Source organism: Melanotaenia boesemani, chromosome 9 (assembly GCF_017639745.1).
Source record: "Melanotaenia boesemani isolate fMelBoe1 chromosome 9, fMelBoe1.pri, whole genome shotgun sequence".
Taxonomy (NCBI): Eukaryota; Metazoa; Chordata; class Actinopteri; order Atheriniformes; family Melanotaeniidae; genus Melanotaenia; species Melanotaenia boesemani.
Window position 1 is genome coordinate 19,328,260 of NC_055690.1, and position 144,179 is coordinate 19,472,438.

Here is a 144,179-nt window from a genome sequence, read left to right on the forward strand (position 1 = left end):
AATTAACTCACAGTGGTGATGTAAGAGGAACAAAAGTATAAGATCTTAAGTGATCAGAGCTAACTTAAGGCAAAAATAAAAATAAAAAAAAAAAGTCATCATGTTGAAGTGAGGTTAAATCTAATGGTGAAATCTCACCTAACAAATCTGGGCTGGGAGATAGCTAATATATTATTGCAGATCAGGTTTGTTCTGGTGCTTCTTGCAGACGCCCAATCAAACCTGGACACATGGAGTTAGGAAGAAAACCTAGGAGCTCATTTTTTTTTCTCCACAAGGACTTCCTGTAAAGTTTTTATAGAGGCAGGCTATTTATCCTGCTGAGAGGTTGTTGTTGCCATGTGTTCAGTCTGTAAGTCTGTCAATTTGTGAAAAAGTCTTAGCTTCTCTCTCAAGCTTAAGCAGAGGCACTTCTAAACGCTCTTATTAAGTTTAGAATCGACTACTGTAATGCTCTACTTTCTGGTCTAGAAACTTGCCTCCTTGGAGCTGCTCCAGAACGCAGCTGCATTCTGACTCAGACCAAAAAGAGAGTGCATATTACACCAGTTTTAAAGTCTACATTGGCTTCTTGTCGGTTTTAGAATAGGTCTTGTGGGTGTGGGTGTGTGTGTGTGAGAGAGAGAGCGAGAGAGAGAGCGAGAGAGAGAGAGAGAGAGAGAGAGAGAGAGAGAGAGAGAGAGAGAGAGAGAGAGAGAGAGAGAGAGAGAGAGAAAGAGACTGACAAAGACACTTTTGGCTTTTTTCTTTTTCTGTTATTACTGTAAAGCACTGTGAATTGCAAAACTGTATTAAAAGTGCTATGAAGTCTAATTGATTGATTGATTGATGTCCAAAGATTTGTCGTAAACATTATATGCCGGACGCAACATGTTACTGAAGTCCTGAAAACATAATGCCTCTGGCCCTGGCTGTTTCTGATGTTGAGACATACCAAAAGCAAATTCTACCTGACACAAATCAAACACAACCAGATTACATTTGTTTAAACAAAATTATAAATACTACAGATAATTTGCTAGATTACCAGTACTATTTACTTTTGATTTAAAAAGGGGCATTTTCAGAACTCCGTCATGGTTGATGGTGCAGCTACAAACCCCAGTCAACTGTATAACATAAAATTAAAAACTGCACTCTTTGTGGGGAGTGAACAGTAAAAATACGAACATCCCATTTTCATTACGTGCTGATGGAATAAAGAGAACAAGGGGAAGCTGAGGTACTTTCTTTTATTTCCAAAAGAACAGTAAATTGTGTGACCTCAAAATGGTCTTTGTATCCCATGCATTGTGTTGAAACAGTTCTAAAACTGCCAATGATCATAATTTCCTCAAAATCACTACTTATTGTAGACATTTAACATCCATCTCACTTAAAATTCTGGTTCCCTTCACAACTAAAAAGTAAAAACTGGATCACAACTAAAATCATTTAGTTTAAAAAAAAGACAGAAGGGAGAAATATGCTGCCTGATAGATATAAAAGGTGTCTCACGTTTAAAAGTTCATGGCATCTTAACTGGAAAATTAACAAAGGAAGGGCTCCACATTTTTAATCTAACCTCAGGTATTTGAGTTAATACAGTATACACAGGCCATGTTTGCGTATGTGCAGACAGACACATCTATTTAATTCTGCCAAGAAAGAATTTAGCTTGGATTTAGTTGAGGGTTGATGTCTTATTGCACTGCTACAGAGGCAGATGTGAACAGATGACACACACACCTTCAACAAATCACATAATACGTTTCAGGAAAACTGATTATAAAATGGATCTAAAATACAACTTCAGTGCAGCTTTTGCATAAACAGTTTAACTCTCAGTTTCACTTTTGTAGTGCTGAGTTGGCTCTGACTAAGTACAGCAAATGTTGTGGGAAACTGTTGAATCACTAAGAAAAACTATAGCACTACTAGCAGGTATTAGACATGTTGGTTGGCTAGAAGAGAAGAGCGATCAAATTTCTTTTAGTTAGGTGGAGACAGCCTGTGAGAGTTATGCAATGCTTTCAGGATATGTAACCAGTAGGGTGTAAACAACACCACTCTCAAGTGGGACAGGCCAAGTCGTTGCTTGGTAACCAGTATTTTGGGCCAGAGCAAGCAAACAGGCCCGCCTTCCAAGAGGAAACAGGGGTTGGCCTCATGAGCACAGTGCAAGCTAGTGGCTTCTCGTAAATATGCTAAGAGACAGGGGCAAGCAAAACAAAGCACATCAGGGGCATCCCATAACACTGCTTACAGATTTTTTTTTTCTTCTATTTTTTAGCCTGGTTTGACTGGGGTCTAGACCACAACGAAATGTAAACAAATAAACCCTCCATGAGCAATTCTTGAGGGAGAATTGCAGACTATACTCCACATTACATGTAGTCATGACATGACATATATTCCACTCACCATGCTTAACAGAAACTCACTGTTATCTGTATGAAGATGTTGTCTGCAAACAAAGGGATTTTAAAGGTTTTTAAATATAGATTAATTACCTATGGCATTTGAGTGTTATACTATTAAACATAGTTTATTTTTTATTGTAGTTCTTATATTCAAAGACATCTTTGAATATATGCAGTGGAAATTAACTTCAGTTAGACTATAACGATCACTACAAATAATTTACTGGTCTTAAGCCGACATTTAAAAAAAAAAGGAAAAGACTTTAAGTCTAAAAAGTAAAAATGCTACTTATATTAGATTAATTGTATGCAATGACGAGATTGTTCTCTTCCTGTAATTTGCTTATTCGTCAACCAAAACAGTACGACTACTACTCGTGAGTGTTGCTCGCTGCAAAGCACAGTATATTCGTAGTTTACTACAACAAAATACGAAATAAATTCAAACTTTCCCTGGTACCGCTCGATGTTACACAGCGCACAGAACTGTCGCTAATGGTTAAAACAGCGTCAAAACAATAACAATCGGTGCTAAATAAGCTCCAGTCTGCTACTGGTGTCTGTAGAGAAAGAATCCGGAAGCCATGTTGTGTGCTTCTGCCTAGAACTGGTTACCACAGCAACCGGTTGCTAAGCGGCATAACAAAAAAAGACCCAAATTTATACGTCCTTGCGTCAGAGGCAACGGCGTATCCATGGCAACGGAACGCTATATACACACACACATGCAGCAAAGTCGTGGATAGCACATGGTCCCTGCCATTTGTTTTAACACAAACCTTTCTCTTTTTAATTACTAAATATTGTTTTTTTTATTTTTAACGATATTAAGAGGGATAAGTACATTTTTGCCCTTATGAAGTCTATCGTGAGACATAATTAAATAGACATAATATAAGCACAATACTTAAACTAAAATAGCAATATTCCACTGTTATCGCTATGATTTCGTGCCATCGCCTCGTTAAATTCCGATATTGTCGTTTACTGTTGTTACTTTGCCATGAAAATGGGTTGTTGGTGTGCGTTATCAGCTATTCACCTTAATGATTCTCCATCATGGGCAACTTACATCGATGGAGTTAGTCATCCCGGGTAAACAGCACAGCACCGGTAACGGCAGCCCGGATGGGACACAACGTCCTCCGTAAGTCCTCGTCTCTGACGTTGTTGCGACTCTGACTAATAACTTGTTATACCCATCTCTTCCCTTTTTGCTCACGCCTGTTCACACATCAGTTGAAGCCGTACTCCTTTCACAGCAGCATGTCCGCCCCATGACATTGTTTGACATCACAACCAAAACGTAGGCCTTGTATTTAAAAATTTTCATTCATAAATTTCCGCCCCGTTTTCCCGCATTTAGACTGTGGAGCAACTCCCCAAGCAGAGCCAACCTCCCACCTGCCACTTTCCCACTGCTGTCCGCATGTAGGCTTTGATAATGAATCACTTTCTGCTCGTTCAGGGTATGTCTGCAACGACAGGCGCCGATTTCCGTCACTGCTGCCCACTGTCCAAACTGCTGTTTAAGTTTTGTGGGAAGAAAGGGATGCAAATGAGACTGTTGTTGATGTTCTGAATCTTGCCTACACTAAAATCCTTAAAATATTAGGCTGTTACACTGTGTTCTATAGCCTATATTAGAAGGTAGACTATTTCTCAACTTGAGGTTAATAGTGGAATAGTACCCGACTTCAAGTTCAGGGCATGTTCGTGCTCAGATGAAAAGGAGGCTTTCCTAGTCATTAGTCGCTAAGCTCACAGACTCAGAGGAGTCCCGAGGGCGTGTCCTGAGAAACTTTTCAGCAGGATTTCCCCTGCATGCCGGGATTCCACCCAGGAGTTCTGGCATACATAAACCATTGACTATCCTCTGTTTCCCACGGTATATATTGTGGTCTGTGTGATATTTAGATCAACCAGTATAATAACTATCAAATATTTTGTATCTACTCCCGAAAAGACTTCAATGAAATACATAAAGAGAATTGCTAATATCAGGTACACTGACGCAACAACCGTCTCCAAGATAGGACGGATATAAAAGGAATATCGTCTTATGTAGCCATGACCTCAAAATGTTCCAATGCCAGATGCATGTAAAGTCTAAAGTAGATACTTTCCATATTTATCGCTCTTAAGTTTCTTAAAATTTCCTTTCTGACATTGTCAGACGGCGAGAAATATCTCGTGCCTGTGATATTTAAAAAAAACAGTCTATTATTATCCACCGGCGAGGTAAGCTTCTGGTCCCTTTCAGTGGGAGAGGGAATCCCTCAACGTCACCAAGGATACCAAACACAACATTAAGCACAAATATGGGCATGTACGTCAGCGGAACTCCAGAGGCGGGACTTCAATGATAGAAATGCCCTGGTTGTACTCGATGAGATGGCTTCATTCATAAGACAAGACCTGCTACCGTGTACCGTTGCCTTTTACTAGCTTGCGTTCTCCGGCGTTCCGTTAACGGACTAAATGGATCTATAAACGCACATTTGAAAAGCGGATAAGGAAGATCAGTCTACTCAGGATTTACAGCAAAACGAGAGGACCTCTTCAGGAACTAAACTGGAACACTTCACCCCTAAACGCGGGGAACTGGATTAAGCTTCTTCATGCAACTTTTTTGGAAGGAAACCAAGACCATTTCACCGGGAAATAATAAAAAGATCGGAAACGGTAAGTCAATATTAACTTTAGGTTCAAATACAACAAGCTACATTATACAGCGTGTTGTGCTTGAAAGAAATGTTTCCTTCTCCAAAAGTCACCGCTGTAAAAGTAGGCAAAACATCTGTCTACTAGAAGATGGTTTACATGTTTCTCAATTGATGCTGGTTTCACGTAATAAATACTTTTAAAATAAACAATTTATTGTACTCTGTTTGCTGGAGTCTTCAGCGATCATTTAATCAGCGAAGACAGTTTGCATCGCTACGACGTTATGCATATTTTAACCTAAAATGGGGAGTCAGAGAGAAAATAAACATAAAAAACTGCCTATCAGTGCAACCCTTTGATTTTGGTTAATTTACCTGCCCATAACAATAGTCATTTCCCCCAGCTACATCTTTTTTAATAACCTGCTTTTGTGTGTGCCGCTGCTCTGCTGCTGCAGGTGACAGCACGCGCTCTCTGGTAACTGCAGGTGTCGCGTTCCCTCTCGGTCCCTGCGGGGAGATGTACCAAGGGTTTCCCGGTGAGCCTGACAGCGGATCCCTTGGAAGCTCGTCTCCATCCATAGAGTCCCAGTATCTATCCTCCGTGGACTCCTTTGGGAGCCCGCCCACCACCAGTGCTCCACAGGTAAGTTTAAATAAACAAACAAATAAATAAATAAATATGATTATTTTAAGATAGGAAACGATGCATCAAACCCACGTTAGTTCCAGTCTGACAAAAATTAACATGGATCAAAGACTATGGCTAATTAAAGTCATACTGTTTGCATAGGCTGCAACAGGTTTGGCAGGTTAAACTGTTCTTATAGCAGGCTACATCAGTTTACAGTTCGAACTTTTGCTAATTCGTTCATTTAACTGAATGTGCAACCTACTTAGATCTTAACGGGGAAAGTGATTTTATAAAAAAATCGGTTTCAAAGAATTGTTTTTGTTTTCCCAAAGTTCACCCCTTATTAAGCTATACGCTTTATTAAGCTATAGAAATAGGTTAGGCTATATTAAGCTATGGAAACAGTCTAATAATAATGCTAATAGAAGTTGTGGGATTCTAACTGAATGATATCAGAACTGCATAACAAACAGGCTAGATTACAAAACATTACAGCGTTCATTTTACAATAGGATTATTTTTATCAGACCCTAATGTCGATATACAAAACGAGTATTCCGGTGTATTCTTTCAACTAGACAATGATAGTTTCAGAGGACATTTAAATTTACCAGTGATCTGTTCCTTGTGGAACCGCCGGCGGTGGCTTTCACAACGTGCTACATGTACGGCACGCCGCAGCGCGGAAGACAGAGTCCTGGAACTCTACGACGTAAGCGCTGAAGCCCCGCCTCTCCCCACTAACCGTTTCTCTCCTTCCACACTCCGCGCTCCTCTCATAGGCCGCGCCGTGACGTAAATGCATGTTCTATTTTGGAATGCTACGTCGCGTTGCCAAGGGGAACACCGGGGGTGTGACGGGGGAGGAGGAAGAAGGAGGGGAATGCGCTCTGAGAGAAAAGCGATTGGTCGAATCAGCCGCTTTTAGACGCCTGTCCCAATGTCTTCACACTCTTTTAGATGAATATTTATCTCCGTCGGTACTCCTCCATGGGTCTAAAAGAAACCAAAAAGGGCAAGGGATGGAGCTGAACCTTCCATGGACATTTTTAGACGCATTTATGAACAAATAGAAAACGTGTGAGTGTGACACAGCAACAAATGCAGACTAAAAAGTATCAAACCTAAGATTAAAATCCACTTTACAATCCCCCACCCCAGCTCTACTCCAATTGTAATTTATCAGTAGCCTATCTTCTTTATGCAAGTAAAAAAAAAAAAAAAAAAAAAAAGACTTTTTTTCCCACACATTTTGCCTTTTTAAAGTTGTTCTTGTAATTTATGTATGTGACTTTTTGGCACATACTTGGTAAGTTTTTTTTATATAGTTACACAAAACATTTGTTTTTTTAAATATCTCTGTATAATTTCAGGCTTTCTGTTAACATTGCAGCTTCACTTAGGATATCAGTACTGGCTTTAGTAATAACAGACCCTAAAAGGCTGCACCTATCTACAGAAATAAGGTTTACCCTCTATGATTGGGATGATTAACTACATAGTTGTAAATATGAGAAATCACTTATACAAGCCTCTTTGTGTTGTAAGTTCTAATATAAATGTAAATAGCTTCATGTTCTGTGAAGTTTAACTGTTTATATCTCCTGGTCAGGAGTGTGTGTCAGCAGGCACTGGCTTGAGCATTGTTGGCAGTGGGCCTGGGACAAGTGTTGGTGGGGAAATGCCTGGTTCATTCGTTCCCACTGTCACTGCCATAACCACCAGTCAAGACCTGCAGTGGATGGTACAACCAACTTTAATCTCCTCCCAGGCCTCTGGACAGAGTGGCTCCACTGGCACAACAACCATGACCCAGCCAGTGTCACTGGTAGACCCATATGACATGCCAGGTCCCAGTTATTCTTCAGGGTCTGGATTCACTCCTCCAAGTTCTGATACTCCTGGGCCAGCACCAGGCCCCATCCGTCAGTCCAGACCCCGTAGCCGCCGTACACGAGACGAGTCTGTGAGTGACGATGGAGATGTTGGTGTGTTAGTAAGTTTGTGTGCTTGAGCGGTTTGCCTGTTGACCCCACAGTGCATCTTACATGTGCATTGTGGAAGCCAAAACAAGTCTTGTGCACTTTGAGGGTAAAATTACATTCAGCAGTATGGGTAATATAACTTTAAATAAAAATATAACTAATATGGGGTGATAGATTTTTCTTTTAGCCCCCCCCAAAAAAGGGACAGATTGTCCCTCAAGACGGAGAAAGTGCAAAGACCTTTACTGTCTATGTCATCATTTTTACATCCTCTGCATGGATAATATGGTTATATTTTGAAAAGTAAAACAAAACCTTTCTACTAAACAATGTTTTTATTCATTATAGTTGACACCAGAGGAGGAGGAAAAGAGGCGTGTTAGACGAGAGAGAAATAAGTTGGCTGCTGCCAAATGCAGAAACCGCAGACGGGAACTTACAGACAGACTGCAGTCGGTGAGTTTTGCCCTGTTTTCGCTGCCAGAATGAGCAATGATTATAAGTGTATACATTATATAACCTTCCATTGCATTATGGAGTATGTTAATAACTGTCTGCATTTGTGTATAGCAGTTATGGTTTTAAAAAGAGATTATTGTACCTATGGTATTTATAGTTTAATTAAGCAGCTCCTCTGTGAGGTAATAGGTAAGATGATACCTACAGAGAAAGAAAGCATTTTTACAGGGTGGATACATGCTCCAATAAAAACACCTAAGTATAATTTAGCTACCACTTCTAACCTCTAATCTCTCTTTTTCCCATCCTCTCCTACACTTCATCCCTCTCTCTTGTTCCTCTCTCTCCCTCCACATTTTTCTGTCATTCTCTGTAACCACTCGCAGGAGACTGACATACTGGAGGAGGAGAAGGCAGAGCTGGAGGCTGAGATCTCAGAGCTGCAGAAGGAGAAAGAACGCCTGGAATTTGTGCTGGTGGCCCACCAGCCCAACTGCAAGATTCCGTACCAGGACCAGCCTCAGCAGGGCTCAGGACAGCTCCCTCCAGTGCAGTCCCAGCTCCCTTCCCAGACCTTACAGCCTCCTGTCTCCATTGTGGGCTTAACTGTGAAGGAGGATTCTTTCTATCTGCCTCCTGCCTACACAGCCCATCTGGCCTCCACACAGCCTCAACCTCCGGTTCAGCAGCAGCAGCAAGTCCAGCAGCAGCCTCAGCCAGGAATAATGCAGGAGGTAGAGTTTTCTAGTTCTTTCTATGGCTCAAGTGAGCTGGCACCGGGGGGGCCATGCCTTATGGCCAGTGACAGTGGTGGTGGTGTTAACCATGACGATGCGGCTATTGGCAGCTACAACACCTCATACACATCTTCATTTGTGTTCACCTACCCAGAGGGAGCCTGCGGGGTCAGTGCCAACCAGCGGAACAGCAGTAGCGAGCAGTCATCTGATTCCCTGAACTCGCCATCGCTGCTGGCGCTCTGATTGACCGACAGAAACATACATGTACACATCCTAACATGCACACACATGATATTGCTGGAAGTAAAAGCTGCGACAAGTACATGCACAGTACCAATCAGTCTCACTTATTGAGGAAAAAAGAAAACAACCAATCATTTGAACCGGATTGGGTTAAAGAAAGCACCTTCTGAAATTCATTCCAAATAAGAGCCATAGAAAGAGTTGCACATTTGATTTAAGCCTTAACATTAAGCTGAAATGCTGAATAAATGATTGTTTTGCATTGAGCAGAAAACTTGCAACAGGTAATGCTAAGTGAATAAAAACTTAGTGAAACAAGTCAATATTGGCAACCATAAAATGCTCTGAATTAATAGATTAATTCACAATGAATTCTTTAATTCCAATACTCTAAAGGAGTAAAATACAACATGCTCATGTTACACCACATCAAGCACCAATGCCCCCACTTTGTTCCCTCTGTCGGTTGCCCCTCCGCTAGTGCTCTTGCTGTCATTCTTTTCCATCATGTTTTTCCCTCTTCCTCCTGTTGAATGTATTGTGCATATCTGGCATAGGGAAGGAGGACAATTTTTCAGGGTTTTTTCTTATGGGAGACAGACTGCTGATCTCTTCATCTCTTCATCTGCTCAGCTTCTCTCTGCTTCTTCATTCGCTGCTTGGACTTGGCAAGATGAGGATCTGAGTATTGCAACCTCCTCTGAATCTTGTGCTTTCTCCTCTCATTTTTGGAAAATTTCTGCCGTCTGCCTACCTGTCATGCAACCCATCTCTACCCATCTCTGTTTTCTCCTCTTCTGTCTCTATGTTTCTCCCTCCCTTTGAAGTCTTCAACCCCTGAGAGCCCGAAGACCCCTTCCAGCCCTTGGGACCTTGAGTGAAAGCCGGCGCAACTAACATGCCCTTTTGCACCCTGTTACTCAAGGATTTGGATCAAGCTTACCCAAAAGGAAGAACATTTTCTTGGAGCTCATTGCTCAGATCCTTAAAGTGAACAGCAGCAACAATTTTGACATATACACAAACGCATATCTGAAGAATACAAAATGCCAGATGCCACTGTATTCTGCTGAGCCATTTTTCCATATTCACACGATAAAATTTATACACACTTTTTGTGAGGCTGGAGATAAATTAAGAAGAAACTGAGGAAGGAAGTGCAGATAAAGACAAACTAACTGATTCTAGGCACAAGATGGAGCTCATCTTTGCCATCCATCTATCCATCCATCCATCGAAGCTAAAAGAATACAAGAGGCAAACACTAGGAAAAAAAAAAAAAAAGACAGTAAAAACATTTCTGGTTTTGCCAATAGCTTTGAAGGTGACCTCAGACGAACACCTTAATATCACAAAGCCTCATCACCCAGGGCCTGCAAGAATATATTCTTGCCATTGCGCTCAAGTCTCTGAATTGAAGTTACAGACATTTTGTTGCTGCACGCCAGCTCAGATTTTTGCTCAGAATCTACCAGATGTGAATTGATGCCTTTATTTAGAGGAGGGACTATATTTTTTTAGATATTGGGATCCAGACAACCTCTAAACATTGGGCTCAGTGGTCTCTGCGCCTCCCCTGTTCTCTGAGCAGAGTTGAGGCAGGGGTGGTGCATTTATTGTGAATGTGTCTACTCTGAGGCACCTGGCCCATTTATTTCTTGCTTTATTGAGGTTGATATGGGATGCGAGCACAAAGCAAGACCTGGAATTAAAGGGGGGAATGTGCGGGCTGATGTTGTGGAGTGAGCGTCTTTTCTTCGCCTGTGAATTTGTAAAACTTGTTTTTCTTGTATGTTTGAGTGAGAACTGTTATATATTTTAATGTTTGTTTGTGTGATTCATTGTTTTGCACCCCTGCTTCCCTTGTATTTTTGCCATTTCTTGTTTGTTTTGTTAATTTTGTTACTTTAATAGACATTTTTCATAACTGTTACTATTATTATGACATTGTAACTATTGTTTTATTATCTTATTGTATTTTCATTTGGCAACTTTGGAGGCATGCTGTGCACTACAAAAAAAAAAAAAAAAAAAGAATCAACTAAAGAGTTTAATTATACATCTTTATACATATACATCAAAACAGGTAACATGTATATGTATTGGTGTATTACCATGATTGTAAAGTATGAATGTCTGCAGATATAAATAGGATATTTTTGTCAATGAAGAACAAGGTCAAATGTTAAAATGAATATTTTTCTAAAGGAACAGAAAAAAAGACTATAATGAATTTCAAATACTGCCCAGTCCCTGAACATGAAGCACGATGTCACTGCCTCTGTCAATGTGTATTTATGTTTTATAAACAATATAAAGCACTATCCAAGTTACATTTAATGTATGTTTATAATAATGATGTTAGAAGGTTGTGGTAATGCCGTTGTTTTGTTTGTTTTTTCTCAGTGAGGTCTGTCCAAAGCTACTGACACCTTAATGCCACTTAGAGTATAGCATTGTGCAAAGAAATAATAATAATAACATTGTGATTGAATGTTATTAGACATATTATGTGACCTGCCAAGCCTCATTCTAAGAACAAGGTTTCATACCCAGTGTGCATTTCTGTCCAGTATAAACATATCACTTAACATATTTACAGATATGTGTGATAAAGGATAATCAACATCTTAGCTTTGATTTATTTACATTGCTGTGTTAAAGTTAATGCATTCTTGTACTCAAGAAAAGGAAAAAAAAAGTATTGTGAATGTATTTGCTGGATTTAAAAAAAAAAAACTTTATTTTCATCAAATAAAAAATGTTTATTCCAAGCAGTGGATAAATTAATGTATGAATGTTTTTAATGTGGCTCTTGGTGGTCAGAAAATGGGCAGACCTCATTATTTCAATGTTGAATAAGGACTGTGTTTGTATAGCTGTTGAAGATGCCTTTTGACTTCCTTCAAATGCAAATGTGATGAAAATATGTTCTGGCGTCAGAATAAGCATAAAACATATTCAATAGTTCTCATGTATATAGGTTTTGTGGTGCTACTTATATGGGACTATAATGATGAGGCAGTAACACATTGAATGGTGGAAGGTAACACATTGCTATTACTGAGGCTCCGGGTGAGTGAGAACACAGCTCATCTTAGCAGGATGTTTTATTCTGACTGGATGCCAATAACAGGGAATTCCCAGCAGCAGAAGCTTTGATAGCTCAGTACGCACTTTGTTCTTTCACCAAAGTTTAATATAACTGCCTGCTACTTCTTTAAGCGTGAAAAACTGATCTCAGAAGGCCCTTGTACTGTCCCTGCACTCCTCACTGATGCCCCTAAATACCACACAGTTTTTCATCTGATTCTTTCTTTAAATTGTTTAAATTTCCTTTAAAGAATTGTAAGGTCCACAGACAGCTTACAAATGGATGGTAAATGAAGAAAGAAAGAAAAATATAGAGCTAATGGTTATAAGCGAGGAAACCTGCCTGCATCTACCTGTACTGTACAATGGTGATGATAACATTAACTGAACAAGTGCTTTCCTATTTTTCTATGATGAGGTAAATGTTGCTGTGTTTCTATTTTTTCCACAATTCCCACATGCGCGCTGGTTTCATATTATCCCTGTAATTAACTGCAATACTTGTAATCCTCTTGGATGAACATAATGTAGCATATCCTGCAGTGATCAGACTGACTGCTACTATATGTCAAGTGTGATGATGTATTGCTTTACTTCTCAACTTTTGTTACAGTATTAAAATGTTATCCAGAATATTTAAAGTAAGATTTATTTTGAGACAATCGTCATGGAAAAAAAAATGAAAAAGCATGTTTTCTGCATTTATTGATGCATAGAGACTAGCATATTGATGCATAGCATTCCTCTTTGAAGAAGCTTTTATTAGGGTCCATTTGATTCCTTTTTCTTTTCTTCTTTTTTTAAAGATTGACCTTTTTTTCTGTGAGCATTAAGTCATTTCTGGATCTTATGAAAATATGATAGATGTGAAACTTATGGATTACATAAATGAAATGCCAAAAGAAATTAAAAATAAAGATATTATTTAGGTGGCTGGACAAATGCATAGCATGGTTATGAGGGTCCTTTGATATTTGTGCAGACATGTTTCTGCACATCACTGTAAAGTAATGGTGTCTTATTTTATAATCTTGTTTCTACTCTTGAAGAGGACCAAAATGTATAACATTTTTGCAACCCCTTCACTCTGATTCTCTGTGGCCATATTTTAGCCTCCCGTTTTTGTTATCCTAAAATGTTTACAATATGAAGTTTTTATTTTCAGTTTGTAGACTGTAAAAGCAGGGTGACCTGTCTCCTTAATGATGGTTTGACCAAATGCCATTTATTTTCAAATTGTGAAGAATTACATAATAAAGATCATATTATAAGATAAATGTGACTTGATAAATGTGTCAGTGAGCTCTTTGGACAATTCTAACGTCTGACTTTTTAAAGGTATCTAAACAAAAGTCATTCACCTACTTTGTTGCTTGACTTGAGGCTGCATAAAAGTAAGCAAAGACTTGTAAGTGATTGTGTTTTTACATTTAACTTCAATTTTGTGATCTTTTAGCATAACAATTACTTTAATTCTAGTGTTCAAAAAGTATTTAACCTCTCATATAGTATATTTTAGCAATGCAGAACAAGACAGAGAGAAACACAAGATGCAGTGTAAACTAAATTAAATGGAATTCCTTTAACTTCGGCAGTCTCCATCATTCCTTCTCTCACTCCTTTAGTAAAACTGGACTCAGTAATTGCTTCGAACTCTTCTTTTCTGCTGCAAAAGGCTGTAAAACATACATGTTGTCATGATTTATAAATTCTAGCTTTAGTTCTTGGTTTTCTCTTCGAGTCTGTTAGTCGTTTTATTTTGTTGAGTCCACCCCCTTGTATTACCTATTATCTTTATTTCCTGTTCAATACACACCTGGACTTAATTTGCTGATTATGCCACCTGCTCCTGGTCTTGTCATTAACTACTATACTCCTTGGTTTCTGTTGTTCCTTGCCACATCCTTAAAATAGTTTTCACATGGTATTTTCTTGTCCTTCCAATTTTTTTCATCAGCTTTCCTGAGTCTGTTTGGTTTATTTGATTAGTTTGGCTATTTTATGTACTGGTCTACCCTGCTGTGGCAGTGCCCTTTGTTTCAATAAATATAATTTCCTACGTCTGTTTGTCTTTTCCCGCTTCTCCTTGCATGATCGTTCTTTCTTCACGCACCCCGATACAGATCAAACAGGAAAATTTTGGGTTTACTGACATTACCATTGTCAAAATTACTCTTAATATCAAATCACACATACAAGCATGAATGCTTCAGTTTGCCATCAACCAGCCTGACAAAATTTTGGTTAGACATGTTGTCACTTCTCTTGACAAAACCTTTCTAATTTGTTTCCTGGCAAGGATTTTTTTTAAAAAAATTTAAATGTTGTATATTGCGGGCAGAGCCAAGTACTTGGCCGTGGAAAAGCCAGTCAAAAAAGCGTAATATCGCTATCATTTCCACAGCATGTTTTGTATTGGCTCACTGGCCTGTTAGAAAACCAAATTGTCATTGTTTCACCTTTCTGACCGATGCTTTATTATCCGCATGGATTCTGAGCTCGACTAATCCACCTTGTTATTCCATCAGATTTGTGGAGTTAATCAATTACATTACCCCGCAGCATGCAATAACCACCTTGATTAACAGGGATGGGAACAGTGCCCTTTGGGCTGAATGCATCACTCACATCTATTGATCCAAATATGTCTCAAGTCACTGTGCTCAAACGGCTCAAACTCTGTCTCATCCCATTAAACTTTCCCCTAGTCTCTCTCTCTCTCTCTCTCTCTCTCTCCCTGACTCTCTGAGCAGTAATGTATACAGTACGCTTGTGGTCGTAGTCATGAGCTTGTCACAAATGTTTGGTGTTGATTCGCAGTCTCTGCCGCCATCTAATGTCCACGTGTAAAATTCGAAAACGTTGTTTTATAGTTGCCTTTGCCGGATGTTGCGTAACAGAAGAAGCGCGAGTTTTCCGGATGCGTCTGACGTCACCATGCGTTTGTTGTAAACATGGCGTCTGTGACAACAGGTGAGAGCATAAAGGCCCGGCCGGCAACCATAACTTTAGCCCACAATTAAAAATATTGATAGTCATCTGTGAGAAATTATTGATATAGCAGTTATTAACATTATCTTAACTATTTAAGCGGATGTCGTTTATAGAAGGTAACCTAAAATGAATTAGCTCATTGTAATTAAGAGCTAAAGCTAACGCTAGGTCAATGCTAAAGTGAACGGTTTTTCATATTGGGCTTTTGTGCGTTCATTGAATATGTAATTTTATAATTAATTACAAAACAGAAGACAGAATTATGCGCTGAGTCGTTGGTCTGTTAATTTTGTGTCAAAATGGTGATCTCCTAGGCTTATGCTAACGTTAGCCACCCAGATTTTCACGCCTGATTGTCAGTATGGTTTAACTCCTTTTTTTCTTTATAGGACCTACTGGTCTGTCATTTCTGGTTGTAACATGTTCAGATGCTCGAGTGTCAAATGAGAGTTTAGCCTCCGTCTCAGTGTGGCTGACTTAATCAGTAACAGTCAGAGCTTGTTAGACAGGGCATTGTTGTGGCAGCTGTTGTGCTTCCTTCATTTTCTATGTGTAACTCCAGCCACAAGACGTTTCATAATTGGTGATATAAATAACCTCCAGCTGCCTCTGGTCAACACGTGTTAGTCTTCAGCATACTACTGTCCACTCAGGTTTACATCTCCCACTGGAGTTTGCAGTCAGGTTCCTCTCCCGCTGTAGACTACACAGTATATACTGACAGCCTCAGCCAATTGTAGATCTGAACTTTGAAGCTTGTTTACATTGAAGAGCTTTAATATAACCACAAGCACTATGAAAGAATTGTTGATCCAATCATTACTCCCTGAGTTTCATGATTCTTGCTTTTGATGCTTTTGTATCATCACAAACTGATCACTTTAGTTGTGTTGACTATCAGTCAAAAATTAAGCAAACAACATTAATGACTTATTTGAACTGTTTTTTGTTATAAAACTGATTATGTGTTATTGTCCTCAAAGTCGTTGTGTGGGGTAATATTTTAAAAAGACCCTTTTTATTCCCTTCAGCCACTTCTGAGTGGATTCAGTTTTTTAAAGATGCAGGGATCCCAGCTGGTCTTGCCGTCACTTATGCAGTTTCCTTTGTTGACCACAGGTAACCTAAAGCCTTTTCTTTATAAAGCTCATACATTTCATGCATTTGTAACTTAACCTCCTTAACATTTTTTTTCTTATACGTTACTCTACTAAAGAATTCAGAAGAACATGCTGATGGACCTCAGTAAAGACATAATGATGGACCTTGGCATTACAGTCATTGGTGACATCATTGCCATTCTTAAACATGCCAAGCAAGTCTACAGACAGGTGAGGCCAATTAAAAATTAAAAGTTAAAATGTTAAAAAATTATTTACTGAAATGGATTTTTAATAGGCGTAAACAAACTATAACTGTATTATAGGAACTAGGAAGAATTATCAGCACCTGTAAAGAAAGCGCTCACTTTTGTATAAACACTTTGACCTCAAAGAAAATTTAATTTCTTCCAGTGTTTAAGTATGTGTCCTCAGTTAATCAGCTGGTCTAAAACATTGGGAAATTGTTTCCATAGGTCAGAGCTGTATCAGACATAGCCATGTAAGAAGTACTCCCTTCCAGTCAGTGACTTCGTTGTAAGGGTACTAATTTCCATATATCTTCATTGTTTTGTGATTGACCATCTTCAGGACATGTGCAAAATGGCAACTGAGGCCATCTCCTCTGGACAGACCAGTGTTCAAGCAGAACTTAGAAGAACCGCCAATACTCGTAAGTTAAAAAAGAAAAAATGTTTTTATAGATAAGGCACCAGCTATGTTTGAAATAAAATTAGCTTCTGATAGGATTTTTAACTCTATTAACTTTAGTGCATAACACGGTTGTTACACAGTTAAAAACCAGCTATTTACAATGCCCCAAATATTTTTAGGCATTGTGAATAGCCCCAAAATAAATAAATTGGAGTAAATCATATGTATATCTTCTAAATGAAAACAAAAAAATACATACAATATCTCTGGTGATATTTTTGTGTGGCACTTATATTATTTTCTTTGCATCTTGCAAAAGTGTGATTTTGTTGTTTGGGATTTTTTATTCTTCTTGTAACAATAAAATTAAGGCTATCTAAGGTTGTTCACTTGCTGACAACCAGTTTTACATCTTCATAAAAAAGACAAAAATGCAGGCTGTTGTTTTATGTCAAGAAATGAGTCATTGACTTAAAACTGGATTCTCGCTGCTCTGGGTCTTGTGTTTGAACAGTACTTTTTCTTAACTTTTCATATGAAGCTACCCTAATCCCAGCTGTTGAACAATGTCTCTTACTTTTTCTCAGCTGCTACTCGTATGATTGCCAATGCCTTGAGCCACGATTCACCACCAGCCACACCAGCTCGCCGAACTGACAACCGCCTCTCCGTTACAGTGTCTAACACACAAGCAAACAAGAATAACAAAGCAGGTAATAAATAGCATGAAAGATTTTCTATCATTTTATTTGTTGCCCTCTTGTGCTTCTATTCATTCCTCATGTGTTCACTATTTTTTCAGTTGTAAGCCAGCCTGCTGATGAGGGGAACTGTTTGTCCGCAATGAAGCGGCGACGTGTGACGGCAGAAATGGAAGGCAAGTACATCATCAACATGCCCAAAGGCACCACTCCTCGTACACGTCGAATCCTAGCCCAGCAGGCCAAAAAAGGTAGGCCTGACCCAGTGGTCTCGCCAGCAAAGCTCTGAACTAACACCGCTACTCACCAGAACTGATCAATGCTAAAAGTTTTCATGAAAATGCCCTCTGGGCAAAATTGGAGCATCAGACATGATGTTGATAATCAAACCTTGTTTGACCCTTGCTGGACTTTTGTAATTTAATTTGCTGGCTTTACTAACTCCTCCTCTCATTCATTAAAGATCACTCCTGTTAAGATGTGCTTTTTATCTTTCATATTATTTTGTTTTCTGACTTGGCCTGTCTTTAAATCCTGATCTTCTGCGACTCAACATAAATTAGCAGTTTAGTTTCTATATTATTGAGGAGTAATAGAACTGCTATTCTCTAACGCATTTTCTCATAGTCTATAAAGGTAATTGTAACATCATACTTTGTAACTGGCTCTTTGTCCACTTGGTTTTTATGTATTTTTTTCTATGGAGATGAAAGAAAGAAAAAAATAATAAATATAAGAAAAGTCGTACTTTTCCTTATAACTCTGCAAGGTAAATAAGTTCTGAAGTTAAGCATGAATCCCAGATAATGATAGATAACATATATTTAATTGGAAACTTAACCAACTATAGACTCAGAAAATATTTTTAACCCTGAATATACACAACAGTATGGCCTCATAAAAGTTATATACTGTAAGTGAAGATCCTACATACAAATGTAGCCAAGGTAATGCTGCTGTGTGTCCGTATTTTTAGAATACTCTACCTTAGGTCAAACCTGGTTAATATACCAGTAGTTAGCTGTGGTGATGAGGAAATCCTTCTGTTTCTCCATCCTGGCTCTCATGTAGTCCTTTTTTGTGTGTTTACTCTGTGTTCCTGCACATTGATGTAACACTTGGTTGCACCTCTACGAACCACTCACAGATTTCTCACTGATGTAAGGCCACACATGTACAGTCTCTCACTACTTCCTGCCTTCTGCTGTTGCCTATTGATGGACATTACTTTGCATCATTATTACTGCCCTTTATACACTAGAAGATTTGGGGGAAAAATTGACAACTTGTGTTATCAGTGTCAAGTTTTCTTGCAGAGTTACTAGTCAAAAGACCACAATGATATTCCCCTTGAGGTTATGTACCATCATGCTTCTGATAGAAAGATTTCAGATTTTCTGTATTTGCATAACAGGCTAAAGACTTACACAAGTCTTATTGTGAGACAACAACGTTAGAAAAAGATGGACTTTGTAAAGCCCAAACCTAATTTTACAACCCTCTTACATTAAATACATGACAGGAACTTTGGATAACTCTTGCAAAAAATTTACACTATGTTAATTCCTTTATTTGTGAATTACCAGCCTGAAATGCTGATGGTGGTAGGTGTTAAAAATGCATTAGCATGCATTCTTTTTGTTACACGGTCCTATCTTGTATTAGATTGGGTGTGTGTAATTTTGCTCATGGAAAATCTAAATCAGAACCAAACCAATCAGTCTAGCTGACACCTTTGTGTTGAAAGTAAAATTTTGTTTCTTGTTTTTAATAAAAAGGTTTGAAGCGTACCTCTGTATTTGAAAGACTCGGAGCTGAATCGAGGGCAGACACAACAAATAACAGCAAGGTGAGGCCTGTCAGCACATCTTATAATTTACTGTCTTATAATAAAGCTGAGTTCTGAGGTTGTAATGTGCTCATGTGTTTTTTTGCAGCCCACTGGCGTGTTCAGTCGCCTCGATGGAGGGGATGAAAGTGAAGACACAACAAAGCCAGGAAATATAACTGCAAACATAAATAAAGATGATGAGGATGATAGTGATGGAGAAGGCTCTGTCCTCCAGTATGCCGGTGTCCTCAAGAAACTTCCTCCATCCCAGAAGAAAGAGCTGGCCACAAAAGCAGCACCAACCACCCTGCGACGTCTAGGCAGCAAATTTAAACTACCTCCCTCTGATTCTCCCACATCCTCCTCTACCTCTTCCCAGAATGGTGTCCCACCTGCTAAGATGAGTGTTCTTCAGAGACTGGGCAAGCTCCCCGCCACAAATGCTGCTGTGTCTTCAACACCCGCTGACACACAGGACAACAGGGTGACCAGCACTAGACCCAGAGTACAGGAAAGAGCCACTATAGCAAGCTCCAAGGTCAGCAGCAGCACTGGGGCTGGGGGAGCAGCAGCAGCAGGAGAGTCTGGGGGGGCTAAAATGGACGTCAAGGCTGTCAGTGTTTTTAAGCGACTGGGCAACAAGAAAACCTAACACACTTGGTAGAAATGATATTTTCTTTCTATACATTCTGTAAAGTGTTTTATCCACACCTTTCTTGCATTTACCTTGTTATATGCGAGACTGCAAATGATTATTTACTGGTTTGTTTGTTTAGTTTGGTCTTGGCCTGGGTGTATGGAAAGTTCAAATGCAGCTGCTATTAAAAAGTCATTTATTTAGTGTATATTTTTCTAATAATGAAGACTTGCTGTGTTTTGTTGTGCTACCAGTAGGCTATTTATCATGTCTCAGTCATATTTAGTCATATCTGCCATTTACTGTATGTTAGAAGTATGTAGTTTACTATATTTGTGAGCTTAAGGTATGAGCATGACATGAGCTGCCATGATGGTGGTTTTAATTTTCCCTGGTAACTCGTCATGTAGGGATTCTGCTGCCTAAACTTCCCTTTTCTGAGATTCTCTTGGCTAAATATAGTTGAGCAGTAGAAAGTGCTGGTCCTCCTATTCAAATTATGATATCTTTTTCTTTTTTAATTGCTGCTTGAATTCTGCCTGAATGTTAAATAGTTCTCAAAAATATTAAATGTAGACGTTAAATACATAGGACAGCACACAGACACCAGACGAAGAGGACATATATATATATATAGATATATATATACATATATATATATATATATACACACACACACACACACACAGAGGCAAACAGGAAACAGATGACAAAGATCAACCTCATCAAACACTTCCAACTTCTCCACCACAGTACAAAGTATTTTCTATCATCTACTTGAAAACCAGGTTGGTAGAATATTACTTATTTTAAGATGCACTGTATAGATTTGGTAGTCTTGATTTCTTTTCAGAACAGAATCTGTTCTGATGCTTATTTTTCTATGTGGACATTCTACTATTGTGTCCAAGTAAAGAACCTCAGAGGTGCCATCAGGCTTGGTGTCAGGGGCCACTGTACTTAAGCTCCAGTACTTGACTCAACCTATTTATGTGTCATTCACGCCAGAACTTTTCACACTGTAAATATTTAGAAATGTTTTTTATTGCTTTTAGACACAAAAAAGAGCAATGTTTAACATTGAGGAAAAGATGTTCTAAATTTTGAACAAAATGTGCTTGAAAAACGATTAAATCAGAGATGTTTCCAGATGTGTGAGCTGTTCTGTTTTTCCTGTCTTAAATGGAAATATTACAATCCATGTTATTGACACCAAATGTAACTCTTCTAATTATCAGCATATGACAGCAATAACAATACCCCTTTTATTAAGTTGCTCATTTACCCATCAACTTTTTAAACATCCCCATTACTGGTAGAGACCTTGTAGCGGCACAGCTGATTGGTGGGAGTATTATTGTAATTATGTTTTATGAGAAGATGTTATTAACTGCAACAGAAATTTCCTAATAACCATATAATAAAGTTACCACTGAGCCATTAAAACTTTACAGCCCCTAAAAAACAAACACAACATGGGATTATTTGTGGCTATCTCAGCATTCTTTGTAATTATACCAGTATTTACATCTCATTTAGTTTTAAATTAAAAGTCTTGAGGGAGTTAAATTCTCAGTGAGATGTCAAAAGAAGCGAGTGCCTCAAATTCAAACACTTAAAAAATTTAAGTTATAATTAATCTTATAAGCTAATGAGATTCAGACCTGTTATTTAAACATAATATTTTAAAATATGTAGCACACTTAAAAATAATTGCATCATTTTGTTCCCACGCTGTTATGTCCAGGATTATGGTATTTTGTGCTAAATCAATTGACCATATTAATCAGTATATAGATGAGTGAATGGGCCCACCACACATAGTCCCAGAGTACAGGGGAATCAAAGAACCCATGGTCTCAAAATGATCATTTCTGGACTAAAAGAAATCTAAGATTATATCTATAAAATGCGTTAGAAATAAAACATAACCAAAAAGATTTTAAACACCATAATTAAATTAAATTAGGTCAATAAAAATTTCATGTTGGCAACAAAACAGTATAATGGCATATTATTCATCAAACAAAATTTAAGTAAACATTCTGAAACTGTGTGAAATGCCCAATTTACAGGAATTAAAAGAATTAGAAGCAGCAGGTGCTGCTAATAACTTCATTATTTAATCATCAGCACCTATGAGCACCTTTATAAAAGCAGATCTGTGACAGTTTGCTAGTTTGGAGCATTCTGGTGATTTTAATTGAATGTGAAAGAGAAAGACATCAACAACTCTCTTAAAGAATAAAATGTTCTGCCTGGGAAGGGTTTTGGGCCAATTTTCAAACTACTGAGAAGATTTATTTACAAGACTTCTAAGACAGTTGTTGATAATGCCAGGAGTTGCTGTCCCATCAAGTTCATCCTAAGTCAGACTGTGTAATACTTAAAGAGACCTGCATCTCAGACTGTGCAGCCTCCATGACACAAATAATAAAACTTTACAAAACATATGCATACAGTTATACACACATAGAGATACACTGTACTGTATCTGCAGGGGTGTTTTGTGTCTCGTTAAGTTTTGGTCTTTAAATCAAGCGAGTCTATACCCATGATTCTGTTGTTAAAAATGTGCACTGATTAATCACACCTCTGAGGAAGATGATGATCAATAAGATGATGTGAAATTATGTTTTTCATTCTGTGTGATCTGTGCAGGGATGTAGCTGCTCCATAAGCTATACAAAACACAAAATAAGTGCAACTTACACTATGTCCCGTTGAGGTCGCTCTCCCCCTCTTTGTCATCCTGTTTCCTGCAGCCTCCTGCTGTCCATTTCCATCTCCTGAAACCTCATTATCTGAAGCCATCAGGTGCTTCTCTTATACTGGCGGCATGAGCTAAAATGTTTAACTTTCAACGCAAATCACCTGTTTTATTTAGATTTTTTTTCTTTGTTTGGTTTTTTTTATCTTGCAATTCATATTTGTATTTATTCTTTTTCTATTTCACTTGTTTATTTTTTGTAATTGCGAGGACTGTCCACTTCTAAACAATGGAAGGAATATGATCCACAGTCTTTTCAAAGGCTATTGATTAATAATTTTACATAGCAGCAGTAACCTGAATAGCTTATAGTTGTACTGGTCACGGTTCCCAGCTTTACTTTATAGACCAATAGCTATGGAAAAAGCTGTATCCTACCTAATATTTCACATACGTTTTAACAATAACCAATATGTTCTTAACAATTAATTGTCAAACAATTTCCTTTCATTTTTGCTGTAGCCTATTTGACACAGACAAAAACATCTCGTCTGCAGCAACGCCTCACGACTTCTCTTTTTTTCCCACAATGCAGCGCGGCAGGGGTTGTCGTGTGTGCGCTGTCTGTGGTGCTGAAGCTGCGTGTGTCTCTGAGATTGCAATCATCCACACGAGCATCGTTCCGTGAGAGGACCACAACGACGGGGAGCTGTGCTTCCGACGGCAGGAATATTTAAGGCTGATAAATTCAAGATGTTTCGATCAGCTCCTCTGATTTATCGTAATTCTTTGTAAAAAAAAAAAAAAAAAAAAAAAAAAAAAAAAACGGAAGTTTCTACATTTACTCTTGAAGCAGAAACTACAAACAGACACGCGCGTGGAGCCGTTTTCTTGGCTGTTTTTCGAGGCTTGTCATCCCTCCGGTGCCGCCGCCTGCCCAGCCGTATTTGTGTCCTGTCCCGCATCCTTTATGCACAGCACGCTGCTACGGTCCTCCCCGACAAAACACACATTCGTGTCCGAGCACCATGGACCGCTCCAACCGCCTTCACTGAGAGACATGGAAGCTAAACAACACCCTATAAAAAGCCTAAAAAGCTACCCCGAGACCGGTGGCCGGAGCCTTGCAGCGGCTGCCGGAGGAGACGGAGGAGGGTATCGCGCCGGTTCAGCTGAGATGGAGATGGATGTGAAGATTCAGAAAGCCATCGATTTCAAGGTGGAGGGTCATCGCTGCTACAAGGAGAAGAAATTTCGGGAGGCGATTGGCAAATACCATCGGGCGCTCCTGCAGCTCAAAGGTGTGCATGTTGTCGACGGGACGACGGGCTCCGAGGTCAACCTGCTCAATCAAGCCGCGACCAAGCTGACCGAGGAGCAGCGGAGAGCCGTGGAGAGCACCGAGATCGAGTGCTACGACAGCCTGACAGGTTAGCGGTGCCGGTACACCCACCAAACACTCCAATCTCGGTAGCCGTGCTAACACCATTGTTCGTTCCGGTTCACCGGGTTCACACAAGCTACTGGGCTGTAGTTATTTCTGCAGGTGCATGCTTTCAGTTCAGAAGCGGGTGAAATAATGCTGCTGCCGTGGGAGAACAGAAATGCATTTTGCTGTTTATATTTGAGAGGGGACAAATTGTGCTGGTTTAGTGGGGGGGATAGGATTTGACCACTAGTGAATCATTTAGCCAAACGAGCCAATTTTCCAGCCATTACTAAGCAATGCACTGTCCAAAAATGAGCAGGTCTTATTTTTGCCAAGCCTTTTCAGTGGTATGTGTGTCTGCTTACACATTCTTGTTTAATCATTTAGTTTGTGGTCCTCTTTACGTATACATGAGACAAGTTCACCACAATGTTGTGTTGTAACATCCACATTTCACATGAGCCTGAGGACAGGGGTGATATGAGGTTGTGTGTTTAATGGAACAACAGGTTTGCCTCGTTGTTGAAAACAGTCTCTAAATGCTGAAGCTCATGTGTGAATAGAAGTTTAATTTTTCAAAAGTGGGTACTACAAAAATAACCTCAATGAATTTATTCAATTAGAGTTCTTAATAATGAATGTTCATTATCAACTGTTAATGAACTATTTCATCAAAATGTCAGAAAATCTTAACAGGGTTCATCATAACTATTTTAAACCCAAGATAAGAATTCCATGTTTTGGCTTAGTTTGAAAGAAACTGAGAGATGCATAGAATAAACTTATAGGATATAAGGATACATAACATGCTAGAAATGTTGTGGATTATATGAGAATATATCTACAGATCTTGCTTAGATCTTTTGGTCATATCTCAGGGTTTTAATGGTCAAGATAAATGGTCAAAAGGAAACCTCAGTGCTTAAGATATCATGATACAGAATAACTAAAATAAGGCTGCTTTGTTCTTTTTTCTGATATGAATTTAGAAAATAAATATAAAAAAGAAATAGGCTGATGTGAAATCTATGACTACACCCTGCAGTGTAAACAGCAGGTCTTGATGAATGTTGGCATCCAGAGGGAACTGAGGATGGTTGTGATTAATGGTGCACACTAAAGCAGTTACATTACGTTATTTATGGGACATCATAACCTATATGAATGTTGAAATTTTGGGGCATGAGTGTAGTGATGTTGTGTCTCATTTCTGTGCCAGGCACAATCCAGTTAGGTTGCCATGATGCATTGGAGGTTGCCTCTTCTGTGCAGTATTCAGGGCCTGTCTGCAGCCTGTGGGGAGGCCACTGTGGCGTGAAGGAAAGATGGGGGAGGGAGTGGGGAAAGAGAGAAAATACAAGGAAGGAAAAATTTGTGTAAGGAAGTAAAGAGGCAGGAGGAAGCAGCTGATATGGTGGAAATGACAGACGGAGAGAGAGGACATCATTTTCAGTGGAAAAAAAAGAGGGGGTAAAAGAAGGAGGAGTGGCTTGCTAGTGTGTGACAGAGGTCCATATTTACCATGGCAACCATTACTGGGCTTTTCTCCTGGTAATATATTAATACTGCTTATGGTCTCCTGTCACTACTGATTCAGGAATGTGTGAGCACATGTACACGAAACCCCAATTAAACCCAGTTTTTTGTGACTGAATATGTTTAAATGAACTGTGATCAATCATTAATAATTCCTGGATTAGGAAGTAGACATCGTGTCACTTTGCTTTTCAAGTAATTGGGTTTGTTTGTGAGCCACACTGTTGGGAGTCCCCTGGCTTTAAGGTTGTCTTTTGTAGGCAGGTACTCTTCACGCTGACCTTCAGGATCATATTTTAACTCAGTCTTATTTGGTGTTAGGAAATTAAATGTAGGCCAAACTTTGTAGGGAATCAGCTTTTCAGCTCAACTCCAGATTAGTAGCAGCTTCTACACACACTCATTGTAGAACTCTGTGAGCTGTACTTGATCTGTAACTTTAAAACTCATGCAAAGTGCATTACTTCACACTTAACAGATAATCATTTAATGACCATTTATCTACCTCTTAATACAGTTATTTCACTAAATTATCTGATTTACACATGTAGAAAAGTTACTTTTTAGTAGCCACCTAAGTATGCCAACAGTTAATGGTGAAAAGAAATAGTGAACCTCTTATGTGTCTTGTCTAGGCTATGTTTTTCAGCTTGCTGGGCAGGCCTGTGGTGTCCCTTCTGGTCACAGGGTCATAAAGATTTACTTCTGCTGATAGATATCTTTTAATGGCTTTATGTTTTTGCAATGTTTAGAGTTTCTTGTACCAAAGAGCTCTTAAAAGCCATGAAACTGAAATTTATATTTTTTTTAAACCAGCTAATTTGGTGGTATATCAAGTTAACTGGTATTAACATTAATCCGTTAAGAGTAAAACAGTCCACAGTGAGATGATCATTAGTACATGGGAAGCAACAGTGATTTATTGTACATGAATTAATGATTTAAATAACCATGAATCATGCATTGAGTTGGGGTATTGTATGCAAGTATTGCCTATAAGCAAAATCTTTTGGGTTGCACTGACAACTTGGTGTTGAATGATGACGTCAGCTTACCATGTTGAATTCTTTACATGGTCTTTTGTGCCAGTCACAGCACACCCACAAAGTTGAACAACAGCACTCCTGGTAAGTGCACTGTATGCTTGCACATATAAATGGAAGTTTTACAGTTTACAAATAACCAACAGTGCAGGAAGATTATCATTATCAGAATTATATTTTACAAATTATTTTACTCTTTTTCTCCTGAAAGCGAAGGTTTTCCTCTGCAGTTGATATTTTATAGCATTCATAGAAAAATAATAAGATAATGTGCTTGCTATTCACTAAAAAGAGACATTGTGCATTGATATTCATCCCTGATATTTGTGCTCTAGGTTTGGATGTAAATGGATTTGAGATGGGGTCATTCCCAATCACTAACAAACGTTTTGTTGTTTTATTGGGTTTACAGTTTGTTTTGGAGCCTTCTCAAATGAAAGCATGAAACAGGGCTCACAAGTCCAAGAAGATGCTTTAGTATGTTGGCCAGTCAGAAGGTAGTTTACATTTAAAGAGGTGTGGGGCCTAAAGAACCTGGTACTAACATTCCTGTTTCAGGCAGAAACCTATCTGAGAAGCTGCATAATGAAGTAATAAAGACAAAAAGGTGGAAATGAGCATAATAAGTGCCTTTTAAATAGGTTAAGTAATTCTAAAAACAAAAAGAAAAACAAAACTGCTGAAAAATGTGATTTTTGCAACAGGAGCAAACCCTGCATTTATCAGGAGCTATTTTAAGCTGTGGTTAATACACATTTATACACTCTTTACACCAGTGGGAAGGAGTTGAGTATCTTTAGTGCCAGTATAGTAATAAGGGAACATGTTGTCCAAACACAGCTGCATGCACTCTCAGAAAGTACTAAGTTGTACCTTTAAGGGTACAAAAGCACTTGTCACTGGCTTGTACCATCCAAAGTACTTCTGTTGTACCCTCAGTAGAGGGTCCTTATTTGTACCTTCGCAGTTTGTACTTTGTAAAGACCAGTATTGTACCACTGGTAACAGTGTTGTACTCTAATTTAAAAATAGAAAATATCTCTCATCACAGTCCAAATGGAAGAAAATACTTTATCCCTATCACACACACATTCATATTCCAATGAACACATCAGAAGCAAAGTGGGGTTCACTGTCCAAAAACAGCTTTAACACTTCCTCCTAAGGTCCAGTCAGGGCAAAAATAAAAATGAGGATAATATGAAACAAGTTAAGAAATTAGTTAAATGTGTGTTAAATATTACTAAAATAAAAAAAATAAAAATGCACAAATCTAATTTTATATATAATTATTTTTTCTTTCATCAACACTCCACAACTATAACCTTGAATAAGCTTTTTTAAAACATTTCTTTCTTTCTTTTGTTTTTCCCAACACAGACTATTTTAACCCAACATGTAGAAGAAACTGTACAAATATATACAATTTATTACTTGAAAACTTAAATGTACCTTTCAGGCCCTCAGATAGATACAAATCCTTGAGGTCCAGTTGTGAGCCCTAGTGGGTACATAAGTCCAGTTTATATCCTGGGGGACAGCAAAATTTGCTCCTGTACCACTTTCTCTGACATTGTGGCCCAATAAAAGGAAGATTTTCACATGTTTAAAATGTTTAGGATCATTGGGATGGGGAAACCTGTCACGTTTTATCATGGCATTTTGAAACCTTCAGTACATTATTATAATCTCTGTCTCATAAATAATAAATGATATAAATATTAATAAAAACAAGAAAACAGAGATTAAGACTTTGCTGATTTCATTTACTGAAATTAATTTTTTAAAGTATTGCATTGAGCAAGCTTCTGTGAGGTTATTGTCATTCAATAAGTGATGTTTCAAAAAAATAAAGAAGGAACCTGATTCAACGAGAAAGGACAGGTAACTATAACTAATATTATAACTAATAGAGTCACTCGATTGTTTCCTCAGAATGTTTTAAAAATCATACAGTTCTACTGAATGCCAGATCCAAAGTTGTCTGTAGGCCTTTGATGCAAGGCTCCACCTGCTTACCCAGAGTTCTGCTGGTCAGACGGTGGTCACTGTGGTTATGAGTGAGGTGCTTCCATTTGATTGGCTAGTTGTCTTTGGCTCTGACGTATTACAGGAGGGCAACAACCAAGCCAGAACCAGTCACGCATCACGTGTGAGGCTGATCGCATGTCAGCAGTTGTGTGTGAGTGGATATGCTGGTGTTCATGCATGTAAGTGTGTTTGTGTCTGCATTCACAGGCCTGAGATACAGCAGCTGGGTCAGGGGATGCAGGGAACAAGTGTGTATGGGTGTCTGTGTGTGTTTCTGTGTGTTAAGAGGAGTGGAGAGTTGCTCTTAGCTCTATTTGTTCTGCCATTCATACCATACTCATTGCTGGCAATGCTGATGTTGTTTAAGCAGCATATTGGTGTGCATGTTCATATGTGAATTGATGTGTTTTCTTATCTTCTTGACTTTGTTGTGATGAGGATATGCTCTTCCTGCTGTGTCATTCCTCAGAGGATAATATACACCATGTCATTTATTTCAGATTGTTGAACTGATATTCCCTTATTTGGTGTTCAGTTACTAATATTTGACTCTAAATTATTCCATATGTGTTCATCAAAGCTGAGATTTGGTATCTGGGAAGATGAAAACATAGGAGTCATATTAGTTCCATTCATTGGAAAAAGCCAGCAACAAGTCGGCATGACACAAGTCCTAAAAAACAACGAAAAACATATTTTTTCTGTTTTTGCAAAATATGCCAGTTGAAATTATGAAGTTACCACTCCATCCTTCAAATAACATTATGAAGGGTTTTAGAACCATAAACTTTATATTTGAATTTGCAACAGGGGTTGTAGTAAAATGGTGGTCAGTGGTCCAGGCCTACTTGGGATTCTAGCAGTGAATTTTAAAAATAGCCCAAATACAGAACATAAAAGTGTGCTACTTACCTTTTGCCATAGCTTTCTCTAGTGTGTTGACTAGATGGCCGGTGTGAGGAAAATTTAAAAGTGAAAATCCCAAGTAGGCCTGTAACCACATGGATTATCACAGGCTGGTCCATTTGCATCACTTACTGGCAGAGACCACTGATTTATGCCTCCCAGTGACACAGACCACTCATTACACAGTGGTCTTTGTAGTAGTCCTTCATCTGGACCATCATTGTTTCAGCCAATCAGCAGCACATTCAAGTGGAAACACATGGCTACTTAAGCAGTTTTTCTGTTCAGGGTTTCCAGTTACCTTTACCTTAACCTTACCTTCTGAAATTTGTGTGTATAGTGTTGAATTATGGTGCGTTCCAGTTGTCTCAGAATTCCAAGCCGCTAAGAATTTGTGACGTCATTACCAGGTAGCCGACTTTACAGCTGCACCAACTCAGGAAAAAATGGACTCCTCCAAAACAGTCAGTTTGAGAGCATCTACAAATGATGTATAAAAACTAGAAAATCACAAACCTATTGTAAAAATGTGCACCATGAGAACACCAGCCAATTTAGGTGATAATGAGTAATAAGGTACACAGACTGACATCTGTATGTCAACATCTCTGTGAAAAGATTAGGCCATTCTGTTCAGACAAGGCAAAAGACATTACATGCCCAGCACCAAAAGTCATAGCCCAGAGCACACAGAATAGGATGATGGTGTGATATCACTAGTTTCCCTGCATATAGACTGATGGACAGAAGACAGTGTGGTTACAACCCCTGTAAGGTTGGAAGTTAAAAGAATGTAGGGCAATTTACGATATGTATACAACATGTGAGCATTCATTAATAAATGTCTTGCTTGTGGGTTGACAAAAGGCAAATTATTACATCTATATTTCTCCTTTATAAGTTCAAAAAGTGGTTAAGGTTATAACATTAACATTAGTTACAACCTTTTGTCTTTCTGTGGACCATCTGGAATCTCCTCAAAGAGGGTCCCCAGACTTCCTTTTGACAACCATTCAGGGTGTGTGTTTTATGCTGAGTAATGCAAATACGGACAGCTTTTGAAACCACCCCACACCTGGCTCCCCGGGTCAGTGTCAAATGGCCCAAGGGAGACTTGTACCTGGATTTCCCATGGCTGTACACTGTACAGGGCATTGCTATGCCAGGAAGGTGGCCACTCCCATCAGGGTATAGAAATGTGTTATCATAGGATAAAGGTGATTATTCAGAGCAGCTTTGTATTGATTTACAGTGATTCGTCCCTTTAAGGGGCAAGTGGAACAAACCAAGTCAGCAAAAAGTCTCTCACAGCAAAACAGATGAACCAGCTTTGAAGGTCAAGCTTTCAGACCTGTTCTGTTCTCTTGGTGTGCATCACATATGCACTCTTATCAGAATAAACTCTCCTGATCACTTGTTTACACATCATTGTAGTTGAATGCAGGTGGTTTTTACACTATTAAACTCTCAAATGTGCACTCATTTTGTAATGTTTGTGCACTGCAGCACAACTTTAAAATACCTCTTTTTGTCATTGTCAACCAGCTGTTCCATCCTGATATTCTCAATCCCCTGAGGAAGAGTTGCTCTTTTGTTTGTCCACAGTTATCAAGTGTAGGCTTTTGGCCACAATTTTCCAAAAGCCATATACTCATGTATTTACCATGTAAATGTAGCTGTCAGTTTAGGCATTGTTTCTACTGCAACCTGATCTCATCACAGATGTTTAACAGCCACCACAGAACTAAATAAGCAGTTTTTTGTTTTGTTTTTTTGTAAAAGCTCAAACATTGTACCATGACTCATTTCCCTATATGGAGTCTATATGTAGTTAAGTGATCATATAGACATTAAATATTCAGACACATGATAACATTTAGAGCACACATCCATCGTTCACTTATGATGTCCTGTAAAAAACAGTGGGGAAGAGGTGATGGGTGAAAAGATTGGATTAGGCTCCCAATTTTCATGCAAGAAACCAAAGGCATCAAGACTCATTTGGCATGTTTATTTCAGTGGTCCTTATTCCTTAAGTAACTCTCACTTGTGGATGGTTAGAATTGTAATTTATCTTTATGGTTAGGTTATGGATTCACTAAATAACTGCTTAAATTTAGAAATATACATATAATATTTTAGAAATATACACAAAACAGCCTGCATGTACATTCGCATGCTACAGTTTATAATTCTGAGTTGTGACGCTATGCAGACAGATGTACTTATCACATATGGTCTTGTGTAACTAGGCTGCCCATTGAAATATGAGCAAGTTCCTGCCATCCTTGTCTTAACAATGATCACTCATTCAAAGTAACTTTTTCTTTTCTTAATACTCTCCTAATACTCTGGGCCCACTCGCCCTCTGAATGCATGCCAGAGAATTTGATTGACTGTTGTATGCATAATCACAACCTGCAGCTCAACGTGTGCAGCAATCTGCATTAATTAGGTTTCCCTGCTCATTTCTTCAAATTTGTACTTTTTTGTCACCCATCTAGAAGTCCTTCTAAAAACAATTTTAGCACCTCATCACTGAGGATTTTGACTTTAAAAAATGATTTTTGATAACTGAATTGTTAATTGATTCAAAATGAGAACAAGAAGAAAAGATGTAAGAGGAGAAAATTAAACAAAACAGAGACGAGAGACTAAATATGTTTTTGTGAAAAAACAGTGAAAGTGTTCAGGAGTTAATGGAGACATAAATGGGGTTTCAGAGAAATATGCATCAGTGACAATAGTATCATCTCCTGATTCTGTCAGACAGAGTTGAAAGAAAAGATGAATGACCTATTTGCTGGCCTTCTTAAGGAGACCCGGAGTTTGTGATTCCCTGTAGGGAGGTATCTAATTGGGTTACACCACCACTGTCTCTGACTGCTGCAGTTCACAGTGGTGCAACATGTTAGCCAGAGGGAGACTGCCTGTCATCCATCCATCCATCCATCCATCCATCCATCCATCCATCCATCATCCATCCATCCATCATCCATCCATCCATCCATCCATCCATCCATCCATCCATCCATCCATCCATCACAAGCGCCCAGTCATGCACACACAGAACTAATAGATGTGACTCCAGCTAGTTTGCTCTTTTTCCTGGCATTGATCATGAAACAGTACTTTCAATAGCATGTGGTTTAGAAGCTGTAGTAAGTTGGAAATGGTTCAAATGTACATTAGAAAGTGAACATAGAATAAAACAGGGAGCAGGATGGTGTGATCCTTTTTGTGAGAGCAACCAGTCTGACTTTTCATTAATTTCTGCTTGTTCTAATCTCTGCCTGAAATCTGCCTTTGTACCTTCCGGCTGTTTCAATCTGTGAATGAGTCATAAGTCACAGCCTTGGAAGAGGCGCAGCAGGGGGTGACAAGTAAAATTGTTTTTTTCATAACACCAGACACCTTTTTGTTCCACTCACAGTGACTCTGCTGTACTTAATGATGATCCAACAATCTTCACATGCTTGTTATATATAAAGAAAAGTTAAAGAAATGAAATTAAAAATATAAACTGTGTTATGTGCAGAAGCTACTTTGGCACTGGATAGTTTATCTTAACAAGACATTTGCTGACAGGTTATGTCAACACAAACTTACTCCCACTAGTGTTTGCAAAGACCTGCTGGGATGTTGAAGTTGCATAATCTCTGTTTTTTTTTCCAATAAAATCTGCATTCGAATAACATCAGTGATGTGTAACACTCCAGATGGGGAGTTTTCATTGGTCCACTCTGACATACTGCAAGAAAATAGTCAATGCCTGGTTACAAAAGCAGAATAGAGGAGAAAACTCCTCCCTTTCATCTCCTGCCAGCTCAGTCACCAGGGGATGTGGTGGAGTGCATGAGATAAAGGTAGAAAAAGAGAATAAGGGAGGAAACGGAAAGAAATGTAAGATAGAGGGGTTAAGATGGGGAGAAATATGGATTGTATAACCAGCCGGGAGTAGGAGGACTCTGCTGCAGGAGGAGGGAGGAGATAGATGAGAGGTGCCATTTAAGGGTTAGAAGGGGGATGGGGGAGGTTTGGTTGGTGTTTTTCCTCCCTCTGTGCATGTACGTCTGTCATTGGAGGGGTAGCCAGAGCAGAGTGGTGAGAATGTAGAGTGCCAGAGCTGCAGATGGCACTCCTTTTACTGTACTGCTCACACTGTAATGTCCTCTCTATACCAACCCTATGAATTAACTCAGAGCTTAAAGACCGAGAGATTTGCAGAATGGAGAAAGGTGAGTCAGCAGAAAGGTTTGGATAGTCTCAAATGGGGGAATATGATGGGATTATGTGAAAGAAGTAAAAGGAGTAAAAATCAGAGTGAAACGTAGTCAGTATGAAGAGGAAAGTGTTTGCCTTAATGACCTTTTTGTCATGAAACAACAGTTTCCAGAGCTGCTTTTGTTTTGTTTTGATGATAATCATTGCTGTAAGACATCCATTTAAGATCAAACTGATTTATATCACAGCCCAGACAGGCCCAGGTGACTGCTGTCACAAGAGTAAATAAAATCCAGTTATTCGTCAGGAAGAAAAGGAAGGGAACGGGGAACAGGCAGGGAGACAGACAGAACTGAGAGGGACCTAAGACATTTTTGGCACAACAGCAGTTAGATAAAAACTCTACAGTTATTCAGTAATTCAGAAGAGAGAAAAGTCAGTACATTTATCACGTTATGAAAACCTGGCTAAAGAGACAGACTTTTAAAAGAAATGTAAACATGTTAGGCTGACTAATATCACACTAAATTACATTTTTTAGTGTACTAACAGTTCCATAGCTACACCCACAGTAAATAACAGAAGAAACTAAGACACAGAAAAAACAAAGAGAATGCAGGACAGAACGCATCTCAGTACAGCACCTAAATATAACATTGTCCAGTTAAGCATGTTACTAATCAATGTTTAATCTCATGCCTCTCGTCTATGGTTTTAGTTATAACAGTGACAGCAAACTATGGATGCATTCACTTGACGAAGTTTATGTTAACTATGAAAGTTCTTCTCTCTAATACAGTTTTCTCTCTCTCTCTCTCTCTCTCTCTCTCTCTCTCTCTCTCTCTCTCTCTCTCTCTCTCTCTGTGTGTGTGTGTGTGTGTGTGTCAGTTTACTGCTAATATCCTTCCACCCATTCATTTTCTTCCATTTATCTGGGATTTGTTTGCGGGAGCTGGAGCTAAAACAGGGGAGCCTAGACTTTCATATTCCCCACCCACTTCTTCCAATTTGTCCAGGGGGATCCCGAGGTATTCCCGTGCCAGCAAAGAAACTCTCCAGGACCCCTAAATACACTTTACCAAGAAGGCTGAGGAATGTCATGTAGTTGGAGCACACCCCCATGGTCCCCCTTCTTGAAGATGGGGATCACCACCCCAGTCTGTCAGTCCAGTTTATTTGGGCAATAACATTGCCTTGTTAGAGTTTGAAAAAGAAAATGGTTAAGTCCAAAATACATATTTTTATACCATACTAATCACCCTCATAGATGCCATTTTCCTGGTTGCCTGGGTTACATGTGCACAAGGCAAATTTTGACAAAACTTTGTCACCTATTTTTTTTTTATTTTGTCAAAAACTTCACGTAGTTAGTTTCAAAACTTCTTAAAAATAAAACAAAATTTATTCATTTTACAACTTGACTGTTGTGGGACTATTTTGTTTTTTAAAGATCACATACATTTGGTCTCATGATCACTAAAGGTTACATATTCTTTAGCTTTCAGTTTTTTGGCCTGTGTGAGAAGACACCCCCATTGAGGGCAGAGGACAGTCTTCAAGGACAGTAGTCTACTTTAACAACTATTTTTATTTATTACTACAAATTTCCTCAGGGATAAATAAAGTATAGTTTCATTTAATTGATGAGTCAGTTGAGCTGTAACTGCTTTGCCCACTGAAGTAAGTTTAACACATATTTGGTCATAAACCAAATCAGGTTCTCAGATATGCCATTAGTAAGGTGAATAGCATATTTTAAGTAACACTTATAAGAAGTTAATTAAGCTCTGTAAAAGCTAGAATTATAGCTACATTAATATAAGAACTTGTGGATTTCTTGTAACTTTACTTGTCATACTGTGTGTTTTCTAAATAATGTTCTTGATTGGTGAACTTTTCCCTGAGATGGAGTGTCATTTGTGTGAAATAGAAATTGAAAATGTCTGTCAAAGCTTTTTTTAGCCCCTAGTTGAAAGTCATGCGATCGGCTGAGAGAGAGCTGAACTCTTTTCCTGTCACCCTCAGAGAGAAATGCAGAATTTTCACCCTCTCTAAGCCATCAGTAATGAGAATTTGCTGAAGCTGTTTGTGCATATCTAACACCCTGTGCTCCAGTGGACAGTGCAGAATAAACCAATTTGTTGTTTATATTTATCTGTAGACTTCCATGATGATAAAGAGCCACACTGCTCAATTTCTGTGCGTTCCCTGTTCGACCAGCTCTGGCCTGATACTGAATGTTTTTATACATGCACTGCCAAGGGTTGACATTGAAAATGTGTCCTTGTTAAACACTGTTTTAGACAGCATTGAAATGTAAGGACGGAACTGAGCCTGCCTCAAAGATAAAATATTACTGAGTAGAATAGGTTTTTATCAGTTTTAATTCTTACAACTGTGGCTTCAATTTTTAATAGGGGATTATTAACCACATATGGTATTTGTATGGTTTTTAATGTGCCTTGGCAAGGGACTGCAAATGCAAATTAGCCTAAGGCTAACTCTGGTACAGTGCATCAAATGGAAACATTTATGTTTGAAGAATCAAAGAAATACATATTTAAAAACAGATTTTGGACGTATAGTGTTAATTTAAGGCTACAGTGATTAGAAGCAATATTGACAATAAATCTAAGTAAGTGAGTGCTTGTGAAAATGCAGCAGATAATTATCATCCAACATAAAAACTGGCCCCAGCTCTTAGGAGCTTAAACCATTAAATGCATACCTCATGTTGCTTGTGCAGTGGGATTTCACCTGATGTAAACACTCAGCTCTCTAGAGCTCATCATCTTCCCACATATGATAAAACATCCCAGATATTCTGAGAGAGGAAGAAAGTTCTTAAAAAAGAAGTCTGCACATTTTAACTAACATGAATGTCCACTGCAGTGTTCCTATATGCTGCAAACACTGTTGCCCAAAATGCCATCCTAATTTTTTAAAAGGTTGCTTCAGATTTGTTTTGATAGTTAATGGAAAAAACACTAGTGTGTGTTGGTGTGTGTTTCCTTCTAAACTGCTTAAAGTTATCAGGGCAAATATTTGTACTGGCAGCCTACCATGTACTTCATTAACATCATCATTCCCAAATCTAAAAAAGGTTCCAGGCTGAGGGCCAACACAGCTGTACAGCACCAGAGCAAGGGGTTTTATTCAGTGTTTTTATTTAAAATAAATTAAATACTTGTTCTTGTATATTGAATTCAAAGACAACTATTTTTGCCTAGAGCCAGAAAAGTCTGCACTTTACCTTTTGGTGTCAAGCCTACAGTTGGCTGTATTTCTGTTTGCCATGCCCTTGTCTGACAACATATCAGTAAATTGTAAGAAAAGTTATCATCTTGTCCCCCTTTTCACCATTAGTGTGAGCATGTTTGGCTGTGTAAAGAGTGGAGAGGATTCTTTGCCTGCTGTAGTCTTTTTAAGTCAGACTGTTCAGGCGTGAGGTTCAGGTTTCTGGGTATTCTGACAGCAGCCTCAGCAGTCACACCCCTGGAGATGCTGCCTTTACGCCCTCTGCAGAGGTGGTACAACAGTCTCCACGTGAATCCTAAGCAGTGTCAGGAGACATTTTCACTCTGTTTACTGCCACTAGCAGTCAGGAAGGAGTGAGACATAAAACCATTTTTTATTTCTGTGTAACTTTCTTTGGTTATTTATTCCAAGTGAAAATGCACTTCATGTTTTACAGGTGCATTATTTAGATACGGTTTCACAGCTCTTATCGGTGCAGAGAGAAAATATAAAAACCTGAGTTTCACTTGATTTTTTACGTTCGGCTGCTGCACACTGTTTGGTTATGGTCTGGTCCATAAACTTCTGCTGAATGATCTCATGCTATGTTTCTACAGTTTGGGTTTCAAACACAATTACCTGCCAACACCTGTACCATTTTTCAAACTGATGGAGGTGCATGCTTTAGCCATTAATTTAGTTCAGGTACTCCTTGTAACTGCTTCACTGCCTCACAGATGAAGCCTAACTCTCTGGGATTGTGAGCCAAACCATTTGGCAGTTTTCTCTGAGGACCTTTCCTTCTTTCTCATCTGTTTTGTGAGCCATATAATGCACAGAGCACATTATGGCAGCTCCTGTACATAGATTACCAAAATGAAGGTGGAAATTAGAGTAATATTTGCAAGCAAAACCTCTCATTTTCTTGGAAATATGTGTATTTTAGTGTTTCTGTCACAGTTGGAGAGCAATGTGTTTGGCAGGAACGCAGGATAGAAACCAAATACAGTATCTGCTCAGTTAAAAACAGGAGTCTGCTGAGTGTCCACAGATGACATCACCAATTAAATAATGGCCTGGCTACTGCTGCAACTAAATTATATCCCTGTCCGGGAGTTCTGCTATACATAAAACCTTGATAAAAGTCTCTTTATGCTTTATTAAACTGCACTTATCTACTATTTGAAAGTCTGTTTTTGCTCATATAGAAAAAGTAATATTGAAAGTCCAATATCCTTATTTGGCCTTCAGACACTAAAATGAGCAAAATATGAGCTAAATAAGATTCCAGCTACTCTTTTTTTTTTGTTGAAGCATCAAGAAACCACACAAAGACCAGCAGCATATATTACAGAACAAGAAAAATACCTGAAAACTGCTAAATGAACCGGAAAGCATTAAATGATTTCATCTTGGTGAAGTCATCTAGACCGATGGCTTCCTCACTTGTATAAATATTTAAGTGGATAAGCATTAATCCTGAGTCTACAACTATTTTAGGAGAATGGAACAACGAAACAGTGTGGTCACTTGATATGTAAGGCTGCACGAATCTACAGGACATTTGTAATGCATGCACTGGAGTTTGAAGATAAGAGTGTGAGGCATTACAAGTAAAATCATCTCTAGAAGTGACGTGTTTCAACCCCCTCAGTCTGAAACACATCACACCTTAAACAATAACTATGAGAGTTGATTTTAGTGGTTTGCCAACATGTGCAAAGCATAGTGTCCATGGTTGTAAATTGTGAAATGGCTTTTTATCCCTATGCTGTTGTTTTCCATCAAGTGACATGGCAGGAATCAAGACCAATGAATAATAATTTAAGTCTTACCCATTGTTTTACAATCAAAGCATGCATGTTGTAACATATAGATCTAAGCGTGATCCTTGAAGTCGTGACATATGAACACAGTATTGATGCGTTAATGAATGGAGAATGGAGACTGCATCTATGTAGGGAACAGAATATGAAAAGTAGTCTTCAAATTTTTTTTTTTAGTTTGTACTGGTTAGTTCACATTCAGTCTTAATATAAGTTTGGTCATTTGGAAATTTAAGGAAAAATGTTTAGCCACCTTTTTCTCAATTATTACTCAGATTTTAACTGAAAAAAACAACATTTTGTTTCTAGAAAGCTCAGAATACATGCAGTATAACCACAACATTTATAATATCTATGTTTCTCAGCCAAAAGAACACATCTCATTTCCACTTTGCCACATCATAATACTTTGTGAGTAACATAAAGGACTTTCAAAGGTTATATTTTACAACAAAAAAAGACCTTTCCAAAGCCCAACCAAACAGATTAGAGTGTTGTCACAACCTCGTTGCTTTGATGATTAAGTCTAACAAAGCAGTCAAAGAAGAGAAAAGGAATAAAAGGAAGTGAGATTTTCTTGCAGGCTGATATGACACACACAGGAGGATGCAGGAACACACGTGTACTTAATGTATGTTGATGAAGTGTTGGCTGAGAATCATAGAGATTATTTATATCTGTACAAAAGGGCAAAATATTACAGATTTTTAAATTATTGAACATTATTAGGTGGATTAGAGGGATTTTGTTCCCTTTCTACAGAGACAATCTAGTTGTTGATGCTGCATATCCTTGCTAGTAAATTTGCAGTAACGTCTCATGTTTCCTATGTCAGAGTTTAATAATTAGTGTCAAATAACAAAAGATAATCATTACAGTAAGTTGGCTTTTTAAATTAGTTTAAAGTACTGCACATAATTGTACTCTCTCTCTTAATATTTAATTTAATATAGATGTGTTGCTCTTTATTGACACTTCAGTACCTCCTCTTAGCAAGTGGAAGGTTTCTGGAACGTCTCCATCCCAGAATTACAACTAGGAGGCTGCAGACACATCAATCATTCATTTTTACAGTCTGAACAAAATGACATGAATGCACAAAGTAAACAGGTCGCTGGCTCTGATCTTACTTTTAATGCTCATCAATATGACTCTTGGCAAGTAAGTATGTTGAAAACCCAGAATGTTTAGTCATATTAAGAGCAAATTTCAGAGTAGATTCCTTACTTAGAGCGTAAGGAATAATGTTTTATTGACACCATATGGGACTGAACTAGTGTTTTAATGCTGTGTCACACAACCAAAGACATTATCTGCTCTGCTTGTTGAAAGGGAAATGGTATTTGATGAGAAGATGAGCTTTTATTGTCTTTGCGTGATAATAAATCACTGAGGTCATTATGTATAATTCCTCTGAGAAAAAGAGCCTACTTTATATTCCTTATATGGCATTTTGAGTGATATAAGGAAGCTTCTAAATTTGTGTTTAAGCACTTATCGTCTGCTGCATTCAGGATGGGAATGCTTCTTCTACATGGTTTTTAAAATAGTGATAAATAAGAGAATATTAATTAAGGATTTACTGATACCCAGGAGTATTTAGCTTAATAGAACCACAAGAAGACCTGAAAGATGGGTAAGAACACGACATGGATGAATGAGAAAAAAGAAAAATGTACGCTAAGTATGAATAGCTGTGATAGAGGCACAAAGGGGTGAAAAAGAGATGCTGAAAAGACAGATGATACTGTGGGTGGTGGCCAGTGAAGATGGAATAAATGCTGTGTCATCTCAGTGCTAAAGCGAGTTATGAACTGTAGCCCTGTCCTTTTCAATAACAGCAAAAGGCATTTGCAAAAATGCTTTAGGTGGAGCTATTCTTAGTGAGAGAGCAGCTGTGATGTTGAAAGTACATATGTGAGACAGTTTTGCAATGATGCACAGTTCATTTGTATCATTAACTAGATCTGTAGCTGCGTAGCATTTGTAACATGGAAAAGTTGCAATGAAAGGTTAGAAGAGGAGGTAAAAAGGGAGACATGGAGGAGATGTTGGTGTGTGTCTGTGTGAGAATGTCAGAGAGAGTGATGGGTCTCTCCGTCTGCCATTATCATCTCGCAGAACTAATTACAAGGTGATGGACAGGAGACTAATCACCAGGGCCACCGGTGGCTTTAAATTAGCTGGATGGTGGTGTCACGCCTAGTGTGATGGAGAGCGACAGGAGAGGAGGCATGACAGAGGGAGGGACATGGATCCAGAGGGAAGAGAAAGCGATGAAAAAATTATTTTCTAAAATCCTTCAGTCTCCTTTTCTTGTCCTCTATTGCTCTGAAGTAAGAAATCCCCCACTGGTTGTTTTACTGGCTCTGTTTCTGTCTTCCTTTGTCTTTTGTCTGTCTTGCCTTATTTCAGCTTCCTGCCTTTCTGTCTTTTTTTTCTCCCAGACTTCTGTGCCCTGTTTTCTAAATCAAAGTGTGTCTCCATGCTGGTTTTCTTTTCAGACATGATGCTTCGGGCAAGCCAGTGGGGCTCCTGAGGATGTGTTAACCACTCCCACTCCCCTGCACTTCTCATACGACATTCAAGCAATGGGAGCACATGCATGGCATCACATGACTAAACTAAACTAACAAACACACACTTGATGGCTTTTGAGATTATATAGAGAAGATAGAGAATTTTTGTTTCTCTTTTCCCCCTCTTTCGATGTGGCTTGTTCCTCAGAAAGAGGGAAATATTGTTTGTGACTTTGACATAAAAGCTTTGCAGCCTCAGCTTATTCTTCTGTCCCTGAAGACAAGTGAACTTCCTCATTAAGATAAATCTGACTTGTCTGCACCACTTGTTTCCTTTGTGTAATTTCATCATCGAATCTCTCTCATTTAAACTGTATCAGTATCATTTCCATGGAAACTGCATGAAAACAAAGATTATCCAACCATGTCTGATACTGTTTTGATGTTAGGAGGAATTAACTTCATGAAGAGGTCAAAGTTCAGGGTTAGCTCAGTCGCCCCACCGTTACAATGGTATCACTGTGCTTCATTTACATTTGAGCAGTCTGCTTGTGATGGACAGTGTCTCTACTAACTATGGATATTGCTAAAATGTTTTTTGGCTCTCAGTTAATCTCTTTATGTTGTCTAATACGCTGTATGTGTCAGAGCACACAGTGTCACCATTTTAAAACTCAAAGACATCCAGTTCACTGCCATATGTCGGAGGAAAAACAGCAAATCTTTATTTATCAATGTATCAATCAAAATCCCTGCATATTGATTTTGTTGTTTGTAATTAAATTGGGCTTCTTAAGGATTATGCCACCAGAAGAAAATATATTAGTGAATAATTTTCACCATGTATATGTGTATGCTAAATCTTTAGGAAGTTCTGTATCAGTGTATGAGTGAAAAAGCCCCTTGACTGATCAAAAAGACCTGAAAAGGGTTCAGTGTGCAGTATTCCTTTAAAACCCAGAATATCATGACATCATATTTTTACCACTCAATTGTCTTTCTGTAATACACTCACAATAACAACGTACTGTAGCTCTATTAACAATTAAAAACTTTTATTAAAACAGTTCAGATCACATCACATTATCAAAAAATTTAATATATCAACATTTCATTCTTCTGATGTAATAATTACTGCAACATCTGCTGTCTAATTTTAACCAAAGAGCAAGTCAGATTAAAACTAATGTGGAAAAAAAGAAATAAATTGAGACAACAATGGACATAAAAAATACATTTCCAGGCCCAAAGCTTTGCAATTACTATTTTACATGGAATTAGCAGACACATTTACCCAGAGTCTTTTAACTGAAGAATGATGGCAATGTAGGATTCAGCATCGTGTCCAAGTATAATCTGACACAATCTTGAAAAGCTGGGAACTAATTTTGCAACTTTCCCACTGAGACAGCCACTCCGCCTGTTAAACCACAACTCTCCCCTACTATGAATTTAAATTCAACAAACCACTAAAGATATTCCAACCTGCCTGCATTTGGTCCACCTTCTGTCATTTTATTAAACATGGGTGCTGTTTTCACACAAAACAAAAGCATGGGTCGCTAGTTCAAGCAGGAATTGCAGCCTAGAGTGAGTTGTTTCTTAATCTAGCCCCCTTACCAGCGTCTTGATTGTTTATAACACTTCACAATGACTTTGCTTTGTTTGCTTCTTGCAAACGTTCATATGGAAATGTTCATATGAATCTCAGTAGATCTGACGTGATATAAATTGGTGTCTTGACAAATGGCAGAAATATGGCTGTTCTCTGATTTACTATTTAATGTAATAAATTAGGGGTTGCAGGACTTGTTATGGAAAAAGATTTCAAACAATGAGGAAGGACTGATTGGTTTCCAATTTAGTGAATCAATAGATTTTTGCAATTTCTATGATTTCTTTCAAGCTCTCAAGAAATAAAACTTTAATTTACCTTTAATTTGCATCAAAAAGCAAAGTGAAGGATGCCTTTTGTTGCTGACATTTCTTTTCTCTGCTTTCATCCCTTGTTAAATATTTCACAGCCTCTCTCCTGTATTAATGAGAGCTGCTGCCCAGTCTCTGCACCTGCTGCCGTATATCTCTTTTGATACAGGGCACAGTCATGTCCTTTAGTGGCAGGGACACTTTGGCTCCAGTGATATGACTCTGCTATGTTTATTGGGCCGGTGTCTGTCTGTGTCCCTGCCCAGCCTCTACTGATGATCCCATCATTATCATACTCTTAATGCATCTCACCACACTCCACATTTCCTCTGGCATTCCATCCATCTGCCTAATGGGCCAGCAGGGCGCGGCCGACCAGCCATCACTTGTGTACTGCTTCTGTGTGTGCATTTTTGTGCAGTCACATATCTTTCTGGTGATTGTCATGTGAATTGATCTGCTTTTTAGTGTAAGTTTGTGTTGGTTTTGTCATCAAGTATAACTTGTACCTAACCCTTGTTAACACCCCAATGTTTTCACTGGTGTTAGTGTATATTTGTGTTATTTGTAACTACTGTGTGCATGTTTGTGTTACTGTGCTAAGGCCAGTGAACACTCCAACTGTGTCAGCCATTAAGCCATTATGGACTGTAACTGAATCCTCTGAAAGCTCAGCTCCTGTTCACAGCTGGAGGGAGGTGATGGATGGGCTTGCAGGGATGAGAGTGGTCTTCTTGTAGCTGGGTGGTTGTAAAAACAAATAGAGGAGTACAGTGTGTAGAAAGGTGTGCTGGGGAGGTGGAGGGCATGCGAGGTGAATCTTGCAGTACTAAACTGAGCAGACTTTTGATCACTGAACACAGGAAACAGATTTGAACTTCCCGCTCTGCTCTGAGCCATGAGCTTCACTTAAAATAAGAGCATTGTCAGTCTTGCTTTGGTCTTATTATTATAGGATAAGTGTGTAGGTTTGTGTAAGTTTGTGCATTCACCTAATTATGATAATAACTTAATAGATTTTATATTTCATGCAGATGAGGAATTTAAGCTCTCTTTTTTTTTAAATCTGTTAGTTTTATCAAGGTCTCAGACTTAGTCTATTAGGGCTATGACTTGCTCACAGTCATTGTCAGGAAAGGGCAAGCATCGCATATTCATACTTTCACAATATATAATACTAAATGTTAACTTAAATCTTTAATTGTCTAAATGACACTCTAGTAGCCAACATAAAGGTCTATCTTCCATATAAAGATTAAGAGAAGGTGATCCACATTTTAATAACATCGCTTTTATTGTACATTGTACATGTGCCTAAAACTGAAGTTAAAGCTAGAAGTGACCAAGTTTTTGCAGTATCAGCCCCCAAACTGTGGAATGGTCTCCCATCCTACTTTAGAACTGTAAGGATTAAAACTTAAAAATCGCAGAATGCCGACATCCACCGAGGTATACCACCAAAAAGGGGAAAAAACAACATCCAACTCCAGTCTTGGTTGAGCTCAGGGTTTTACTCGCATCACTTTCCATTTATATCCAGCATCACACTTCTTGCTTTTCTTAACAAGTATATAAAGGCAATGGGCAAAACCATTCAATTACAAAGACATTTACAGCTGTGACTCATAAAAACATTTACTAATTAGTTTCAATCACCATCCCACAAAATATAAAATGATACCCCTCCAAAACTTTACATAAATCATCAAAACAACTTGTACTGATAAAGCAAAAAGAAAATCAAACTACTACTTCCCCAACCTCCACCCTCTCCTCTGGCCACTTGGTTAGTGCCATCCAAGCTAATTAAGCACACCAGGCCCTTGTTAGCAACACTCATGGGCGCGCCTCCATGATAGTGCTGATCTCCAGAATCATTTCATAGAGAGAGAGATTAGAGACAAACCAAACCATGCACTGATAATAAACAAAATCAATGTTATTAACGAGCTAAATAGGATCCATCTTTAGTGAATCAATACATTAACAAAAACAATGAAACAAATAAACGGCATCAGGGTGTATGTAGGGTGTAAATGTGTGTGTAACCACATACTGTGCACCTGTTTAGTGATGGGGTGTCACAAGAACTAATGTTTAGTTATTATATTTGTTGTTTTTATTGTTTTGTTTCATTGTACCAATTTTACTTTGTGCAGCTTTTTACTCAATTTTAATTGACCTTAAATTTGTATAAAAATAAGCTTGATTTGAACTCTAACTTTAATAACATTGTCCCAACAATTAGCAAGCATGAGCTCCTTCAAGTAGCTGTCCAACACATTAAAAAGTACACCTGATGCCAACCAAAATAGACAGGAAAATGTTTACAGGAAGCTTTATGAACAATAAATGTGTGTTTTTTTGTTTGTTTGTTTGTTTTGTTTTTTTTGTTTTGTTTTGTTTTGTTTTTTTTAAGGACTACTCATAAGATTGTTGGATGAGCACTTTGAAATACCAGTTTGCCTTCAGTGGACCTTAATGAAGATCTTACAGATGCTGCATTGGTGGTATGTTTTCTTACTGTGCTGCCTCACCTTCACACTTAAGGAATTATCATCAGAATTAAACTTCATGTGTCCTCATCACAACTGATCCAGCGAAACAAGCAAAGAAGTCCCATAAAGAGATGATGCTGGAAGAGTTTGTTGATTACAGAGAGCATAGTTGTGTTCAATGGCAAAGAGAGTTCAGAGTTTCATGAATACAAAAAAAGCCTCTCCAAGCACAGAAGTGGGTCGATAATGCTTTGGGCTTATGTTGCAGCTAGTGGCAGGGGAACATGAGCAGATGGGAGGAAAGATCAAATTGCACACTAACAAATTCTGGAAGCAAACACCAAATTGTCTGGGAAAAAAAAGCAAAGATGGGAAGAGGATGGCTTCTACAATGGGATAGTTATCTAATTCACATCTCAAAATAAATAATGGAATTCATAAAGAGGGCCAAGCTGAAGGTTTTCCATGTTTACCACAGTTCTTCAACCTAAAAACAAATAAATAAAAAATAAAAATGTCCTCAGTACAACAGTGCATTCAGCAAAGCCCAAGAATTTTCCCAAACTCGAAGGAAGGGACTTTTCCTTAAGGCCCTTTTTTTACAACTTTAAAAATTTAAAGGTGAAAGTAAAATATAAACTTACTTAAAAAGTTACAAGAATGTTTCATCATAACTTCATAGCTTCAGTGGGGTAATGTTTAACTTTATTAATAGATATAATGATTGAAGTAGAAACTCCTTAACCCACTAATGTTAATTAGTATACTGTTTTTAGTCATATGTATTGTATGATGCTTACATTTAACCCTGTCATTATATCAAAGTACACTACATGCGACTGCAGGCTCTGCTTGCTGTGTGTCTTTGGTCTCTTATTTAATTTCTGAAACAAGCATTTGGAAAACACAACAAACAAAAGCCCAGGAAACTTGTCTAATGCCATTCACAAGTGAAAATGTCTTCCTTTGAAATAACGTATCTGAAAAAGTGATACATCTCAATATGCATTATTAAATTTTCATTTTTATTAACTAGAAATTTGGCAAGAATGTGTAGAAATAATCTGGATAAAAAATGGAGGATTGGTCTTAAGCAGATTAAAAGTAATTATGAAATTAGGGATTTACTTGGATTTATGTTATTGATGATAATGGAAAGTATTTAAAGCAATAAAATACATTCTAAATCAAAGCATTTGTTACAGCGTTAAGGACACTATAGGACTGGCTGCATTTAATTTTGCAGAAATATTTAACTTCAACAAAAACCTACAAAAAATTGATTGATTTTGAAGTTGATGAATTATTTAGTGTTTTGCAGTTGGGCTGTTGAGGCCAGTGTGTATTTGTGAGCTCCATTAGTTCTCCATTAGTTCTGCTCGTTTAATGAAACAGTCAAAGCATGACCATTTCTCACCTTGAATTTGCTTTTTGTCTGTGCTGTTCCTTACTCTTTGTGCTCAAAAGAGGTTAGAGGATGGATGGGGCTTGGCTCTGGTTTTAACACACTCCCACAGGTGCCACCTCTTCTCCCCTACTTTAACCCCAGCTTCTCACTCGTCATCCCTGCCTGTCACCCCTGACTCACCCAGCCTCCCTGCCAACAATCCCTGACTCACCTTCTCAGGGGTGCCTATATCAAGTGAAAGTTAGCGGGAAGAGGAAAGATGTGGAGGTTAAAAAAAAAGTTGGAGAGGATGGGATGAGGTTGCTAAAGGAGATAAAACTATGGAAGCACACGGGGGAAATTATATTTGATGTATCATCAGATAGATGAACTGGCAGAAACAGAGGGTGGTGATGGAGGGAAAGGGTGGAAGTAAAAGCTTGTGTGGTTGTGATCAGCAGTGGAACAGTGAATGATCAGATATCTGAGCCATCAGCAAGTGTTTAAAAGCTTTGGTGGACTAAAAGCTGTGTATGCATGTGTGTAATTGTGCTTGTGTCTTTACTAATGAAGTTATTGTGACCTGAGCTGATCTCAGAACTGGTCAGAATTGCTCCTGTGATGTAAAGGATTGATGACTAATCCATATCTTATTTTCTGAAGTTGTGTTGCACTTTATTGCTGCTTTCAGCTGGTTGGCCTTCTCTGTCATTTCCCTGTCTCTTCTCTATCGCTGTCCAGCTCAACTAAAAAATCAGCATCCTTTACATGGTCATCAAACTAAAGCTGCAGTTTTGCCTCATTCTTGCATCAACGACAAGTTCAACAGCAGCATCTCGAGACGTTGCACGCCTGCCCAAGGGCTCAAACTGTTTGCATGACTTTTTGTCTTTTCTCTGCACTGAGATATTAGAACGGGCTATTTATAGTCCACTCACTGCCACCCTGAGGATCTGCTGTGGAGGCTAAATTTCACTGTGGTTCTATTAAAAGGCACACAGTGAGATATCAGCAAAATATCTTCATCTTTGTTCCTCACAACAGGACCGACTTGTCAATTACTCTTAATAAAATGTAACACACACAACACAACACAATGTGACAAATGTTTTAAATTAATCTTTTTAGCCTTAATCATTTATAAGCTTATCATATTCCCCAACCTTCTTCTTGTTTTCTGTCTCCTTCTTGCAGCTTGCCTCTTACAGTCTGAGTTGGTAAACTACGAGAGAGTGAAGGAGTACTGTCTGAAGGTGCTGAGCCACCAGAGAGACCACTTCAAGGCCATGTACCGAGCCGGCATCGCCTTCTATCACCTGGGTGATTACGAATGTGCGCTACGCTACCTACGTGACGCCAAAAACCGAGAACCCACAGGTAGGGAAAAAGCTTTGATTTTCAGTTATACAGAATTCTCCACCCCTTGAATTTGCTGTTAGGTTGATCAATATTTTAGGAAGTTCGAGCTCACATTAGGTTTGACAGGTAAAATCCTGCAAGCATGGTGTTGTATGGAAGGGAAATAAAGACATAGGAAAAGTAAACAAAATTAAATTAAATGATGTAAAGTTAAACCTAATATATTTAAAGGTTAAGAAACAAAACTACTAAATAAATACCCAGAGCTGGGTGTGTCTCCTGCTCCTAACACAACACCCCAGTTACATAACTGACCCTACCAGCCAATCTTGGTACAAATTGTGGAAGAAAATCTAAGGCTTTACACACTCAAGATTTTGCAACTCATTTAGCTCAAAACAAAGTGTTCACATTATACATTAGAAAAGCCCTCAAATTACCATACCACTCTTTTAAGAGCCAAAGGATTTGGTCAACATCAGGTTAGACAGTCCAACCAGCAGAGAGAGGAGTACCCAGAACATCCAGCCAATCATTAATGAAGAACCTCACAAGAAGTTTTTTTTTTTTTTTTTTTTTTGCCATTTTATTGTCAGAAAGTGAATAAAGAATAATATCCTGTATGATTTTCTCCAAAAGAAAATAAGAAGACTAAATAAGATATTTAACAATAATATTTTAAAATGAACAAGCAGTTTTAAAACAGCTCAAAAACATACTGACTTATGTAGTGTTAAGTGTTTAAGCTTGTGTTTAAGTGTGTAGTGTTAAGCTTAAATGTAACTCGTCTTCTTTTTCTGATCTGAACGGCACTAACTGCTGCAGAAAGAGTTTCCTGTAGTGACACAAGCTGTTGATAACATAACATAAAGCCTTCAGATAAACAAAATTTATTCATAACAGTAAAAAATTTTGATTATTAGTCATAATGTATTGCACCAGTCAAAGCTTTCAGTACACCTACCTGCATTTTTACCACAACTGTACAAAGAAATGCACAATGCAGATTTTGCATAGCTATTTTTCTCAAGCAGGAGCCTCATGCTGTAGAGTATCTTGTTCATGCTTGTATGTAAAATTATAACATAACCAGTATTGGTTCTGGCTAAAAACACTTCATCTATTCCTCTAAGGTCTCTTTGCTGATTTAAAGCTTAAAACTTAATGTTTGTCAAAAGTGTCAAAAGATAAAATAAATCTGACATTTGTCTTGAGAGAAGCTAAAAGTTTACTGCATTAATAAAAACAACATGATTGCTTTGAGCAAAGTCACATTTTCCCTTTCTGTCACAGACACCAACGTGCTGCGTTACATCCAACTGACAGAGATGAAGATGAGCAAGAGTGGACAGCGGGAACGAGAGAGCGGCAAGGAGACCCAGGGCTAATCCTTTACCTTTAAAACCTTTCCCCCTCCTACCTTTAACCCCAGCAGTTCTATCTCACCCTTCCTTCGCCTCCTCTCTTCCTCTACTGACTCCTGACAGCAGCACAGACAGAAGAGACTCTGTCATCCACCTGGTGACACACAAACAGGACACATATCAAGCGCTGTCTGCTTCTCCCTCTTCTTCCTCCTTTCTCCTCATTTCTCCCTCAGGTGCTGTGGTCCTCTCCCTAGATGCAGTCAGCAAGCTAACAAGAAGAAAATCAACAAAAAACAAAGAAGCTGTATTATATTCATAGAAACCGTCATTGTGGTGGAGTAAAAAAGGAGCTTCAAGACGTACATATGAACAACAGACATTTACGTGATTTAGTAAATGTTTTAAGAGCATAAAATGGTTTATGTTTCGGCACTCTTGCTCTCTTCTGTCTGCCTTCTTTCTCTCTGTCTTATTTCAAATTCTCAAGGAGAATTTAGGGGTTGGGAAGCTCAACCACACCTGCAGGAGGGCAGGGGTGTGTGTGCATGTGCAGAGACAGTTCCAGGAATAAGAATGGGATAGTGAGGGGGGTGTGTGAGACACATATCAAGACCACAGCCCAATTTGATTGTACATCTTAACACTACAGGGCTCACTCAGGCCCCTTGCCCAGACTATGGGACAGAGTACCAGGAGAAACTTTTCATTAAGAAGAGAAAAAGCCTGCCTCGTTGCTTAATCTGTCACTTCTCTGTCCTGGATGCCATGTATCTCAGTTCCTAGACTGTTTATTTCAATTCAAGGGCTAATTCAAGTGTTTGTAATCTTTCATTGGGGTTTTTAATTTGCTGTCATGCTCAGTAGTAAGCAATTGATAAGTAATTGCAAGTGTGTCTAGCAAGGAGGCACAATTCCCGAGTGGTTCTTTCTGTTATCAGGTGTACTGTTGTGGAAACTAGTGTGTCTTGAATCTGTTGTCTAAAGCCCCTCTTGGGTCATGTGTTGTGCTAATGTTCTTGAGAATCTCGAGGCCCCGCCCTCCCTCCCACTGACCCCCTCAGCTCTCCTGTCAATGATGTCACAACGGAAAATAGCCAATGAGATGGGACTTCCATCCACCACTGTTGGCTAGAGGGAGATCTGCTGTAACGAGAAACACTTTCTTAATGGAGGTCCAACTTTGTACCATTAATGCTGAAGCTTCCCAGACATCACTAAAGCACTGTGGAGACTCTGGGCACCGTTAGTGCAGGGAAAACAATCACACACACACACATCTGTCCTGATAGTCCAAACCACAACATGGGGGCATTTAGCTTTAATGTGCTTCAATAAGAGTGAGCCATTTGAAATTCTTGCTCACATTTTATTGTATTCTGATACATAAACAATCAATGATTGATCAAACTCTAAAGATTGTTTCTAAAACATACATGTTTGGACATGGACATGCAACAACACTGGATATTACTGAAGATAGAGTTTATGCACATCCATTACCAGCAGTCAAACGGTGCCGCTGCTTCTCCTGTGATTTGTGAAGCTCAGTCATTGATAATGCAAACATCACTTTTCTAATAGCTTTACCACAGGCTTAAATCTCCTGCTCTGTTCTGCAGAAGGTTGGATTGATAATTTGTGAAAGCATGACCTGAATTTTCCTTGTCTCTGATGCCATGAAACCCAGTTTCTTAATCCTCCTGCATGAAACGTGCGGCTCCAGAGAGTTATTTCAGATGTTTGGGATAGGGATTATATCTGCTCTGTTGCTTTCTGTCATGGCATGCTGCCACTAAAATTTTTGCTCATAGCTCTATTTTAGCTATTCTGTCTTTTAGGGGGGTAAAAAAAAAAAAGGATGATAGGCTGTGATCACAGCCGAGGAAGAGATATCAAATATTTCTTGAAAAAGATATTCGTTATTACATTAGGGTCACCTCCTGCCTTGACTCAGCTGAGAGAGATTCCACTGCTTAAGAAATTCAAACAGAGCTGAGGGAGGAAATCAAATCAGAGAAAGCTGGAAAAGATTTTTCCTCCTTATTTATTTCATTGACCTGCTATGATGTAGACAGGGATCTAAGTGTGTCAATGGAACTCTGGAGAGACGGCACCATGGGTTGAGGAGACCGGCATGATACAGAGAGGCTCCAGTGGAGGGAGAATTAGGCCATGACTAAAGCAGCTGCAGCTCTACTGTCTTGGACAAGACATAGGAAAGTTTAGAAAAAGTTCATCATTAGACACCACACAGCCAAAGTATCTGGGTATGAGCCCAAAACTGGCTGCTGATTTCTTTTTATAGGTAAATCTAGTTCTTCAACATGCCAAGGAAAACCTGATTCACACTGGAAGCTGTACTATTAATATCGTAGTATTCTTGTAGTATAAGGGGTCACATTTTTGCACATAAGATTATATCAGAAAACCACAAAAATGCAGATCACAAAGCACACAATTGACAGGGAGGCAAAAAGTGGCTTTACAGAAAAGTTGAGATAATATATCACAATGACCCACGTTTTAAAAGAAATGGGATAACCTATTTTTACAAACCTTCTTTAAATTCAATGCAGATACGGTTTCAGATGCTCATTGATGCAGAGCCTCCTTTGTTGTATTTCCATATCTAGACTCCATACAACAGAGCTGTGCTGCTGTAATATGGGTGTAATATGTGACTTTGTCTTGCTGAATAATCAAGGCCTTTCCTTAAAATGATGTCATCTGGACGGCAGCATGTCCATTAATAGTGCACAAAGATTTATCGGAATTTACTAAGATATAATGTAGGTATTTTCAAATTGCACTTTGACTAGTTGACAGATTTTGTTTTGTTTGTTTTTCTGTCAGTCTTTTGAAAAGTTCAACAGTTCCCCATCTTTTTAAAAGCAAATATTGCACACTTACAAACTTTTCCAACTTTTAAAAAACATGTCGCTGCAATAAAACTCAAAATTAGTATTGATGAAAACATATTTCCCAGTATCAAGATTTAATGATAAACATCTTATAAAAGTACATTTACATATAACACATGCTTATGGCCATGTAATGATGTGTGGCTCATCAATATAACACTGTTTAAGTAAGGACTCCATCACCACAGAGTTTACATTACGTAAAAGTTACAGCTGTCAGATCCAAACAAAGACACATTTTCAAGAACTCTAAATCAAAAACTTTGCAAAACGTTTATTTCAGTTATTGTTACATAACTCTGGGTCAGTCAGGGCAAAAACATGAGCTGCAGAAGGCTTCTTCTTTCTTGATGTGTCTCTGCACTCTGTATTCTGTTTCTGTGTCTCCTGGTTTCCCAAAGGAGATAAACCAACGGTGAGGAGCAGGATCTGCAGGCTCGGTCTCCATGGCTGCATGGACTGAGTCTCATCCCCCACGGGGCCCTCGAGGATAGGTCTCCCCCCTAATGGTCTTCTCTCCATAGCACCAGTTTGCCATCTTGTTTTTGTCTGGCTGTGCTAAGTCATTCTAGCTCATTGTGTACTACAACTGTCTAGGGATAACTAGCTGCACATTAAATAGGTTTGTTTCCATCCAAGCAGGTGTCTTGATTAACAACCAAGCTGACTCTGTGGATGTTATTGTAAGCATAACCTGACAACACGCTGTTTGTGCAAACAGAGAGGGGACATCCAATCTCTTCATCAGTGTAGCTTTGAAAACAAACTAAAAGCACAACAAAAAAAGACAAAGAAAAGTAAAGCTTTTTTTTTTTTTTTTTTCTGCTCTTTTACTTTAATGTCATTTAAAGTAAATGTTTGTCAAATGTCAAAGTTGTTTTTGTGAATATATGATACAAATGTAAAAAAAAAAAAATAAGAAAAGAAACAAAAATGGAAAGTTTTATGGTTGTAAAAAGCTTTACTTTACTGAATTATTCTATCAGCAGAAAAGAAAAGCAAGAGACAGAAAAGAGAATTTTACTTTGTGACTGTGTCTGTATGTGTTGGTCTTTCTGTTGATGTCCCTCTTGTTGAGGGATTCAGAAGTGGCTCAGAGTGTGTGCAAAGCCATTCGTCGCCCTGGCTCAATGAGGATTTACAGTAAACACAGGAGTGGATGAGAACTGGCTGGACGCACACTTCCCTCCTGTTTGTTTCTGTGTTGACATGAAGGACATAAAGCTGGTGACGGCAAGGATTAGATCTCGTTTTTGTTCTGCCTCGCTCCCAAGAGGCTTTTTTTTTTTCATTCAACATCCAAACATCCGACAGGCCTCCATCTTTGGTTTTATTGGACTGCTAGCCTGGGAATGCACTTTTGATTGGTAAATGAAGATTATGAATAAAGTTTCAAACAAAGAGGAATTTTGTAATTGTTGTGTTTCAGTTAAAGGGACACATTCACTTTTCTCTATAAAAGTGTCTTTCTTGGTGATTGGGGATGAAATTATTTCAGTAGAAACCAATCAAGTTGCCTTGTGGATGATTTTGGCACCAATGTTTCATGAGAAAAGATGTGGCTCTAACAATGCTTGCAACAAATTCAAACGGTTTTTAACATCTTTTGAAACAGCACTGCTAAATTTGTCAAAGCCTCTTACAGGGACATGATACCAATTATACTGATTTGTTAAAAGAACATTTCTGATGATTTTTCTTTCTTTCTTTACTTTAAATTCCCTTTGAATTATTCAGTGTCACAGAACATTAAATGTTAACATTTATTTCAAAGCACATGGAGCACTTTGACCATTTTGGTCTAAATCTAGGCTAATACTTGACAGATGTCAGGGCTACTAAATGGATTTGTTTGTTTGTTTGTTTGTTTGTTTGTTTGTTTGTTTGTTGGTTTGTTGGTTGGAGACACCGAATGCATGCTTATTGTGTAATTATGAGTTTTCTTTGAGTGGGATTTGTAGGATCTAGACTTTAAAGTTTTACCCTTATTGAGTGCTGAAGGGAAATGCACACCAGCAGCAATGTGCTGACCAGAGACCAAGAAAGGTCAAAGAAGACAAGCAAAATAATTGTTGGCAGCAAGAAGTGGGAGTTAAACTGACCTTTTCATGATTGAAACAACAAGCACTGAGAGCAAAGGATACAGTACAAGCTAAAAAGTGACAGGTGATAAAAGAAACACTTTGAATGTGGATGCAAATAGAGAATCAGGACCTTTTCAGCTGGGTGAGGCTCATTTAGAGGGGTACCAGTTAGAATCTAGCAAAGTTTGAGTTGGGTTTAATCACAGCTAGTGGGCTGTCTGACCATTTTCAGTCTAATTACAACAAGCTTCACTCATAGTCCTCAAAAACATTTGCAATAGCTGTTTATCAGTTTTTAAACGTGTCCTCTTTTTTCAACTCAATAAGCCACCCAGAGGTAAGACAATGTTTTAGAAGTGATGAGTGAAGCAGTCCTTATACTAATGAAGTACTCCTCAAATTATCTTACTCAAAGGAGAAGATTGTTGGACATTTTTCTTAGAATATTTAAGCCACACATTTTCATTTATATCCTTAAAATCCTTTAAATATTCTCACGTAACTCCAATTTGTTAATTAACATGTTGAGTATTTCATAATAGCATTTTATTAGTGGTTTAATGGTCTGATAAAGATTCAGCAAAAGATAAAGAGAACCTTTCTGCCTGTCTGAGGACACACCAAATGGCAGGCAATCTGGTTAGCTGTTCACTTCAAACATGAACACACATTTTTATCTTTCTTTATTTCATCCTGTCTGAACATTGACGTTTCATGAGTCTGGCTGATTTGATGGGGAAGTATGTTTGCGCTGGCATGGTAGCTCCCTAAAACAAAGGGAAAAAAGGGGAGTAAGCATGGGTAAATGCAAAAATTATGACAATATTGTTGAAAAAAAACATTTTTCGATGTTGGAAAAACAGAGGGTGACAAATGTGAGAGTGTAACAGCAGCTGTAAAGAAGGAGACAATGAAGAGATTAAGCACATTTCTGACTTCCTCATAGAAAACACTTGTGAGCGTTTGAGTGTGAGTTGTGAACAGGTCACAAAATGTTCAGCCTGCTGAATCCTTTCTGCTAGCTGTTTATCACCTCTCTCTCACTCTCTTCATTTTCATCCATTTTTTCCCTTTTGTGTGTGCTCGTGTGTGTTGTTGCTTTTAATAGCATCACCATGGAAGTGAAGAGGGGTTGCTAGGTAACTGGCTGGCGTCTGAAACGATGTTTGACTGGCGGTAACACAGACAAAACACAGCAATGGAAAGTGTGAATATTTGTGTGTCTGTAACATCTGCATGCACTGTATTGTGTGCCTTTACATTGAGAGGATGCTGTGTGTCGTATGTAACATACTTTGCAATTTGAAAGATTTCTTTGTCCTCCGACATCTCAGATTGATATTTGAGTTGAATGTATGGGAACACCTTCATTAGCCCTTATGGCAGCTGCAGTGTCAGAGAGAGCGACTACAGGAATGCATGACATGGAGAAAAACAGCAGACCTGGGAAAGATATGACATCATAGGTTGTAGTGGTGACACCTACAGGATTGTATCTGTTACTGCAAGCGCTTTTGTTTGCCGGTATGAGGCATGTTTGCAATGTCGGAAGATGTATTGAGATCTTCCACTTAAGTCAAAACACAGATGGAGTAATGACTAAATTAAAATGACTAATTACATGAGATATTTTGAAGATCTTTTAGCAAACTGTAAACACCTCAAATCTGACTCAGACCACACACTGCTTTTTTGAAATGTCAGATGCCAAAAAGGTTGTAAATAATGGTTTAGTCTTTAATTATGGTTATGATGTGTCTGTCAAATCAATGTTATGCAGCAGAATGTGACATTTTCCCTATGAATAGAATAAGTATAATGGTGTATATAATGGGAAATTGTAAATTGCAAGTACCTTACACACATTTAACCATGAAAAAAACTGCCCCTGAAACAGCAGTTTTCTGTCATCCTTCAGTATTAATTCACTGAAGAACAATAAGGAGCCGTTTTCAGTTTGCTTTATTTTCAACTTTAAATATATCTTTAACGAGAATATAGAACTTTTTTACTCATTTATCTCATTGTTAAAGTCTCTGAATTCAGTACTCTTAGTGATAAAGATTCAAAAAGTTCATTCCAACCTTAAAACAGGTGTGTAGTTAGGTCTCCTTGTCATGGCTACTTCTAAAGGTACAAAACTGTAAACAGAAAGGAGTGGCAGGGCTTCATTTCTTTGCCTTCTTTTTACTCCATCTCAGTTTCACAGCACAATAAAACTATTTTATAATTTTGTCTTTTTTTAATCTTTCTATTTATTTATTTATTTGCATAGTTTTAGTTTGTTTTTCCTTTATTTCAATAGTTAAAATCTATCCCTTTGCCATATAAAACCTGATAATCATTTACTTAACATCTGAAGATACTAGAAAAATGAAATAATAAAACATCTAAAAGTAAAAAAAATTCTGTTTTTACTGTAAGTAAAGATAGTTTAAGTTTTAAAAATGTACAATAATATGTGTCTTAAAAATATTTTAAAATATTGTAATGTAAAATGAACATTCCTCCAGGCTTGAAGGATGAAATAGCACATATGGATTTTTAGGTCATAATGTGTTAACCTCAAGTTACCTCATTTATCTGGTGACCCGTTGAAAGTGTCACTTGAAAATGACTGTAGTGAACTACAGCGGTGGACGTAAGGTAATAAAAACTGGCTTCATTTTGACAAAATACAAGACAAAAAAAAAATTGTGCAAAGTATGTGAGACAACGTTATATGTGTTATGAACGGGTGAAGTTGAAAAGTATCTGTCTTCATTTTTTACACTCTGTTTTTTATTGTAATAATGTTAGAAATATTATATTATGTAAAACTTTTTCACCATTCCTTAAAGGAGGGATCTTGCATCACAATGGGCTTCATTCAGGTAAAATAAAATAAAATGAAATAAAAATTTATTTCATTTTATTTAATTTCGAGCTCTAAGCAGTACTATTAAAGTATTAGAGTACCTTCACTTTAGTTCCGAGTACTTGTTCCACCATCACTCATGACAATAATAAAACCAGATGTAATGACATTAAACCATCTGTCTTTTGTTTTATTGGTTTTTTTTTTTGTTTGTTTGTTTGTTTGTTTTTTGTTGTTATTTTTATTTGCCTCTCATTCATCACAAGTCACACTAACTTCTCACTGAACCCAGACATGTCACAGGTTAAGACTGAAGACAATATGGGTGTTCCAAAAAAGCAGTTTCCCAGGTTTTCCTTGGTTTTTCCTCTTATATTAACAAATATATACAGATGTCCCAGGAAAAGCACTGAAATAATAATTAATCATTTCCCACAATAACAATAGATTCAATAAATACTCAATGTTCTTAACTGCACAAAGAGAATGAGTTCGGGCTCACTCCTCTACCAATGGGATTGTCATGATCCCATACAAACAGTAACACACACACACACTGAAATCCACTCTCTCACACACTCCCCTATAGAATTCGGACAGTCAAGCAAACATCATCTGCAGCCAATAAACTGTCCACAGCTCTGGAGAAAAAAGTTGATTTGTCGACTGTGACTTTTGAGTCTACAGAGAGACCAGCTGGTTGTACAACGTTGCCCCTAAAGTGCCACTGATGTGGAAGACAACAGGTCAGCAGGTCTGAGGACATTAAGCTTGAAATTAAGTAAACATCAATTTTAATGGAATGAGTGGGATCTGTGCAACATGATACTGACTGCAAGAGGAATGCTTTCATTTAAAAAATAAATAAAATAATACAAACAAATAAGAGCATATGTGTGGCCACCATAAACAAAATGCTGCATGTAGAGTGTTATACAGCAAGCCATCCTTACATAAAACAGAAAGCACTGAAAAGCACCAGCATACACAAATGGACCCACTTTGTTCATCCATGTATAACAGTATACAGTGTGCACATTCACACCAAGAGAAACACACATGGGCTGGCAAACCACTAAAAAAAATTTTTTACAAACAGGTTGCAAGCACTGAGAAAATAAACTCTGTTTTTTTTTTACTGTACAAGGCTGAAGATGTAACCAGTCCACCAGTGCTGAGAAAAAAAAATGCTGTTTCCTGTCTTCTGTTAGTGAGAAAGAGGATGATGACTGCCATGCAGAGAGATGTCATGGGCAATGGTGAAGGCAGGGCTGATGGAGGAGAGTTTATGGAAGAGGTTTGTGTACCAGCTAAACAAACAGTGTGCAAAATGAGAACAAAGACACTCTATAAAAAAAGTGGTCCAGCTCCTCTTTTTAATACTCCTAAAACAACAGACATGAAATTGTGATTTTTTTTTTCTGCTCTTCTGAATCAGAGACCAGAAAGATGCAAGCAGAAATGTGCAAAGGTACACAGACAGGCAAAAGCACAAGTAGATGGATTAAAATGGCCAGTTATCAAAGTCAAAATGTGGCTTTTTAAGAAAATGCCACCTCCAGCAACAGGTGGAAATGGCCTCCAAGGAGGGAAAGATGGGTAAGGTGGGGTGGAAGAGCACACTACAAGGCTTTTAAAAGACCTCTTGGACCCTCAGCATCGTGCAGGTTAAAAAGCACAACCAGGGAATGCTGGAAGGGTTTCACACCTTTTCAGGACACATGAGAGGAGTAGCTTCCACAAAGTGCCTAAAACATGACAAGAAGTGGGATGTTTTTGCAAATGTCATTGAGTGCACTTTACTCGGCTCAGACATCAGTAGGCGTTCCTTATTCAACCCAGGCCCCAATGTCCTGTGGCAGGTCTCAATGCAATAAAATAAAAAGAAAAAAAAATAAGAAAAAAGTTGACTCTAAAATGGTTTGGTTTTTTATTTTTTTGTTTTGTTATTTTTTTATTTTATTTATTTATTTTTTTTCACTACGAGTATTGTTGTCCACACAGAGTGGCAGGCTGCCGCTGCCCACACAGAGGAACCGTTTGGTCCAGATTCTGGCCCTCCATGTCCATGTCCATCAGGTTGGGCCGTGCAGTGCTGGCGCTGCTGTCCCCTGAACCAAGGGGGCTGTCGCAGCTGCTGCCTGGAGACGAGCTCAGGGTCCGGGACAGAGAACCCAGTTTCCAAGGGTCAGGTCTTATCCTGGCCGGTGTGGGTCGTGGCCGGGGGGCAAACTCTAGAGTCTTGGGTCTCTCCAGAGGACTGATGAGAGGATCTGGGTCGGGAATAGGAGGAGCGGGAGCTTTGCGTCGTTGGGGGACTGGAAAGATAATGGAGGGGTCTGGGAGTCGAGGAATGTCCAAAGTGTCCGGTGTCCCTGAGTAATAAAAAAGAAATTGGTTGCAAATAGAGTGTGCAATCTCATGAATCTACTCCTATTCTTGTTATAAATCAGAATTTAGGTTACAGATTGCCACAACTGCATCATGTTTGTTTTTATTTGTGCCAGATCATTGTGAGATCCTACTTCTGTTGTTCCAGCTCAATTTTGTTCTGGCTTATTGTGTTTAGGGTTTTGTTTTGCAGTTTGGAGTCCCCCTTTTGCAGCTCTTTGTGTTTTCTTAAGATCTTCAGATTATCAAAACAGTCTATTTATCTGACTGCCTTTTGCAGTGTATTTGCAGTTTAGATCATCTCCATTTCACACTCCACCACATTACAAAATGATTTTAAAAAAGCTACCCACCAAGCGTAGTCATATTAGTAGAGTTTTGCGGTATTTCAAGCAGTTTACATAAAATTTTAAAAACTATCCAGATACTATATGAGCTCCATTTTAAACGTCCCATATCATACATTTTTTCAACAATTTCATATGGGAATCAGAGGTCCAACAACATTGTTTTCAAAGTGTATCATCCCAGATTTATGTTGGTCCTTAATTTCAGTCATTCCAAAAGTGGCTTTAGTGAGCTAATCTGGGAATGGGCTGTTTCTGTGTCTGAACCTTTAAATGTTCATGACTGGTGCATGTCCACTCCACGCCCTTTGTGGGAGAAGATCTGGCTTTCGCCGGCACCCGCTCAGTGATTCTATAGGGTAGGATCAGTCAGGGGGGCGGGTCAATGGCAGTATCCACTACCAGGGGTTATGGTTATTTCCCTTCGTGAGGTCACAAAGGGAAATATCTCACACTCATCCATTTGAGCACACATTCGCTCAAAGGTAGATCAAGCAAATGAGAGAGGTGACAGAATTTTCTCATTTCTGGGCCTCATACACAGGTGATGAGGACACATATGACTGTTAGAAAACCTTTAGAAAGTGAATTTTGCATAATATGGGACCTTTAAGATTTCTTTTCTGTTTTTGCTCTGCTCCTACAAACTGAAATCCTGATGATCATTTCAGTTCATGTAAAATTTGATAATTTACGTGTTCATTTCATCAAATTTTATGTAAACATTGGACAGTTTGTTAAATGTGTTTTGGAGCACGACTGAAACATATCATTAATTGTGCTGCAAAAGTTTAGTTTTTATATTTTTTCTTTCTTGCTGTCTTGGTCAGATGATATTTCTTATGTGGTATTGTAGCTAATTTAATATGTGGTGTTTTCTGTGTTGGCTGTCCTCTACTAATGTTCACTAGGATATTTATCTCAACACATGGCTGAATCATTGCTCTGTCCATTTGTAACTCTTGAAGTTTTCACTGCAGCAATGAAGTATCTTGGCTTTAGACACCATAAAATATCTTTATAGAATTATGGGAAAAAATCATTTGTACCTTTGCTTGTATTGATGTGCAATACTCCAGGTGGAGGAGGCATGGGCATGCTCCCATCTGATGGTGTTCTACGGTGTCCCAGAGTTTGGGCTCTGGGTCGAATTGCCCCGTCCGAAGGGGTGCGTCTGTGTCCTCTATTCAGAGCCATGGCTGCAGACACATGGGTAGGTGTAAGCGACTGGTTGGGCTCCTTCTTAAAGCTCTCAGCCCGCAGATCCAAAAGTGGGTTGAGAGCAGGAGCGGGGGACGCGGCCGGCATTTTGACCACGGTCATTGGGGTCAGGGGGTACTCATCTGGGTCAGAGGGGAGAAGGGACTTGGTGGAGTTGCAGTCAGAAAGAGAGGACAAAGAGAGGAGTGTCACAGATGGAGACGGGTCCATGCAGGGGAGCACAGCGTCATGATGTCTCGAGAGGGTCAGGGAGAGGTTTCTGCTAGGAGGAGAGGTGCTGCGACGGAAACGGGCTGTCCGCTGGAAGAGACCCTCCTTCTTCTTTCGCTGCTCCTCTCTGAGATCCTGCTCATCCTGAAGCACCTGAGAGCAACAACAGGCCAAATTAACAAAGTAAGCATTAGCCTTAGTAAACATCACTACATGAGATAGGAAGCTGAATCATCACTAAATCTTTGGCAACTTTAGGTTTTCTTGAGAATTATTCTACAAGCTGTCACAACTTTTCTTTGGAGGTATCTTCCATTTTTTTGGCAGAATAATTAAAGCTCAGCCAAGTTGGATGTGGCGTTTTGGTGCATGGCTACATTCAGGACCTGCTAAAGAGTTCAGACCCCGCCTCTAGCTCAGACTGCAAAGTCTTCCTAAATCCACTTCTGACATTTATATGCTGAGTTTTCTCCTCTTAAAATGAACATTGGCACCACCGTGAGATCTTGGATTTTAACCATGCTCACATGGATTGCTTAATTTTTTCTGCAAACATCTTCGTCTCTATCTTGACTGTTTTAGATTCCCCATCTCATAAACATATCCACACAGAGTGATGCTACCGTCACTATGTTTTACAGTCAGGTTGGCATTTCTAATGCTCGATTCCTTGTAGAGATGGTGACTCAAGTCTGGGATTTGGATTCAAGTTGCACTTAAGCCACATTTCCAGGGACTTGAGACTCAACTTGGATTTGCACTCAAAAGACTTGAGACTTAACTCAGACTTGCAATTTGAGATTTTTTTTTTTTTTTAGATTTTTTTTTTTCATGATCCTCTCTCTTTCTGATCTCCTATCTATTGCCTGTGCTGCGTGCTGTCATTTCCCTAGATGTAACACTGACGTAACATCACACAAACACGCCCGAACACACAATCAATCAAAACAATGGCAGCACCAATGAACACATCTGCTTTGTGTTGCTGCAGCACATTTATAACATTTGGGTATTTAAAAATAAAAGGGACAAATATAAGAGCAGCAAACAACAACTTCAGTGGTATAAAAATCTAGAACGAATCTAAATCCACAACATCCACCTTCATCCACTTTAAAACACACCTGGAGAGGTTAGTCGCTGTAATATGAAAACTTTATGTTAGCTTCTATGTAAGTAATTAGCTTAACACCACAGTGTTGCTGTTAACATTAGCTTTTTACTACCTCTGTACTAAAATAATGTTAACTCCATCAGATTGACTGTGTTTAAAAGAAGAATGGAACATTTACTGAACACAGTTTCCATAAACTGCTGACTTTGCCATGAATACATTACACTGGGACCAAACTGGGATCATACACACTGTAAACAAACTGCTGCTGCCTTATTACCTGCAGTTTTCCCAGCTGCAGCAGGTCTGTTCCCAGACCCACAGAGGCAAGCAGGGAGGCACAACCCAACAGCAGCATATCGCTCTTCTTCCTCTGGCTGCAGCGACGAATTGAGTCCTGGTAGCTCACACCTGTCCCCAGGCCTCCAAGTGTCTGACAGGAATTAATACTACCAACAGCAGACATAGTGTTGGGCCCCAGGCTGCTCCATAGAGACCCTGAGTCCTCCACAGCTCCGTTACTGCTGGTCTCTGAAGGCTGTAAAGATCCTGGTGATTCCTCAAATTCGCAGCATTCCTCTGTTACACATGGAAAAAAAGATCAGGTTGTGGCAAAGTTATAATAAACAGGTTTCAATTTAAAAAAAAAAAGACTCACCCATTTCATTCAAGCTGGGGAAGCCAGCAGTCATAGGTGCATGTTTAGGGGACTTGCCCAAATTTGGGGCACTTGATGAATAGACTTTGCATCCTTCACCAAGTGATTTCAACCTGCAGGCAGGAGAATGTTGCATGAAATCAAGTTACTAGTACAACAAATCAGTTCCTTTTAGAAAAGGATTAAATTAAGGAATATAAAGACATAGACATTCACTGTGTTTTTGGCTCCTATGTTGAATATAATCAGATATCAATTGAAAGTTTTTGTTTCTGCATGCCAGTAAGGACCAATAATGATTATTTCCTGTGAGGATGACGTTGTAAGTTGGTAAAACATAATCAAACAATGTGTAAAATAACCGTCATATGAAAAGAACTATACCCACTTAACATAAAAAGTTTCAGATTAATAATTTCTGAGAAACTTGTCCATATTAATTTAGATCATGCACACACTTCTCCTCTCCTCCGACCCGCTCTTTCTGGTGAGTGGAGCTAGGACCCCAGGTGCGTCCTTTCTTCTTGCTGGTTGTCAGGTCTTCCTTCTTACAAACAGCACTGCGGCCCCACGTCTTACTGCCATCACTCGGCGTCACTGAGAGACAATCCAGACATTCAGAAAACTGCATATTTGCTGTGTATGTTTACTTGACTTTAAGGGTATTTGCACTCACATCTAATGGCTCGCAGGCGGGGTATAACACCCGGGCTGGCAGGTGGGGTGGTGCTCTCGCTCCCCTGGTTCTTCCTCTTGTCCACACTGGGTGACGCCTGCACTGTGATCTTATGCTCGAATCCTGCAAAGAGAGAAATATGTCAAAGTTTACTTTATATTTATTGAACACTTCACCATGACATATATTGTGAACTTTCTACATACATTAAATTAGAAAGCTTTGCTGGCATGGTCACTTTACTCGATATTATTAGAGGAAGGTAAGGCATTTTTTCAGTTTGGACAATGAGTTTTAACATGTGCTTTCTCATTTATCGAGTAAAACTATTGAACATTTGATCATTCGCGGCTTTACAATTTAAACAGCCCTAATAAAACAAATTCTTCTGAAAAACAAGGTTAAATGTACTAAAGGAGATTAACAGTCTGTTAGCAGTAAAGGCACAAGCCCAGTAAGTGGTGAGCTTCTCGTGGTTTCTTCTTTAAAACACAGTCTATGCTTCTTTAATTTCCAAACTAGTAAAACCCTGTAACAGGAAGTGACATCAAACTAGGAGTTCTGCCATCTTTGTGCACCTGCTTCATTAGATTAAAATAATCTGCCTGCAAATCCTACTTTCACCCACCAGATGGCAGGCTAATGCAGTTGCTGTCTCTGCCGAGTTTCAGCAGTCGACTCTTCTTAAAGTGACCCTTTCTCTTCTTGACACTGGGTTTCTCCTGGTACATCTGATGGATGATGATGTTCAGCTCTCGCTCAACAATGTCAATCTCCCTCTCTGCCAGCTCTTGCTCTCTCCTCCTCAGCTGCTCCTCCTGCTCCCTCTGCTCCTCTGCCGCCCGGGCCAACGTCTCCTCCCAGGACCTCAGTTCCTGCATAGAGGAGATGAAGACATTACTGGCATAGCAGCACCTCATTTAACACCTTTTTCGACATTAGGTTTGTTGCTAAGGTATTTCTACTTTGCAGAAACACCTCAGAACGGCTGTTAGATTCATCACAACTCCATGTAAAACATGACTTCAAAAACCCCAAGTCTGAATACATTAGTTCCCATAAAAGACAAACCAAATCCAAGCAAAAAGACCTGACTGGATGCATGTTTTTTTTTTTTTTTTTTTTTTTTTTTTTTTTTTTTTTGTTTTGTTTTGTTTGTACACATCTCACCTTCTCTTTGGCCCTTAGCTCATCAAACATCTGCTGGATCTCCACTCTCCAGTCTTCTTGTAAGGAGTGAAAAGACTCCAGAGGCATCTGAAACATGGCTGACTGTTCAATAGCCAGCAGTCGCCTCAGGATGCTAGTGAATGAGGGCCTGCCATGGGGGTTGGGGCTCCAGCACTCTGAGCAAGAAGAGACAAGAAGAAAAGATGTAAAAGAGGCTTTGTTAATTATAGCAGGCAGCTATAACTGGACTAAGTGGCACGTGTTATGTATTGAATAGCTTTTCTCAGTTGAACGAGAGTTACAAGCTACCATGTAAGATCAAATGTCCTTACTATTTTATATTTGAGTGGACACATTTTTGTCCTTATTATAATAACTGCACTTAACTTCCATGGGAATAAAGCCTAGATTTATAATGATACATCTTTCAAATATATTTTGTATATATGTCTCAAAAAACAAACTCAAGTGGAGTTTTGTTGGAAGATGTCAGTAAAGATATTCCATAAATTGGCACTTTCATTTATCAATTATACTTCACACCAGTGTTTCAACCCTGCTGGGTCTTTGTCAGAGCATTTTAAAGAGTTATCGCTCAACAATGATCTTATATAGATAATGCTTATCCACTGTCTGTGTGCACAGGTGTGAGGCAATTACTATTCAGTGGGAAAGTGTTTAAATAACTGGCAATCACACCATCTGAGAGAACATCAAATCATCAAGATTCTACACATCACAAATCACCAATTGGTCCATGCACAATTTCCTTTATAAAAAATACATCCAATCAATAATAACATCAGACTTGTTGCTTTCATAAGTAATTCAAAATTATGCAATCATGTAATCAATTTTTAGTGTGAAGGAAAAGAAAATGGTGCATAACAGCATTCCTTCACATTATAATAAGCTTTACTGTTAAACTCAGCCAGAGGGAGATAAGTTAAAAAAAATTCTTTACATGTAGTTAACATGAGGAAAGTTTCTATCTTGAGATAATAGTGTTTCTACAGTAACAATCAACTTGTGTTCAACCAACCTTTCATGGGTGATTCATGAAATGGCATCATATTGTCAGGCTGTCAATATAATACACACGGACTAATCTGTGAATTACTGGTTTGAATCCATTTTTCATGTCTGGCAGTCGAAGAAGGAAGAGGAGAAGAGGAAGGGAGCAAGATGGGGACAGCATATGGCAACCATCATGAGCCAAACTCTGACTGACAGTGTTGCAGAAACAAGCTGTATACCTACAATTCACTGCAGAGCCACAAACACATCAACATTGTCCCTGTAACACAGAACTACAACAATCTCATCTCCTAAAGAAATCCACAAAGACCCAATTAAACACTTATGTAGCCTCACAGGATGAAAGTACCCTTTTTAACAGACAACATTTATGGTTTAGGCAAACTAAATTAGCATAAAATATGTGGAGAAAAGTTGGAAGGAGATGAAAGTGAGCTGATGACAGGAGTAAACAGTGCAGAGCAGCAAGGGATGACAAAGGGGGAGATTAATAGATGAATATGGATAAGATGAGAGGAGAGAAGAAGCTTTAGGAGCAGAGTGGAGAGGGTAGGAAAGTTTGAGACACAACTCTTTCATGTTAGACATAAAAACCTGACCCACAACTTCTCCATCTGTATTTAACAAAAGTAGTACATCAGGTTAAAGTATACATGTGGTAGAAAAGTGCTCAAACAGAGATTAACTGAAGTGTGAAACAAGAGCTTGTTAATATTCTTCCACTTTTAAAACTGAGTATTTGCAAGATGAAGAAGAGATAAGAAAATGCAGGGAAAAGTGTTTTGGAACAACTGTAATGATACAGTTGTGTTATCTTAAAGTCAGTGGATCAAAGCAGCCAGAGGGGCTTTTGCTAAGTGAGTTTATGCATCAGCAGCGACATGTTTAAGATGACTGGTCTACATTAAATCAGAGAGACAAGCACAAGGACAAAGAGTCTTTTTGCCAACTATAAATATATGCAACAACTGGGATTGTGCTTTCACACGTTTTGGCTCCGACGTGCCATTTTTGGATCCAATTATCACTCTGTGTTCAGGTAGCAATTGCTTACCTCCCAGAAGCTGAGCAAAAGGTTCAGGGCAAGTTGAAGGGATGGGAAGCGTCAGCTTGTTCATGGCGACACCATAAGCTACCGCCAGCGCATCTATCTCCCGGTAAGGAACCTCTCCAGTCAGCAGTTCCCAGAGTAAAACACCAAAACTGTGAGGACAGACAGATAAAAATCATTTTGGAGTTTTTAAGTGGCACCTGAACCTTTCCAGCTGTTACCAGTGACTGACCACATATCTGTACTTACATCATACATAAAACTGAGCCATTTCTATAACAACCGATTTATTGCATTATAATTCTATTACTTGCATTTCCAGACAAACGATTTGATTTGTTTGTGTTTACAGTCCCTGCTGGAGCTACTGCAGATGTAAGCACTTGTCAAAATTCTTTAAGTTTTTCCAGAAACGTCTCCTTTCTCGACACATACCTCTTAGAAAAATGTCCCACCCCACAGACATACACCATCTTCCTAACGCTGTGGGTGCTGCTGGTCACATTCAAAGCAGTGATTGCTGCTCGTTATACTTCTTGTAATGCATAAAAAATGCATTTAATGGGCACGTTCACATGGGGCGGTGACTTTAAAGCAGAGCTAGTTCTGCTGGGCTCATAATTTGCAAGACGCACTTCAGGCAGGTTGTCTATGTTGCAGAACTTTCCTGACTGATTTCAGCCGTTTTATTGTTTTATTGATATCAGGGCTCTGCAGGAGCCAAACAATCTGCTGCAAGACCCCAAAAGTAGTTCTTTGTGACTTCGGCTGCAGTTTTGAGGCTGTTGTCCTGCTGCGAAATGAACTTGTAATGATCAAAATCCTTTTTGATGGCATTGTGTGATGTACAAAACATGCATCTAAAACTTTTTCATTGTACCACATATATACAGGAAATCTCAACAACATTTATATTTTCTAGGTGTCACATTCGTCTATATGAACAGTCTATGTGGAGATGTTTGTTAACGTATAAATCAAGGCAACAAGGTGACACAGACATGAAAGCAGTACCTCCACACGTCGCTGCTCTTAGAGAAGAGCGAGAGCTTGATGACCTCTGGGGCCATCCAGGCATAGGTCCCAGCAGCACTCATCTTGGTGGTCTGGTGCCACTCTCTGGCCAGACCGAAGTCTGTGATCTTGAGGATTTTCCCGCTCAGGTCATCCCGTTCCACTGGCTGCAAAATGAGGACTGAAGAGGAGGAGGAGGAAAGGATAGATAGAGGGGAAACACGTTTAATAAGACAGCATTTGGAAACACAAAATGTTTCAGACAGAAATAAACAAAACTACTTGAAACCTATTAATTTAAATTATGTAAATACTCACTGATAAGATGTCAAACCACTGAGAGCCAAAAAATAGAAACTAAACAGAGTTTCAGGGTAATAAATTATTATAATCCCAATGCCAACCAGACAGGAAAAGTGTGTGAACCATAAAATAAAACATCATATATAATTGAAAATAAAGAAGATTAGATATATTTGAAATTAAGAAATATGCAGTCAATATTAAATGTGATGCCAGTAAACAAGCTATAAAACTTGGGATGGGGCAACAAAAAGCCTGTAAAAGTTGTGAAATACGTATTAAAACATGTTTGGTGCATGAACTTCTAAAAAGTTCGAACAACAGGCAAACATCAATAAAATGTTTGGCCATAAGAAGAGCTTCCTAGTTGTTGACAGGTCCTGTCCTAACATCATGGTTCTATAAAAGCCTCAGGGTGTTAAATTGGCCTGTCTGCTGTCCAGATTTGCCACCCACTGAAAACATTTAATGTACTATTACACTACAACTACGTCAGAAGCCATCCACAACTATTGAGTAGCTTAAATCCCGCATGAGGCATGAATGGGGAAACAATTTGCTTTTAAAACTGCAGGGGTTGCTCCAAACACTTACAAAGTGTCTTTAAAGGAAATAGTGATAAACCAGAAAAGTGATGTTCATTTTATTACACGTTCACCTTGTTAACATTACAGTTTCATCTCATCTGCCTCTCTTTGTGTCTCGGCCATGTATGACTTCCGCCTTCATTTCCGTGAGAGTGAGAGGGCGAGCTAGGGAAATATTTTGAGTGTACACAGTTCAGCTGGAGCCAGGTGGGGGTGGCTTTCCCTCACTTATCTAGAGGCATATGCAAAAAGTAGTGAAACAAGGATACACACACACAGCAGTGTCTTTGTTTACACACATGCACTCCTGCACACGCACACACACACACACACACACACACACACACACACACACACACACACACACACACACACACACACACACACACAGAAAAAAACCTTTCACGTGATAAAGGTGTGTCTCTCCCTGCTCTGCTCTGTCCACAAACTCAACAGGAGGCCAGTTTCTGTGAAAATGAACTGATCTCAGACCAGGATATGGAAATTTTCAAAGTCAGGCTGACAGAATAATTAAAATTCTATTACACTGGATATCATAATGTTCAAATGATGTTTGAACTGTTTGTCATCTGGTCTAGCAATGCAGATATCAAGTGGCTGTATCTAACCAGAACCTGTTGATATATTCTTGATCATGTTTCTTATATACAGAGCAGATGGATCATTTTTAGATCCTGTCTTGTTATCCTCATTTTGTAATGTTTCTCATTTCCAAATTGTGGTGCCATGATGGTGGAAATGCTACCAAATTCAATCCTTATCAAACATTCCTTTCAACAACAGAACTCAATACTCTAAAAACACCTCATTCCTTAACTCTAACACACCTAACACACACTCACTTTGTACCTCTTCACCTGTTCCAATTGTACTTTGTCCTTTATTTGAGTTAGTGCTTTCCTGAATGTTCGAATGTGGCTGCTCACTCATAAACGGCTTTGAACAAAATAGGTTGCAAAATCTCCAGATGTTAGTGTACGAGACTCATTTTCAACTGGATTAATTTAACTTTCCTCTGAGTTTGCACAATTTGGGGCAAATGCAAAGCAAATCTGGATAAAGATACCAAAGAAGCAAAATCCAATATTGTGTTTAAAAAATTATTAAAGCCACTGTTTTGCTCTGTGGTGATGAGTAGATGAAGCTTAGTTTATGATTAGTCTGTTAGAAATCAAGATTCCACATATAAGAACTTTTATTTGTCATGCCACATAAATTGCTACAAATAATTTGGTAGCATGTTAAGCTGTTTTCAAGAAAATATTATTTTAGGTTCAGATTAATTTTTGTTTTTGTGTGAGAGGGGCAGATAAAATATTTTCCTCTTTCTGCTTTGTTTTAGGTGTTTTAGATTTCTTTTTGTCTTTTTGTACTGATTGTTTTGCTTGTTAAAGAATGAAGACATTTAGAATAAAAAGAAATAGATTAATTTTAAAAATTGGGGGGGGGGGGGTGTTTGGAGTGTTTCTCAAGCAAATAAAAATAAAGTGCTGAAAACCGAGAGAATAAATTTGGCATAAAGGCACACTGTCTCACAGTTGACGGTAGGAGGTTGAGGGAATTGTTTGCAGATGTGCAAGACTGGATTATGTCAAGGAAGGGGAACAGATTTGAAGAATTGCATTTCTGGAGCATTTAAGTGCCCAAAAGTACAGCAGCCTACATCACTTTGAAATGGCAGAATGTTGGAACCATCAACAGATTTTCCAGATCTGGCTGCTAGTCAGAGTTACCAGGTAATAAAAGGATTTGGTCAGACAAGAAACCAATGAGCTAATGGTCACTAAAAACTTAGAAAAGGACATCGTTGGTGGAGCAGTCTACCAGTCGGACCTTTATGGTAGAGACGCCAAGCAGAAAACTTTTCTCATAAACATCACATTACACGTCACTGGGAGTTTTCTAGAAGGTGGTTAAATGATAACCAAACATGAAAAATCCTCTAACTAACTGCAGTTCCCATAGAGTGTGTAAATTAACCAGTCTCTGAGCATCGCCTCATTAATTCCATTCCTACAGTAAAACATGACGATGTCATCACCTTGGCATGGGAAAGTAGTGGTAAAAGTGGGGGGAAATAAATACATAGACGAGCAACTTCAGGGTTACAAAAGTTTTGGTGTGATATTGTCTGGTGAAAAGGAGAGACCTGCAACAGGTCTGCAATGACACTCTCTAACCAAGCTGGTTGACCTGAATGTTTCTGCCATGGCAAACAGGATGAACTTCAACATAAAAACTGTGCCAAGCTTCTGACAGAAGCACTAATACAGCTATTGCTGTCACAGGGGCTTTAACCAAGTAACAAAGTCCAGCTCATAGTTTTGCTGTTGTTGTTCCGGGTCTGTTTCCCTAAAGTTTTTCTGTAGTTCAACATAAAGTTTTTCTGGTACAAGTGGCTTTTTTTGTTGCACGTGATGGTTCCTACCATGTTCTCTAAAAGTTTTCTTATTGTTTCTTTAATGTTTATAACGAGAGGACACCCCTTACACTAGGTTCCTGTTTGTTTGTCCTGACATTCCCCTAATCTTTGCACTGCTATTAAACTTTGGTGCTCATCTAACACTTTAACCTGTCAGTCTCTGAGCAATGTGCTATGCAGCTAATCAAGTATTATTATGTTGTATAAAGAGCATAGTGTAACTGTAAGAGAAAACTGTAGTTTTTAGTTCTCAAACATAGAGGTGATGTTCTGCTGTTGCATAATGTGTGAACGTTGTGTAAATCTTAGGAGAATCACTGGTTAATATTAAAAATTGTACTCTATATAAGCTAATGTAAAAGAAGCACCTGAATCCATTGAAAGTTTAGAGTGTGAATGAACGTTCTTTATTTGCATATCTATATAAAAAAGACACTATTTATGTACAAGGTAACTTGTAAAAAAGAAGCATAATCAGTGCAGACATCAAGTGGTGAAGAGGAGAGACACAGGAAACTATTAAATTAATAAAAGACTTCGTGACTTACCATGAGTGGAGTCACTCTTACATGGGCTTTTATTCATTGACAAGACTTGAGAGACAGACACTGAGCTGGTCTGCTTACAGATGTTATGTTGTTCTAATAACTAACTTAAACGGGCCAGATAATCCTTTTATTACAAAGGAAAGTAATCCATAACCAATTTAATCTAAAATAAAAAAAAAAAATCTGTAGTAAAAAGGTATAGCTTCTAACTAAATGTATGGGATACTAAAGTAAAAACAAGTACAAAAATAGTACTTTCCAACAATGTGTTTAGGGGATATGAGTGTGTCTAGCCTCCACAAGGCTAGGATGAAGCCACCATCATCCCCTGGCCATCTATGCTATTCTAGTACTGTCATCTCTTTAAGGGACAGCTGTGTCCTTGGGGTTGATAGTTTCCCTCTTTATGTCTCTGTAAAGCAAAATATGGAGCCACATAGACTCAGACAAGAAGACACTGGGGTGCATTTCCGTGGGCATGTCATCCTCACAGACCACTTCTCCTGGTTTGTTTCATGAAGTGCATCCATTCAGGGAAGAGACGTCATGTATGTAGGAGGAGGGTGTGGTGGAAACAGAGAGTGGCTGATAAAATGCAACCGCATACACAGAAACTGAATGGAGGCCTGTTTACAGAAACTGAATGTGAAAGCGAGGCAGCACACCCACCTGCTCCCTCTCTGGCTCGCATCCTAATGTAATTACAGCATCATCATCTTATTCTCACACCTCAGAATTGTCTCCATGCTGCTTTATTTATCACCACCTGCAAGTGTTCATTCAGAAAGTCACAGGTTTGTTCCTCGCACCAGCATTTTAATCCATACATAAAAACACAAAGATCTACATGTTTGTGCTCAGCTGGCAGCACAGAAACCTGAAGTGCAGTGAAACACAAATAATGCCCGCAAGGGTGTGGGAAGCATCACAGCTCATGTTTACACAGTGAAGACGAAAAAAAAAGTCCTCAAGGAACGTGTGGCTTTTACACAATGCAATGCCAGCACTGTTGGAAATGTTAGCTCGAAATAGACTTCATAAAGATAAAAAGAAAGAAATCTTGCTTTCAAATCCTCTAAAGCAACATGAATAATGAGGACAGGCCTGGAGATGTCACTGATTACAGCTTTTTTACCATAAAGATGCTCTGAGAGTTTAAACCTAAAGCTCTGATAGGTAAGTGATATTTGCAACTGACGAGAAAGAAAAACTACATCTGCTTTAATTCTACTTCTTTCAGTTTTTAATAATCTGAGAGACCCAAAAGCATAAGTTACCCAGATTTAAAATTCTATTTTTACCCAGAAATATTGTAGATATATTGGCCCCTTTTTCATAAAAACAAAAAAGGCTCAACAGCAATTCAGTCATAAAAAAATTATCTTTCAACCACTTAAATATGTTTACACTCTAGCTGGTGTCATGTTATGCAAGTACAAAGCTGGGGAAGCTATTTTTTAGGTATCTTGGTAATCTAGGTCAGTGGTTCCTAATCTTTTTTCCTTGGGGACCCCTTTCATGCATTTACTAAAATGCCATGGACCCCCTGCTCAACCCTGTGCTGGAACCATGCTGGATTTAGGCTTTCAAAAGTAAGATTCTCATCATAAATAATGTATTCTCGTTAAGTCCTGTCCTTTGATAAAGCCAAAGTTAAATGAACAACATACAGCCTTACTTTTTTTCCTTAAAATAGGGACACTTTGTGGACACACAATGGCTCTAATGTTCAAAGGCTCAGGGACTCCCTGTGCTCTTTGGGGGACCACCAAGGACCCCATGTTGGGAACAACTGATCTAGGTATCCCAGGACCCTGAAAACATAAGAATGATTCACAAGTGCTCAAAAGCATTAAATGTCAAGCACAGCTGAGAATGATTTACGAGCTTTTCAGGTATTTGTCAAAAAGACAACAAGATGATGTTCTGTTCCTTTGCAGTGAATCTTGTTATAAAAGAAAAAAAGGCCCACTCTGTTGTGATGCATTATTAACCTGGGGTGTGCACTTGATCAAGATCTTTGAAAGGAGACTACAGAGTTCCAGTTGTCATTCAGGACACACAGTGTGAATTTTGCAACATGTTGCAGCTCAAGCCACAATCCAGAAACTATTATCACAGCCAGTATTGATCTGCTGTCAGAGACACCTGCCAAAGGCCCTTCAGCATGGGCAGCACAGCAGCAGCTTTCTCCCACCCTGCTGCAACGCTTCCTTACATCTTTGGACTCTGACCCCAGCTGAGAGTTGAATAACACCACTGTTCAAACATTAATAGACATGCAAGCACTGAGTGTTTAATCTTACTAATAATCCTTCAGACTTGTTAGTCAGTGTATTAAAAACAGGTGACAAAACAGCTTCCAGCCCAAATAGATTTTTCACCACAGAGGAATGCACTTAAAGAATTTTTGTGTGATGACATTTCTACCAGGAAAGCTTAAAAAACCCATGAACAAAGAGTGCAGCTTATTTGGTATCTGGTAGTTATGATTTATAAACTCCATGGAGATTTAAACAGAGCTAAAAGGGCTAAATTTGTGGTTGACACAAGTCCACATCTGAATAATAGATAGACAGTCAGCCACAGGATTATCTAGAAAGTAAAAATATATTTAGAAAAATCATAACAAAAATAATCACAGAAATGGAGCAATGTGGTGGCAGGAAAAGTAAACACCAGTGAAACAAAATGTTATGATCAAATAAGCAGTTTCATTAATGGTAGAAAAAAATTGCAGAATCTGAGCAAACTAAGAGTAAAAAATCATTAAAACATTCTGTAATTATTAATCTGTACTCTGTTTTTATAAATATATGATAACTGGATGAGAAAATGTTGAAAGTTATTTTTATAGAAGATTCAAATGATTAATTGTGGAATTGAATAATCTCTACAAATATCCTTTTAGTCACCAGTCAGCTTAGGCAAAGTGCCTTTCTATCTGCACTGCCTCGCCTTAAATAAACAATGTTTGTGCAGCCAGCTGGAGCGGAGTTTTGGGCGTGGCTGTCCGAGCAGTCAGCTGAGAGATTTATCCTCAGAGATCAGCTGATCAGCTGCTGCAGGTGGAGCAGCATGTTGGAGCTCAAAGCCACTTTCATTTTTCTCCTCACTTTAAGGTATAATAAAGTGAGATTAGTGCAGCCAAATACAAGCACATGTACATTTATTATGTTTTAGTAAAACCCTATTTGAATATTTTGCTTTTTTATAAACACAAATACATTCTCAGAAGTGTCTTTTTGTACTGCTTGTCTAAACCCTTATCTTACTTAGCTTACAGGGAACTTTAAAGATGCACTATGGAGTGAAACTCAGCTGTAATGTCAAACCGCAAGTTATGAAGTACAGTTTTTCAGCCTTAGGATGCTTAAAATGTGCACTAAAAAATTTACCGTGCCATCAAACAAGGTAGGAAAGTTATGTCATGCATCTTTAAATAATGACGTCTTGCAAGCTTAGAGTACGAGTATATGAGGGAGATCCAACTAACCTAGTATTTCTGTGGTAAGCCTATTAATGCTCTTCTGAAGTTTCAAGTGTGTTAATATAGTTAGAACAACAGAGGAAATACAGATTTTTTTTAATTAAACCAACATGACATAAAAGATTTTGTCCATATGAGACTATGTTTGCTGGTTTGATCACTGAATTTAAAGATTTCTGCATTGTTCTTGGTCACACATCAAACTCATACTCTAGCCCAGGGGTGTCAAACTCAAACACGCAGCAGGTCAAAATGAAAAAAATTGGAACAAGTTAACGGATTAGTTCAATGTTGATTAAAATCTTTTTTAAAATGACCTTATTGCACATACTGAACATGGAACTAACAGAGCCTATTAGTCGTTGCCTTTAAAACAACATTAATCATGAAAAAAGAGTGTTCAAATCTGTTGCAATTTATTTCCTATGGCTCTATATGTGTTTTTTCTTTTTCAGAGTAATTTCAAGTGAAAACAACAGAACAGTCAAAAATAATTTCCTCATTTGAAGAAGAAATGCTAAAAATTAAACTGCATTGAATTCAACGGGTGTGTGTATATATATATATATATATATATATATATGAATCCCATGGCAAAGTGACCCCAAACTTTTGAACGGTTGTGTATATATATATGTATGTATAGTTATGGAATCTAATACAGCTGCCAACCTGAGTGCCACAATATGAATTTAGATTAGAAATTAGACAACATTTTTTCTCCCTTACGGTTTCCTTTAAAACCTTAAAACGCTCTGACGCTTAAAGGGTTACCAGTTCTACCTTTTGGAGCCTTTGTTTCCTGTTCAGATGTTTGTATCTGTCATGGTGCTTCATTTCAAAGAGTCTCTTGTATTCTTTCATTATATCCATACAGAAGACAACACACAGAAGACACAGCTTTGCCCTTTACATCTGCAAACATATATTCTGTTTTCAAAGTCCACTTTTCCTTTAGCCATTTTTTGGGGAGTGAGGTTGTTGACAGAGGTGAGTAGCTCCATCAGGCTGTTAGTGAACAAGCGGGGTACTAGCTTGCAGGTTGTGATTGACGCACCAACGCACTGGCAGCGCATTGTGGGACTTGTAATATTTGATAAGTATGTCTTCCTGTGAGCTTTTCTTTAGAGGTGTACCAGCTGATCATAAGCTCTGGGATCTACCCAGGACTTGCTGGAATGATTATATCTCCCATCTGGCCTGGGAGCAGCTGGGGTTCCCCCAAGAGGACCTAGAGGAAGTTGTTAGAAAGGGGGAGGCCTAAGATGCGTCTCTGCAACTATGGTGACCCAGAACTGGGCAAAGTGGGACGGACTGACGGACTGATGGACAAACAGTTACTTGGTCGGTTGGTCGGTTGGTTGGCCGGTCGATTGGCCAGTTAGATGGATCATAGTGTGGCCTAAATTCAAATTAGCACAAGGGAACTGTATTCTGCACTTGATCTGTATTTTTAAACTTCATAAGATTAGTGTGGACGGACACTCCAGCTATGTCCACATGGCACAGAAGCCGGTTCAGGTGTGAAAACGGTGGCAAAAACAAAGGCTTCAACATCCCATGACACTGCTGTAGTACATACTACAGGCTGTGGGGGCGCTAAAGAGTTACACTCCAAAGCTAAAGCAAAACAACGCATGCACAGATAAAGGCTCACTGCGTGCTGCAGGAAGTTCACATCGGAAGCAGAGAAGAGAATATAGCTGAGGATTCACTGCAAAAGAGAAACATTTCTTTGGACTAATAAAGAAGTTGAGCTTCTTCTTCAAAAAATGCTTGACCATAAAACAAAAAACTCGAGGAAGGGTGGATTGGGAATCGGTGTGTGTTCATCACAGTGACGTCATATCCTCGAATTGTGCGGCTTCGCTGTACGCACAGTACCGCAGACAGTAGAGGACTCAAACCTATCCACTTTGGTACCTGGCTTCAGACATGGTCGGTTTCATGGAGGCTAATCCCTGGCTTTGTGGGGATGAAAGGGTGGTTTGCTAAAATACTTTTGGGGTTTTGCTACAATCCAGCGTCGTGGGGACGGCCCTCCAACCACTGACTGCTTGTGTTAGACAGACAAGGAACTTCACAAATGCAAATTATCTGTATGTGACCAAATGTCACTAGGCAATTCAGTTCTAACACGAACAATGAAGGAAATACAGAGCTAGACCAGTTCACTTGCACCGCTTGTGTTGTTTTGGCCAAGATCCAGTCCAAACTGCTATGTCAATAACTTGTTGGTATAGTAACAAGGGCAGAGGTTACAACCAAGATGAATACTGTTGGAAAGAATAAGAAAATGAGACATGAACACCCTCATGCCCATACCCTTTATGAAGATCCTCTGTTGTGTTTTCTCCTTAAGGTTTTCTGTTTTTGGACAGTCCACTGATTTTCCACCTGACATTTACTGTTGTTGTGCTGACGTCAAAGCTGTTGCATGCACATTAAATCTTACATTGTTTCACAACTGTTAGGCTAGGTTGACTTACAAAACACATCTTGCAAGGACATTGAGAGAGTTTTAAAACTCAAACTTCTGCATACTTATAGTCCAAAATATTGGGGGGTTTAAGACTTTTCCCAAAGGTTTCTAATCAAATATTTGACAAAATACTTGTCAACTGTTTTATTGAGTGTATTTTACCTTTTTAATCTTCAACAAAATAACAAAAGAAACACAGAGGATGTCATGATATGTTATCACTTTGGTTAATAAACATGCAGCAGTTGAAAATGCTCAGATCCTCTCATGATAATCTGAACACAACCCTCACTTTCCCTTCAGCCTCTTCTTCCAGCCTCCTCTCTTATATAGAAACAGGTGTTACCTGCAGGGTGGAACAGCTGTTTCTCTGGTGAAAAGGCATTGAATCAGTTCTGATACCTCCCTCTGACCTTGAAGAGCTCCCAACACCTTCCTCCACCTCCCCCTCTCTGCACATTGGGAGCTGCTGGTTGTTGAGGTACAGCATCTGATGCCTGGTCCCAGCCGTCTGTCTTATCGCATCAGCATGGCAAATGCAACAACTTAACAGACACGCAGGAGGCTCATGTGCATCAACACTGACAAGATTCAGGCCGGGGGGATGCTGAACAGCAAGTCGCCCCACCTTGCAGTCCCTGCCATTTCCATCTCCCTCTGGTAAAGATCAAAAACTAATCAACTAAAAAGGAACCACCTCCTTTGACATATCTCCTTATGACTGCCCCTCTTCATCTTTGCATCCCCTCTTTTCCACCTCCCCTTCTGCTTCTGGTGCCCACTCCCTGATTGTCTGCTGTTGCAGCTGTCGCCAGCCAGGCTACAATCACAACACACCGGGGAGGACAAATGGAAGAGAAGACACAGGCAAAGCCCAAGAGCAAAGAGAGTTAAAAAAAACAAAAAAACAAAGTAACTCAGATTCACATTGTGTGTATGTAATATGGGAGGTGGTGGGTCGAATGGATGGATTGGATGGAGGGGTGGTTACAAGCTGGGGAAGCAAAGAAGATGGTGGTTTAAGATGAATGGGGGATGGGAGGCTGAAGATGATAGTGGGAAAGATGCAGCAGAAGAGCAAATATGTCAAGAGGAAAGAGCTGCAAAAATTAAGGCAGAATAATTAAATTTTGGGAAGAAGCAGTAAAAAATCCAACAGAAGGGCGAGGGGGGAAGAAAATATAGTAAGATGGAGGGGTGAAAAGACACTAGCACTGCAAGAAAGAGGGAAAGAATGAAGAGATGAAAAGATGTTAGCTACTTGAAGTAAAGTGAAATGACTGGAGGTCATTTTTGTCATTTTTTTTGTCAGCTTTTGTCATTTTCCTGGCAGCAAAAACCACATGTTTCTGTATCTCAATAGGTCCCTTCATCTTTTCTTCGGCTTTCTCACACCTCTCATCTCACCTCTCAAGAGATTTAACTGAAAGCAAGGCATAAAGCATCTCAGCACACAGACTGAAAACCTGTTTAAAATCAGGTTGTTTAGTTAACATACAACACTAAAATATAACCGAATGAACAAAATTTTAAACAAATTAGTCACAACCTCTCAATTTATCATCTGAAGTTTAGAAAAACAGCAAACTCATAGTTGTGCTGACTATTTTACTGACTGAGGGCTCTTTCTACAGTATAAATCTCATTTAAGATTAAGAAATGATGCACGCCACGAGAAAATATGCACCACATCCCCAGGACCTCTTCCCCTCTCTGTGGTGCTTTGATACAACGGTTGTAGTGAGTTTGCTCCTATGTTATTGATACCCAAGTTTGGCTTTACTTGTACCACCACAGGTCATTGGAGCTCTAGTCCTGAGCCGCTGCATAGCACAGTTTCACCCCGCAGCCATTAACTTTGTCTGAACACAAATGCAGCTGCCAGATTCGTGTGACCAGGCAGCCCCTCTCTCAGGAGGAGACAGAGGTATTAAATGAGGCAGTGTTCTTGTACTTGGAGTGTGTTTCTGTGTATGTGCTATGAAGATTGGAGTACTTAAGAGTGTGGGAACTTGCAGAGTCTGAGCTGTTGTCATTTATCTCATGTTCCACTAACATGTAAATATTTTACTTTAGCATCTGCCATTTTTTCTCTCATTGTTCAATAATGATTCAAATTAATCTCTAATTTCACTGCTAAATCAGATCATTTCCATCATTTCAGTCAATGGGAACCTTGTCACAAAGGTGGCAAGCAGGGCGGAAAAAAGCTATGTGTGTCTTCCTGAAAGCAAATTCTGGACAACATAATACTTTAATTGTTTTGGTGAATTATATGGGAATAGGGACTGGGAAGAAAGCACTGCAATAAAGCATTTTCTTAACATCAACAACTAGACCAATTTGAATGACTTGAAGGCATAGAGTTAATCTCTTTTATTGCTTTAGTCTCATCTCTTTCCAGCTATTTCAGGAAAATAAAACACATTCAAATAAATTTTGTTCTGTTCCATCATTATTTTCCACTCTCACTACAAATATTTTAAGATGTCAAAGTTGAAATCCTATTTTGTCATCTGAATTAGTGGTTTTACACTTTAAAGTCACTATGTACAGACAATATATATCTATAAATCTATAGATATGTCTATAGATATATAGATATATAGATATATCTATAAATATAGATATAGATATATACAGTACAGTACAGTAGATAGCAGCAACGACTCTTCAGTCCAAACTAACACCAGACAACCAACTGCTACACCTGTACAGAAACACAACAGAGATTTTTTTACAGCATGACAGCAACAACAAGATGTATGACAACAACCAAAATACCAAAGATACACATCAAAAAATAAAAACATGCAGCATGCAGATTATGAGGAATGAGGAGTGATCAGAGATTAGTGTGATCGTGCAAATGCGACCACGCCTCTACGAAGGCCAGAGTCAGAATTGGGAAGCCCAGAGACCGGGGCGATTAGCAGCAATCCCAGAGCACAAACCCAAGCCACCCCACCATAAAGACTGCCCTGGACCCACCGGACCAGACTATATTAAAAAAGGGATGTAGCCCCTCGTAGGGTCTAAAAGGAACATTTACATCAGCACTGTTTGTTCTGCCTTGAGATATATTTATGCTCCCTTACATGCATAATAGGTACAGTACGTCCGTTTCAAGTGTTAAATGGTAAATGGCCTGTACTTATTTAGCGCTTTTATCCAAAGCGCTTTACGTGAACATCACATTCGCCCATTCACACACACATGGCGGAAGTTACCATGCAAGGCGCTTAACCATGACCCATGAGGAGCAATTAAGGGTTTGGTGTCTGCCTTTTATCAGCAGCATTCTTGCTACAAATAATTTTGCCTTTGGTTAGCTTGTTAATTGTTCACTGTAATCAGTGCTTGAGGTCCTGGTGATAAACATAAATGTACAACCACGCAGGAGGTGAAGTGTGTTTTACTGTTGCTATCAGGGAAATGTACAGCTATGCCTCTAAGTGCTTTTCTCACGGTTGTGCTAACAAAAAGAGTGTTTTTTTCCCTCTGAAAGCAATAGTCAATACAAGCGTAAGCAAATATGTTCTTTCTGGTGTGTCTTCCACTCTGGGTACTCGGATTCTATCAAACACCAGACAGCCACTGCTTTCTAAATCCACTGACTAAGGAGCAAAGGCAAATCTGAAGCGATGATTAGGAAACAAGGTCTATGGCATTAAACTGTGGGGTTTGCTGCACTACTACTTCTTAGACCCGTTCTGCACACAGAGATTAAAAAACCCTAAAAGCTGCAAGATGTCCCAGAACTTTGTCCATTTATGTAAAATGACTATAGTTTATAAACCATCGGTCAGTATGTGAATATGTAAACAAGACGTGACAAAACCTTAATAAACTTTTGAGCAGTGATGACAGGGTACATGGTCTTGATTGTCATCCATGCTGTGTGTTTAGAAATGAAGCTGTTATTCAGCTGCACTGTGAAATTCATGCTGCATAGCAGCATAGAAGTAGGATGTGTAAATGTGTGTCAGTCATTTCATGAGTTCACACGGAGTTGAACCTTGTAATGCAGTAAACAGAACAAAGAGCTGCCACTATGAACTGGTTCAAATCGATTTTATATTGATCAGTGGAGAAAATAATGTGTGTATTAGTGTATGTCAGATGCATGCATGTGTATTCAGTGGTGACCATGGAGCCATTGAACCACTGACTGGTGTCACTGGTTTGGTTGTGTCGCTGTAGCTGCTTCACTCACGGCGACAGACTGAAATTCAGCAGCTGTACCCCTTGACATCGAGGTGGTGCAAACATCTGTCAGTGGCATGACCGAGTTCACACAACAGAAACACAGTCCATAGTCCTTCCAACAAGCCAAAATTTTATTATGGCTCAATAGCGAACAGGAAGTTATGGTGTTAGTCTAGGATTAGTTTTAGCATTTGTTTTAACGCAAATTAAAGAAAATGTTTATATATATACATATATATATATATATATATACCTATATGTTCAGTGCACAGTGACAGTGCAGTGTGGACCTGTCACTGAGCACACATGGTGTATAATAAAATTAAAGTATGAAAACACAATCTGATATAGATCAATACTATATCACGCTAGAGGAGACCATTTTTTAATTTAAAAATGGCAGATGTTTATACATTACATTTTAAATATTGACCTTGATATCAAGTTTAATTTTTGATGGTAAAAAACATTTTTTTTGTTGTTTTTTTTAAACTGTTGATTTGTTACTGATATGTGAGGAGAGCCATGATGGGGGGTGCACATATTTGATTTTTGATGTTCTAATATTTTTCAAATTATGTGCCAATTGCCAATGCACAGGATCAATATATGCACATATATTTTTTTCCACCTGACTGCAACGAACACCAAGTCTGTCCTGTAGTTTAATTTACCCATTAAAAATCCTACTCAGATTATAATGGCCTATATAATATATATAATGGTTCTATCTGATGTATACTTATTGTATGCTGTTTAGATTTACAATTCTATTGAGCAAAATAATACATACTACATAAGCTAATACATAAGAGTATTTCTCTTGTGCAAAAGACTCCCACAATCTTACAACCCAAAATTTGGTGGCATTAATATCGTAGGACTAAATTATTTAGCAGCTTACAGCTCTACAGTGATCTTGGTCTCAGAGGATCACTGATGCACTGATGCATCTATCCAATCATTTTTTATACAGCTTAGCCCAATTCAGGGTCATATAAAAGCTGGAGCCAATCCCAGCAATTAGACGGAAAGAAACAGGGTACACCCTGGACAGGTCGCCAGTCCATTGCAACACTGAGGCTTCTGTTAATTAAAAGCTCATCGCCTCTGTCACATCTACCAGGATACAGTAGTGGGGGTTAAATTAGGTGCAATGCTCATTGATAGTGAGACACAACTGACATCAAACTGCATTTTACCCTATATTTGCATTTTACATTTATATAAATCACATTTTATGCATTTGCAGAGATTATTTTCTCATTATGAAATTACTGATTCTGTCTGAATAGATGCTATAAAGTAAATACATGTTTTAGAGGCTGTCTCATGCAAATGCAACTGTGTTCATAGCAACGATTGCAGTTGTTTTGTTTTGTTTGTTTGTTTTAGTTTTTTTTTTTTTCAGTTTAATGCTAATCTGGGCCCAACATGCCACAAATGCCAAAAGAGAAAAAAAAATCAAAAATGCATGGGAAGTCATAATTTAGGATTATATAAAAATGACCTATTATCACACCTGCACAGGCTAGTCTTTATCTGGCTGTAGTTCATGCATAGTGTGTGGATTTGACTTGAAGTGTATGAGTATAATAAAGACTACAGGACAGACAGAGATAATGAAAGACCGCAGCCTATGGCGCACTGAGAATGTTACCCTTAATCTGTAGCTGTCTCATTGCAAGAAAGAATGGTTTGACCTCCTCTCAAACTGGCCCTCCACTTCTCCCTGTTCATGTGCTCATCCCTCCCTCCCCCATCCTTCTCTACTTTCCCTTTCCAAGCTGAGCCTCCAGGGTTTTCACTACAACCACTGTATTCCTGTTCTGCTCCTCTTCTCGTCCTGCCTTGCCTCCATCCATCTCTCCACTAAGTCATTCAGAGCCTACAGTTGTCCCTCACTGCCTCCATATCCCATCTTTCACTCCCACCCCCCTCCACTCCCCTGCAGTGACTCCTGCCATTGTGAGCCCTGCTCTCGCTCTGTCTTGGGCTGCTGTGTGAGAATGGGGTCATTGTTGCTGTGCTGCAGGATGCGTGTACATGTGTGTGTACATGATGGGAGAGTGAGGTCTCTGCTCTAGCTCCAGCATGCTCTGCTGTACGACCTCCATGCACACTCAGGCACACACAGGCCTACATATGATGCTGCATGCACCAACAATAAAAACATGCCAGTAAAACATAGAATTTAAAGCTTGACACTAAGTCATGTATTTCACTTCAGTTACAAAATGTTCACAAAATTTACATTCAGTTCAATTTAGTTTTATTTATAATTATATTATATTATTAATTATAACCATAATAAAATGCTAATTGAGAGATTTGATAGAAACTTGTGGAAAATATAAGTTGGAAGTATTTTTAGAATATCATTCTTGTTTTTGTTTGTTTGTTTGTTTTACATTTGCTGTATTTCTGCTCTTTTTTTGCTATATCAGTAACAAGATATTAAGATATATAAAACAAGATTTACTTAAAAGTTATACTTTACAACAGGGGTGCTCAAGCCCAGTCCTCCAGAGCTACTGTACTGCAACTGTCACACCTAAGTCAAATAAATGGCATGTTTTCAGGCCTCTTCAGAGCTGAATGACATGTGGATGAGGGAATTCAACCATTTGATTCAGCTGTGTTGGATAAAGTTTGTATCTGAAAGTTGACTTAGACACCTTTGCTTTACTGCCTGCCATGTTCAACAGAAATGGCAGGCAGTAGGCAGTATATATATATATATATATATATATGTAGTAGTATATATGTATGTAGTAGGGCTGGGCGATTAATCAATAAAACAGATAAATCAAATTTTCCATTTCTGGAGATTTATTTTTATGAAAATCGGAATTTTATTTCCATAGTTAGTTAACAGCAGACTTAGCGCTTCCTCCACACCAGAACGTTGTTTGTCTGACAGATTTTCGAAGTGACCCTTCACTCACGCCTGGGATTTAGCTGTGCGTATAACTGCAGTGAGAAATGCTGCTCTCTATGAGATGCAGTCAACTTTAGCCCACAAATATGCATTGTGTCACATATTTCTATGTAAGAAATTAAGTTGTTTATATGGTGGAAACGTTATGACATTTTATGCTTTGTTTTTGCTGGCATTCACCTATATAAACAAATAATTGTATTTAATAAGTTTATTTATGTTTTGTAAAAGAAAAAAAAAAGATTAAAATTGGAAATCGTATTTGGTTATGAAAAAATCGGAGATTTTATTTTTAGGCCATATCACCCAGCCCTAATATATATATATATATATATATATATATATATATATATACTGCAGCCCCTTGTCTCGTATTTTGTTAGCATTAACTAGCATAATAAATGTTAACTATTGGGTCAGGTTAAGTTGGACGCCAACATGGATACATAGAATTTAGTGTCAGATTAACAACTGTTCACCTAAGTTTTTGTTGTTGGGAGTAAAATCCACTGTTTCCTCTGCCATGACAGCATGTCATTTCTCCTCAGCGCTGTGTATGTCCAGTGTTCCTGCTCGATGCGAACACACCGCCATCAGAGGACAAACTGCAAGCCAATCCCCGCCCCAATGTCACAGACAGACAGCAGCAATCTTCATGAAGTAAACCCCTGTTTTATAAACATTCACTATTTTTTTTTCTTCAATTAAAGTTTTCCATTGTTGCTCAATGTGGCCAATGCACCAGTCCTTCCAGATTTCCTTGCAAATGTTAGGAAAAGAGTCAAAATCTCATCTGTTCTGCTCTGACATGCACAGAAATGCCACCTCAGCAATGATAGTAAACTGGTGAGATAGAAGACAAATAATTCTATATTTTCATGTAAAACTGACATTCTAACTCTTAAGTGTTAGTTTATTCATTTTGAAGTTTTTTACCAATAAATCTTGGTACAGTGTACATCTGTGAGAAGTCATAGCAGTTGTCACATGAATGAGCCAGTTGTTGATTTCTATGTCAGGTGGCTTTTTTCTTTCTTTCTTTTTACACAGCAACATATGGTGGGTCTGTGCCTTACAGCATCCCACCATTAATTATTTTGTCATAGAAATGAAGAGTAAACAACCCTAACTAACTTGCTTTTTTTTACCCTATCTAGCATCTTTACATCAAGCTTCTACCTGTTTTTTCTGAAATCATCCAAAATCATTTTCTACTATTGACTGAATGGCACAATAGGCAGACCAAATAACAACATGGCCAAACTAATCCACCAAATCTGTAAGTTTTTTTTTATTGCTGGAGTAAGTATGAGTAACCAGTGAAATTACTGTCTACATTATTTTAAGCTGAGTTTAAGCAATAACACAACCAATCATACAGAATGTTGTTAGATAAAAGTCCAGTTTAATTTCTTTCAAGATTTTATTTCCTTTCTCTAATCAACAGTAGATTTGTGTTGGAAAATGTATATCTGTACTTATCATACGTGCATATTGTTCTTCAAGTCCATGCTTATAATTTGCTTTGACCCCCAAGCTCAAAGAGTGGTGTGATAACAGCATTCCTAGTATCTAGTCTAGTTAGTCACTGTCTCGGCTTCCGCTCTGTCTCTCTGAGGGATTAGCAGCCAGCACTGGCCACCACTCTAATCCCATCCTCAACAGACTCACTCTTACATTTTCACACAGACACATACAGTCAGACTCAGGCTTTACAATGACAGAAACTATATGCATATTTTGGCTTGCTAATCTGTTAAGTAGCTATTGCAGCACTCGGATGCACTGCTGTTGTTGATGTCATGGTTTCTATAGTTTAATGCATTAACATAAATTAAAGAAAAAGCCAAATTAAAGCCATGATATTAATTTATGTAATCTTGTTTTGTAAGTAAAATACTCCATGAGCAAGCAGAATACTTGACAAGCCAGCTTTGAGACAGAGAGCTCCCACTATTCAGATGATTGTTAACTGTGTAAACACAGCCTCCATTTATAGCGAGAGCATTCAAAACAGCAGGTAATGTCAACCGGTCTCTGTCTATATATATGTCTATATGGCTTGTGTTTACAGTATTGGCCTTCACTTTTCAGCATCACGGGAACTTCACCTGAGGCCATACATCTACTATTTAAATTTTATTATGTGGCAGTTTTTTAATAAGAGCAGTGTTAAAACAGGAGACTTGTTATTTAACAGGAGTTAAAAGCAAAAAGTAAATATTAGATGTACACTGTATGTGTGTATTGCATATGTCAATAGTGTGATACAGTTAAGCTCTACAACATTTACTGTACGCAAGAGAAGTACAGCCCAGCATGAGTGTGGTCATTTTAACACCAGGTGATCAAGTCACCTGTATCGTCTTACCTAAAGCTGAGTCACTGCTTCTACAGAGCTCCATATAAAGTGTCAGTGACTCTCAGAGATGCACATGTAACTTAAAGAGGAACCATGGCTCCGTCAGCAGGGAAACAACTTAAACTCCAGACATTCATTTACTCTGGAAATTTGGCAAATTTTGGCAAAAGTCATTATTAAAAACGCAGGTGTTAGAAAATTTGCAAGACTCGAACCCCACTGTGGACCCCTCACTGACTTTGATTTCAAAGTAAACAGTAAAGGACAAAAGCTAAGATATCATTTGGAATTTAAATAATGCAATCTGTAATGTAAAATTCTGAACCTGATGTATGGGATGGGTTTACGTGGTCAATTACATCGATCAGACGAAGCTGGGAGTATAGTGTCATCGTCCACACATTAAAGACCTTTTAACTTTATTCTAAATACTTTTTATTTATTTATTTAAAGTGGGGTTAATTTGGAAGTAGTCAGGAACCTTCCAGCCATTAAAATGTGGAAGTTTGGAGAATCAGAGAGGAGCTAACCAATGAGCTTGCTATAATAAGACCACCAAAGAGCAGACTTGTGCAAATATTTCCATCTTTCTTATCTCTACCTCATACATCGTCAAGATTGAGTGAATGCTCTATGTTGCCATTTTTATACTGTGCCCCTTTTCCATTTAATACTTATTTATTTTGTCACTATTTTATCAAATGATGAATGTCTATCTCAGGGTGCCCAAGTTCGGTCCTCAAGATCTAGCATCCTGCAACTTTTAGATGAAACCCTTCTCCACACACTTGAATCAGATGTCATCTGCATGTCATTTAGCTCTGCATGCCATAGGAAGAGTCTGCATTAACCCTTATCTACAGGTATATGCTGACAATTTTTATTCCTTTTCTCTCATTTTCCATTTTTGATACTAATTGAGGCAGACTTTCCAGATGGTTTCCTATAATATTTTGCCTCATTTGTTTGTTTTTGATCTGTTGTGTCAGACCATTTGGATCAGATTTGCAACCAACTGTCCTAAACAGCAGTCAGCACTATGCCTGCACTTTTCTGGCTAAATCAGAAATACACAACATGGATGAAATTCAGAAAATGGCAGAAAATCAATGATGAAAAAAAATTACCTAATAACTCAAGTCACACTGTGTATGGCTCTAATTGGTATGAATCTGAAGAATTTAAGTCTAAATTCAATCATAACACTCCTTAGAAAAAGAAGATGAACTGAGGGCTGTAGACTAATTTATGATGGTGCATTTGTCCCAAGATTTTAGGCAATAATGATCATGGAACTGGCCTTCTTTATCGCCTCCTCCCTATTGCCTGTAAATAAAACTAATATCAGCAATATTTTCAGTCAACTCCCATGATTTTTTTATTAACTGAAGCTTAATAAAGATTTTAGAAATGAGCAATATGACCTCTCCAGTTTCCTCCGTTTCTTGTTTCTCTGTCACTAACATTCAGCTACAACAAGTAAATATTCAGCTACAAAGTATCAGAGCTCAAGTTACTGGAGAGGTATCAAAGTAAAGGAAATACATACACAAATATCAAAATATTCACACCGCATTCAGCCATGTTAATGGTGTTATTCCATACTGTCCTAAATTTTAGTGGTTGTATATGTCTTGCATAGTACAAACCCAAAACAATAATATCAGATTTAACAATGAAAAAAAAGAAAAAAAGGTACTTATTCTTAGTTTGTAATTTGCAGGAAAAAATCGAACATGTTGATCACCTATCTTCCACTTAGAGTTTATAATAATTTTTCATTAAATTTACCAATTTCTCTCATTCTTTTATTAAATACAGCCAATATGACAAATTGGAGTCAACCAATGTATGTTATATTTCAAGTATGTGGTTACCAATAATATTTTCAGTCTTTTTATTTGTTTTAATTCTACATTTGAGCTGATTATAAATGACTATTGCCCTATGCTTCAAGAAACAAGAGGCTGAACCTGGATCAGAGTGGCAGGTAAGGTATGACCACAGGGGTAATGAGCTGCCATCCTACAAACATGCTGTGACATCACTTCAAGAAGGTCATGGTAATCAGATTATCTCTTTTACACAGTCACACATTCAGCTGCAGCCATGAGTCTGGCCGACAACAACACTCCAGAGTAAAATACAACCACGCATTTTTACAGATGAAGCTCGAAAACTTCAACTGAGTTGGAATAAATATAGAAGAAAGCATCCGATTGGGCCAAAAATAAAACCTCTGTTTTCACAAAGCTTCAAAGACATATTGGTTCCGTCTGAAGTGTCATGTTTGGGTTAATTTTTCTTCAGGAGAACATAGATTGTTTACTGAGCACAGCAGCATGCTGATGGAAGACAGAAGAGAAGCTCGGGGGCCTGAGCTGCTCTGTAACCGCAGTGATGCCAAGTGGTCGGCGGTTTGAAGAGGACACCTGAGAACAGCACACCTGGACAATGAGCTGAGGTGTAACCCTAAACTGAGATGAACCCACTGTTTATCCCCCACGCTCTCCTTCTCTTGTTCTTTCCCATCAGTCTACTCTCTCATTTCATACAGCTTCGCTCTTGCTGGTCCCCAAGCTTATTTTCTCTCCACAACCTGATCTATTCCACCTTGTTATCCTCTCAGTCTTTTGACTCACTACCTCCCTCCTCCCTCTTTCTATTTCTTACCATGCGTTCTCCTTGTGGGCACCTGAAACATCGCTCCATGTGGGTGTGAGTCATAAAATCATTAGCACCGCATATTTTCTGCAGGATCCATCATTCAGGGGGTAAAAGAGTCTGCCCTGAGACATTCCTGTGTTTCTTCAGCTGATATGTTAGAAGACTGGTAGTTTGTGCAGCAGCTGACAGCAGCTAGAAGCTGTATGACTCAGTGGCACAAAAGCAGTGCCCATGTCACCATGGAAAAGCAACGTTATGGTGTTGTTGCCAAGGCTCTGTTGTCCAATATGCATATGAACATTGTTAGTGTGAGAGCTGCACAGGTAGTAAAAGACCAAGGGAGGACTTGGATGATTAGAAGCTGAGCACCATGGATGCTTAAGTTACACTTATTTCCTTTTCTCAGCCTCCTGCACACTCTCCGTCCATATTTGTTCACACTTTCCACTATGACAAATGTCACATGTGAGAAACACACACTACCTATGTACCTACACAAATGCACTTAGATGCTCCCCGTGTATTATTCCTTTGACGCACCAACAACTGCAACTGCGTCTTTAAACAGTAAGTAGCACAAAGGACCAAAAATAGCACAGTGAGTTGCAGAGCAGAATTGCTCTCCTTGAAGAGGGAAAGAAGGAGAAGGAGGAGGAAGAGCAAGAGGAGATGCAAAGAGAGATGACAGGGAAAAGATGGCAGAGAGAGACCAGTTCTCCAGGACTTAAACCACCCTGCTGCGTATGAATATAAGTTTCAATGCAGTGTCAGCGACCCTCACCCCAAACTTCAGTGGCAACATCATCACATTTCTGCACATCATGAATTTTTTAAAAGTGTCTGCTCATTTGTTTCTGAAGATTTCACACAAGGGAGCCATTACTACAATAGTAATGGCTACTACAATTGTACCATGATGCTCCCATCACTCTGGAACAGAGTAAATCTGGACTCATCAGCCTGCATGATGTTCTTCTATTGGTTTGGAGTCCAATCTTTATGCTCCCTAGCAAATTGAAGCGCTTTTCTTCAGTTAGCCTCACTGATTAGTGGTTTTCTTATGGCTACACAGCTGTTCAGTCCCAATCCCCTGAGTTCTCTTCACATTGTGCCTGTGGAAATGCTCTTACTTTGACCTTTAAACATAGCCCTGAGTTCTACTGTTGTTTTTCATCCATGTTATTCCACCAAGCATTTAAGTAATCACCAGTTACGATCATTCAGGATTTTTTTCTGACCACATTTCTTCCTGGAAGATAATGGTTCCCTGCTATCCTTCCAGTTTTTAATAATGCATTGGGCAGTTTTTAACCCGCTTTTAGTAGTTTCTGCAATTTCCTTAGATGTTTTCTCTGCATGATGCATGCCAATGATTTGATCCTTCTTAAACAGAACAAGGTATTTCCAGCAGAAGACGCAACCACGGGATGCGTCTTTCCACATGGTTGTTTAAGAAATGGGAAGCTACTCATTGCATCAGTTGGGGTTAAATAACTTGCTGCCAGATGAAAGATAATTGCCCATGCAGTAATTATCCAATAGCAGTGCCAAAATGACCCCAGATTGAAAGCATCATCTCTTTTAAACAGCTAAAAAAAAAAAAAAAAAACAGATAGAGGGTCATTTTAAAAAGATAAACTTTCTGCACTGGTGGAGTTGACCACAATGGTTTTAGCTAATAAACTGTGTGTGTCTATAAATAAGACCAGAACTTATGCAATTAAATTATGTTTCATGTATTAGGTGCGCTGCATTAAGTCATATTTGCATCTGTATAATATACTGTATGTGTTGTATCTGTCTTTTCCTTACTGATCTTCTTAGCTGTTAGCTCAACAGAGAAAAGACTTAAAGGTGGTTATCCAACCTGGGAGTTGTTACAAAACAATCAACACCTTAACACAATGTCAACATAATCCAAATGTTCTTTTACCTCCACATGATGTTTCCATGTCAAGTGAATGAACTGAATTAGCCAGTAAGTGATAAAATGAAGAATATCCATAGAAGACCCATAGACAATTTTGTCCTGACCTCTAGGCTACTATGTCATGTCTACAATTACCATCAGGCATACCAAACTTGTAAACCAAACTCCATTAAATCATATAATAAATACCACTTACACTCTTAATTCTCTTCATATTTTCTTTCCATAAAAGTGTTCCATTTGCATTCCTTTTGTTATAAATGTTTTATCATACAATATCTGTAATAACAGAGAAGATTTATTAGACATGTTTGATGTACTTACTATTGCTGGACTTGAGGTCTCTGTGGATAATGGATACGAATGCCTGGTTGTGCAGGTAATCCATCCCTGTTGCAATCTGGACTGCCCAGTTCACCAAAACTCTTGGGGGAACCTTCTTTCCCGCCAGTGCCCTGTTCAGAGCCCCTCCTCTGGCGTACTCCATCACCAAGCACAGGTTTGGCTCCCGCAGGCAGACTCCACGGAGAGCAATAATGTTGGGGTGCCTGAGCATCCAGAACAGCCTGGCCTCCTGCCGCACGCTCTCTGCTGTAGCACTAATATCCTCATCGGGATCCTGCCTGGCGGCCTTTACAGCGACTTCCTCTCCTCGCCACACTCCCTTGTAAACCTTCCCAAACCCGCCAGCTCCTATTACTTCCTCCAAGAGTAGTTCTGAGAAGTCAATCTCCAAGGGGCTTTCACCCACCCCACCTACCACCAGCCCTCCTGCAGTCAGCTGCTGGTAGTTGGCTGTATCTCCCCTGGTGACATAGTTGCTTGGAAAGATACCCACTTTGTCCTGGATCTTGCCTGTCCACCAACCCTCATCCCCAGACACTTTGGAGTCTTTGGAAAGAACCTCAAGTAGGTCCCCACGTCGCAGGGTTAGCTCCTCATCTGCTGTGGCTTCATAGTCAAACACTGCCGTCCAATAGGGGTTGGGATTATTTGCCCCACATCGGTGACCCGGGTGGGAGTCTGGGGAACCAGAGGTGGTGGAGGAGTTCCAGCTACCGTTCTCCACCTGCACGAGTGGGGCAGGAAACATCGGTGGCGGAGGGGTCATATTCAGGGGAATGGATAAGGAGGAGGTAGTAGAGGAGGGGGGTCCAGGGGTAATTAGGCAAGGGGGAGGCGGTGAGCAGCAGCCCCCACAGCTGGTGCAGGACAGAGGGGCTGCTGTACTGCTCGCTCTGCCGTATGGGTTCATGGCAGCCTGACTGCTGTTTGATGCTTTAGGTCTGCCCTTTGTCAACTCACGTATAAAATCCATTCAGGGCCCATTGACTGGGACGAGGTGTCCTCGACCACCAGAGAAGGATCAGAGGATCGCAGAGCTGCAACTGTTCTCCCCCATCACCACATCTTGCTGCAAAATCTACATCAAACACTGTCACCGGCTGCTGCTGTGATGTTGATACACACTGTGTAAGTAACATGTATTCCCAAAAGGCAAGTTCATTCAGGGTCAATGTACATCAGGTCAAACAATGTTTCTTCAGCAGATCTGTGATTTTACCTGCCAAACAGTGCTTCCAATTCACTAACAAGTCTCACAAGATATTAATCTGTGTGTGTCTAAAAAAAAACAGCAGGTGTTATGAAAATTTGCAGAAAGATGTCTTCAGCATGTAGAGGTCCTGATAAGTGGATAACTTGTGAATAAATCCAGAGGTTTCTCTCGCTATACTAAGAGATGTTGTCAACAGCTATGATCAATTCCAGGAGAGTAAATGAAAATCTACAGGAGACACAAATTTTATGTTATTACATCTTCCTATCTTTTAATTATTGTTTTTGTGTGGTTTATTTCAGCCCATTAAAAATTAATTTTCAGGCATCTCACCAGTTACTGAGTTCACAATAAAACCGATTGTCAGATTAATTTTATAATGGAAAATGGACCATTAGGCTGTCAATAAAAACCACAGTCTGTGCATGAGCCGAGTGAAATCCTCTGTGCAGGGGTCCTCATTATTTCTCATCCAGTCCAGAGTCAATGCACCTCCCCCGCCAGCCATCTCCGTGAATATGGGCCGATTCTCTTCTATAGTGTGTGTGTGTGTGTGTGCGTGTGTGTGTGTAAGTGTGTGTGTGTGTGTAAATATCCACGGATATTCGCCCTACATCCCGACAAGCCGGTCCTGGCTAAATCCTGCATGCATGGTCACTTGTGAGACGGGTCAGCGTCCCTGAATAGCCACTGACAAAAAAAAGGCCCGTTCATTTTAAGACAACTGAGGAATTAGAGGGACAAGCCGACGGCCGGGTGGCAGGTATTCAAAAAAGAGCTGCGAAGTGGCACCATGTTCAGCATCCAGCCAAGGCTGAGCACAACAAACCCGCCTCCGTCTCAGCACAGCGGCCTGGTTCAGTCGCCTCTTTGGGGCTACATTCGTGATGGTGACGAGTGGTCGATTGGACAAGAAACCCTTATTCACCGGAGACAGATAAATGCCAGCACTTATCATTATCCTTCTGCTTTCTGAGCACGCATGGCACTTTCAGATCACCAGTCTGTACAGCGCTGTGGTGGATGTGTGAATGTTAAATGCCCACGATTTCTTTTGGAGAGATAGATTGTCACACGGTAGGTAGGTGGAAAATATCAGCGATGGTTCGTATGAAGCCACTAAAAGCCTACAGGAACTCCACAGAGATCCACTGTCTCCATCTTTCCTTCATTGATACATCCGTCGCCGTTAATAATAATAATAATAATAATAATAATAATAATAATAATAATAATAATAAAATGGTCTACAGCTATATTTGTGGACAATACAGTCGGCTTCTACGTATTCTAAACAGTTTTAGTTTAAATACCCAAACATTTATCGTTTACTGTAGGTAATCTAACCTGGATTGAGGGCAGCAACATCCACTGACATCGTTGCATGGGCGTATGGTTTGGGTACAATTAAGATCCGTAACCCCAAATCGGCGACAGATTAAAATGCTCCCAGCAGTCTCTGTTTGTGCTGTTCACCCAGTTGTCCGGAGGTCCATCGTATTCAAACAGGCTTTCCTCCAAAAACACGTAACATTCCGAGCTTCGAGCTGTCAGTCTGTGGGCTGGCTTTGCATCCAAACACACCGGGGTGCCGTTCACATATGCGGGAACAAGCGCCTCTGCTACCACTGATCTTCTAATCATATGGATAGTAGCAACGTTGAGGCCTGAGCGCGACAGTCCTGTTCATGCATGTGCGCAGATCTGGGTGCAGCTTACGGCGCAGGACAACTTCAGGCTACTAGAACGAGACTGCACTGTGCTGGTGCACTGTGGGTAATGTAGTCTGAAAGTGTTCTGCTGACCTACATCATTCTGTCAGCTTATTATTAACAATATAACAATAGTATTACAGAGGATGACTTTACTGGATAAATAACTAATTAATCAGCACTGCATTACAATATATCATTTTGTTACAATATTAATAAAATATTTTTAACAGCCTGTAGATATTATTTACCCACCCTACACACAATATGAAAAAAAAGGTTCCCAAAAATGCCCTTTTCCGATCGCTTTATTCTAATCTGTTTCCTCTCTTACTGTATAAATTTAAATGCAAGCAACAGTAAGTATTAAACTGATACAAAAATATTTGGATACTTTTTAGTTTAATTAAAGCAAAGAATACTAATTTTATTGCAGTTTAGAGTACAGACTGTCTATTAAAACAAACCCACCCATCCTTTTTTAAGCTTTACTGACCCCTGGTGTCTAGTTAGTAAAACACAAAAACGAGTTGAAATCCAGATGTTTAATATGATGTCTTGGACAGTGACTAATCTATTCGCAATATCTGGCCCAATTATAACAGAAAATTATATGGTTGGTATTCTAAATGGTAATCTATTGCTTGTGAAACACTAGGAAACAACTGAAAATAGTTATTTTTTATCCTTAACTTCAAAGGCTGTTTACCCTTTTATTTTCCTTTTTTTCATGTTCCTCCCTGTGGCTATAAATTAAAACAAAAACACCAACAGAGCTGATATCTGATAATGCCTGCTGTACCTGTTGATGCTGTGGCGGTGGCAAACTGAAACCAACACTACCCTCATGCCTGTGTTTCTGGTTTCTGTTTTTACAGGAAACATGTAAATAAACTAAAGCAAACAGCAATTTACATGCGTTTTCTGGAATTTTTAATGGTTCGGAGTACTTTTCAAAAATGTTTTGTATAACTGTGAGAGCATGACTAAATAATATTAGTTTTGCACATTTTTAGTCGATCATTTTACCCACATTTATCTATTTATTTACTTACTTACTAAAAACAACTTCTGTCTTTCACTTACTTTGTAGCCCATCTATTTAATTGCCACTTAAATCTTTTCATGACAGAAGGAATGAATGTAGTCTGTCAGTTGTTGGTTCAATCACTGGCCACTTTCAGTTCCACTTTGTGTTGCAGTTCATTTGAATTAATGTGTGAATGACAGAGAAAAAAAAATGCAGCATAAAGGTGTGTAAAGACTAAGACATACTGTAGGATTGTGTGTTTGTGAAAGGCTTGTAGTGTAAAAAGTGCTTTGAGTGATCAACAAAAGAAGTGTGATGAGAATAGTCTATCTGGACAGCAAGCAGGCTGGTCAAGCAAAATGAAGCCCGACAAAAAAATGATCAAGGGCCTTACAGAAATACATGCTACATCTTTATGGTAGCATATACTATGTCTTAAAAATGCTAATATATCTGGATCAATGGTACCTTCAAACACTCATATATCTCCACACAGGCTGCTCTCGCAAATGGATTGTATGTTTTTTTTATTAAATAAATAATGCATGGATTTTCATACATTTCCTAAGAAATTCTGAGCCCATTATTGCAATCATAAATCAATGGTGGCGCTCTGTCATGCTGTCTGCAGGACTTTTCTGGTTCTGAAACAAGAAAAAAAGATAAAAATGCAGAACAAATGTTTTTAAAATCTTTATGTTTTTACTGATTTAACCAAAGTAGACTATGAATATGTTACTCTTGAATAACATTTTTTGTGTAGGTGTGATTTATTTTCATTTTTTAGGTCATTTTGAATTAAACCTGATAATTGACTGTTGAATTGTTTCATTCTCGTAATTAAAATGATAATTGTATTCTTCTATTATCAATTTACCATTAATATGGGTAATAACAAGAATTAGAGTGACCTCAGGTAAATTGGGCCATCAAGTAACATTAGCCATTTATTGTTTGAGCCTCCTATCTTTTTAGCTTTTTAATAGCCAATGGCTGCAAATTACTTAAAGAATTTTGTATTTGTATTAGACAAAAACAATTGATTTGATTGGTCTATGGTTACTGTTGTGAGTGGGCTGATGTTTTACATCCAGCCTGCTGAGGAAAACTGTGCGGTGAGTGGTATGGCAGACAAATTCTTCTTGAAAATGATAAGGTTTAAGATAAGATGTCAGAGATACATCTAAAAAGGTTATCTATGATACATATTGTGATTCATTCCAGTAAAATGAATGCAAAATTTGGATGTTTTTTTTTTTTTTTTTTTAAATCTGTTTACTTACTTTATTTATATTTAACAAAATACATGAAGGTAAACAGAGTCATGCATTTCAGCTAAAATGAGCCACCCTTAGATTTGAGTTTTGATTGTTCCTCTGATTAAAAAAAAAACATTTATGTCAGTTTCAAAATATGATTTGTTGTTTATGTTCTACTGGGAATAAAAAATGTGATTTGGAAACCATTGCATTCTGTTTTTAGATAGTCAGCTGCCTTTGTCATACATTTGTATTTAATGTATTACTTTTAGCAGAGCTGCAGACATCAAATTCAGATTTGTTTATATTTTCTAACTAATGAAGTTGGTCAGCAAAAATACTGTAGAACTTGTGTCCTTCAATTCAGGAGCCAATACATTTATAAATTACAGATGTAATTTTTAATTTTATAAAATGTATTTTTTAATGTGATTTTTTATTGACTGTATTCAACACCACATTTTAACAATGGTCTGTTGTGTTTTCTTCTTATGCAAATAAATCATAACTACATGGTTGCTGCAGCTAACTGACATTTTTAACAGGCATGTTCAAAAATAAGAAATACCGAAAAATGTTTGATTTTCAATTTGTTTAATATTGCAGTTTATTTCCTCATAACCTTTGGAACATCTCACAACATGCTAACTGAAATTAAAACTGATTATCTTGACAAAGGGAAAAAATCCAAATATACAATGGTTATACACATTGGCTACATACCTACTTGTATAACTCAGCTGTTTAAATACTTTGAATTATACTTCAAACTTGTGAAAATTTAATTGGAAAATAACATTAGAAAAAATAGATGGATTATGCTGAACAACCACAAGGTTGTGCTACTGACTAAATTGTGAGAGATTCATAAAAACCTGATCATCATGAATATAAGGAATGAAAATCAGATACAAAGTATAACTTTAGGCTACAGTAGTGACCACATTTTCAGCTCCTTTATACTTCAGCTCCACAACATATATTTAATCAAACTTGGCAAATAATTTGTGCTATCAGATTAAATCAAAACATTTAATTATGTTTGAAATATGGAAAGAAACAGTATGTACATAAGCTAATAGTAAGCTAGCCTTGATCAGCTGCAACATTAAAATTTGATTATATGAATGCATCAATAACAATCCAGTTACACTAACAAGTAAACAGATTTACCCAATAAAAATACAACAGCTGTTATTATATAACACTTATCTGACAGAATAACTTAAAAAATGGAATATCATGAAAAAGTCAACATTTTATGTCCCTTATTTCAGAAGGTGAAACCCATATATTATATAGAATAATCATTAAATATTAAATAAATATTAAATATTTCAGGTCTTTATTTCTTGAAGTTGTAATGATTATGGCTTACAGACAATGAAAACCAAAAATTCACTGTCTCAAACTATTAGGATATTACACAAGATCAATTAAAAAAAAAAGATATTTTAAATAGAAATGTCAGGTTTCTGAAAAGTATATTCATTCCTATGCACTCAATACTTGGTTGGGACTCCTTTTGAATTAATTATTGCATCCATGCGACGTAGCATGGAGGCAATCAGCCTGTGGCACTGCTCAGGTGTAATGGAAGCCCAGGTTGCTTTGATAGCAGCATTCAGGTTATTTGCATTGTTGGGTCTGGTGTCTCTCCTCTTCCTTTTCTCAATACCCCATAGATTTGCAATAGGTTTCAGGTCAGGTGAGTTTGCTGGCCAATCATGCACAGTAACACTATTGTCACTGAACCAGCTTTTGGTTCCTTTGGCAGGGTGGGCAGGTAAAAAGTCCTGCTGAAAAATGAATGCAGAAGGAAGCACGAATTTCTCAAATATTTCCTGGCTGCGTTGACCGTTGACTTTAGAAAACACAGTGGACCAGCACCAGCACATGACATGGCAGCACAACTTATCAATGACCTTCAAGCAACATGGATTCTGCACTTCTCCAGTCTTCCCCCATATTCTGGGACCTCGATTTTCCAAACATAATACTAAATTTACTTTAATCTGAAAAGAGGGCTTTGGACCTCTGAACAACAGTCCAGTTATTTTTCTCCACAGCCAAGATATGATGCTTCTGATGTCTCTGGTTTATGAGTGGCTTGACACCAAGAATGTAAAATTTAAACTTTTGTGGCTTACCCTCCTTGTGGAATGTGTCAATGTCTTCTGGACATCTGTCCAGTCAGGAGTCTTGCCCATGATTGCGCAGTCTAATGACCCAGACTGATTTGAAGGCTCAGGAAACCTCTGCAGGTGTTTTGAGGTAATTAGCTGATTAAGGTGTGACACAATGAATTTGGAATATGCATTGAATTTTTTATTATATTTTAATTTTTCAGAGACATTGAATTTTCAGTTTTCATTATCTGTAAGCCATAATTGTCACAATTTTAAGAAACAAAGGCTTGAAATGTTTCAGTCTGTGTCATGAATTTATATAATAAATGGGTTTCACTTTGTGAAATTAGAATGACAAGAAATATAGACTTTTTCAAGATAATCTCATATTTTTTTTTTAGATGTAGAGCTGGAGCTTACTGTTACCACTCCATAACAACTCCACGTGTGTCCATAGTGGCAGTAGTGTACTGCTCCTGGTGTGCTGCACCAGTTGGGGCCGCGCAGGCGCAGTTGCACTACGGGCGCAGTTCTGCCGTGGTTTCGGTTGAGCATTCTTGGCAACATCTCGCTCAGTGAACAGGCAGCAGACCGACGGTCAAGCAGCGGTTGTTTCTTTAATGTGTGGGGAACTCTGCTAACGGAGTAGCACAAACACCGAAGCAGCTTTAGGTAAGGTTTGTTCAGTTTTGGTTTTCTCTGGTCAGTTTCATACTGAAGAGGTTTGGATATTCAGAAGCGCTGAAAAGTGACGAGTGAACTAAACGTTAGCGACCAAGGAAAACACCGAAGAAGCCAAGCCGACCAACTTCAGTCAGTGGAGAGAGCCGCATCTTTACTACGACTCAGCCGTTCGTCTCAGTCCCTCCTGAAGCCATTTGCGCCGGCTTCGTGCTCGCCTTCCACTTTCAGCTATTAGGCACAGTTCGCAAACAGCCTCAAAAATACCGCTTCGAGCTAAATTTGATGTACTATAAAATATTCTACAACCTTCCTGATCGTTAAGTTTCCAGTGCGCATGCTCATGCGGTCCTGCAGACTTCAAATTTGTAGTTTTTTGTACCTGAGTTAATAATAGTTGTGAGGGCCCAGACAAAACGGCAAAACTACAAGTTCCAGACAATGGGAGCTTTGTTTAGTAGCAAGGCTAGTCAGCTAGTTAGCCTGGACGAGCTTTGAATTTCGAGTAGTTGTGGTGCAATCGGAAGTTGTCTTGGCAGGAGCTTTTTCTGCCGCATGAAATAAATGTTTAGGCTAAATAGTTATTTTTGAGAGGGGTGATGTTGTGAATGGCAAAGAGTTGTCATGAAATTGTGTGCAACACGTTTTATATATGGTAGTAAAAGGAGGCTTGGATAAGCTCTTGCGTGTGTGGCCATGCAAGAACTGGTCACCTGTCAGAAGACGTGTGCACTGTGAGCAGGATTTGCAAACGCATTGTATATGTGCAAGCTTGCACTTGTATGCATTTGTGCAGTCGAGTGTGTACATTGAATAGGAGGTGATAATGCCTCGGCGTGTCGTTTCCCTTTCACTGAGATCCCCCGTGTTGCTGCTCTATTCCCCAACCCTCAGGATATGACACGTTGGGTATCAAAATGATGGATCTGTTAGAGCGGCAGAGCATGGCAGCGTGCACAATGTTTTTTAAACATAATTTGCTCTGGTTGCTTACCATCTGGAACTAATGGAATAATAATTACCCGAAAAACCTAACAATGATGTTTAAGTGTCAACTTGTATATCGTCACCCATCTGTGTCAGCACAGTTCAGTGTTTGTATACAACGGGACCAACCTACGTTTCCTGTTCACTATGGATGGAAATCAGTTGTGAATACTGCCAGTAAAGTTCTCAGTTGAAAACTTAATATTGGGTCATAATGACCTGGCTCTATGCATTGCAAATTCAGTGCCCTTTGATCTCAGGCTGTGCAGCAGACTGCAGGATTCAGCCTTTCTACGCTAAATGTTTAGTTTCTTTTACGAAATTTAAATTTCCTCTATGGACGTTTAAGAATATTATCAGCAAAACAAACTAGCTATACATGGAGTTGGAACTTGTCAAGTCTGTTACTCCAATGTTTTTACAGGCTCCATATCATGCTTTAGTGAGTGATTAAAAGTTTTGTGTCCATCTTAGTTAACTTCTAGTTTTTTTATGTTAACTCAATGCAGAATCATCATTGTTGCCATGAAGCTCATATCATAGTTAGTCAAAGACCTCTGTTGAAATTTAGCTTGATGTCATGGCAACAAATGTCAGCGATCAATTTGGTAAAGAGTACATACATAGCATGCTACCCCTGCTTAAATATAATGTCTTTGTGAAACAAAAATACAAGGTGTAGAAGGCTGTAATTGTATCAGGCTTGCTCTTAATTTAAGTGGAGTAATTAGTATTCTGTCTGTGCTGCTATAAACTATTCTCTTTTTCAAAGCTCTGCCAATTCATATTAAGTCTCTGACACTTGCCTACAAAGCCTGCCCTCTATGTTGCAGTAATTTCAGTAGACGAGATTGTGGTACAATATTTATTAGTTTCCCCAAGTTACATCCCATAACTTCTGTTTTCAGTCATCATTGTTTGAAACAATGCTATAGAAATACTGAGGGCACACTGTTTAATAAATACAACAGTGTAAGTCACTTGGGTCTGCGTTTCTTCGGGCTGTGGGTTGATTTAAACCAAAACCATATACCAGGGCTACTCAATTCAGTTCCATGAGGGCCACAATCCTGCAGGGTTTCAATGTATCCCTGCTCCAAAACACCTGACTCAAAATAATGTTTCATTGTGCAGAACTTCATAGGCTGTTGGATCCATTTAATTTGAGTCAGGTGTGTTGGAGCAGGGTTTCATTGAAAACCTGCAGGACTGCAGCCCTTGTAGGGCTGAACTGAGTACTCCTGCCATATACTAAGCTTAGGTGTCTCCACATTTAGCTGTCAAATTTGTGTTGTAACATGTGCCTTGGTTTTGTCACAGGTGTTTGGTATAACACAAAAGATGACTATTCTGGTAAATTTGCTCAGTCTTGGCATAATGGCAATATTTAAACCAGTGCATATGGTTTTTGTAGCGTGATATTTAAAATCTTGTCCATAGAAAGATCTATAAGGTTTGTTCCTTGGCAATGTGCCGGCAATAACAGGAATTAAAAAAAATGAAAATCAATAATTGCCGTTGTCAGTAAAGGTTGATTTTTAATATTCTTAGCAATGTTTTCATGTTTCATTCTCAGATTTTAGTTTTTAATTATAAGAAAAAAATCAGCATAGTTTGATATTAGATCTGGGTTTACATTAACAGACTTTATTAGACTTTTTAGAAGTTAGATAAATTGTGTCACTGAATCAAAATCAGTCATTTATAATTCTAATTGCATACCACTGACAACAAAATACAAGATATATTTTGCACTTTGATCTCTTCACGTACTCAGTTTAAGCAAATAACATATTAACACAACATTTTGTTTTTTTTTTTGCTCATAATATGTTTTTACCTCACCTTTCCAATCCAAACTTGTAGGGCAATCTGTAAGGGGGCTTGCATTTATTTTATGTGCTTTAGATTTATTCAAAAACATGTTATATTGCATTATTTTGGAAATTCTTGTCAGATCCAGTTGTGTATTCATGTTTTTTTTTGGCCTTCTTACAGGATTATCACACCATTCGTGCTATTTCCAAATTTTTGACCCATTTCAGATTATGGTAAAGCACCATCATCACTGAGCTTGTAGTTGGCTCCACTTGTGCCAGATAACAATCGCTTAAAGTCTTAGATCAGTCTGAACATCTCATATTTTCTGCTACATAGTTTGGTGTTTCATTGCAAGCAGCTGCAGGAACAAAGAAGACTGTCTTCAAAGGGAGTTGAATGTGAGCCACCTGAGCGATTTTAGCCTGTAAACATGGCTTTGAATCACCACATCATATCTTGGCAGATGTGGCTCATCAGTTGTCTTTTTATATTTCATATTTATGCTTCACAACAGTTTTATGGTACTTACTCACAGAATTATAATCTTGGCCATCTTTTGAATAAACAACATAGTTTTACCTGGATTGTCTCATGTGATACTTTTTAAAGTAACAAAGGCTTTTTTTCATTAATGAGCTTCTGGTTTCCTGACCACTAAGACTATATTTTGTGAATTTAGAACACAAAATCTGTTGCCAGGTTTCTATTTAATCCTGTAAGGCATCTTAGTTAAGTAAAAGTTAACAAGAAAAAAAGAAGGGGAAAAAAAAGGTGTTTTTTCTGAGTTTGGAAAAATACACACGAATGCACAGCATCCATCACGATCGCTGGATTTATCCTAATAGGTCACAGTGAAGGAGAGCAAACCGTTAGACCATGAATACCATCTGGTCTGTGTCATGGTCAGTTCAAACACAGAAAAAAAGTACACACAAGCTTAAGTGTGTGTTTTAAACAAATGAGCATGTAACATAGTCTTAAACTTATTGTGACCTGCTATGCTGCAGGCTCGTGACATCCAACTGAGGTGTTATTAAACTGCTTTGTTTATTACTTGTTCCTGGTCATCATCATTCATCTAAACCAACAACGTGATGCAGGTTAAACCCGTATTGGCAGTTACTGTGAATAGAGCTCAACACACCTGTCATTATAGCCCCTCCCAACTGGGACAGAATTGCAGTTAGAAAATCAACTGACAGGTTAATAAACAAGTGTTTCTGTTGGATTATAGTTTTATTACAGTGTTGGTTTTCTGTTATGATTTTTTTTTTTAACTGCCGTCTACTTCCACCCTGCTGTAGGTGACCAGGCAGTCCTTATTTTTAAGTCATTGTTGTCACAGAGGCACATTAAAACCATTCACTACAGCATTTAATGAATTATTTAAGACAGGAAAAGGAATCTAGCTTTTTTAGAAGTGTAGTAGCAGTAAAAACTGGAGAAATTTTGAATCACCTTGTAAAGAAATGCAGTAGTAGTGTTGTGGAAGATTGGACTAAAATCTGTTTTACAGAAAGAAATGATTTTCCAGGATTAGATTTAATTCACTTTACTCAATTATAATGTAGCTACAGTGCTGTAATTTACAAAGGCTCTAGACACAGCATAGAAAACATTATTTTATGCTGATGTTGAACTTTTTTTTTTTTTGGTCTAATAGTGCAGCCAAAGGGAGCAGAAACAGAACACATTGTGTGGGCGAAAGCAAAGTCTGTGTAGCGAGAACAGAAACCCAACTACATTTTATTTGGTAATTATGTAAGGCAGTGCATTTTTATGTAACACTGGTTTAGTAAGGATGTGCATGACACTATAATAATATGTTAAAATCTATGTAACAGATAATATGGATAATTTACCTAGCATCTGTGTGTTTATGCCAGTTTGTGTTTACTTCAATTTAAAACACAAATCAAATGTAAGGTTAGTAGATTTAAGCCCTGTGTGTTAGTCAGGTGGCAGGCTCAAAATTTAAGATGGAATGAATTATATAATCAGCATTGTTGTCCCTTCCCCCACTTCTTTTGATGAAATTTTCTCCCCTGAGGGTCTTATCCATAAGTCAGGATGCATGACGGTGTCAAGAGGTCAGAGATTTACAGAAAGTGACACCATGTTTTCTGAAATGAGTCTGTGCTTTATAGCCTCCTGAGCTGCTATAAAGCATTTGCTAGGTAGGCAGTTGATCTTTCAAGCCTGCCCACCTTTTATTTTTCTCACTCCCTCAGATCAAATTCCCTCAAAGTGTTAAATTCACAGGCAAATGACTGAATCTCACAACCACAGTCCTACATAAAAATGTCTGAAATATGATTGTACTTGGCTGGTCCTCTTTGGCTATCAGAAAGAAAAGACACATAGTGATATCATTGGCTAGGGCTAAGGCTGCATCTTTCTTCTCTTGACTCCTCTGTGCTGGAAATGTTTGACCGGGGTAAATATAGCCTGTTGGTTTTAGCTCGAGGATAAACACAGATGTTGAGGCAGCCTTTCCTGCCACAGGTTGGTCAGTTTTCTCCCAGCAGTCAGTGATGGTTGCAGAGGGAGAGAGTGAGAGAAGCCACCTTACTGTTCATCCACAAAACACTTTAACAGTGTTATAGGACTTATCACTAAGCTTTTGACGGGATTAAAGCAGATACACTGTCTGCAAAGCTTTTAGACACCCTGACAATGTGCTGTACATAGAGTGATTTACTCAAGCTTGTTTATGGCTGTCCATTTAGCAGTTTAAGTGAAGGCCACTGAACAGATAATAACAATAGATGTTCACTGAAACAACAAGCTTATACTTGAAATTGAGTAGATCTGTGTAACACATGAGAGTTTCTATGACTGGCTGTAGTAAAAGCAGATTTGACTTTTTTAAAATTATTTTTGATGTTTCACAATAAATCCACAGCTTTTAGGAGAAGTCATAGTTGCAGTAACTGGCTGCTATCCCTGAGCAATACTAAAATATACTCATCTTCATAGCATTAAGGCACCATATATACAGCTTTCTTAAAGCACTGATGATGCTTCACTGTTGACGCACAAATTAAGTTATATTAAGTGTTGTATCTCCAGGGAACAGGCTTTGTTCTAAAACCTCGTAAAGAATTCAGATAAGCATCCATTAATATGGATTGTCAATGAGCTGAAAGAGACAGCTGCCACCTTTCTCCATAATGTCTTTATTCTACTAACTTGTTTTGTGTCCTGGAAGATGGATTTGTGTGGTGTTTTAAGGGGAAGTGCATGTTGTTACACCTGCTTCATATTTGTCCCCAACTGAGGTTTCACACATGGGAATGACAGGTGGTGTGTGTGTTCAAGTCTCAACAAAGAGCTCTATCATACACTTGCAAGACAGAAACATTGTGGAAGCAGGAAATCCTTTATGACAGGATAAAGAAACAGCTGATTCATTCTCCATCTGGTTTTTATGTAGTGACGAGGAGTAAATTGACTTTTTGTGCCCCACAAACACATGAGCTTGACCATCAGAAAACTGTCATGTCCTAAGTTCACTTGCAATCTATTTTACTTTGTTTCACAGTAAATAATCATAAAGTTCCCGAGCTATAGGTAATCCATTTTTTATACCAAAATACAGTAATCTGTTTTCATACATGCATAACAGAGATTTCAAAGAAATAATGTGGACAGTGGACTTTTTCACAGTTGTTGAGCACACATATTCTTCAGTCAGAAAATATTCTGCAAGAGAGGCTGTTTGGGAACTTCTGTGAGTTGAGCCCAAAAGTACACTGTGGAAATTGCTGTGTTTTAGAAAAATATGTCAAGAATGCCAGGTGGATGAGACTCCCTGATGACTGTGTTTGTGTGGATATCAGTACCACATGCCATATAATTGTTTTTAGCAACATTTAAGGCATCGAAAAGTGCACAAAAATCCATATTAGGGCCCATACAGTATTTTACTTGAAGTGAAAATGTTTTATAATAGCAACTAAGGGTGAATATGAGTTAGGAAGTATTAAAGCCTCTCATATCAATGTGGTCAGAAACAGTAAATCAACAAATGATCCAGCTGCTATCCTTCTAAATAGCAAGTTGGGTCTTTATTGTAATAGCAATGTTTGACAACATTTGAGTCCTTTTTCTGTTATGTGTTATATACTCATATTCTTGTCACTGTAACTTAAAGAAATTTCAGTAATATTTTATGTCTTTGTATGCTCCTTCTCTGTCTCTGTGCTGCTTATCTGGAGTCAAGCTGCTGGACAGGAAGTGAGTGTGTGCTGTGTTGCCAGTATTGCAGATATGAGTGTTGGTGTGAATCAGACATTACGCATTAGGAAGAGAAGTGGCCTTACAGTGTGGAGGAGATTTTTTACTAAGACAAATGGCCAGCTCACAGGACATGAGTAAAAGCATTCCTTTCATGCTCAGAAAAATGTTAAAAGTTTGTCACTGACGTGCGGCTGATGTCCTGGGGATTTTCTTTGCCTGTGCATTGTTGGGATAGTTTAAGATTTTGTTGCTGCTACTTTTCAGACAGGAACCACACTGTTTCAAACAGCATGTTGGAAAAAAGGGTGTAACACCAGACATCACTTGGAAACTTGGATACATTTGCTCGTTTTCCCATTATTCTGTAACTGCTTGATGCTTTGCTTCTAGGGGCTTGAGTAATCTTTTAAATAGATTTAACTTTCCTTTCTAAGTGTATAAAAAGTAAATCTTTCATTTTTTGTTTCCGTTTTTTTTTTTATTTCTGGACAGGAGTCATCCTTATGTATACACTGGACATACATGGAGGCAATAATACATGCATACTGTCTTACCCCTTTATCTTTTCACAACTGACATGTCAAGCTATTGCTGCTCACAGTGGAGTCACTGTTTTAATGCTAATTGAGTCAAGCATGTGGTCATTCCATGCATGCCTCTTGTCCTAATTTAATATGTTACTGTACCAAAACATACATTTTTTCCCTGCTCATTTCCAAATCAGATTTGATAGTGGGATGTCGGTTATTTAGTGGGCTATTTCCACAAAGGTTAATTTGGTCTGCACTGCTCAGAGAGGATATGGAATGCTAATGCATTTATGATGTTGGTGAGACAGAGCAGTGCAGAAAATATCTATCTGTCTGTCTGTCTGTCTGTCTGTCTGTCTGTCTGTCTGTCTGTCTAAGTTATTAAGTAAGTAAGTGGCTGTACAGTAATTTGACAGAAGAAGGACGCAGAAAGAGAGGGGGTGACATGTAGCAAAGTGCCCCAGGTTGGTATTTAATCCTGGGCCTACAGTGTTCAGGAGCTAGGCCGAAGGTGGTTAACCCCCTTCACTTTACATAGCAGTGTAAAGGCACACATGGGACTTGGCTTGCAACCAGAGGAAACCGGCAGCAAAAACAGTACATCTGCTGCTAAACAGGCACTTTCTTACAGCAAACTTTCTCTGCTCTAATGACATGTTTGAAAACGACATTGAGATTTTCCTGTGGTGTGGGGTGCATTAAGAGTGATTTTGTCCAATCCAATCCGCTCGGAGGTCCTCAAAAGGAGAGATTGTAGATAATGAACATGTTCAATATTTGCAACTACAAATCCTATAGTGTGTGGGGTGCTCCAAGCCAAGCACGCACAGTGTGTAATGTCACAAGTACCGAAACAAAAGCCAATCAGGATGCGAACTGACTCAGCTGACAGAAGACAAAGTAAAAACAAAAAACTACATGCCCCTTGGCTAGAGATCAAGATTGTTGGATGAAAAAACAGCTTCAGTTGTAGTAATGTGCCACATTTTCGGCAGTAACAGTAACAGCGTTATAATGATGGGAAGAGTAATCAATGAGTTTACTCTTTACTGACAAAGGAATGCCATTAGTAACGTCGTTATTTATAACACTTGATATGTGGACTGTTGAATGTAAATATTACAATGTCGCGTATGAATGACATCACACGATATGCAGCAGGTTTTGACTAGAACCCCGCTTATCATGTGGTAGTGGGTTCATGCTGTTATATCATTTTATTTTGGCAGATGTTAATAAAGCGCTGTTAACACAAGTGAGAGTGTTTTTATGCTAAATTAATTATTCCAGTCTGTATTTCCTAAGTTAGCCTATTGGAACTTTATTTTTAACTGGTGGTCTGTAGTCAACTTACCATCTTCATCTGGGGAAGATCCGGGGTAAAGAGATTAATACTCGCTGTGCCTGCTGCAGTGGCTGACCAGCCACCAGATCCAGGCTAGACATGTAACACCATTTGTCTGCCATTTGTGTGTGACATCTGGCTGTTTTATCCTGCAAGGGTCTGATGTGCCTCAAGGCCCAACTGTATATGGTTGCAGGTACAGTCGTCAGAAATGTTGGGATCCCAATGAAATGATCAATTCTAGCCTGTGTAAGAAAAAATTAAACATTAAATTATAGAGTAATGGTGTAGTCGGAGACAGAAGATTTTTTTGGCTGTTTTAATTTTTAGCACCACGTCCACTTAACTCCATTTGTAACGGGGCTCTAGTCTTCGTCTCTTCAGCAACAATGCTAGACCCTTACATAATATGTCAACAAAAAAAAAAAAGAGAGAGAAAGCTGCCCAGTTTACTGTCTGTCAGTGTTGTGGATGTGGCAAAATGAGGCAGCTAATCAACTGTGGGAGGTTATATTTAGTAGATTTTCTGTGCATTGACGCAATAAGACTTAAAGTTAACAGGTATTGTTAATTATGAATGCGTGCATTATAATGTTTTTTATAGACAGCACAGTAACTGAAGTGGAAAAATAATTTTGACATCTGTGAAGAGGCAGTGCTTTTGTAATTTGCTACTGGCAGCTTACAGGAGCCAGACAAGAGTTTGTGGGATGGACGCACATTTTCACAACAGTTTGAGACTTTGTGGCTCCGCCTGAGCACTCTCATGTCACATTCATTTTTATACATGCAGGCCTGTGTATGGAGACTGGCTACTCACATTTGCATGGATTATATGAGGCCCCTGGGCTTTTGTGTGGCTCTTGAGTGCCGTTATCGCAGTTGAACCCAACATGTTGACAACCTAATGTCTTGACAAGAGTTAGCAGGACAGACCGCACATTTTCATGACTGTGAGACATTACACCTCTGCTTGTACATTCTCATGTCATTTGCTATAATTTTATGTAGGTAACTCTTTATTGTAACTCTTATGTTGAATTGCTGCATTACTGATGCAGAACTGTTCACATCACATTTTTGAACTGAAGACTTTCCACACCTCTGCTTGTTAATCACAGTTGATCAGTGTTGTAAATTTTAGTAGGAAACTAGGAAATTATAAAACCATGTCTTTAACTGCCTATGAGACATCAGCTCCTTGCAAAGCTGCTTATAGTGAATATGAATTATCAATGTTATTTCACAGGGATTTTACCATGACAATTATTACATCGTCTTTCGCAGTTGGCTGCTGAACGGTATGCCATTCAAGTCTGCCAAAAATGTTGTTCTGCATGTATTTGAACAGCAAGTGCAGTCACAGTAGGGCTGCACAATACCAGGAAAACTTGCAATAACACTGAAACTAGTTCCAATGACAATATGATCAGTGATAAATAAAATTTGATACCGTTTTCTCATTTGGAGCTTTACCCGCAAAACTCTTATGCACATACGTCTGCTGAACTTTACAGCTTGTGCTATAATAATGCTTTTAGCGTTGTTTTAGCCAATGCTAGAGTTTAGTAACTGTTCTCTTCTTAATAAAAACAACCAGTCAGCTGAGATTTGAAGCTTTTTCTTAACTAACTTTTGATCAGTTATAATTAGATTTGTGTTTTATATTCCACTATGCATAAATAAGTTAACATGACCTTCAATTGGGGGCGGTGGGTCTCGGAAGAGGTAGGGGAAATACTGAACATTTTGTGCAACTCTCCATATGTTTCATGCCTAGATTGTATACAGCAAGTCTTTTTAACTGTTCATAGGAGTAGGCCAGAAGTGGTGGTGGGGAGAAGGAAGTGAGAAAAGTTTGGGTGTTCCTACACAACCTTAAAGGATGTTATCATCGTGGGAGAGGAGGAGACGGATGAGCTGATAACTCACAGGGAGAGAAATAACTTGACAGGGGAGGAGGGAGAAGACAAATACAAGGAAAGGCTGAAAGGGACTTCTGTTGCAAGAAGAGAGCCTGTATATGTGAGCCTGTATATGTGGGGTGTATTTCAAACAAATCTCATGTTTTCTTCTCATCTTTCACCTTGATTTTTGTTCTCCCTTTTCTTTCAGTTTCTTCCATGACGTCAGCAGCTAAGCTTTGATTAAACAACTGTCTATTTCTGTGTGTCGGGTGAGGTTTTATCAGAGAAATAATAATGACTGAAAGAAAGAAAGAAGGAAAGAAAGAAAACAAAACAATTGAACTACAATGAGAAAACGGTGTGTATGACAAAACATTACCTAGAGAGAGGCGAGAGCCTTGGAGAGGGAATGAGGAGTCTGTGTGTGAATCTATGGAGGAAATGCATAGTCTCTTGTGTAGTTTGTCTCTGGAGAGGGTGTGTATATGGAGCGGATGTCCCCCTGCATAAATAAGTATGACTTAGAAAAATAACACAAAAAGCTTTCAAACTGAAGAGAGGAAAGAAAATATTTTGTCTCTGTGGTTCCTCTACCTGGTCACTGTGTGTGTGAGGAAGGCCACTGTTATCACCTGTCCTTGACCCATTTTGTTGCCTGAAGCTAAACACTGCTGTCGCCTCGCTCCTCATCTGTCTGAGAAATGCACTTAGGCAACGTCCCAGCTCTTTTCCTTCTCCCAGACATGAACTCTGCTGCTTTCAGCTCAAAACACCTCAACACACACATGGCTGTATTCATCAAAGACATTTCTGCTATGTAACTTCTCCAGAACCCCCACCCCGATGCAGATATACACACTTAAATGCATAGTTGTCTGTAGAGAGTTGTGTTTTTTCAGTGGTTCCCATGTCTGAATTTGACTAGAATATTGGCAGTCCCATGGGAAACCTCCAGTGTGTTTTTTTTTTCCTCTTTCCCACCCTATACAGTTTACAAAAAAATATTTCAACATTGTGTGAACCGCTCCCCATTTTTGTGATCAAAATTAAATGCAAATATTACCACCACAATATTATTATTTGGTGAACATGAAACTTTATCCTGCAAGCAAACCTTTACAGACAGTATTGTCAAAAAAAGAACACATTATACATACTGCCTAAATTATATATAATGTAATGGATCTCCTTTCATCCCTTCAGCTCCTGTCCTGCTTTTTTTTGCCATTAGTGAAATGTTTTCAACCCACACTATACCATGCTCAGTCTTACTTTGACTGGACAACAAGTATGCCTTTGTGAGCACATGTGCTGCTCAGTGTGGGTGCGTGAGTAAGTGCACGCTCAGCTGTAGGACCACACCCTGAAGTAAAGCTATAGCTGAAAACAAGCAAAGAGAGGAAAGGAAACAAATTGTTGTAGCTTGTTTGCAGGTTTATTGTAATCTGCATAAATTTGATTTACTTGGAATTGACAGTTGAAAAGCGGTGGCCCTTCTTTAAGCCATTTTTGAGACACAAATTGATGATAATAATCCCATTGCACGGCCTCTCTGTTGGGGTTTCATTTGAGGTTGTTTAGAGCAGACACACCTTCCATTCAGTTGTTATTACTGGCCAAATTCCACTTCAAAGATGCCGCTGTCAGTCCAGATGCCTAAGATAGTTTTGAGAGGATGAGACCTCTATTGGCACACAAAACTCCCCCAACTTCTCCTGTGTGATTGTTAGTTTTAGGTCACAGTACTGAGCATTCATAAATGATCACTGCTCCGCACATTTAACTGCTCCAGGGATGAGTTTGTAAGTGATGCAGGCTGATCTCTGCTTTCGGAAGGCAAGGCATTAGCAGACCTTTAGTCAGATAATGTATCTCCATTTAACTTAGTGACTTAATGGGGTGTTCATATGTGCTGCTCAGGGACACACAAACACACACATACACAATGCCACTGTGAGTTGCAAGGAACCACACCTTGCTCTTGTAATCCTCTTTCAGTAAGGACAAACCCCTCTCTATAATACCCTCTGAATAGACTCTGCTCACCTGTACTCACCACCTGCCTCTCCTTTGCAAAACTGTGTGTGTTGATGTGTGTGTAGTGGCATAACTTTTTGGGTAATGTTAAGTTATAAATGGAAATAAATGGTACAGCACAACATGTACAACAATAATGACAACAAACCTTCAAAGAGGGAATTTACAAAGCAATGAAATTATCTCAACATAAGATTGCAGTTAAATTTATGATATCGCAGTGATAAGCATGACTCATGAGACATTTCAGTCAGTTCATCTGCAGAGCGGCTGTGTATCCCTCAGCACACTCCTATCCACTAGTTGGCAGTAATGCACATCTAATCTGGTTGCTAACCTTTAAAACACAATATGTTGACCTGAGGAAGGAAACTGGACAGAAATGTAGGAGAGAATGAGTGTAGCTGAAGATGGCGAGGGTGAGAATGAATCTGAACTCCCGTTATCTTTCCCAAACCTTGGAAGTAGTAGATGAAAAAGTCCCAAATACATTAGTTATATGGAAGTAGTTTGGATTCAGGAATAATTAAGCACAGATTACTGCATGTGCATTATCATTTGTTGGTGAATACCAAATTAGGACACACAACTAATTTGTTTAATCACTTTAGAAGTTGTCAACCTAGCAATTATGAAGAAAGCGTGAAGATGCGGTTTGATGCGACTCATTGCACTAGTTGTTGCAGTGCAAGCGTCAAAACAAGAAGCATCATCTCCTCATTTGCGGCTGTCACCCCATATGAAGAGCCAGACAGTTTTATATTTCAAAACAGTTATTTCATAGCAAAACAGCATGACGTCCCTTGCCATCGTTATTAGTATACATTTGTAATTCACCTTGTGACTAAAGTTGAGATTGATCAGTGTATGAAATGTATCATGATATTTTTTGCCAAATTGCCCAGTCCTACCATGCAATGGCTAATTTGTCATAACAGCATGTTACACATTTCATGTCTGTTAATTTACTGTGTTCTTCAGCAGTGTTTACGTCAATACACAGACCAATAAATAGATTCATAAGTCCAGTTTTACTTCATGTATTTGATTCACATTTTGAAGAGCTCAATAAGATTAGCTATGAAAGTATTTAAGACCACATGGATGAAGCTGATTCCTCAAGAATATTCTCATGGATGTCCGTTGTTGTTGTTGTTGTTGTTGTTTTTTTTCTCCTCAAGGTTTGTGTCGAGTTTGGACAACTATTACTTTTACTAAAGGCTGTTACTCCATGAGAAGCGAGAACCTTTTTCTTGCTCTCAAAGCCACGAGAACAAAATGATGTCATTTTGCTCTCGCGGACATGAATAGGGACAGCTTGCGGCTTGTTCTCGACACATCAGCCAAACGGAACTTTCTTCTTGTGGGGCTCCAAGAAGTGTTGTGTGATTGGTTGGACATTTGAGGTGGGAGTGGTTAACGCGGAACAACATGAAGCTAAAAGTTGTCGCTCCTGTATTTCCGATGATGCGAAGTTGAATGCATCATTTTAATTAGCAGCCGATTTAGTTTGTGCAAAAGTACAAAAATTAATACATTTGTGGTAAATAAAGACATGGACACTGTTGCATGCACAACCCTGCCCAGTCGCGGACGAAGTTTCTCCTTAAAAATGAAATCACTGGGTGAGTTGTTAATTGCACATAAACACACAGACATCCCCTCTGCAGTAATCCCACCCCGTCGCAGATGAAGCTACTCGTGGAGTATGAATTGACCGGACCAAAACAAACTTTTTTTCTTGCAGTTGCAGCCTTGAGATCAAGAACAAAGTTCTCACTTCTGGCGGAGTATGTAACAAGCTTGAGTTACTGCCATGAGATAGGTATCCTGTAGCACCAACCTCTGAGGACACCATGCTTACTTTTTTTACTGATCCAATGAAAATTTTGACTTTTTTATTTTTTCTACTCCAGCTTTTTCATTGAGGCCTTTTCATTAGGGTGCTTTATATTTGCTTCATGCTTTCTCTATCAAGAGAAAGGATGGGGGGGCGGGGGGATCACATCCAACAATTTTATGCTCATCCAAGGAAGTGAATTTATGCACCACCACCACCCCCGTAATCAGAAAGAAAAGGAAATCATCCTAAATTAGGATTAAATTCTTTAGCAGCTGTAACACAAGGTTTGTGGTGAGAGTTGAGGAAAGCGAAAGAGAACGGGACCTTTTTGAAAGATTTTAAGATTGTGATCATCAGAAGGGAAAGTCAATAAAAGAGAGACTCAGCTTTACTTCAGTATTTGGCATGTATTGTATGTATGCCTTTGGACCCAGTATCCTGTAAATTGTATTGTTACATTTTTAGTTACTTCTTCTGCACTTAATTCATTAAATCCCCTGTTTGTTTGCTATACTCCAAGTTTCTCTTTTCTCACAGCTTCAGTTTGTACAGTGCTTTCTGCAGCTCTGTGTTTCAGCTTGGTCTCAATAGACCTACTGTACTCTGTTTGCAAAGTCCTCCAGGCAAACACTGTCTGGTCTCTGTATCTTGGGACTGTTAGGCTTGCTGAGCTACAGTACTACAGTTTCACCATAGACTCATGTTACCACAGTGTCTGGTTAGTGATGTTGTGTTAGAAGTGGGGAGTATGTGTTTGCGTGTGTGTCTTCAATTGCTGAATGGGGAATCAATGTAGACAGTGAGCTTTTTTTAAGCAACTGATTAATTAGATGAGTCACTTAAATGTTACTTTTAGCTCTACACACAAGAATATGGCATTAAAAAAAGGGACAGACAAAGAAGGGGGAGGGGTGGGTGAAATGCTACACATTACAGAAGGTGTGAGAGGAAGAGCAGCAGACACTTGTAAAAGAAAGATGCATCCCTTTGGGCATGGAAGGCTAAACCATTGTCCTCCATGTGTTTTAATCTATGTTTATGCCCAGATGAAGTTGCATGTTCACATCATGGGGCTTGTCTTTTCTTTTTAATCTAAAACTCCCTCTCCCTCGACATCTCCAAGTATTCTGTGGGTCTGGAAATTGCTCCCCTCGGCTGGTTTTGGCAGACAGAAGGAGGAGGAGGGGAAGGCCAGAGCGATTATGAGACTTGGGGTGTGCTTTAACCCACTTAGCACACCATCTCAGGGTCTCCTGCCAAAACGGTGAGCTTAGTGCTTTAAATCCTCTTCCCAGAGAGAGATGATGGTTTGCTTGCAGCTGCTCTTTGTCTTGATGCCTAGAAATATTTTCTCCCTGAGTTTTCAGTCACCCCTCACAATTTTTGATAATTTATTTAAGCAGAATATTGTTTTGTGTGTGTTTATGTGAGAAGGATCTGTCCATGTTACAAGAAGTTACTGTTGAGTGTGTGAGCTATGTTTCCAGGTCATAAACATGGTAGTGAAGAAGCCCTGCTGTGGCTTGAAGTGAGCCAACATGGAGGCATGTTTATTTGCCCTCTCCATACTGGTTTTTGCCAGACTGGCCTCTGCTCCAGGGGTCTGACTGCAGTGAAGTTCAGCTCCAGTTTGTTCATCCTCTCCCAGCTTACTGCCAGCATCACATGCCCGGTTCCCCCCACACTATGCTGGGCTTCTTTCTTAATAAAACAGGCTCATAAGGCCACGTTCCTTGAATTCTTCATGTGCAAGCTACTCTCAGTTTTTTCACATGCATGGATGGTTTGCAATGAGAAATGTAGGCCCCAGCATTAATAAAGCCAAATTGTGCAGGCTGTTTTTAGAGTGCCTGAATGCTCCTTATTTTGACTTTATTATTTTTATTCCACTACTATACATTTTAACATAGCAGACTTCCACTCAGGATTTAAAGATGTTTCCTTCTTCATCCTTCATGCATGTAGAAGTCCAAAAGGAAAACCGGGTTGGTATCGGGTGAGCGATGGGGGGCAGTAACAAGTGAAGGCTGATTCAGTGGTGGGGATGCATTGTTGGAGCAGCAGCTCTGTCATTTTTGGTTTATGTCTGGACTCCTCCCCTTTTCTCTTATCCTCCTTCAAGCATAGAGGAGTCATAGGCAGAACTGGGGTCAGCCGTGCTTCCTCAGTTGCAACCCTCTTCTGCTTTTCTCCCTTTTTTCTAAACAAACAATCCTCCCTGTGTCTTTTTCATATCTACCATCTCTTTATTAGACCTTATTCAGATCATCCAGACACATTTCTTTTCACTTACACCTCTCTTAACATTTCCCTTCATCTCATGCTTTTGCTCTGGGTAGTTCCCATGTGTCTTTCAGGAGTAGAGAACAGGATGAGATTTATAATTAACAAAGGTTAATTCTAGCAATGAAAGGGAGAGCTGTCTGGAAGAATTTGTGTGGAAGGGAACCGAAGAGCAACAAATTGGACTTATTATACAGCTTATCAGATAGATGTTGAAGAAGGAGAAAAAGGCATGCCAATGAGACACAATGATCAATGTGATCTAAAATAGGTTGTGTTCCCCTTTTTTATGCAAGTTTTGGTCAAATCTACTTAGCCATGGAAGAACTCTACTTTAAAAACAGCTTTCAGTATGTGATCCAGTACTGCATTAATATTCTGACGAGTTTGGGCAACCATGAAGATGGGCTAGCATCTTATAAAGAATCTTTGTTCCCCCTCGAGACTGCTTTATCTCTTGAATTACAACTAAAACTCTGTTCTGCTGTATAATATAATTAGTTAAAATAGTGTACTTTACTGACATGCCAAAACAGTAGTTTGCGTATATCATAGTGTATTACCTATTTCTTTTTTTTTTTAAACCGTGAAAAGAAACAACAAGAAGTGTTGAAGGAGAATAGTGCATTTTGCAGAATACATGCTAGGTTACTGGTTTGTTTAAGGAAAATGGGTGGATGGAGGGAATACCACCGTAAGGAAGCCCTGTCTTACAGCCTGCTCTGAGGCATTAAGGCAGGGCAAGGCCAGGCCTGGCATAATGTGGTTGGTTAAACAGATGGACCAGTGCAGGTCAGTGTTGTGGAGGGAGGGACCTTACAGACAAAGATTTTAACCACCTGGGCTCAGAGTGATACTGGGGTTGATCTTCTGTCCAGACCTCCATTTACTGGTACCTTAATTGATCCCCAATGGGAAATTACTTGTACTTTCTTGACAGTATTCATTTGGAGATTAAAGGGTGTTCTGTCTGCTTAAAGACAAGGACAATCTTTAAAGCAAAAGCTTTAAACAGAATTAGTGTTATTGGTTTGGTAATGAATGGAGGATTTTTATTCTTGAATAGTACTATCCCAACTGACAAATTAAAATTAAATGTGAGCCAATAGTTAATATAGAACTAGAAGCACTCAGAGAGAATAAACCTTTCGCCATGTCATTTTTTTTTTGCCAATGGTTGCGGACATTATTTCTAAGTTAGAAACTCTAATGTCAAAATTATCCCTATCTTACCATAGTAAAGAATACTTTTTAAAAATTCCTGAATACAGTCTAAATGTAAGAATCTAAGCACCTGTTCCTTATTCTATTTCTTAGATTTCCAGAAAATTTAAATAAAACCCGAATACATAGCTCTACTTTGGCATCCCTTCACTGGGCCCATGTTTGTTTCTGAATTGATTTTAAAGTTTTAAGATTTTATTGCTGACACTTTATTATTATAAGTCCTTATTTAGTCCCACCTCTTTTCCTCGGCTTTGAGCTTGGGTGGAGTATGGTGTCTAAATTTTAGAATTAGTTTATTGTGTTTTATCTTCCTTTACTGGTATTTGTTGCTTTAATTGGTTGTTATATTTTATTATTTTATTACCTTGATGTTGGCTGTTGACTTTCAAGTAATTTGGCCAACTTTCGTTGTTTTAAATGTGCTGTATAAATAAATTAGACTTGACTTCAAGAGGATATTATGCTAGCAGGCTAATTTTGTTGCAGCCTAACAGGGAAAAGAAAGATGTTTGCTTTCTTTCTGCATTAATAAGTTAACTGTTTTCTGGTTGTTGCTGTATATTTACCTCAAAGGCACAATTGATATTAATCTACGCATCTAGCCTCTGGCAAGAAACAATAAATGCGTTTTTCTAGTCAGACTTTTAAAGATGTTTTCTTTTTTATATGTCAGTTTGTGCATTTGTTTGTGGTATTAGTGTGGGCTTGGTTGGCAAAGCATACATTTACATTTAAGGAAAAGATCCCGGATTCTAATCCTGTATGAGTCAGTTTAGAGACTAAATAACTGCAGCTTATCAGAAACTATGATCTTGTTTGAACTATTAACTGTCTGAATCAGTGCTTTGACTTTCCCCATGCCAGACAAGTCTGTGGAACTGACAGTTTCACCTGTAACAGAATTTGACCTCTTTTTTTCCCCTTTTAGGAACAAGCTGACATGGACTGTGTGGTTTTGGTGCATATATTACAGTGATTTGACCTTAAGCCTAAGGTGATGTAGTTGGTACGGCTCAAGCCAACCCTCTGTCCATATTTGACCCAGTTAATAATAATAATAATAATAATGGATTAGATTTATATAGCGCTTTTCAAGGCACCCAAAGCGCTTTACATTGTGTGAATCCATTATTCATCCACTCCTCACTCATACCTGGTGATGGTAAGCTACGTGTGTAGCCACAGCTGCCCTGGAGCAAGCTGACGGAAACGTGGCTGCCAGTCTGCGCCTACGGCCTCTCCGACCATCACCGAACATTCATCCACACATTCATACACCAGCGATGCCAACACTGGAGGCAAGGAGGGTTAAGTGTCTTGCCCAAGGACACAACGACAGATGACTGCGGGAGCGGGAATCGAACCGCCGACCTTCCGATCATTGGACGACCTGCTCTACCGCCTGAGCCACTGCCGCCCCAGTTCATGTATAGACACTGGCAGCAGAACCAACTGAAGTAATCAAGTGAATTTTCCAGCAGAAGGAAGGGCTGGAGGTACAGAGCTGCTCGCTTGTGCCAGTCCCAGAGTAAGATCTACTGCTGCCACTGAGAATGACCAGCACCTGCTCTTTATGTTCTCCAGGTCTGTGTTTATAAAAAGCATAAGAGCAAAACCACAGTACTAAGTGGTTGGTGGGTGGCTGCAGCAGAAGCTTCATTAGATGCTAAAATGTGTGTGTGTGCATGTGCTGTTTGAGTTTAACATTTGCCTTGTAAACTGCTGTTGTGACAGCGTCAGCAAACAGCTTGGACAGAGGCCACCCAGCGTGAACTGGTCACTCTGGTGTTTGTCACCTCTCCCTTTTTTTCTTTCTCTCTGCTAGGTCCATCTGGCAGAGAAAAAGAAAAAATAAACAGCACTGTACAGGTGGGATTGCAGTAGAAGATATGAAGAAAACATTTAAGTTCATGATATACTATTAAAAATAAAAATGTGTGTGGATCGAGGGTTGAAATGTGTCTGTGTGTGATTCAGCTAAATATATGGCACACAAAGAGACCAGCTTGTCTCATTAATCCAATCGAACGGCTTTAAAAGGAACTGCACTACTAAAGTTGCTTAACATTTCCCACCCTGTCCAAGTTGAGTTAGATACGATGTCATATAGGAAATCATGATGTGTTAGGATAAGGTTTAACATATTCCTAAATTTCCCAGTATTATGGGTGTGTTACCACATAGATCTAACATATATCTTTTTGATTACGGTATATCAGGCAGTTTTTATCACCATTGTAGCTTGAAAAATCACCGGACGTTTATGCAAGCAAACCTCTCCTGAAGGTTCTGTTTGTATTAAGTCAAAAGGTCATTGTGTGTATTTAGGCCAGCATACAGCCAGTATGAATGCCAAAAACCAAACTATTTCTCCTTGTTCACGGAGGTGTGCAGTGACTCATGCTTCACAGAAACTCAATTGCCAGGTTTGCGCCAAGTCATCCTTTTGTTGTTTATGCTTCTTTGATAAAGCTGTATTTCCTGTTTTGCCAGGACTTCCAGCAATTGGCAGCTTTGTTTGGGGTTTGTGCATTTTGTCTGTTTGAGTGTGTTTACATACAGCTGTGCCACAAGAGTGATAGACATGGAGACATGCAAATACATGCTGGAATGAGTATGATTTTTACTTGTATGCTGAACACACAAGGGTGATCCACTTTATTCCACTGAGGTTAATTGAAGTGTAACCAATTACTCTATCATGCCAATGCTAGCTGGGTAAAAGAAAACACAAAGTCTTCATGTATGTGATTCTGACTAAATGAGATCATTTTATCCTGTTGACAGATTTAGCTAGAGTCAATCTTATCAAATGCGTCGCCCCAAACATTTTTATAGGTAGGACTATATAGAAATTTACTCACACTGCATCTTCTACTAGTTTGGTACTTGCTCTTTGAGTAGGCCAGAGAATTTAAACTTGCTTGTGCAATAATTCCTATAATGAGTTGTGCTGTTAGGTATTTGTTCCCTAAATATAAGACTGTGAGAATGAATGAAAACTTTCCTAAGTGAATGGTTTTGAAAACATAGAGGATTGTATTAAGGGGTTCCCCTTTGCATTCCTCCTTCTTGTACTTTCCATGTTCCCTGCCTGTATTTCCTGTTAACCATTTCCAAGTTTGCCACTCCCCCACTTTCTCTAAATGTCTTTCTGTGGCTGAAATCCCAGAAATTTCTCACCAAACTAACCACAGTAGCAGCAAAAAGAATCTACAGTGAGAGAAATGACTGAAGCCATATTTAGTAAGATATAGGTTTGTGGAGCTGAGATTAATGAATTCTCGTCATATTATACGTTATAGACATGATTCAACATTTAAACAGCTATGATCAGTGGATTTCCTCTTACAAAGGTACAGTCGCTTGTCTGTTTCACAATCAAGGGATTGGGAACTATAACTACATTTTAAAAATGTGGGGAAGCTAATGTGCAGAATTATCTAGAAGGTAACTGTATTTGGCCTAGCTAAAGTGGAGGGGGAAGAAAAAGGGAGGAACAAGGGAGTGGTAGATGTGTTTTTAATTTCCTCTTGCAGCTTTCAGCCTGCTGCTGTTGCTGCTCTCTGGCCTCTGCGTACTGTCATTGTGGTGGATTGAAAGGGTCTGGGTCAGGATCCCCGCAGGACAGGGTGGGGGTTGCCACTGACCCCAATGTAAATGAAGAGAGGTTGCATGAGGACAGAAGAGTGATATTTAAATGTCACAATTCCTCAAATGCAGCCCAGTTTCACTAGAAATGGTTTCAAATGGTTCCATTTGCTGCTGTAATTAAATTAATGCAAGAGTTGAATGTGATTGCTTCACATCTGCTGTGTATGGTCATTATTCCTACCATAAGAAAGACTTCCCTTTTTCCATTCTTGTTGTTTTCAATCATTTTATTCAAACATTTGAACTTTAATTTGTTCTGCTTTCTGGCAGGTTGTTTATGGATTTGCAACATTTACATGATAGTACATGTGCCATCATGTAAATGTGCTGTGTAAAAGGACTTTATTCTTTTTGGTGTACACTGTTTTTAATGATAGACGTTGACTTCCATCTGGCTTAATGTGCCTGCTGTAGCTTCATATTACCTTTAAGAAAACATTTTAATTATTCTCTTCATAACGTCGGGGCTAAGAGTTCTGATCACATCTTGTGGACTGCTTGCTCAGTTGAATGTTTTTTCACAGCCATCATGCATATGAAGAATCATTACAAACAAATTACTCCCTTATCTGATTTTTATCAATTTCATATTTCCCTCTGGGATTAATAAACTGTTTTTCATTTCATCATTTTTTTTCCTTACTTGTAATTGGATAAAGAAGTGATATTGAAACATATGATACGAAGAAAACCAGAAAATTCTTACATTTGAAAGACTGTAACATACGTGCCAGCCGATATTCTTTTGAAAAACAAATCAATAAATGACTAATTGATGCAGAGAAGTATTTTAAAACGTTATTAGGGGCAAAATGTTGTCCCTACATCCTTTTATCTCTTTACTTTCTTATGTGGTGTCAAAAGACATCCTGTGTATTTTTTTATTTGTCCCATAATACCCACTGTCTTGACTGATCATACAGGTTTAATCCTTTATAGTTTAATTTTCTAGATAGTCAAAAGTTTGCATACACACTCATTCAAAGTCAGTGGATTGGTGTTTCCAAACCTTTGACTGGCACTGTAAATGGATTTAAGAGCCAAGATAGGAAGCTTTTGAAGGTATATATCACTTTTTTTCTCATCAAAATTCACATTCACAGGCTGAAAGTGGTTGGTTTTTCCAAATGCAGTCGTACTTGATGCTTTGATGGGTCAGCTACCAAGAGTCATCAGTCTAAACAATTTGATCAGTGGTTACTAAAATGGTTAGGGCTGCACAAAAACTGCCACTGACCAGCATTAATTCATTTGATTTGGTGATGTGGCCCTAAAAACTGGATTGTTGTACACTTTTGTACACAATTTGTTCTTTAAACCTATATGCTTTATACAGCTGTGACAATATATTTATTTATTGTTAAGTTGAATCCCCAAAAGAAAAGATAACAAATAATGTTTGGTTGGAATATTGATGCCTCTATTTCCTTCTCCCCATTTTATATTTTATTGGAGCCCAGGTGAACTTTTGCTGACAGCACCTAACAGCTGCTCTTTGAACCTGATAATCCATGAGATGAATTTCAAACCTATGACAATATTATCCAGGTCAGTGCTCTTGACCTCCTTTGTCTTCGAAGCTAAAACAGTTAGATATTTTTAATAACAGATAAATAAGTGAACCTTTAAAGTTCTATTTTTGTTCTTCCTCTCCTTTCTTTAATAGAGGACAAGTTACAAAATAATAACCTAATTTAGTGGCGGTTAAACTGTTGTTCTTGTTCTCAGATTAATTGGACCTTACTGTATTACATCCACAATAGGTCAAGCTTTTCCCACACTTTAGCCTGACCATTCACTGTGGTACAAATCCAGTTACAGCACAAACTCTGTGTAGAAAACCCCAAAGGAGTCCATCATTTCACAGGGATCAGAGGAACCGGCAGCACTATTATCTCTATCTGACTACTATCTTTCAGCCTTGCTCCTTTCTCTCTCCACCAGCTAAGCTTATCTAGGACATGTAGGTACACAAATGCTGGGTGGAGGCAGCTGCATTAATAGTTTTCAAAGCCCACTATCAGAGACATGACTCCACTCCATTGTGCATCATGTTGTTGTCACTGTTTTGATTTTCAGTAGCATTTTCTTGGCTAAATACAAATTCTTATTCTTGATGTGTGAGTGTTTACTGGAGGACAGTAGACAGTCCAAGTGAAAAATGATCTGCAGCAGTCAGCAAGAACTCATGAGTTCCTCTGGGAGCTCAACAGTCTTTATAGAATAAGGTCCTAATTGCCCCTCTTCCAATGGCACTATTCAGGGAAATAGAATCAAATAGTGAGAGAGAGAAATAAAACGACTGTCTGGATTTGTGTCATAGACCCTCTTTGTTTAACTACTTTGTAACCTCACCACACACACACACACACAGACCATGACCCTGTGCTCTTTTGCTATTGTTAATGCATCATGTAAAAGAGGTTGTGGAAAAGAGGACACCACTGTCACTTCTCATTATTGTCTAAAACAAAACTGACGGGCATGTCACTTGAATGCTCCTTAATGTTAAAAATACTGCAGGGTGTCATTTACTTCAGGGCTTTGTGCACTTGGGTTCTGATGTCTTAAAATGAGTTTTACAGCTTTGACAGCAAAATTAATTGATTACATCAGGGAGAATGAGTAATCATGTCTGGTGTTGGCTGATGTATTTCATCTGCTGTAGACCATCAAAATGTTAATGGCACAGTACTGTCCAAGTTTTCATCCTTAATGCAATTAATTTTCAGGAAGTTTATAAATAAGTGTTTTTGCGTTAATCTTCATTAAGCAGAGTCATACAGATAAACAAAACTGCAGAATTTACCACAGTTTTGTCTGAACTGAGGAAATGCTGAACGTGGTTTGCTGGATTTGTGTTTTTTTCTTTGCCTTCTTAGTTCTAAATACTGTTTTTTGGCTCAGTTATACGTCTGCACTGATGAAATAATCTGTTTTTAGTGAAGTGGACCTAGGAATGCGCTTCAGGAATTTTTTGATTGAAGCTTACCCCTTGTTTGACCCTTGCTTATCTGGTCAGTGGAAGCAGTGAGATGATCTTTTAATTCTATTGCTTGGCTGGGAGTCTTGACAGAGGGTTGGTGAATGAAACCTTACATCTGTTTACGTCAAGAGCGTAGATGGGGCTGTTGCAGGGTAAAGGAGCTCCTTGAATGACTTGAGAGGAAGCTGTTAACCCTGACCTCTCTGACCGCCCTTTAAAAAAGGCAGTCAGAGAGGTCTTTATTTGGCGATCAATATCACTTGCTTGTTAATTGTTACATGACCTTCATTCAGCAACTATAGCACAGCAGCTAATTACCACTGGAATATTGTATATAAACAGACTAACTCTTCTCTGGCATAAATGCTTAACTTCTGGGGAATAAAACCCCACATGTATTCTCCCAGCTGTCTGACACATCTTCTCTTCTCCCTGCTGGAGGCCAGCTCTTCCTGAGGCCTCATCATCATTTACCCTCATTAGCCTGTCACTGCTCTGATTTGGTTACAGGAAGAACCTTGAAATAACCAGCAGCCCTCACTCACAAGACATTAGCACAATCATACCTCTTCCTCCTCCTAGCATTATTGCGAACACTAGAATATAATCCATGCATACCATCACAATGTTTTGGGTTTTTTTTTTCCATAAAAACATGTTTTTTTAAAAAAAAATAGTTAATTAAAAAAATAGAGGTGTTTTGGTGCTATGGTGCAGAGGTGTTTAATCTCTTAGTATTCTATACACCAGTGAATAATCTTATAGATACAGTCACATTTGCTTTTACTTAATTGTTGCAATAGTATTTGTGTATTGGTTAAGGAAGTCGTTTATCAATTAGAATACTAAATATGTCAGTAGTTTGTTAGATGGTTGTGCTTTTTTAACTACACAAGTGAGCTGAAACGGCTTTCATTTTCAATTCTGGAAAAACTGTTAAGACACCCTAGGAAGTAACCCAGAAAAGGTTTTACAACATCCTTTGATTTTTGCTTGGACTCAGTTAAGTCTGTTAGACTCCCTGAATGAGGCAAGTAAACCGAAATGTGTCTGTATCCTAGAGGTCACTGTGACTGTACTTTGTAAATAAAGGCATTCTCATTATTTTTGAAAGAGAGCCCCTTGGGGTTATTTTGACAGAAAAGATACAACAAATATCTGTTGCTGCAGACAATGAGTCATTAATTATCATCAAGCTTCAGTTATACTATAGCATATAAAGTTATTTCATATATTGTGGTATAGTTGGTGTTGATCTCCCTTTGTCTGTCCATTTAAGTGCTCTCATTGATGGTCCCAGTGCACGCTTTTAGGTTTACCAGTGTGGAGCTGCAGTAGCCCCCTGTTTTCCAATGAGGAGTCTCTGTGGGAGCTAGAACAGCTGTGATGGTGTCAGTTACACCCCAACACCCCACCCCCCCTCCCTCCCAGGACCCGTTGCTGTAAGCACACACATACAGAGAAACACTCCCACTGTCACTGAACACTCATGGGGATGAATCTTGATTACAATTGGCTCCCTTATTGTCTATTATCCATATATGTTTCCATAATGAACTATCAGCTGAGTATGTTCAAAATGAAGCAAAATCAGAGGCAGGAAATCTCATGACATGTTTGTGGAGACTGTGTTCTCAGTTTGAGTTTAGTTTGATAAGAAAACTTGGGTCTTTGTAAAAGTAGTTGACTGATCTTGTGTCAGATCTTCTGTTTGGGAGGGAAATACATCGAGCCCTTTGCTCAGCAGAGACAAAACAGGAGCCTTGTCTCGTTCAGCTTCAACAAGTAGATGACAAAATCTAGATTATAATCATTGCTCTGTACCAACAGCCACCTATTGCCAAGAGATCTGGATGAGCTGAGAGGCTGGGTGTATGTGAATAAAATACCTTTGCTGTGATAATAAGCCTCCATACATCTTTCTGTAAAGTGTAACAAAAAAAAGCTTGTGATTCTCCCAAAAATATTATCCATAAAATAAAATAATTTAAAAAACTGCTATACATTTTTCAGACTGTCTTATGTTATGGAAGCAGATGCTGGGGGCTAGATGATAAGTGTACTTTTACAACCCCAACCTTTTTCATGTCTCTGAATAGATTAAAGCCCATTCAGACATGCTTTGACGCTCACATGGCACATAGCTGAAAGTGCCTTGCTGTTAGTGAGTAAGGGGAAATGGTCAGACTGATAAACCCATAGAGGAAGAATGAATACATCACAAAACTGGCATAAAGTAAAACGCACAATTAAGTCTTTGTTGCACAAACATTTAGGAAGCCCATGTTGTTGTGCTGCATGTGAGTGTTGCTGTAGTTTGCTGCAGCAACGGCCACCATTAGCATGCAAAGTGACCGACTGATGGCCCTGTTGGGTGGATGACTTCATTGTGTTTTATTATTTACTGCTCCGTTCTCAGGTTGTATCTCCCGATGCCTCCGGCCCACTGCCTACATCATACATCCTTTTACTGGTGCACCTTCCCGTTCCTATGGTAACCAGCACCAGCATAGCGATCAAACAGCTACAGCAGCATTTTCAAGTGATCTTTCTAAAAGAGCTCTTTGTATTTCATATGCCTACATCACTGTATCCATAGCTGAAGATTACAGTCCTAAGAACTTAATAAATGCATATGTTGGATAAATAAATAAATAAAGTGTGTAAACTTGGTTTGCAAAAGTCATCCTGGATCATTACACTAAATGTCTAATTGATTTAAGAAAAGGGTTATAAATCTTCACCCACTGATTTGCTGCTGACTGACTGATCTGTCAGCTTGTAGTCTATAGGGGGCTACTTACAGAAGACATTGCAATTTCATTGAGCTTTCCATCTTTACCATTAAGTATCTCTTGTCTTCATCTTAGTTAAAATCTTGACATCGGAAGTGTAAAGTTAAAAAAATTAAAAATAATTAAAACGGTGATAATATAATTTTGTTCTTAAGAAGTCAGACGCTTTGTCATTTCTATGCAAAATGCATGGTGTGCTCCTCATCCATGCAACATCTGATGTTTAAGTTTTGAACATGCCAAACGTATATTATAAAGATTTGTTACTGTGAGTAAAAACTTAAGGAGGCTAAAGTCTGGAGGTCTCAGTGATCCATCTAAGTCGCAACATAATGCCAGTGACAGTAAAGAAATAGACCTTCCTGCAGACATATTTACAGACATTTTTTTATCCTGTCATTGGTGACACCACTTCTACTTTAATGAGGTAAGATTTGTTTGTGCTCTCTGGAACACTTGTTGCAGATTAATTTTTTTTATTGATAGTTTTTTTTATGCTGAACTCATCTTTCTTACCTGAAAACATACAGCATATTCACAGGCATACACAGGGGGATTAAGCCAGCTCTGTGCTGGCTGTGTGACAGTTATTCTGTCTGGCAGTACTCAAAGCCACACAGAATGACTCCGCTACTAAATATACAACAGATGCTCTTGATGTAACCAGAGTTGCGGTCACACAATTTTGACTCTTCTACAGGCACGTGTTGATGCATGATCTCAAGACAGCTTTGCTCTTGGCATTTGACTGCTGCACACAGTGGGTCCGTAATGATGTGTATGTCTTGCTTTTAGAGGCCACAGAGGTCATTTGATTTCATTCTGGTGTTTAGGCATCATACAGTCATTTTTCAGACCTATCCATATTGTCTTTGGTGTTGGAGACATTGCTTTTCACACGTTTTGTTGACATAGTAAAACGGTTTAGAAAATTAGATTTTGTTTCCTGAAACCCGTACATCGAGAATTTTAGCAATGTCCCAGCTATGTGTTCAAAACAACAGCCATTAATGTTGAGTCATAATTATGACTTTAACTTAATAAAAATTTGCAGCTCCGTGTGAGAAAACACTTTTGTGGTGTAAATGTGGTTTTCCAGCTGTGTGAGTTACTCCTATTCATGATCTCCTGTATTTTTATTATTGTTGTTTGCAGCTTTGACACGTGGGAAACTTAACTTCAAGCATTAGTAGTATGCCTGTGTCTGTTATTTTTATTGTAATGCTATACACTAGAGGGGTGCCATCTTAGGCACCTCACAATTTGATTTGACTACGATTCAGGTTGCTTTGTTTCAATTATTAAACGATTATGGGGATTTTCATTGCATTTTTTTCCCATTCATTCCTCACTCCATGGCTTCTTCAGACTTTTAAATCCATTCAGTATCCATTAATTCAAGTAACAAAACAAAATGATCTCAACTCCCTTTTATTTATGTCAAATCATAAATAAATCCAACACATATTCAACAGATGTTTCATATTATGATCATAATTTTCCATGGAATCTACAGGAGAGATATGCTAGCAATAATTAGGAGCAACAACAGGTGATCTGTTGGTTTGGCATACGTTGTCAGAATAGCTACCCTTGATTAATGGGCGTAACACAGAAATCTGCAAATGACACATCAGTTCAGCACAACTGACTGCTCAGAAATTACGGCAGCATACAGTCGACTGTGACGCCACAAGTTAGTTTACTGTATTTTGTTGCATATTAACTGCACATTGCTCAAGTGCATCTCTTGTATGACTAAACCTGAGGGCAAATGCACTTAAAAACTCAGATGAAGTGTATGAAACTGTACTTATAATGAAATTTTTCGTTTAATCTTTTTGCAAGTCAGGCTGTAATGTTTAAACACTCATTGTAGCATCGACTTATTGGCTTCCAGCGCCTTCTCCCAGACTGCATGAGATTGATTTAATGATTAACTTTGAAAAAGCTATTCAAAATAAATATTAAATATTATTATACCCTATCAAAGAGGAATGTATAGCTATGCCGTTTGATAAAGTGGTCTAAACTGACAGACAAGGCTATGCTATACTATGCTATTCTGACAATCTATGGCAAACCGTCAACACCAGCAGCTTCTTCTCCTCCTCCAACTTGGACTAGGAACACATGAGGTGCTGCCACATGTTGTAGTATTAATATTATATTTTATTTAGGCTTTAAACAACTTACATACAGAGTAAGTCTTGTCCAGGCCTTCCCGTTGTCAAAAATGTTTCCAAATCCTTGCCTTCAAACCAGATGAGTAAATCAAATTCTTAGTAACAGTTGCTGAAAGTCCAGCTGTCGCCTTCTAGTATCTGTTGTTTACCATTTGCTGCCCGGACACTCCGTCCCCTTAATATGTCCGGGCGGCACACACAACTTTTATGTTCCTGCCACACTTTTGAGCTGTGCTCCTGTCATTTAATTAATATGAAAAAAAATCGATGTTGAACATTAATGAATTGTAATTGAATCTGCACATCCCACTGATTTAAAAACGATTAAATTTCTAATCAACCCACCCCTACTATACACCAGTTTCATCTTGATGCATCAGCTCTAAGCAATGTTTCTTCTCACATTTGCTCCCTGATTTAACATTACTGCTACAGCCAATCCAACATGTGCTTGATACCAGAAGCTGTGAGATTTCACCTTCTCACTTTCACTTAAATAGTTTATTTGGTCAAACCCATAATAAGTTTCCAGTTTTAAAAAGTTAACTTGATCTGAAGTTTTAGCAACTGTGCAAAGGCTTCACAGCTTAAAGTGAGATGCTTTGTATTTATAGATTCACAGGTAACCAGATGAAAGAAAGCATTTGTATACAAATATTTAGTAAAAGGCATTCTCAGTCATTCAGTTCATAATACATCTCACATTTTACTTGCTTATGTTCATCTTATAAAGCTGTAAAACTGTAATAAGGTTAGCTTCCATGTGATGTTTTTTCTTTTTTTTATCAGTTTGTGTTTATATTCTAGTGCATACATGTCTTGGATTTGATTTTTACTAATCTGATCATGTGTTATCTGTGAAGTGTGTGCATATGATAACGCTTCTGTGTAGTATCTCACATACAGACAAGCAGTTATAATCACTGTCAGGATTAGGCTGTGATCTGGGGTGGAAAGTCTGCCATGGTTGGGAAGTTTTCACTTGGAGTTTAATTTCATTTTCAGGGCAGTGAAGTGAAACCAGTTAAATCCATGCTGACGCTGCTGGCTTTACTAAGCACGGACACTTTGCTGTTATAAAATGGACACATCCACTGACCCCCATCCACCCTTGCTCACCCCCTTAGTATTATTATGCTTTGTGTGGCAGGATAAGTGCACCCTGATTGATCTATATTGATTAGAACTGTATTTGCCAGACAGTTAGAGGCTTGCCCCTCGGGACATTAGGTCTGCTGATGCCCCCCCTCCCCTCTAGTGCAATGCACAATCTCCTTCACTCTACCTGCACTCCTCTGTATTTTTTATTTTTTTTTGTCTTACACACTAGGGCAAGGCAGGAAAATGCACAAGACAGAAAGTGACAGAAATTAATCAAGGTCTGAATAGATCTATTTGTTACTCTTTACCTTTGTGTCCAGTTGAAAGAAAGAACTATCCACTTTATTCTTTTGCCTGGTCAAGTGTTTGTGTTGCAAAACCTACTTGACAGAGCGTTAATAAATCTGTTGCAAACCATGCTTATTTTGAGCATGTAGACTTGTTTGCAGTGCAGATGCAGCAGAGATAAACTGCTGCAGGCAACTTTGTTTAGACTCCTCACAAACAATAGATGTGCTCATGTGGATGAGTATAGAACTGACTGCACATTAAGTTATCGGTACCATTTGCCTTACCATACACAGTCCACATAAAACCCTAAAGGCTGAAGGCATTCATTTTACAGAAATGTGAACAAGTTATCATGTAAACATCACATTTATACTCTTACATGGTATTTATTTCTTGTTCATTAAACCTCAACAAAGCCTCACATAATAAAGTAATTTTAATAACTATGAAAACTTGGCAGTGGAGACTACTTTTCTACAAGGTAGCTGAGTTGTCAACGCTGTAAGAAGTCAACTTCAATTACAATACACAATTTTTTATTTTCTCTTTTCTTTTCCCCAACAGATTACAGTACTGAGCCTCCTCTGCCCACACAGTGACGTCAGACCTCACCTCACCTGCTTTGCCTGCACAGCCAAAGGCAGAAAAGGTAACAGAAGTACATGTGCTGTGTGAAGTATTTTTGAAGCAAGCTTTCCTACATTACTTTTAATCAGATGTTTTTATGAACTTGGCAAAGAGGAACTTTTAGATTAATTCAACTGAAAACTCTGTTTGGACCCATCTGTAAATTGCCTTCAAAGCTGTATGTAAACTCATACTTTGAGTTTGACCACGACTCTTTCCACTTTCAGAATGTTTAATTATGAGAAAAGTGAGTTTCAAAGATTTGATTAAAGGCTAACTGACTTGATGACCTGAATAACATATTTTGGCCATCTGCTATTTTTTAGATTAAGCACTTCTGCGGTTTTTTAACAGATAATGAAAAGCAGGTCATCTGACATCTATTTTTGATTCTGTAAGAGATTCGAAAAAAAAAAAAAAAACTATCAGGGCTCAAATCTGTGGTGTCATGTTTCCTTGGTTATAGCAACAGCTTACCAGGACTTTGTTTCATTCTTGTTGTTGACTGAGCAGTTTTCTAATTGACAGCACTTTTGCTTTTGTCAGCTTCAGGGAGCATTTTGACCCATGCCCAAACCATTTCTGCTATTACAGTCTTTCCTGTGGTTATGGTGTTGGTCTCCAAATTGTATTTATTATATTCTGTGTTTTTATTTAGTAGAATTATGTTATCAGTGTGGTGTCATTGATCATTTATGGTTTGGGTTGTCTGAGGTCTTCTCACACACTCCAAGATTGAATATTATGAATAATTCAGGAAAGGCAGCAAAGAAAGAGATTTCCCTGCAGTGATGAGCTGGATTTAATTTCATGAGATTTTGCACAACCATGGAAATTGAGGAATCAAGTGCTCCAGTATCTGAATATTCACATACCCATCTCAGCCTCCTGTGTGTTTCTTCTCTACTGTTTCATCTCCTTAGATCTCCATTTCGTTTTCTTTTCTCACCACAACTAATTCAGTCATTTTCTCACAGATGAACCAGTGAATGATAACTGGGGGGTACAGTAGCTGAACGTTAGACTTCCTCAGTGCTTGACTGTAGGTTTGCTAAATGAGTCTTGCTCTTTTCACCCCATCCCCTGGTCTTCCTCATGCTCCTCCTCCTCATGAGCAGCCTGTGTCATGGGGAATTAAACTGACAGACAGACAAGCAGATTGAAAGGACACTCCTAACATCAGCAAGATCTACACAATGTAGACGGAAATCTATAGAGACAATGACTGTGGGGATGGGACAGACTTAAGGAAAAATCTGGAAGGAAAGCAGGGCAACTGAGAGAGCTTCAGCTTTGTAAAGCTCCGGTCTGCAAGGGGGAGATGTCACTTTCAGATAACCCAAACAGACTTGAAGCCCAATATAGAACCGAGTCAGAGGCTTTAAACCTGCGCTTCCTTCCAGCCTGGTGTTGTGATTAGTTTGCGTTGTTTTCAGTGTTTCCTGTAGAGTTTTTGTGGGCATTCATGCTTTCAACATCATCTTCAGTTATTGTTGTAAAGAAGAGGTCTAATTTTGATATCTGTCATGCTGCAGGGGCACTTGTGCTAATATTAGCATAACAAGGCCAGAGAACATCACTTTATTATTTGCATTTTTCCACATAGAGAAGATGTTATGTAACAGGTGAAGTAAACAAAGCAGAGCTTTCTTTTAGCATGCATGCCAGCAGCACATCAACATTACATTTGTCTGTCAGATTTGTTATTCTTGGAAGGCAATCTTGTTCAATCGAATGGATGGAAAATAATAATAATTTAATTTGTTTTATTGATTTGAATTGACAAAAAAAACACTAATACCATACTGTTAGTACTGAACTAAACAAAGTTGAGTTAATGACATCTTTGTTCTTTTTTGTGTTTTTATCATTTTGTTCTGTTCAGACGCATACTCTAACTGTTGCTGATATTTTTTATCTGCACAGTTTGTTTCTGTCTGAGCATTTCATGTTTGGATTTTTGTAGAATTTAGATTTTTGATTTTCAGAAGCCCTTCAGTCTTTGTATCTTCATCTTTGAAAATCAAGTGACTTTTGCTTGTTGACATATGTCCCTGTAACATATGGCAGGTCTACCCCTCCCTCATCTTTGATGCAATCACTGCAACAGTCCTCACTGGTCTCAGGTCTGCCTGCATTGCTGTGGCATACTAGTGAGCAGCAGTGGCACCTCCTCCACAGCGATTACACTCATTCCTCTTGAAGCTGCACTTCTCTGCATGCTCTGTTATTACTACCCATCTAACCAGGGTAATTACCAGCCTTGTGTGTTTGCGGTGCAAGAACCAAGCCAGCATCATGCAGAGCAAGTCAGATTTGGTGTGCACAGAGTGAGGGGGGGGGGGCAGAACAGGGGAGGTACATCCTTCTGCTAATTACTATATGTGAGTAATTAAAAGGCATTAAATGTCTGCTCATTATTCTCTGAAGTCTGTGCCAGCCCTGGATGAGTCTGCCTAATTCTTACTTTAGAGGAGTAAGATTCATTTTCTCTTTTTTGTCTCTGGATTATTATTATTATTCATTTTACTTTTTTCATAATGATTTAAAATTATATATATATTGTATATATATATATATATATATATATATATATATATATATATATATATATATATATATATATATATAAAAATTTCCTCTAATGTTGCAGTTGTCACCAACAGTGTCTCTGCCCAGGTAACATAGATCATGCTTCTGATGTTTGTTAAACTTCTCCATGTTTCTCACTGTTGGGATTTGTGCCAACAGAAGCCAGTGATGAAACAAACCACACTTTCTCCATTGCCTCTCTCATCATTCACCTCAGACACATAATGAAGCCATTCTCCAGCTCCTGCAGCTGGGGCGGATAATCTGAGATTGGGCCTCGTAGTGGATCACAGGACAGCCCTCTGAATGAGGACAGACTCTATCAGAAAGCATGATTAGAGCAGGAGCATTTGGCCCGGAAGTACCACTGCTTCCCTAAAGACAAGGACATGATACATTTGTGTGGTTGATTGGCTATAGTGGGATTCTGTTTGCTGTGAATGAGATGTGTTGGTGATGCATGTGTGGAAATGAAAAACAAAAATGAATTCAGGAACATCTCATAAAAACACACTAAGCTCCCTTGACATGAAAAGATCAAGATCACACAAGCTGGACTTCATAATGCTATTAGTAGAACTCACAAAAGGAGGGTAGCAGAAGGGAGAAATACTCAAATCAGAGCTACTATGTTATGCAGTTTTGCTCACTTTTAAGTTTAGTAGAAAAGTAAAAAGTCTAGCTTTATTCATAAAATAATAATGGAAGTGAAACTTGTGAATACTGTCTAAAAATGGCATTAGCACATTGTATGTTTGTAGTTAAATATGTAGTCATATCAGGTTATATAAAGGTTTTAAAGTGCGTTTGATTAACTTTTGGAAACCTTCATGTCTGTCTTTCATAATGATGTAAAACCTGCTTAAATAAGCAGTTTGTGTTTGAATGACTAAAAATCATGGAAAGGCTTAATAGATGTAAAAAATGGGCAAAGGATTTTTATCATATTAAAAAGATTCAGAAACCCTGAGATTTCATGAAAGCTGCATTGTGCAGAAAACTGATGAGGGGAAAATGTAAATCGTGAAGACTGGAACCAAAAGCACATTATTAAAGGTATGCGTGCAGATGATGTGTGTGTGCAGTCAGAGCAAACTGGGTGCAGATATTTCAGTGACTTTGGCAGTTTGAAGAGAGACTTATGTAGATTAAAAAAAGGTTTAATCCAAGAAGGGAAGTGCTGCAGAGATGGATGAATTAAACACATTTACATTCATCTGAAGTTCTTTTCCAAAATTACCAACCTCCCACAGAGACTCTTATTACCATGCTTTCCATTTTATTATCTTTGTTCATGGACAGGGTCTTCACCCAAAAAAAGTAATGTCTCTTTCCCCCTCATAGGAAAGCACATTTTCTTTTGCCCTACATAAAAATACTTGGATTCAGGCTGTCAGTAAACACGCCCAAAAACTAAAAGCAGAATTGTTTTTCACAGTGGATTGTACAAGCATGCCACTGCAAGCATGCCACAGCATACTCTGGAAATATGCACTAACATCCATAAAAAATGAAGAAGAAAAAAAAAACAGGGAGCAGGTGCTAAGTTGAACATACAGCCTACATTACGAAAAGAAACAATTGGGTCACAACATGAGGCTCCAAAGTACATAAAGTTATGGCAACAGACATTATGTTTAAACCAGCATTACGGCTATTTCTGTTTATAGAAACAGCAGTAGAAATTTGCTTTAGTAAAAAATTTTTCTTCTGTCAATATCCTCCTACTTAGAGAGATCCATTAGTTCAGTTATATCATTATGCTTCATATGATTGCAAAATAGGATTTTAAATTTCATTCTGTTTGATAAAAAATGTATTAAGATGTTCTTTTGCTTTGTGGATACCCAAACACATGCAGTAGATTTCACACAATACGCTATTTATTAACAAAGCTGACAAGATCCTCTACATCTAATGGACCTCAGGTTGAGAAAGTAGAATCATAGCCATTAAATAAAACAAGTCCCTGTTGGTCACTTTGTACAACCAAAGGTGGGGCTTGAAACCTTACTATGACTAAAAAAAACATTTCAGCAAGTAGAAAAAAAAGATCCTTCTTAAAGCGCCAAAGTCCTTAAAAAGTCACTGGATTTTCAAGGAGTGTGATGTTTATATTTAAAGCACATATGTGTGTTCATTGAGCTATGTACCACTCTTCCTCAACTCTTTCTGGACTCTTAACTACCTTATCCCTCTAGCCAATGCTGGGTCGATGTCTGCTCTTGTTCGTTTCTTTCTATCCTGTTGGCCTTATTGATCTCCTCTCCTCAAAGACCAGCAATTGCACATAATTTTCTTTAGTTGTTTGGCATTGCTCTTTATAATGATTAGAAACAGAATATCTTCTTTGTTGTTCTTTAGACAAACCTTGCAATTATATATAGCATATAATCCATATACATTTAAATTTAAAACTTTCTTTTTAAGGTTTGTATTACTTTTTGGTCTGATATTTGCTGAGCTATTTCAGAGGTTTTAATCTGCCACAGAGTGATGACAGGATTCATGTCCTGTGGGTGTTCAAGGGTTTGTGTGTGCATATACTCGAGTGAGTGATAATAATATCCCTTGTCAGCCTCTTGGAGATTAGCCTCGACAGGAGAAATCCTCTATCATATCCCCTCACCTTATTTTCTGTCTGGCTTTTCAGTCTTTACAGTTGAGTAAGTTGCTCTTCTCAATCCAGAGCTCAGGTTTTCTTTGGGTTTGTGGGGAAAATTTGGATGCACAAGCTCTTCAATTTAAAAATGATCCAGTATTTGAAATCTTTTTTAAGTAATTTATTTAATTTATTTATTGTGCTTATTCTCTGAAACCATGTTGCTGAAATATTTGTTCCTGTCTATTTTTCCCTTCTTCTTTTTCTCAGAAAACTGAAAAAAGAAAATTTCCAGGAGGAAGAAGAGGAGGCTCAGCCCTGATCCAGAGGTGTCCATTATGTGCCAGTGAAGTTTTACCCACCTTGCCAATTAAAAGCAATGTTTTTGGGAGCTGGAAATCGCAACATCATTAGCAGAGTGTGCGTGGAGCTGCTCCGCTCCCGCTTCCCCAGCACCCCTCCTGACATGGGATGCCAGCCCCCTGCCCCATTGCCCTGAGCTCTCCTGGGGCACCATGAACAGCTACAGAGACAGAGGGGTAACTTGCACCTCCTCAGATCTTCTGGATGGAAGAGGAGGAGGGGGGTTGCCCCAGCACACCCCATTACATCACACCCCTAATGGGCACCCAGCTCCTGGCTCTGCAGACCCGACAATGCAGACACGTATTTCTGTGCCCAAAATGGGTGTCCGTGCCCGGATTGCAGAATGGCCCCCACGTAGGACACAATCCCGGGAGTCACTGCTTGAAAATGGGCAAATTGGAAACAATCACTACGATGACTGTTCCACTTCATTGTCAGTTTTGTCATCTGATGTCAGGCTTGTGAGAGGAGGAGTCGCACGGTTGCCCCGAAGGAGAACAAAGGATGTAGAGTTTAGAGGCGGAGGGTTTGGTGGTGAAGGTGGTTCACCTCTCAGCCTGAGAGTTTTCCCACCTTTGAGACAGCGCTCCAACAGTGAAGTGACACTGAGTGAACAAGATGAAAATGAGGTGATTCCCAAGTCTTACTTTTTTACCTGCAGTTAAATTTATTTGTTCTGAACCAAAAAGAAAATTACTTGTTTCCTTGTAGCATTTGTTCAGTTTGTGACAATGCAAATCCTGAGTCGTCAGTGTAACAAAGACCCTTGAAATTAAGTTGGGATGACAGCAAGTTATGCTCTGTTATTATGCTAGCCGTATTTACGATATTTTAAAGTTTACCAAGAATGAACTTTTTAAATGTAATTTAATTTTCAGTGGTGTTATGAGTGCTTCAACTGGTCTTTTATCTTCAGTTATGGATTTATCAGTAGAAGCAACTTTGTATTAACGTTCAGAGCCATGCTAAAATTAGATCGATCGCTTGATTGATAACCATGGAGAAAACACATTACAGTTTGAATTAATGAACCAAGCAGGCTGGGTGTGAAAGCCCATAACTTTACATTATTTCACAGTGACGAATAAATTTTTTTTAATCCACTGATCTTTTATATCTCATTGAAAATCTCTCTCTTTCCGCTCCAAGGTTGAGAGTCATGGAGGTAGTGGCGTGGGGAATCGTTTTCGAGAGTACGGCAGCACTTCTTCCATCGACATCCAGGGTATTCCAGATCAGAGCTTCTTTGACATGCTCAGCCAATTTCAACAGGAGAGGCCTGACCAGCGCAGCTCAGCACCTGTACACATCGGAGAGCTGCTGCGTGCCCCAGACTCGCCACCAAGCGCTGCTCTTCCTTCTGCTCCCTCACCTGGTCCCACGGGTGGGGATGACAGAGGGACGGGGAAAAAAGAAGGCACTGAGAGAGTAAGGAAGAAAAGCGGCGGGACAGAGTCATCACTGGGCACCTCCTCTTTGTTCAGGAAACTACGGAGCTCTAGTAGAGGGGAACTGGATGGAGGAAAAGGAGAGACAAATGAGGATAGGGCAGGGAGAGGTTCAACAGATGCCTCCTATAAACCGTGGGTGTGTCCTAAGAGCTTTGTCCATTTTGATGCTCAGAGCATCCTGTTCGACCTCCATGAGGCAGCGGCTCAGCGTAGCTTTATCACCCTGAGGAGGAACACAGCCACAGGGGCATCAGCTGCTTCAGTGTCCCTGTCTGTCTCCAGATCCTCAGCTCCCAGTGTGAATGACCCCATTTATTCCAGCATTGAGGATCTCACAGTCAACTTTGATCAAGGCTCCACAACACCCTCCCTAGCCATGGACCCTCTAGATGGGCCAGGAGCCCACAGCTCAAGCCCACTGCTCCTCTGCTGCCCCCACTTCCTAAATGAAACTGGGGGCCACAGAGAGCGTAACATTAGCTTCCTCAGCTCCTCAGCAGAACGAGGAGAAGATGGAGGAGGAGAGGGAGGAAGGGTGGGATTGAGGAAGAGTAATGCCAGTGTGTCAGTGCTGGAGGTATCAGCAGAGCTGCAGGGGACAAGACTGGACAGACTGAAACTGTACAGCATAGAGCATGTAGACCTGGGTGCCCGGTACTACCGAGACTACTTTCATGGAAAAGGTAACTCTGAGCAACGCTGATGCTGATTTCCCACCTGATCCATAAATATGCTTTGACATTGATGCAAGAAAATCGATTATGAATGGTCATGCTTGATAGTTACAACATGCATTTTGTTGAAGGTACAGAGATAGTTCCTGTTCAAACACAATATCTGCAGCTAAATAAGAAATGAACAAAAGCAGGATTAATTTGTTTCCATTTTATCTTAACTTGTATAGTTGTACAACTTCAAACTGTATTACAATGACTCGAGTATTACATCCATTTGTTAGCCCTCGAGACATGAAGAGACATGAAAAAGTGTGGCATCATAGATAGAGATAGATGACTTTATTCATCCCCAAGGGGAAATTAAGTAATCATGTCCTGTTCCTGAAGTAGACAGTTCTTTCAATTAATCTTTCAGTTTAAGGTGATTTAAGAAAACTAAGAGCTTTAGAAAACAGTTTCATGCATCTTTAGTGACATTGAATTTTTTTTTTTGTTTGTTTTGTTTTTACTTGTCCTGTCCAGCATCACAGCTAGCAGAGTGATGGTCTGGCTGCTGTGTTGTGCTGAACAAATTTTGCCAAGAGGAGCTTTATGGATCTAAGGCCCCTCTTGATAATTTAAATATTATTCTTTAGTTTTAGGGAGAGAAAAGCATCAAATCTTCCAATTTGAGTTCCTGAAACCAAATTTTTGACCTGCTTGAGTTCATTAGTTGATATAATTATAAAAAACAAGTAGTGACTATTTTTATGCCAAAAGACTCGTCACTGAATCATTTAACAGTTTCAGCGCGTCATTTTTTAAGCATGAAACATGCTCAATTCTTGCTTCTAAAATCTTGAGGTTTGTTGTACTTTTTGACATCATAACTTATTCACAAGTTGAAAAAGAAATAAGCAGCAAGGCATCCCACTACGGCAAACTATAATCCAGGGGTCTCCAACTCCGGTCCTTGTGAGCTACTGTCCTGCAGGTTTTAAATGTCTCCTACTACAACACACTTCTGCACAAGCCTGTTAATGACCCAGTGATTTGAGTCAGGTGTGTTGCATCAGGGTAGAATCCAAAACCTGCAGGACAGTAGTTCACAAGGACTGGAGTTGGAGATTCCTGCTATAATCCAATGAATTATTTATATATAATCCTGACATTGCACACATACTGATGTCATTTTATACTGTGATATGGGCCTGCTGCTTTCATTCATTTGTGGGAATTACAGTGTTGGAGGGTGTTTGACCAGCAAGACTTTCTCGAGTGTCATTTTCCTCGGTAGAGCAGAATGTGCCAAACTGGCCACCCTCCAAGAGTTTTTATTACATGTGTACTTGCCACCAGGCAGTTGACAAACTGTGAGCTGATGATACACCACCTGCCCTACAAGCAGTGCTTAACACATCAGCCACCACAACTTTATTTTACATCTGGTTTAGTGCAACCTTAGTAACACCTAAATTCAGAGCACAGGGTGTGTAAGTTTGTGTGAGATGTGTGTTTGTCTGTGCATATGCATGTCAGCATTTCTTGTCACCTCTTCAGACACGTTTAACCCCCCCCCCCCCCCCCAACCACTCCTTTGGCAAGCAACATCTGGCTGCAGCCTAATTAGTGGCAGATGTTATAAGGAGAACATGTGTGCAGGCAAATGTGCATGTATATGTGAGCGAGACAGAGGCCTGCAGCCACAACCATAAAGGTTACCGTTCCAAAAATATGTTCATCTGCTGTCTCCGTTCCAGCTTTGCCATCCCCAGAATGCTGCTGTGATTGTGTGTGTGCTTCCTGTGTTGTGCATCTTTGTCCATGTCAGAAAACCTCATCAGAAAAACTGACATTTCCGCCACAGGACATGACAAAGAAAATAAACAGGCCTGAGTCTCCTAACGTACATGTCGTCCCGGTTCAATCTAGTAGGAGGGGGAGAGAGAGGAGGAATACTTCTGTCAAGTTAGATTCCTTCTGGATGTCTGGATATTTTGTGTTACGAGTCATACCACTGCCTGCGGTATTGGCATTAGCATGACTTAACTGAGGAGTATTGGGAGAGGACATGCAAGATGCTTGTGAAGTGTGTTGACATTTTGTGTCTATTTGATTAATGGACATGGTGAGTTACAACAAAAATAGCAAAAAGCCAAAGAATATTAACTTATGACTGAGGATACATCATTTTGGCCATTTCCTTGATTCACAATACCAAGGATTAACATTCATCCTTTGATGATGCTGTTGGTTGAATTGTATTACATAAAGCTCCAGCCTTTATAGTCCGGCTTCTACACTCAACTGAGAAAAAGGTCTAGCATCTATCAGCTACTTAATCCTGTAATCCACACCTTACCTTTTGGCTTGACTTGAATTGATTTAGATTTTTAACTAAGTATTGATTACTAGATAAAATGCCATTATCTTAGCTCTGTCCTTGACCTAGCACCCTCCTTCTTCCTTTCCACTTTCTATCCATAAAAGTAACTGACATCCAATCCTTCTTGCTGTCAAACTGACTGTTATATATTTCTTACTTCTGTTGCAAAATAAATAATAGTTATATTGACATTTTAAGTAACTTTTGTGGCTGCACAGTTTCTTTAAGAATCAGTCAGCATTTACTATTTGCAAAGTGTGTCTTTGCAATGACTGATTAGATGTTTTATACTTTGGTTAAAAAAAAGACCCTTAGCCTTACTCATTTGTCAATGTACCTAGCAATAGACAAAACACAAGCATGTTCAGACAAACCAATGAATGAAGCACTTTTTCCACACAATCTGTAACCTTGACTCACTTCGCCCTTCACTAGAGCACTCAAACTACTTTGGGACAGATGATAAGCTGGGCCCCGTGGCCGTGAGCATCCGGAGGGAGAAAGTGGAAGACAAAGACCTGAAAGACCAGTACCAGTATCGCCTCATCGTCAGAACAAGTGAGGTATGCACTGTCTGCTGTATGTGTGTGTGTGTGTTTGTCAGGGGAATTTCTACGTGATGATTCAGTCAGAGGACGCATGCTCAAGTTAATTCTAGCATTACCTGTGACACTTTTCCTCTCTGACCTGATTATGACCTTTTCTGCCCTCCCTAACCCCTTCACTCACCCCCTATCTATGCTGCCAATGGAAAATTCCACCTGCCCAGTCTTGGTGCCTAAAAGCCAAACAAAACACCGACAGCAGTAGCCAAAGTGGTTTTGAAAAACTAACTTGCAAATAATCTTTCACAGATGTAGTCCAAGACTTTTCTGCACATGTAGAAGAGTTTTCTTTTCCAGGGCACCAAACTTAGTTCTGAAAGCTGTTGTCATTGTCCAGTATGGCAATCATATATTCAACGACAGTACCTGTGTGTACCGGTGTGTGTAAGATATTGAAAATAATGAAAAATGTCCATCACAATCTCAAAGATGAAAAGAC

The 144,179-nt window shown here is 38.8% G+C and overlaps 5 protein-coding genes across 9 annotated transcripts in view; 4 read left to right on the forward strand and 1 right to left on the reverse strand.

Moving 5' to 3' along the window:
* The first annotated feature begins 4,833 nt into the window (after nt 1-4,833).
* fosb (FBJ murine osteosarcoma viral oncogene homolog B) lies at nt 4,834-11,198 on the forward strand. Of its 4 annotated transcripts, XM_041994902.1 has the most exons (6): nt 4,834-5,087; nt 5,527-5,714; nt 7,315-7,698; nt 8,036-8,143; nt 8,533-8,880; nt 9,038-11,198. In XM_041994902.1, exons 1-6 carry the CDS (start codon nt 5,024-5,026, stop codon nt 9,101-9,103), a joined length of 1,158 nt encoding a protein of 385 aa, XP_041850836.1. In that variant the 5' UTR covers nt 4,834-5,023; the 3' UTR covers nt 9,104-11,198. The 4 variants fall into 4 exon arrangements, with proteins under 4 accessions (XP_041850836.1, XP_041850834.1, XP_041850835.1 ...); XM_041994900.1 differs by having other exon boundaries at nt 8,533-11,198; XM_041994901.1 differs by having other exon boundaries at nt 7,315-7,668; nt 8,533-11,198.
* Nucleotides 11,199-15,087: 3,889 nt separating this feature from the next.
* Nucleotides 15,088-21,288, forward strand: c9h19orf47 (chromosome 9 C19orf47 homolog). 2 transcript variants are annotated; one of them, XM_041994905.1, is made up of 8 exons: nt 15,088-15,195; nt 16,248-16,335; nt 16,433-16,547; nt 16,908-16,989; nt 17,558-17,683; nt 17,773-17,922; nt 19,450-19,520; nt 19,609-21,288. In XM_041994905.1, exons 1-8 carry the CDS (start codon nt 15,177-15,179, stop codon nt 20,152-20,154), a joined length of 1,197 nt encoding a protein of 398 aa, XP_041850839.1. In that variant the 5' UTR covers nt 15,088-15,176; the 3' UTR covers nt 20,155-21,288. The 2 variants fall into 2 exon arrangements, with proteins under 2 accessions (XP_041850839.1, XP_041850840.1); XM_041994906.1 differs by having other exon boundaries at nt 17,773-17,847.
* Nucleotides 21,289-23,444: 2,156 nt separating this feature from the next.
* Nucleotides 23,445-53,591, forward strand: ttc9b (tetratricopeptide repeat domain 9B). The gene is made up of 3 exons (XM_041995806.1): nt 23,445-24,279; nt 48,606-48,788; nt 50,064-53,591. The coding sequence occupies exons 1-3, from the start codon at nt 23,820-23,822 to the stop codon at nt 50,156-50,158; spliced, it is 738 nt and encodes a 245-aa protein (XP_041851740.1). The 5' UTR covers nt 23,445-23,819; the 3' UTR covers nt 50,159-53,591.
* A 4,547-nt stretch (nt 53,592-58,138) lies between these two features.
* Nucleotides 58,139-96,018, reverse strand: map3k10 (mitogen-activated protein kinase kinase kinase 10). The gene is made up of 12 exons (XM_041994787.1): nt 95,757-96,018; nt 93,176-94,637; nt 68,890-69,070; nt 67,879-68,027; nt 65,787-65,962; nt 65,245-65,491; nt 64,617-64,739; nt 64,399-64,537; nt 63,941-64,053; nt 63,563-63,861; nt 61,787-62,321; nt 58,139-60,374 (listed from the first exon to the last, which is right to left on the reverse strand). Exons 2-12 carry the CDS (start codon nt 94,167-94,169, stop codon nt 59,980-59,982), a joined length of 3,351 nt encoding a protein of 1,116 aa, XP_041850721.1. The 5' UTR covers nt 94,170-94,637; nt 95,757-96,018; the 3' UTR covers nt 58,139-59,979.
* Nucleotides 96,019-101,094: 5,076 nt separating this feature from the next.
* sipa1l3 (signal-induced proliferation-associated 1 like 3) overlaps nt 101,095-144,179 on the forward strand; it is a 62,725-nt gene continuing 19,640 nt past the window's right edge. Inside the window, exons 1-5 of the mRNA XM_041994578.1 lie at nt 101,095-101,211; nt 133,020-133,104; nt 138,547-139,271; nt 139,792-140,776; nt 143,571-143,698. Of these exons, the coding sequence (XP_041850512.1) occupies nt 138,792-139,271; nt 139,792-140,776; nt 143,571-143,698 (1,593 nt within the window). The 5' untranslated portion in view covers nt 101,095-101,211; nt 133,020-133,104; nt 138,547-138,791. The remainder of the gene's footprint in view (nt 101,212-133,019; nt 133,105-138,546; nt 139,272-139,791; nt 140,777-143,570; nt 143,699-144,179) is intronic.

Excerpts from the sequence above, each read along its gene's own strand:
- fosb (XM_041994900.1), top strand. The coding sequence starts at position 5,024 with ATGCAACTTTTTTGGAAGGAAACCAAGACCATTTCACCGGGAAATAAT. Across the intron at positions 5,088-5,526 it reads TAATAAAAAGATCGGAAACG|GTGACAGCACGCGCTCTCTG; the intron begins GTAAGTCAATAT and ends CTGCTGCTGCAG. Across the intron at positions 5,715-7,314 it reads CCACCACCAGTGCTCCACAG|GAGTGTGTGTCAGCAGGCAC; the intron begins GTAAGTTTAAAT and ends TCTCCTGGTCAG.
- c9h19orf47 (XM_041994905.1), top strand. Across the intron at positions 16,548-16,907 it reads CCAAGCAAGTCTACAGACAG|GACATGTGCAAAATGGCAAC; the intron begins GTGAGGCCAATT and ends GACCATCTTCAG. Across the intron at positions 16,990-17,557 it reads TAGAAGAACCGCCAATACTC|CTGCTACTCGTATGATTGCC; the intron begins GTAAGTTAAAAA and ends ACTTTTTCTCAG.
- ttc9b (XM_041995806.1), top strand. The coding sequence starts at position 23,820 with ATGCACAGCACGCTGCTACGGTCCTCCCCGACAAAACACACATTCGTG. Across the intron at positions 24,280-48,605 it reads GTGCTACGACAGCCTGACAG|CTTGCCTCTTACAGTCTGAG; the intron begins GTTAGCGGTGCC and ends TCCTTCTTGCAG. Across the intron at positions 48,789-50,063 it reads CAAAAACCGAGAACCCACAG|ACACCAACGTGCTGCGTTAC; the intron begins GTAGGGAAAAAG and ends TTTCTGTCACAG.
- map3k10 (XM_041994787.1), bottom strand. The coding sequence starts at position 94,169 with ATGGATTTTATACGTGAGTTGACAAAGGGCAGACCTAAAGCATCAAAC. Across the intron at positions 64,538-64,616 it reads CCGCCTGCGAGCCATTAGAT|TGACGCCGAGTGATGGCAGT; the intron begins GTGAGTGCAAAT and ends ATTGTCTCTCAG. Across the intron at positions 60,375-61,786 it reads GCACATCAATACAAGCAAAG|GGACACCGGACACTTTGGAC; the intron begins GTACAAATGATT and ends TTTATTACTCAG.